This window comes from Aquarana catesbeiana, linkage group LG03, assembly GCF_042186555.1.
Source record: "Aquarana catesbeiana isolate 2022-GZ linkage group LG03, ASM4218655v1, whole genome shotgun sequence".
Taxonomy (NCBI): Eukaryota; Metazoa; Chordata; class Amphibia; order Anura; family Ranidae; genus Aquarana; species Aquarana catesbeiana.
The window spans coordinates 715,649,235-715,774,074 of record NC_133326.1 but is presented as its reverse complement, the minus strand read 5'-3'; the positions used below and the strand labels follow the sequence as shown (position 1 = coordinate 715,774,074).

Below are 124,840 nucleotides of genomic sequence, written 5' to 3'. Positions count from 1 at the left end.
GACATGTATGTAGCGCTACCCCCGGAGGAGCCACTTCATGTATGTTTGGTTCTGTACTCTGCCTCTCAATCCCAAGAAAGGCCCCAACCCCTCTGGCGCACCTACTTGATAATATTAGTGTGGAACCCAGCAATAGAGAGAAAACATAGTAATGATAAACCATGAAGTATATTTACCGAGGCCCTGGGTTCCGTCACATCACCAGCTGTGGTAGTAAATAGAGACTCACACACAATATCAATGAACCACTCAGATATGTTTACTATGGTAAAAAATAACACAAGGAAATGGTATGATTAAACAATGAATGAACACAGGTTATGATTGACAGAAGTATTATTAAGTGCAATTACATCATACACTTGTACCTGGTAGCAACCTGAAGGGGGTATATGTGAACAGGTGCACAGGGAGATAGGTCTTCAATACTTTTAACACATGTATTGAATACCTTCCCCATAGTTGCCAACATTGTAAAAAAAATTTATAGGGACACATTTTTGGCTGTGGGCGGAGTCTTATTATAATTAGGGGGCAGGGCATGCGTTTGTAGGCGAGAAATAAAAGAAAAATGCGGCGCGCGCAGAGCCCTGCACCGAAAAATGGGCGTGTTTTTTGTGAATAATGAGCGTGGCTTATATGGGCGTGGTTTAAATGGGGGTGTGAATAGAGTCTTAAATGAATGAGAGATGGAAAAAGAAAGGGTAAAAGAGGGAGGGAGGGAGAGAGAAAGAGGGAAAGAAGGAAAGAAGGAGGGAAGGAGAGAGAGGGAAGGAAAGAGGGATGGAGGGACAGCAGGCCCAGATCCTACACCACTATAGAAATGTGTATTCCAGCGTTTAACAAATCAGCAGATAAAGATACTCCAAAAACCTGGTGCTAGTGCTTGAATCATCCCAGCACCATGAAACAATGTGAGGACCTCTGCGCTACTAAAAAGTGAAAATGTAAATAGTGCTGCAAAATCTAATGGTGATCACAGATCAACCAATGAGAAATATAGAAAATAAAGTAATTTCCCGCAAAACAATACTTAAATGGCAATGCTTACAGCAAGCAAAACAAAATGATTACACATGTGAAAAAATAGGGTCACAGTACTAAATAGCCACATGTAATGCTCTAAACTGAAAATCAGTGTTATCACGTGAGAACGTGAAAGTGATAATAATCAGTGACAAAAAAATAATTATTGTAGGTAGTAAAAGATGTTGAAAATCACAGTGAAAAGTAATGAAAGAGATCAATCAATAAATGAGTCCAAAAAAATAATGATAATTTTAGCATAAATGTTGATGAATCTTCTCTATAAAAGTGGTAGGTGGATGGTACAGAAATGTGCTCACAGAGCCCTTACCTCAACAGGCATGGGTAAATGCCTTTATAATCAGGATGGTAGCTGGCAGTAGAGACCGATGGATATCTCCGGCAGATGGTTGTCAATTGTAGGTTTGCAACCGGTAGCAAGTACTTCTCAACAACCTCCGCCATCTGGTGGATAGAAAAGGGAAGATTACCATACGAGAAGAAATCAAGATTATCAAGGACATCAGAACAACTGGTATCAAACCCCTAGGAATAATAGAAAAAAAATCTAGATGTTTTCAACATCTTTTACTACCTACAATAATTGTTTTTTTGACACTGATTATTATCACTTTCACGTTCTCACGTGATAACACTGATTTTCAGTTTAGAGCATTACATGTGGCTATTTAGTACTGTGACCTTATTTTTTCACATGTGTATTCATTTTGTTTTGCTTGCTGTAAGCATTGCCATTTAAGTATTGTTTTGCGCGAAATCACTTTATTTTCTATATTTCTCATTGGTTGATCTGTGAACACCATTAGATTTTGCAGCACTACACACATTTTCACTTTTTAGTAGCACAGAGGTCCTCACATTGTTTTATTTTTAGTTCTTCACTTTTTCACCTTTGCAGCCACTACGGAAGTATTTACTTTTATGGAACAAAGAAAGATCAATTTAGATTAAATTTTCTCCACACAAACTAAAACCAATAGTGATTTAGCTAGTTTGGTGCGCAAACTTGGACACACCATGGAGAAAAAAGTGAGCCTATGGCGGGATACTAATACTTTTGAATGCTATCTTAGAGAAAACATAGTACCCAGAAGGCTTAGATGGGAATTACCACCTAACGATGGACTCATGGACAAAGAGTCCATCGATGAGTGGTATGAGTTTTTTAATAAAAAAAGTATAGAAGGTTTAGAATTTATCTTAGAAAGAAAACTGAGAAAATGCAGTATATGGACCAGCAGATATAAGATTTAAAACTCAAATTGGAACCCTACAAGTCCTCCACTGAGTTTAGCCTATTAGCTAACCAAATGCACAAAGATCTGATTGCTAAAGACCTAGAAGTCCAACAAAGAAAAACGAAAAAGTATCAAAGAGACACTTAGGACTATAAGGCGGATCAGGTTTTTAAATGGCAAAGCAAACTAGAGGAACCATTGGTAACCTCAGCCTATTCCACTCCTGAATGTGAAGTAAGAATTGAAGAACCGGTAGCAAGTACTTCTCAACAACCTCCGCCATCTGGTGGATGGAAAAGGGAAGATTACCATACACCGAGAAGAAATCAAGATTATCAAGGACATCAGAACAACTGGTGTCAAACCCCTAGGAATAATAGAAAAAAATCTTTCAAAAAACGTTTAAGAAACCTCACCCGAATGATAGCCATTATTCAAGACCTCAACAAGACAGACCGTATAACAATGGCCATATATATGAAAGACCTCAACAAGACAGACCTTATTATGAAGGATATCAGAAAGACACCAGAGAATACATTTATTCACACCCACAAGCAAGATGGGAGAGAAGTCGGATACACACTTATAATAGGTTTGAACCATTGAGACATCAGACGGATTACAACTCCTATTATCGCCAACCCTACTACCAACAAGACAGACAGAAGGGGGATTTTTTAGATCGTGGCCGGAGGAACCAATCCCCGAAAAGGAGACAAGAACATACATGCCAGTTCCCAAGAAGACACCAACAAGAATCACACAATTCACCAAGGAGGCGACAACAAGAAGATCATCTAAGAAGAACATCAGAACCAAGAGAGGAAATCGAGCGGGAAAGAGAATCCAAAAGAAAGCGCGAATAGTTGGAGAAGGTATCTTTAACCTCAGTGGACAAAAGCTAAGCATGGAAGAGCTAGCTGTCCTAGATAAGGGTCTTAAATATGCCCCAGTACACAATTTAAATAAATTTGACGCCTATATTGGAATACGCAAGTATGTAAGTAAAATTAATATCAAAAAAGCTATCTTGAGTAATCCTCAAACTAGGGATACCACCAGATCATCAGCCCAAGGGATGGTACAACATAGTACCTTACGCAATAAATCTTTGTTTAACCCTCAGGTTCATGATAATCAACACATCGAAGTCTTCAAGAATTTGGTTTTAAAAGACCTAGATGAATTAAAAATCAAGAAAGTCAAGGAACCCATCCATATCAAAAAAGGCATACGATCATAAGTTGCTAGAAGAGATATAGTAATCAGACCAGCTGATAAAGGGGGAGGAGTGGTGCTTCAAACTAAATTAAATTATTTGAATGAAACTGAACGACAGCTTCAAGATTTTACTACATATACTAAACTTTTAAAGAACCCCACGACGCAAGTAAAACGAGGACTAGAACAAATTGTTCACTTAGGAGTAAAGAAATCAATTCTGAACAGTAAAGAAGCTCGCTACCTAGTACCAGATTCATGCAGAATCCCAGTGATTTATATCATCCCAAAAATACATAAGAACCAAGAGAATCCGCCAGGGAGACCCATTGGCAATGGCATAAACTCATCAAGATTAGGCCAGTACATTGACAGTTTTATTCAACATCATATCTTAAGGACACAAAACATGTCCTACAGCTATTGGAATCACCAACTGTCCTGGAAGGAAGAACCCTACTGGAAACAGCCGATGTGTCCTCCTTGTACACAATTATTAAACATCACCAAGCATGTGAGGCCACCAAATGGGTTTTGAGGAAATTTAGTAACTTAAAATGCATGCAGAGGAAGTTCCTCATTAAATGCATAGAATTTTCTCTAAAAAAACAACTATTTCTGGCACAATTGGGATTTTTATAAACAGACCACAGGAATCGCCATGGGGCTAAATTTGCCCCAAGTGTGGCCAATGCGTTCATGGCCCAATGGGAAGCAGGAGCGATATATAAAAACACACCCTGCCAACTAGAATTCTATAAAAGATTCATTGATGATATTTTAATTATATGGAATGGTAATAAAGAGTCACTGGAAAATTTTCTGTCAAAATTGAATCAGAATGACAGAAATATATCTCTTACTTGGCAAATTGATGAAAAACAAAGACAGTTTCTGGATTTAGAAATCAGTATTGAAAATGACAAACTTATCACCAAAACACATTTCAAAGAAGTGGCGAAATAAATAAACAAATTCAATCGGTACAATCTCTTGATAGGTCTTTAATGATTCACGGTGATAAAAAATCACAACCAGTATCGGAAGCACCAGCTCTAGTCCTTGATTTTAATGTACAGCATAAAGACTTAGAAAAAATACTCAAGAAACACTGGCATATCTTGAAAGGTGATAAACACCTTCAAAGCATTTTACCAGATAAACCAGTGATTATATACAAACGTGCCACCACACTACGTGATCTAATTGTGAAAAATGTAGTGGACCCTCCCTCTAATAGTCATTTTTCTTTCTTTAATGGAAAATGATTTTTTACATGCAAATATTGTTTTGCATGTCAGCATTCTAAAAAATTCCAAGGAAAGAAGACTGAATTTCTGGCAACAAGTACTGGACATACACACCCAATCAAAGATTTCATCAGCTGCCATACAGATGGGGTTGTGTATGTCTTACAATGTTCTTGCAAACTACAGGAAGAACTAAAAGAGCATTAAAAGTCAGAATAAAAGAGCATGTTCGAAACATTATGAAAGCATTTCCAAAACACAATGTATGGAGGCATTTCGCTGCATCTCACAACAGTAATTCGGCTGAAATGACCTTTTGGGGTATAGATAGATACCACAAATCCAGGAGGGGTGATCATAAAATTAGGAGCATTAGTCAGAAAGAATCCCAATGGATTCACAAAATGAATACACTTGCACCTAATGGGTTAAATATAGACTTTGATTTGAATTGTTTTATTAGTGATTATTGATTTTAATTTTGTTATTGTCCATTGTGAACCTTTTATTGAATTTCCGGTACGCTCTCTATTTTTTAACTTCAGCTCGTTTTTATTGTGTGACGGCCTTCTATTCATTATTCATGGCTTATGGATTATGTTTAGTCTAATTTAATATATTTTTAGAAGTTACCCTAATTAGCCATTAGTGACTGGTTCACTGTGGCTATAAGGCTAAATGTATTTATCTAAATTACCACAAGATGTCAACAGTGAGTTGTTGTTCTCAGGTTGCTGTAACTGACATCACTGTCTTTTGAGGTGTTTTTTCTCACAATTTTTTTTTCTCATTTTTATATCTAGTTCTTAATATGCACATTACAATTTTTTAATATTTCTTTTAATTTATTAAAGTATTTGATTTTATTTGCCATATTTCTAAAACCTTTTTAATTCACCACTGCATTAGTACATATCAAATAACCTTCGGGCTCCATTAAAATGGCGTCCGTGCTACTTCCTGTCCCACCATTATAAATGAACTGATTGCTGAGCCAATCAGATTCCCTGAGGAAGTCACGAGGGTTCATGATGTAACGCGCAGGACACACGTTAGCCGACGCAACTGGAAGACATCAACCTTGACCCGGTTGTTGTTGTTGCGGACCGGAAGTTTTAGTAATAGGTGACAGCGGTACGCCGTCTGTGGCTGTGCTGTGCTATTTTTAACGCCCTGTACAGCCTTTTTAGATAATAAACTGGATTTTTTCACTACTACACAAATGGAGGCCTTCCTTTTCTTTTCCTTTTCATATGTACACCCGGACCTTGAGGCAAGCCTGACCCGGTCCTACAATTGACATCCATCTACCGGAGATATCCATCGTTCTCTACTGCCATCTACCATCCTGATTATTAAGGCATTTACCCATGCCTGTTGAGGTAAGGGCTCTGTGAGCACATTTCTGTACCATCCACCATTGCCCACATCACCTACCACTTTTATGGAGAAGATTCATCAACATTTATGCTGCAATTATCATTATTTTTTGGACTCATTTATTGATTGATCTCTTTCATTACTTTTCACTGTGATTTTCAACATCTTTTACTACCTACAATAATTTTTTTGACACTGATTATTATCACTTTCAAGTTCTCATGTGATAACACTGATTTTCAGTTTAGAGCATTACATGTGGCTATTTAGTACTGTGACCCTATTTTTTCACATATGTATTCATTTTGTTTTGCTTGCTGTAAGCATTGCCATTCAAGTATGGTTTTGCGCGAAATCACTTTATTTTCTATATATCCCAGCACCACGGTTGTTATGGTGTCAGGATGATTGAAGCGCTTTATTACTATTATCACATTGTAATATAGAATGAAATCATTCAACTCAACATAATTCAGAATCTGTGGAAGCCCTGAGCGTGTCACCTGCCAGGTTGCCTGCCACCAGATGCCATCAGGTGCCCCCAGCAGAGTCAGTCCTTGCATCAGGTGCCCCCAGCAGAGTCCATCCTTGCATCAGGTGCCTCCAGCAGAGTCCGTCCTTGCATCAGGTGCCCCCAGCAGAGTCCGTCCTTGCATCAGGTGCCCCAGCAGAGTCCGTCCTTGCATCAGGTGCCCCAGCAGAGTCCGTCCTTGCATCAGGTGCCCCCAGCAGAGTCCGTCCTTGCACCAGGTGCCCCCAGCAGAGTCTGTCATTGCATCAGGTGCCCCCAGCAGAGTCCGTCCTTGCATCAGGTGCCCCCAACAGAGTCCGTCCTTACATCTGGTGTCCCCAGCGGAGCCTCAGTCCTTACACCAGTGTTCCCAGCCTCAGTCCTTACATCAGTGTCCCAAGCAGAGCCATAGTTACCCCCCTGTACATAGTTACCCCCTCCCCCTGTTCATAGTTACCCCTCTCCCCCTAGTTACCCCCCTGTACACAGTTACCCCCCTGTACATAGTTACCCCCCTGTGCATATAGATACCCCCCTGTGCATATAGATACCCCCCTGTACATAGTAACCCCCACAGTATATAGTAACCCCCCCTGTACATAGTAACCCCCCTGTACATAGTAACCCCCCCTGTACATAGTTACATAGCTGGCCGGGCTGTACACTGAGAGAGACAACGGCAGAGCAGAGCAAACTCTCCAAGCTTGTGTACATCTCCCATGTGCTGGGAATGTACAGTGTGCCTCCCCTGGTAGAGTAATATGAAAGCTAGCACAATGTCAGGAGAGTGTATTAGAGGGCTAGGAACTGCTACAGCAAGGGAGAATGTGGGCCCAGGCATGTAGGAGAAGTATGTGAAAGTTTGTGATGAGGAAAGTGACAAGGCTCATCATTGCACACATGCACAGAAGCGGCGCCGTGTGTTCAGTGGAGAGGGGAGGGGCCGATCCGTACAACTAACCCCAGCTTCAGAATTGTGAAGAGAGAAGCCAATTCATTGGCTGCACGGATCGAGCCCCCTCCCCTCTCCACTGAACACAAGGGGAACGATCTAGCGACGGCGCCGGCGGCCATTTGTTGGAGCCAGCTACTGCAGAGCAAAGCATTCCCGATTTTTTCCTGGACAAAATGCAAAATCCCGATTCGGGATGGCCTCCGATTGGGACAAGGTCCCAAAATCGGGATTGTCCCGGGAAAATCAGGACTGTTGTCAACTTTGCTTCCCACTGAGGCCTCAGCAAACAGACCAATACACAAAGAGAATGCACAAACAGTGAGTACAGTAACACAATGCAAGTTCTAACTATATCTCACTAATGGCTCCCCCTAGGTTGCAGTTCAGAGCAGGACTACAATGTAGAGCAGTAAAGCTTTGTAGAAGAATAAAGTAGTAAATGTTTCTTAATTTCTGCATGCCTTCAGCTAGCCTTATATTATACTGCAGTGTTGACTTGTGTAATTACTTGTAATCCAAAGAAACAAAAGGGCAATAACTGTAGAATAAGATGCTATTGATTGCTCAGCTGAGGAACTGTTCCCACTTAGAAAAATTCCTTCTTATATGTGTGAGTAATACAGTACTGACCTTACAGCACAGGGGAGAAAAGCAAGGCCCCAAAGTCTAGTTGTAAGATGCTCAGGTGCGACAGATCCACAGCCATGGAACTACAAGTCTCACCAGCAGTCTGTAGGAAAGAAACTCACTCAACAATATTGCAGTCACAACTTGGATGGGCAAGTGCCCTCTCACCAATGTGGATCCCAGCAGACTGGTAGACTACCTCCGGAATCTCCTTCTGGTGCTTCCGTCAGTGAAGATGGCACTGCCGCGCCGTGCTGCTACTCCTGATGGGCAGGCGATCCGGCTCTCTGCTGTAGGCTGCAGTCTCTCCCACCTGGTCACACACACAGACCTCCTGCTGGCAGTTGAATGGCATCCAGAGAGACTGAAAGCAGGCCACACCTGTCCTTTTATCTCTCTTCCCAGCAGGCTGTTCTGTGACTTGGCATTGTGGATCCTGTAGTCCCAAACTGATTCAAACAACATGAATCACTTCTTCATCCAAACTACATATCCCACAATGCATGGCTGCTTGCTTCTTAACCACCTCAATACTGGGCACTTTCACCCCCTTCCTTCCCAGACCAATTTTCAGCTTTCAGTGCTCTCTCACTTTGAATGACAATTACTCAGTCATGCTACACTGGACCCAAATGAAATTTTTATCATTTTGTTCACACAAATAGAGCTTTCTTTTGGTGGTATTTATTCACCACTTCATTTTTTATTTTTTGTGATATAAGCGAAAAAAGAGCAAATATTTTGAAAAAAAAAACAAAATTTTCTACTTTCTCTTTTAAAAGAAACCAAAAAAATTAAATTTTGTCAAAAATTTAGGCAAAAATGTATTCTACCACATGTCTTCGGTAAAAAAAATCCTGATAATTGTATGATCATTGGTTTGTGTGAAAGTTATAGAGTCTACAAGCCATGCTACGCATTATTGAAAATGTATCAATCCTAATGCACTGATGGCCTAATGCACTGATCTCATTTCTTGAGGCCCTAAAATGTCAGGACAGTACAATAACCCCCCAAAAGACCCCTTTTTGGAAAGAAGACAGTCTGAGGTATTTAGTAAGAGGCATAGTGAATTTTTTGAAGTTGAAATTTTTTCCCCACAATGCTTTGGAAAATTAAGAAATATAGATTTTTTTTTTCTTCACTAAATTGTCATATTTACAAGTTATTTCTCACACACGGTGCAGGCATAATTGCAATTACACCCCAAAATACATTCTGCTATTCGTCCTGAGTATGGTGATACCCCATGTGTGAGACTTTTCCACAGCCTGGCCACATACAGAGGCCCAACATCCATATAGCACCATCAGGCGTTCTAAAGGCATAAATTACACATTTCATTTTCTGAGTACCTATCACATTTTTGAAGGCCCTGGAGCACCAGGACAATGGAATTACCCACAAAATGACCCCATTTTGGAAAGAAAACAACCCAATGTATATTCTATGAGGCATACTGAGTCTTTTGAACATGTCATTTCTTCCCACAAGTTTTTGGAAAATGTGGAAAGAAAATGAAAACCTATTTTTTTCTCACAAAGTTGTCAATTTAGAAGATCTTTCTAACACATAGCATGTACATAGCCAAAATGACACCCCAAAATACATTCTGCTATTCGTCCTGAGGATGGCGATACCCCATGTGTGAGACTTTTCCACAGCCTGGCCACATACAGAGGCCCAACATCCATATAGCACCATCAGGCGTTCTAAAGGCATAAATTACACATTTCATTTTCTGAGTACCTATCACATTTTTGAAGGCCCTGGAGCACCAGGACAATGGAATTACCCACAAAATGACCCCATTTTGGAAAGAAAACAACCCAATGTATATTCTATGAGGCATACTGAGTCTTTTGAACATGTCATTTCTTCCCACAAGTTTTTGGAAAATGTGGAAAGAAAATGAAAACCTATTTTTTTCTCACAAAGTTGTCAATTTAGAAGATCTTTCTAACACATAGCATGTACATAGCCAAAATGACACCCCAAAATACATTCTGCTATTCGTCCTGAGGATGGCGATACCCCATGTGTGAGACTTTTCCACAGCCTGGCCACATACAGAGGCCCAACATCCATATAGCACCATCAGGCGTTCTAAAGGCATAAATTACACATTTCATTTCCTGAGTACCTATCACATTTTTGAAGGCCCTGGAGCACCAGGACAATGGAATTACCCACAAAATGACCCCATTTTGGAAAGAAAACAACCCAATGTATATTCTATGAGGCATAATGAGTCTTTTGAACATGTCATTTCTTTCCACAAGTTTTTGAAAAATGTGGAAAGAAAATGAAAACCTATTATTTTCTCACAAAGTTGTCAATTTAGAAGATCTTTCTAACACATAGCATGCACATAGCCAAAATGACACCCCAAAATACATTCTGCTACTCGTCCTGAGTATGGCGATACCCCATGTGTGAGACTTTTCCACAGCCTGGCCACATACAGAGGCCCAACATCCATATAGCACCATCAGGCGTTCTAAAGGCATAAATTACACATTTCATTTCCTGAGTACCTATCACATTTTTGAAGGCCCTGGAGCACCAGGACAATGGAATTACCCACAAAATGACCCCATTTTGGAAAGAAAACAACCCAATGTATATTCTATGAGGCATAATGAGTCTTTTGAACATGTCATTTCTTTCCACAAGTTTTTGGAAAATGTGGAAAGAAAATGAAAACCTATTTTTTTTCTCACAAAGTTGTCAATTTAGAAGATCTTTCTTACACATAGCATGTACATAGCCAAAATGACACCCCAAAATACATTCTGCTACTCATACTGAGTATGGCGATACCCCATGTGTGAGACTTTTCCACTACTTGGCCACATACAGAGGCCCAATATCCATATAGCACCATCAGGCGTTCTAAAGGCATAAATTACACATTTAATTTCCTGAGTACCTATCACATTTTTGAAGGCCCTGGAGCACCAGGACAATGGAATTACCCACAAAATGACCCCATTTTGGAAAGAAAACAACCCAATGTATATTCTATGAGGCATAATGAGTCTTTTGAACATGTCATTTCTTTCCACAAGTTTTTGGAAAATGTGGAAAGAAAATGAAAACCTATTTTTTTTCTCACAAAGTTGTCAATTTAGAAGATCTTTCTTACACATAGCATGTACATAGCCAAAATGACACCCCAAAATACATTCTGCTACTCATCCTGAGTATGGCGATACCCCATGTGTGAGACTTTTCCACTACTTGGCCACATACAGAGGCCCAATATCCATATAGCACCATCAGGCGTTCTAAAGGCATAAATTACACATTTAATTTCCTGAGTACCTATCACATTTTTGAAGGCCCTGGAGCACCAGGACAATGGAATTACCCACAAAATGACCCCATTTTGGAAAGAAAACAACCCAATGTATATTCTATGAGGCATAATGAGTCTTTTGAACATGTCATTTCTTTCCACAAGTTTTTGGAAAATGTGGAAAGAAAATGAAAACCTATTTTTTTTCTCACAAAGTTGTCAATTTAGAAGATCTTTCTTACACATAGCATGTACATAGCCAAAATGACACCCCAAAATACATTCTGCTACTCATCCTGAGTATGGCGATACCCCATGTGTGAGACTTTTCCACTACCTGGCCACATACAGAGGCCCAACATGCAAGTAGCACCCCCAGGCTTCTAACACATAGCATGTACACACCAAGAATTACACCCCAAAATACATTTTGCTGAGCAAAAGGTAAAAAAAAAAGCTCACCTGTGGTTTTAGCAGGCAGGAATACCGTTCCAGAGCAGCCAAAGCATTTGTCCAGACAGCCAAAGGAAATGTCCAGGAATTGTCCAGGCAGCAGACAGATATGGAAAAGTATGAACATGGTTCAGTACAGTCCAAGGTTTAGCAGGCAGTTCAGGTAACAGGCATAGGCATGGCCAGTCCAGGTGGCAGGCAAAGACATGGCAAGGTCATGTGGCAGGCAAATGCATGGCAGGGTCATGTGGCAGGCAAAGGCATGGCCAGTTCAGGTGGCAGCAGGCAGCACTTTGTACATTGGCCCTTGGTCAGGTAAGACCTGAGGACAGGGGTAGAGGCTTCTTCCCACCCAAATCTCTACGAAAAAATGTTTTCTCCACTCGGAAAACCTTTTCTGGAGCCCCTCACATATGTGAGACCCCTGTGCTGTACAGTGGCAGGGCAAATGATCAGTTCAGGAGGCAGGCAAAAATCATGGTCATTTAACAGTCCGGGTCAATTCACGTTGAAGGCAGAAAGATGTTTGGCGGAGGCATAGTCGTTAACAGTCCGGGTCAATTTACGTTGAAGGCAGAAACATGTTTGGCAGAGGCATAGTCGTTAACAGTCCGGGTCATTCACAGAAATGGCAGATAGTGGAAAAAAATCATCTTCACTGTACTAATAGTGTAGTGAAGTATGATAGCTCCGATAGCACGTTCCAATACAGAGCCCTGGCTCAGAGGGACATTGGGGACAGTAGTATCGGGTGTCACGGCGAATTCCTCTACTTGCACATACACAACATTTTTTGGGGGGTTTGCGACCTGTTTGGGTAAGAGGGAGGATTTCGGGAAAGTGCCTTTCATGGAGTCTGGCTAACGCATCGGAGCGAATTAGTTGAGGGGCTTGGCCTTGGGGATAGAGAAGGGCTGTGAAAACTTCTTCTTGGAATTTTAGATAGGGTAGGGAACTTTGGGTGCACTTAGAAAAAATGATATAGGAATTAAATAGGGCAAGTTGCATCAAATAAATGGCGACTTTCTTGTACCAAAATAGTGATCTCCTGGTGGCCAAGTAGGGCTGCATCATCTGGTCGTTCATATCCACCCCCCCCATGTATAGGTTGTACTCATGCACACATTTTGGCTTCTGTATGGGGCCTCCTCTTCTCTGAAGTTCCACCAAGGTGTCGTCATGTATTGTTGAAAGGATGTAGACATCTCTTTTTTTATCTCTCCACTTCACCGCTAGTACTTCTTCAGTTCGCATACTGGCCATTTCACCCTGCTTCAATTTCTTGGCGACCAATCTTTGTGGGAAGCCTTTGCGGTTGGTCCGTGCTGTCCCACAGGCCACAGTGTTCTTTAGGTACAAATGGCGGAAAAGTGGGAGACAAGTGTAGAAATTGTCTACGTAAAGGTGGTAACCTTTCCCAAGTAATGGTTGGATCAGCTGCCAGACAATTTTGCCACTTGTTCCCATGTAGGTAGGGCATCCAGGGGGGTTTAGCTGTCTGTCTTTTCCCTCATAAATGATAAAATCATATGTGTAACCCGTGGCCCTGTCACACACCTTATAAAATTTTACCCCACGTCTGGCTCTTTTACTGGGGAGGTATTGTTTTATTCCCAGTCTTCCGGTGAAGTGCACCAGGGATTCATCCACACATATGTTTCTATCAGGGGTAAACATCTCCTTGAAGCTGGCGCAAAAAAAATTGATTAGGGGCCGAATTTTGAATAACTTATCGTAACTGGGATGATTTCGAGGGAGGCATTGGGCATTGTTATTGAAGTGTAAAAATCTCATGATCATCTCATAACGGGTTCTGGGCATAAATGACGAATAGATCGGCATGTGGTGGATAGGTTGGGTAGACCAGTAGGAATGGAGTTCATTTTTTTTTGTCAGCCCCATGTTGAGGGTTAGGCCAAGGAAAATTTTAAATTCTTCTACCGTGAGGGGTTTCCAAACAAAAGGACGGGCATATGAGGAACTGGGATTGTTGGCTATATGTTGGCTGGCATATAGATTACATTGCTCCACAATGTAGGTTAGGAGATCATTGGTAAAAAATAAATGAAAATAATAAAGTGGGGTTACATTTTCCGTCTGCATCTGAGGGCCGGGCTGGGCTGTGAAAAGGGGTATTACAGGTTCTACTGATGTATCGGGCAGCCATGTTGGATACAGTAGAACATCTGGGAGGCTAGTATGGGCACTGCCTCGTTGATGGGATCCGTTGCTAGCATCTGGCCTATCTTCTAGGAAGGTTGCAGAAGTGCTGGTGGATGCCCGCCTATCCCGGAGTGCTGCGCTGCTGGTGGATGCCTGCTGGTGGATGCCCTGGAGTGCTGCGCTACTGGTGGATGCCTGCATATCATCCTGGAGTGCTGGGCTGCTGGTAGATGCCTGCATATCATCCAGGAGTGCTGCGCTGCTGGTGGATGCCTGCTGGTGGATGCCCTGGAGTGCTGTGCTGCTGGTGAATGCCTCCTCCTGCTCATTTCTCCTGATTCTCCTTGTTAGGATTGTATCTTCCTCTGTTTCCAACTCGGAGCCACTGCTTTCCACTGGCTCATAGTCACTATCCGAGTCAGATGGAGAGAATTCCCCGCTACTCTCGTCCGACATACTCTGGAGTATTTGGAGAGCCTCCTCTGCGCTGTAAGATCTTTTTGTCATGTTGGCGGGCAGATGTGCCAGATGGTGGGTGGCTGTGCCAGATGGTGGGTGGCTAGATGTGCCTGATGTTGGCGGGCAGATGTGCCTGATCGTGGGCAGATAGTGGCTGGCAGATGTGCCTGATGGCGGGCGGGCAGATGTGCCTGATGATGGTGGGCGGCTGATGTGTCAGCTGATGATGGGCTGATGTGTCAGCTGATGACGGGCTGATGTGTCAGCTGATAACGGGCTGATGTGTCAGCTGATGACGGTGTCAGATGGCGGGCGACAGATGTGCCTGATGGCGGGCGGCAGATGTGCCTGATGGCGGGCAGATGTGCCTGATGACTGGCGGGCAGATGTGCTTGATGACTGGCGGGCAGATGTGCCTGATGACTGGAGGGCAGATGTGCCTGATGGCAGGCTGGCAGATGTGCCTGATGGCAGGCGGGCAGATGTGCCTGATGGCAGGCGGGCAGATGTGCCTAATGACTGGTGGGCAGATGTGCCTGATGGCAGGCGGGCAGATGTGCCTGATGATGGTGGGCGGCTTATGTGTCAGCTGATGACGGGCTGATGTGTTAGCTGTTGACGATGTCAGATGGCGGGCGACAGATGTGCCTGATGGCGGGCGACAGATGTGCCTGATGGCGGGCGGCAGATGTGCCTGATGACTAGCGGGCAGATGTGCCTGATGACTGGTGGGCAGATGTGCCTGATGACTGGCGGGCAGATGTGCCTGATGACTGGCGGGCAGATGTGCCTGATGGCAGGCGGGCAGATGTGCCTGATGGCAGGCGGGCAGATGTGCCTGATGACTGGCAGGCAGATGTGCCTGATGACTGGCGGGCAGATGTGCCTGATGGCAGGCGGGCAGATGTGCCTGATGATGGTGGGCGGCTGATGTGTCAGCTGTTGACAGGCTGATGTGTCAGCTGATGACGGGCTGATTTGTTAGCTGTTGACGGTGTCAGATGGCGGGCGACAGATGTGCCTGATGGCGGGCGACAGATGTGCCTGATGGCGGGCGGCAGATGTGCCTGATGACTGGCGGGCAGATGTGCCTGATGACTGGCGGGCAGATGTGCCTGATGACTGGCGGGCAGATGTGCCTGATGGCAGGCGGGCAGATGTGCCTGATGGCAGGCGGGCAGATGTGCTTGATGGCGGGCAGATGTGCCTGATGGCAGGCGGGCAGATGTGCGTGATGATGACAGGCTGATGTGCCGGCTGTTGGCGGACAGATGTGCCCGCTGTTGGCGGACAGATGTGCCAGTTGTTGACGGGCAGATGTTCACTGACAGGTGTTTTCACTGTTTGGGGACACTGTGTTTTGGGGACACTGTGTTTTGAGGACACTAGCTGGGTGATCAGTGGGTAAACAGCAGACAAACAGCTTTATTACTCACTGATCTCCTGGCTGCAGCACAGATCTCTCTTCCTCTCCTCACTGACAGGCTCTGTGTGAGGAGAGGAAGAGATGAGAGCAGTTACTACACTCTCTATTTACATTACATGACGACTGTGATTGGACACAGTCTTCATGTGATCAGGAGGGCCAATCACAGGGCCCTCCTGTGTTGTGCTGTCTCTGGGGGACGCAGGCAGATCAGGATCGCGCCGCTGCGCGGGCACGTGGCGGTGCGATCTCCTGTCATCTGCCACCCCCTCCCCCTTGTTTACCATACGATGGCTATGATTACACACAGCCATCGTGCGGATCAGGAGGGCAAATCACATTGCCCTCCTGCCGCTCTGAGATGCGGCGTGTCCGAGTGACACGCGCGCATCGGTATCGCGCGGCTGCGCGGGAGCGCGCCCGCGTGATCCCGCTCCTTCTGAAGGACGTTCGGCAGGCGGCAGATGTGCCAGATGGTGGGTGGCTGTGCCAGATGGTGGGTGGCTAGATGTGCCTGATGTTGGCGGGCAGATGTGCCTGATTGTGGGCAGATGGTGGCTGGCAGATGTGCCTGATGGCGGGCGGGCAGATGTGCCTGATGATGGTGGGCGGCTGATGTGTCAGCTGTTGATGGGCTGATGTGTCAGCTGATGACGGGCTGATGTGTCAGCTGATGACGGTGTCAGATGGCGGGCGACAGATGTGGCTGATGGCGGGCGGCAGATGTGCCTGATGACTGGCGGGCAGATGTGCCTGATGACTGGCGGGCAGATGTGCCTGATGACTGGCGGGCAGATGTGCCTGATGACTGGCGGGCAGATGTGCCTGATGGCAGGCTGGCAGATGTGCCTGATGGCAGGCGGGCAGATGTGCCTAATGACTGGTGGGCAGATGTGCCTGATGGCAGGCGGGCAGATGTGCCTGATGATGGTGGGCGGCTGATGTGTCAGCTGTTGACAGGCTGATGTGTCAGCTGATGACGGGCTGATGTGTTAGCTGTTGACGATGTCAGATGGCGGGCGACAGATGTGCCTGATGGCGGGCGACAGATGTGCCTGATGGCGGGCGGCAGATGTGCCTGATGACTGGCGGGCAGATGTGCCTGATGACTGGCGGGCAGATGTGCCTGATGGCAGGCGGGCAGATGTGCCTGATGGCGGGCGGCAGATGTGCCTGATGGCAGGCGGGCAGATGTGCCTGATGACTGGCAGGCAGATGTGCCTGATGACTGGCGGGCAGATGTGCCTGATGGCAGGCGGGCAGATGTGCCTGATGATGGTGGGCGGCTGATGTGTCAGCTGTTGACAGGCTGATGTGTCAGCTGATGACGGGCTGATGTGTTAGCTGTTGACGGTGTCAGATGGCGGGCGACAGATGTGCCTGATGGCGGGCGACAGATGTGCCTGATGGCGGGCGGCAGATGTGCCTGATGACTGGTGGGCAGATGTGCCTGATGACTGGCGGGCAGATGTGCCTGATGACTGGCGGGCAGATGTGCCTGATGACTGGCGGGCAGATGTGCCTGATGGCAGGCGGGCAGATGTGCCTGATGGCAGGCGGGCAGATGTGCTTGATGGCGGGCAGATGTGCCTGATGGCAGGCGGGCAGATGTGCGTGATGATGACGGGCTGATGTGCCGGCTGTTGGCGGACAGATGTGCCCGCTGTTGGCGGACAGATGTGCCAGTTGTTGACGGGCAGATGTTCACTGACAGGTGTTTTCACTGTTTGGGGACACTGTGTTTTGGGGACACTGTGTTTTGGGGACACTAGCTGGGTGATCAGTGGGTAAACAGCAGACAAACAGCTTTATTACTCACTGATCTCCTGGCTGCAGCACAGATCTCTCTTCCTCTCCTCACTGACAGGCTCTGTGTGAGGAGAGGAAGAGATGAGAGCAGTTACTACGCTCTCTATTTACATTACATGACGACTGTGATTGGACACAGTCTTCATGTGATCAGGAGGGCCAATCACAGGGCCCTCCTGTGTTGTGCTGTCTCTGGGGGACACAGGCAGATCAGGATCGCGCCGCTGCGCGGGCACGTGGCGGCGCGATCTCCTGTCATCTGCCACCCCCTCCCCCTTGTTTACCATACGATGGCTGTGATTACACACAGCCATCGTGCGGATCAGGAGGGCAAATCACATTGCCCTCCTGCCACTCTGAGATGCGGCGTGTCCGAGTGACACGCGCGCATCGGGATCGCGCGGCTGCGCGGGAGCGCGCCCGCGTGATCCCGCTCCTTCTGAAGGACGTTCGGGAACGTCCAGTCAGAAGGAGGGAGCTCCCACCCAGCCGTATATGTGCAGTGCCAGGGTGGGAAGTGGTTAAACAGAAGGAAAAAATCCTGACAGAGTTCAGCGGTCACTAGAGGGAGCCAAACCCTTACTTAAGAAACAATAAACTACTCAACATAAAAACTTTAGTAGCAACCCCTGGGCTACATGTACTTCAGCTTTTGGGCACCTCCCCTGCTTTCAGTGAGAATGTTCAGGAAGGACTTAGGGCTGACAGTTGGAGTGGCATGGAGTACATGTGAGGAGCCCTGACCAATCCCCAACTAGGATTGGCAGGGGGCAGGCCTCCTACATATACTCACAGTCAGTCTGCTGGGGAGGAGTTGTCGGCTTGGTGAACTGAAGGATGGAGTGCTAGACTGCATGCAGCAGAAACACCCCCATCTGGGGGGGTATGGATCCAGCAGAGGAGCTCGGGAGCTGGGATGGAGCCTCTCCTTACACGGTCATGCGTAGGTGTCCTGGAACAGGAGCTGGAGAGGTAGTTGGTTCGCATGGTCCGGGTAAATCCTTCAGGAAGGACTCAGGGCAGGAGTCGGTGAGTGAAGCACAGTGGAGGTCCTGGAAGAGTCATGCCAGGGGAGCTGGGTGCAGAGCCAGAGGAGAGACTGTGGGGTTTTGTGCCAACTCTTTGCAGCATGAGGGCCCAGGATTTGCAAGTCAGGCTTGCTGGGATCAGTAGTCCATCGTCAAATATCCTTTTCAACTAATGTTCAGGACCATCAAGAAGGGGTACTGCAGGCCCCTGGCCTATTAAGAATCATCAAGTGAAACTACTACTAGGACTTATTCAGACTGAGGCCTAGTCAGCTGAAGATGGTGGGACAGGATGTCTAATACTGTGACAGGAAAGTGATGTGCAGGAGGAGAAATGTCCTGGAGGTAGAAGTCTGCAGGGAGAGTGCAGAGGCGGAGAATGGACTGAAGTAATGCTGTCAAGATTAGATTCCACCATTTTTTGTTCTCATCAAGGAAATGTTAAGTATAACTGCTATAACATTTGCAAAGGTAATGAGTAAACTTCAATGACATTTTCAATGTAAAGCAGCTATAACATTGCAAATACAAATTCATTCTATGGGCATCCCATATCCCTTCCCCCTTATCAAGTTCAATCCCCCAAATAAAACAACAAAACAAAGCAAAAGACTTTTCATTGTCTACAAGTGTGACGTATAGATGTCTGGCAGGAGGGTGAATATGCGTGGATGTTAGTAACTAGTGGCAAAACACTGCTACATTTGGAGGTCCCACTGAGATCCACCTTCACGGTTAACCTGCTGGCCATCGCCCCTAGCAACCGTCAGAGAGGGGGGGACTTTGCCTGTTTTGTCATCAAGGGATTTAACTATGGGGACAGACTATGTGTTTTGCTTAAAAAAAATGAACTTTTTGCAAGTGTTGTTGCCCATAGCAACCGGAAAATTCAACTTTCTACAAGTGCCGTTGTCCATAGCAACCGTCCAGTATTATCGTTGCCATTGCCTCCGGCTACCCAGTTACCCACAACTGGTCCTGGGGCAGACACTTGTACCTTTGCCTGCAACTCAGTGACTGTAAAATATGCGCCATTACCCGTGGCAACCATGGCGAGCGATCACGCTCATGGACTACAAATATGCCCAGCGCTCTGCATGGTGTAGGCATTGCACACTGCATTGCAGAAACTTTGAATTGACTTTTAAAATCCTGCTTGACACAGTAAGGGGAGTGATAATGTCTGCTGTTGCCCCTAGTAACGGAACGCAACCAGGGGGTGTCTATGACGGGACTTTGCACGGTCAGTTTTACACAGTGAGATGTTGGAGAGGAATAGACTTTATTGTTGTCAATGGTGATCACTGTACAGTTTGCCTGCTATTCAGCTCCTGTGACGCAGTCTTTATTCAAACACATTCCTGGACAGAGCCTGCTAGTCTCAGCTTCTGCCACCAGGAGTCAGTACAGCACACGCAGCTAGGGGCCTGCTTTACAGTTCCTCACAGGCTCAACAAACAGAGAGCAGAGGGGCGGAGTCACGCCCCAGCGGAGGAAGCTGACAAGTTCCAGCGCGCTGCGCATACCACGAGGCAGCTAAAGATGGCGGAGGGTGGTCGGATGATACACGCTGTGCAGTGGTTACCTGATATGCAGGACCGGACGCTGATCAATTCGGCTGGAACTCTGTGGAGGACTCGCCTTGGGGGTGATCGGAGGAGTGGAGCGGCTGTGTCTACTCTGTCCCAGGTGCAACATCCCAACAGCGGAAGTCAACGCCTGGGCCCGGTGCGGCCATTGTGGAGAACCACTAACCCAGCTGGGGCCTTTGCAGCAGGAATCCAGGTACTACCTTACCAACCTGCTTTCAGAACTTTGTGTGCCACAGCCGCAGGAGGCTCGAAGGGTCGTAGAGGGTCAAGGATCACCAGCCAGAGGCAGAGAGGTGTTGCTGCCAGGCATTCCTTCTACACAGTTCCTTGACATACAGGGAGGAGAGGATGCTGCTGAGACCTGTGGCCTGACCAGGGGCCCAGTGACTGCAGGTGCCAGTGTGCAGACACAGGATGATATCCCTGAAGAGCCAGCCTGCTCTAAGTCCTTTGCTGTGCCCGCCCAGAAGGAGCCCATGCTGAAGGAAAGAGAGCCTCCAGGTGAGCTGGATGAGATGAGCAAGGGCCAGGTCATTGATTGAGGTTCCCCCAGAATACTGGAAAGATTCAGGTCCATTGAAAGACTGTTTGCCTGGTCGTCCCCTGAGGAGAGCTACAGTGAGAAGGAGTGGGAGACAGATGACTCTCATTCCACAGAGACCCATTCAGAGGCCATGGAAGAACCACAGCCCCCAGTATAGACTCCAATTTCCAACAGCAGACTCTTTGTAAGTCGACCTTCCACTACCCAGATCAGAGCACCCACCTACAGGCAGTGGGTAATAAAGGCCCAGGATTCCTGTGTTAGGAAAGCCTAAGGAGCTGCCACAACTTTCTCGCTTTCAGAGGGAGGTTCAACGCAGGGTCACTTTGGAGTGGGGTCTTAACTACCCTTATGTCCCCTCTCAGATCATAGACGTCATAGAGATTTCACGAGGAGAGAGGGAAGATGACTTGTTCTGGGAGTTCTTGCACGTCCCAAAACCTTTAAGGTTTTTTGGGCGCCTCCCCTGCTTTCAGTGAGAATTTTCTGGAAGAGGGGCAGGGCTGAGAGTCGGAGTGGCATGGAGTACATGTAAGGAGCCCAGACCATTCCCCAACTAGGATTGGCAGGGGGCAGGCCTCCTACATATACTCACAGTCAGTCTGCTGGGGAGGAGTTGTCGGCTGGGTGAATTGAAAGATGGAGTGCTAGACTGCATGCTGGAGAAACACCCCCATCTGGGGAGGGAGGTGTGCACCCGGCAGAGGAGCTCAGGAGCTGGGATGGAGCCTCTCCTTACACAGTCATGGGGAGGTGTCCTTGAACAGGAGCTGAAGGAGCAGTTGGTCCGCACGGTCCGGGTAAATCTTTCAAGAAGGCTAAGGGCAAGAGTCGTGAGTGAAGCACAGTGGAGAGCTGGAAGAGACATGCCAGGGGAGCTGGGTGCAGAGCCAGAGGAGAGACTGTGGGGTTTTGTGTCAAGGCGCTGCAGTCTGAGGACTCAGGATTTGCATGACGGGCTTGCTGGGATCAGTAGTCCATCGTCAAGTATGCTTTAATAATCAAATGTTCAGGGCCATCAAGAAGGGGTACTGCAGGCCCCTGGCCTATTATTCATCAAGAGAAGTTTCAGCTAGGAATTATTCAGAGTGAGGCCTATTCTGCTCAAAATGGTGGGACAGGATGACTAATGCTGTGACAGGGAAGTGTTGCGCAGGAGCTGAAGAGTCCTGGAGGTAGAAGTCTGCAGGGAGAGTGCAGAGGCGGGAGAAGTTCTGAGGTGAAAAAGTCTGTCAAGATTAGAGTCCACCATTTTTTTGTTCTGTGAAGATAATGAGTAACCATTTGCCAATGTGAAGCCGGATCAGCTCCAGCATTGCAAATACCAATTGTTCTATGGGCATCCAATTGCACTTTCCCCCAACCAAGTTAAATACCCCAAATAAAACAAAGCAAAAGACTTTTCATTGTTCATACGTCAAGTGTGACGTATGGATGTCTGGCAGCAAGGTGAATATGCGTGGATATTAGTAACTAGTGCAAACACACCGCTACACATGTATTTCCATACAACAACTCCAAGGGTAGCCACAGCACTCTATGTTTGCGGTAAATGCCTAGGTGCTCAAAGAAATCCATACAAATCCAAAACAATTATAGAGGTGCTCGTTGGTCTTGCAGAGGGGATAGATCAAAACAGCACTGTTTTTATTGTTGGCATTTCAATGAAGCTCAGTCCATCGGCTTGAGAAAGGTGGACTGAGCTTCATCGAAACATCAACCATTTGTTTTGATCTATCTCCTCTGCAAGACCCGTGAGTGCCTCTATAACTGTTTTGGATTTGTATTTCCATACACATAGCATTGGTGGAGTGGAATAGCTTTGGGACACTGAAAATAGCAGAATCTTTATTTCCTTGTCTGTTTGCCTTGGCCCCTTGGATAACCATTTTCCTCTCCCAGTGGTAGAGCTGCCTTGGGCATCCTTAGTTTTTCCCCTGTTGGTGGACCTGATGGACACCATTCCCACCTGTTGGCTTAACTATTGGGATATACTCGGTTCTTCCTGAAGAAGCCATTGTGTGAAATGCATTGAGATTCAAATTCCACCCTCAATCAGCATTTTTCTACTATCATTACGCCACATTAAGTATAGACCATTACTGGTCATGCTATAAATATATAGATTGCGTATTCTGGTAGGTGGGGGGATGTGAGATGTCTGTGTCCCATAGAATTGTTATCTTTTATCAGTGGAATTATTGAATTTGGGATTGATCTTACGTTGTATATGATGTTAACCGGGTTTTGTTGATGTACACTATGTGACAGAACCCACTGTCACTGTATGTTTTGGGGGGGCTGTGGGCTGGCCTCCTACCCACAGACTATTGCCCAGCAGAGAACGAGACACTTGGGGACAAAATGGCATTGGGATAATGTAATGATGTCCCTATATAAGTTGCATCCCTTCTCCCCATCCCCCCCCTCTTTTTATCGTGTGTAATTATGCTATGTCATGGCACATAGGCAAAAGGTATGGAGACGCATCCCAGCGGGGGATGTGTAAGGAGGGGCTGCCAGCGTGTCATAATCCCTTTATGTGTTTCAACTGTAGTTTCTGTCTGAATGTCGAGTGTCGAGTTCTCATTGGTTCTTCCTTGTCACCTACCCTCTTTATTACAAGGCTAAGGGGAGTGTCCCTAACTGTGTTTAAAAGTGTATGTGCGGTACCTAATAAACAGTTTATGCTCTGCATGTTTAACCCTCAACATCATTGTGGTTTGCCTTGTGATTGGGGGGTTAAGGGCTGGTTATGGCGTGTCTTCCAGCTGAGAGTGCGTTTGGAGGGAAGGAAACACAGTTCTGGCGGTGGTGCCCAGACAGGGTATACAGGATCCATCACAATTGGTGGCAAGCAGTGAGATGCTTCCTGAAGTCTGGGACATCCAAACCTCCACCTTAATCAAAGATCAGGATAGCAGACTTCGGTCACCCCAACGGAGATATGGACATCAGAGTTCTCGGGAATGCCACGGATCATCCTTTCTGCATACTCCCGGACTGTGTCTGCGGATGAATACCTGGACCTCAAGCAGCAGATTCAGACAGGATTCTGGATTGTAGCCCTCCAGGTCGCTGGTATGCAACAGGGCAAGTGCTTTCCAACCCCAGAGCAATGGGCCAGTGACCAACTGGCATTGCGGATGGCATTCCTGGGGGAGCTTTCCCAGGAGAAATGGGTGACTGAGTTGGACAGGCTGGTCCAGTGGAAGATAGAGCTGGACAATCGTTATCAGGCTCTACAATGGCATGTACAGCAGGAATATTTAGGGGAGACAACAGAATGCTCCCTGGAGGGATATGACTTTGGCGGCCCTGGATTGCTGTGGGAGAGCCTTACAGATCACTTTGTGTTTGGCGATGAAGGAAAACCTACCCTTGAGGACCTGCAAGAATACAGAGAGGCTATGCTTGGTCTTGTAGGGCTCTCAGAGCTTAAACCTGATCTGGACTATTTGCTAAGGAAAGAACAGCATCTGGAAAGGGCATACAGGGAGCTTCTAGAACATGTTCAGCAGCATGCCAGAGAATCGTCAGAGAGAAATTCGGAGATGGCCGTCCCCAAAGCTGAAGTGCTAACAACAAGGCAGAGCTCTGCTAACCTCTGCCCAGCACCAACAACAGATTCAGCCTTCCTGAGAGAAGAGGCAGTCAGCCTTCCTCCCACAATACTGACAGGGACATTGGATTTCCTGCCAGCAGCATCTGTGGAGTTACAAGAAACTTCTCCAGCTGAAGTGCTGGCAACCGGACAGAGGGTCTTCTGCCCCACACCTGCGGCAGTTCCAGAGGCCCAGGGTGAGAAGGAGATGGTCACTTCCCAGCAGCAGATCAGGATCCAGAGGGAGAAGGGAGAGTGGGTTGTTGTCCTCCTTTCCCAACAGTCAGACAGAGTGGAGGAAATTGTCTTCACTCCCCAGCCAGGATCCATGCACCTGGGAGACAGTGACAGAGAAATGTAATCTCAGCCAGATGAGGGAACGGAAGAGGAAGCAGCTGGCACCTCCTCATTGGCAGCTCCACAGTTTGGGATAGATGGAGGTCATACTTCCTCCCCAGCAGCAGATCCACAGTATGGGAATGGAGGAAGCCAGCGGTTAGCCCGGGCGGATGAAGTGGAGTGCCCAGCAGAAGTGCTGACAACAGGGCAGAGTGCTACCAACCTCTGCCCAGCACCGGCAACAACTGTGGAGTTCCAGGGAGCCACAACAGTCGGCCCCTCTCTCCACCGACAAGCTGATGTAATGAAGCTTCTACTCCCAGGTGAATCGCTGGCAACAGGGCAGAGCGCCGTAAGCCTCTGCCTACCACAGTGTCTCTACAGCTTCAGGAAGCTGGGGCGATCAACCCCTCTGCCTAGCAGCAGACCGAGCCCTGGAATGTTAAAAACCACCCAGCTGAAGCGCTGGCAGCCGGGCAGAGAGTCAATGACCTCTGCCTCACACTTACTGATGACAACTTTTCCTTGCACTATTCCTTGCAGCCAAGAATGGAGATCATGCGGACTGACTATGTGAGTTCACTCTGGCCAACTAACGCATGTCCAGACCAGGTGAAGGTCTGGGACCTTGTTAGTTGACTTTTGATGGGGTAGAAATATCATAGACTCACCCAGGACAGAGGCGTTTGGAGGAGACTGAATGCTAGCCTCTTGCCTACCAACTATGGGCCCTGGCTTTTGAGGGAGCTACAAGCATTTCGGGAAGATGTTCTGTTATGTAATGCAAAAGGACATTATTAAGGAGGCCATGATGGTCTCTGCCAGTGTGGAACTCATAACAGATGTTGATGTCATCAGCAAGTCACCTGTCCAGGGTTGTCTGCTATAATGTGTTTATTGCAAGTATGTCTAGTGTGCCTTCTAAGGCTTTTTCACCAATTGTTATTTGTGCTAAATAACTCAGCTATTGTCTACTAGCACACTACTGTGGGGATGTGTTTATACTTGTAATGCTGTGTATATTGTGTAGCGCTGACAACTTTTGTTTTTAGTCATATGTGTGTTATAAAGGTATAAGTTGATCTAGTGCCATCGAGTGGACAATTGAAAAGGTACAACACTTTTATGTTTTATGATTAAGAGAAGTGACATGGAAGTGATTGATTGTTTACTTCTGAACATTAACTATGACCTACCCACAATGCTCCTGGACAAGAGGAGAACTGAACTGCATTGTGGGAGGATATAAAAGGGCTGGGAGGGGCCATCTTAGGTCTCTTGTTCCTGGGACGCGTGGCCTGCCAGCAGAGCTCTGTGGGTGTATGTGTCCTACAGGGTTGCGGCCTACCTTGTGAAGGAGCGGAGCAACAGCAAGGATCCTGCCATCGTATCACAGTGTGCTGAAGCAGCAGAAGCTCTTGTTCCGGAGACCCGTGGAGGAGGTAACCGAGGACTCCTGGTCGTTAGTAACCGGAACAGTGTGACGGCGTGGTGGTGGCTCCATACAGACTGAGAACTGCTGAAACGGAGACATCCATCTGCCCGGATCCCGTGTGGTGAGAGAGTTAACATCCAGAAGTTTGTTTAATACTACACACACTTAGAACTTTCACAGATTGTTGCTGGGACAGATAGTCCCATGGAACAAGTTGAGTTGGAGAATATTACATTTGCATATACTACATTATTCAAGAGCTGACACTAGATGTCTGTCTTCTTCGTATAAGAACACTTAATCAGTTTGCTGGATTATAATTGCCTTTGTGTATTACCTTACACTGCGCAACACCTCAGAAGAATTCTCTGTGGATTACAATTACCATTTCATAGCTAGCGAAGATTGAAGACGTCAAGACTATCTTTTTTTATTGCAGGGCCCTGCATCTAGTTACAAAGGGTAGGGACTTTACGGTTTAGAGCAGGGGGAGCTCCCTGGTACAAATATATACTGTATTTAGGTATATTTGTGTATGTTACCAAAACTGTCATAACTGTTTACTATACTGTTGCACTACGTTGGTGTGATAGTGTAGTCACTGTAATAACTCTTTATATAAATATATCCTTTACCCAAAGAAAGAAGTTATTTTGGTTATTACAGAAGTTTGTGTGCAGTGTTGTTATTTCTCCTGCAGGTGGAGCTACAAGCACCCAGGTAGAGGTAAATATAAATATAAGTGTAAATTGTGGGTTAAAGTTGGTACTAATATCATTACAACACTGCACTACAGCTGTGTCAAGGGGATTGAACAACTTAAGAGGGGTGAAGAGAATAGAGGAGAGGCCCGATAATAAACCAGCAGCTCCACCGTGAGTTATTGCTACAATTGTATTCACTCTTATTGTATTCAGTCAAACTTCTGAGTCACCAAGGCTGGCAAAATTACCAGTTAATTAGCTCATGTTAATTTAGGTTTCTGGTTACAGTGTATTGTTGTTAGGGTAATATGATCAGGAGGGGGGAACCTCCTTCTCAAGTGTTTAAAAGCCTGTATTTGTGTTCTAATAAACAGGTCTATTTCTGGTGTACTCCAAACTGGTGTTGTCTGGTTCTTGGGGTTACTATCGAAATATCCATTGGTCTTGTGTCCCAGGACTTAGGAAGCGATATACTGCTGGAAGCACTCAAGCGGAGTGTGGGACGTTCCGTCACACACTATATTAACAAAAGTATTGGGACGCCTGCCTTTACACGCACATGAACGTTAATGGCATCCGAGTCTTAGTCAATAGGGTTCAATATTGAGTTGGCCCACCCTTTGCAGCTATAACAGCTTCAACTCTCCTGGGAAGGTTGCCCAAAGGTTTAGGAGTGTGTTTATGGGAATGTTTTACCATTCTTCTAGAAGTGCATTTGTGAGGTCAGGCACTGATGTTGGATGAGAAGGCCTGGCCTTGCAGTCTCTGCTGTAATTCATCACAAAGGTGTTCTATCGGGTTGAGGTCAGAACTCTGTGCAGGCCAGTCAAGTTCCTTCACCCCAAACTCGCTCATCCATGTCTTTATGGACCTCTAGAAGCTCACCGATGTGCATCAGTGTCCTCTAGACGCTGCTTCAATCCCACTACTAACCTGCTTCAGGTATGAACCGGTTGATGTCTGGTGTCATCAAGCCCCTTCCTCCTCACCCTGTCTCCTTTTAATCAAAGGAGAAGCACAGCCAAAGCTTGTTTGGCTGCACTTCTCCTGTGGATCACAGGAGTGCAGTTTGTTCTGCACTCTTGAGACTTGTTTTCAGCAGACAGTGGGCTGAAGTCACAGAGCCGGTCCAGGCTTGGGCAAGATCGGTACAATATTGTCGGGATCCGCCCACAACCCTGGGCCGGCACCTCGCTCAGCTTCTTAGTGAGCCACTCCAATCCTCTCCACAGCCCAGCGCTCCAGTGAGTGTGGGAGGGGGGGGAGGCAAAGCAGACAGCGGTGACTGACAGTCATCAGTTCTTTGCTCACGAAGCTCTGAGAACTGAGTGATCAGTGGTGTTTGATCACTCAATTCTCAATATTAAAGTCGGCGGGGGACAGATGCAGCATCCACCTAGGTAAGTATGATTCTTAAAAAAAAACTGAACTTCTCTTTTAATTGGACTATAGCTCTGTCAATTATTGCAGTCCCATGTCACATGTGGGCATTACCCAGGGCAGTATGCATGCAAATGGAGCCCAACTTGGATTGCCCACACCTTTGGATTTAGCCCACCCATCATAGTGCTGCACTTCTTCCTTATACTGTATATATATATATATATATATAGACTACCCATTACCTTGTAGCCTGCAGCTACAAATCCACTTACATAGTTACATAGTTAGTCAGGTTGAAAAAAGACACAAGTCCATCTAGTTCAACCATAAATTAGGTAAAATAAAAAATATCGTACAATCCAATATACCCATTTCTATACCCACAGCTGATCCAGAGGAAGGCAAAAAACCCCATCAGAGCATGTTCCAACTGCTACAGCAGGGGAAAAATTCCTTCCTGATCCCCCAAGAGGCAATCGGATTTTCCCTGGATTAACTTTACCTATAAATGTCAGTACCCAGTTATATTATGTACATTTAGGAAAAGTATCCAGGCCTTTCTTAAAGCAATCTACTGAGCTAGCCAGAACCACCTCTGGAGGGAGTCTATTCCACATTTTCACAGCTCTTACTGTGAAGAAACTTTTCCGTATTTGGAGATGAAATCTCTTTTCCTCTAGACGTAAAGAGTGCCCCCTTGTCCTCTGTGTTGACCGTAAAGTGAATAACTCAACACCAAGTTCACTATATGGACCCCTTATATATTTGTACATGTTGATCATATTCTCCTTCATCTCTTCTTCTCAAGAGCGAATAAATTCAGTTCCTCTAATCTTTCCTCATAGCTGAGCTCCTCCATTCCTCTTATCAGTTTGGTTTCCCTTCTCTGCACTTTCTCCAGTTCCCCGATATCCTTTTTGAGAACTGGAGCCCAAAACTGAACTGCATATTCCAGATGAGGTCTTACTAATGATTTGTAGAGGGGCAAAATGATCTCTCTCTCTCTCTCTCTCTCTCTCTCTCTCTCTCTCTCTCTCTCTCTCTCTCTCTCTCTCTCTCTCTCTCTCTCTCTCTCTCTCTCTCTCTCTCTCTCTCTCTCTGGAGTCCATACCTCTCTTAATACAAAAAAGGATTTTGCTCGCTTTGGAAACCGCAGCTTGGCATTGCATGCCATTATTGAGCTTATGATCTACCAAAACCCCCAGATCCTTCTCCACTACGGATCCCCCCAATTGTACTCCTCCTAGTATGTATGATGCATGCATATTCTTAGCTCCCAAGTGCATAACTTTACATTTATCAACATTAAACCTCATCTGCCACATTAGACAGTGCATTGAGGTCGGCTTGTTGGAGACATCCTTGTAAGGGCGTTATTCCATGGCATAGCTTAGTGTCATCTGCAAAGACAGAAATGTTACTTTTGATCCCAGACCCAATATCATTTATAAAGATATTAAAAAGTAAGGTTCCCAGCACTGGACTTTGGGGTACACCACTGATAATCTTAGACCATTCAGAGTAAGAATCATTAACCACTACTCTCTGAATTTTGTCTTTTAGCCAGTTTTCTATCCATTTACAAACTGATATTTCCAAGCCTGTAGACTTTACCTTACACATGAGCCGTGTGTGGGGAATTGTATCGAACTGTATGCAAAATCCAAGTATACCACATCCGCCGCCACCCCTCTGTCCAAGGTTTTACTTACCTCTTCATAAAAAGAAATCAGGTTTGTCTGACAACTTCTGTCTTTCATGAATCCATGATGTCTGTTGCTTAAAATGTTTTTTTCCAGCAAGAACTCGTCTATGTGGTCTTTTAATAAACTCTCCAGTATCTTCGCAACTATAGAAGTTAAACTAACAGGTCTATAGTTACTTGGTAAAGACTTTGTTCCCTTTTTAAATATAGGCACAACATTGGCCCTGCGCCAATCCAGTGGTACTATTCCCATCATTGAGTCCCTAAAAATTAGATACAATGGCTTTGAAATGACAGAGCTCAATTCTTTTAGGATCTGTGGGTGGATGCCATCAGGTCCAGGTGCTTTATCCACCTTTATTCTGTCTAAATATTTCTGGACCATTTCACTTACTCGTTAAGAGACAGACTTTTGTGCACCACCGACAGAGGGGCCCCATCTCAAGCCGGCCAATGTTAGCATTAAGACGCCAGTAACTTTGCCACCAACTTTAAGGAGTAACCCACCTAGGCATACTTATGGATACCCATATCCGGGGATTTCATAGTAGAGTGCACTCAAGAACATTATTTTTTTTTAATGGTAGCCATTTCTTTACATGATGACATTATTTTACAGATGACAGTTGATAAAACAATGATAATGATTGCTGATCTGCCCTGATTTTCTTTGCACAAAAAATTGCAACCTTCTTATTATTCTCCTTTTTGTTACCATTTTCAGTCTATTCCTCTCTTAAAGTATGTGATATTATTATTGGGAAGAAACAGCAACATTGTACCTATATCAGGGGCTTACCTGGCATTGAAAGACACTTATTACCCCTCAAAAGGATCCATCAGAGCAGACACCTACACCCCCCACTCACAGACACCCCAAAACCCCCACACTGATCCATCATCACAGACACCTGCACCCCCAACTCACTGACACCCTCATTACCCCCACACTGATTTATCAATACAGACACCTGCACCCCTAACTCACTGACACCCCCTACACTGTATAATCAGTGGAGACACCTGCAACCCCCACTCACTGACACCCCAACATCCCCAAACTGATACATCATTACAGACACCAGCACCCCCAACACCCTACTTTGACCTTTCAGCACAGACACCTTCACCTCCCACCCTCTGATACCCCAACACCCCCACACTGATACATAATCACAGACACCTGCCCCCATACTCGCTGACACCCCAATACCTCCACACTAATTCATCATTGCAGACACCTTCACCCCAAATCACTGAAACCCAATAACCCCACGCTGATCCATTAGTTCAGACACCTGCACCCACACTCACTGACACCCCAACACCCCCCCACACTAATCAATCAGCAAAGGCAACTGCACCCATCACCTACTAACACCCCAACACCCCACACTGATCCATCATCACAGACACCCACCCCCCCATTCACTGACATCCCAACATCCCCACACTGATCCATCGGCACAGACACCTGCACCCCCAACTCACTGACACCCCAACACCCTCTACACTGATCCATCAGCAAAGACAACTGCACCCACCACCTACTAACACCCCAATGCCCCACACTGATCCATTAGCACAGACACCTGCACCCCCACTCTCTGACACCCCAAGACCCCCACACTGATACATCATCACAGACACCTGTTCCCCCAACTCACTGACACCTCAAAACCCTACAATGACCCATCAGCACAGACAACTTTTCCTCACACCCTCTGATACCCCAACATCCCCACACACTAATCCATCATCACAGACACCTGCAACCCCTAACTCACTGACACCCTAACACCCCCAATGCTGATACCATCAGCAAAGACAACTGCAACCCCCACTCATTGACATCCCAACATCCCCATACACTGATCCATTAGTCCAGACACCTGCACCCCTCACTTACAGACACCCCAACACCCTCCACACTGATCCATAAGCAAAGACAACTGCACCCCCACTCTCTGACACCCCAAAACCCTACAATGACCCATCAGCACAGACACCTGCACCCCAACTCAGTGACACCCCAACACCCCCACACTGACTCATCAGTACAGGCATCTGCACCCCAAACTCACTGACACCCCAACACTGATTCATCAATACAGACACCTGCACCCCAAATTCACTGACACCACAATACCCCCACACTGATTCATTAGTACAGACACCTGCACCCCAAACGCACTGATACCCCGATAGCCCCACACTGATTCATCAATACAGACACCTGCACCCCCAACTAACTGACACCCCAATACCCCCACACTGATTCATAAGCACAGACACCTTCACCCCCACTCACTGACATCCCAACACCCCCACACTGATTCATCAGTGCAGACACCTGCACCCCAAACTCACAGACACCCCAATAACCCCACACTGATTCATCAGTACAGACACCTTCGCCCCCACTCACTGACACCCCAATACCCCCACACTGATTCATAAATACAGACACCTGCGCCCCAAATTCACTGACACCCCAACACTCCCACACTGATTCATCAGTACAGACATCTGCACCCCCAACTCACTTAAACCCAATACCCCTTACTCTGATCCATTATTTCAGACACCTGCATTCATCACTCACTGACACCCCAATACCCCCACACTGATTTATCAGCACAGATACCATTACTTCCTACCCACTGATACCCCAACACCCCCACACTGATACATCATCACATACGTCTGCACCCCCAACTCACTGACACCCCAATACCCCCACACTTATCAATCAGTACAGATACCTGCAACCCCAACTCACTCACACCCCAACATCCTCACATTAATACATCATCACAGACACCTGCACCCCCAACTAATTGACACCCCAGTACCCACACACTCATCCATTAGCACACTATTGTGGAAATGTTTATTAATGTATGTTGTCAGATGTCCCCCAGTGTCAATTTGGCTGTTGGTTGAAGACCATTGGCTGCGGAAACCTTCCCGTGGACACGGCAGATCTGTTAGCTCCCTTAGGGAAGTTCGTTCATGCCTCACCAAGAGACTGCCCACCTCATGGCGACTGCATTAACACTCCTAGCAAGCAGATCTGCGTACATGGGAACCATAGCATAACTGTACAAAAATTATGGCCCACTAAGCCATGATAGAGTACGGCTCGCATCATTGGTAGCAGTGGGATGGTGTGCACACAGTCGTGTTCAGAGCCCTGTAAGTAGTGTTCAAATTGTGAACTCACAAGAAGCTGGCCGCATGGCTCTGCACATGACCATCTGCACACGTCACTACTGGAATTCTATTTGAATATATACATGTGTGTGATTGGTTCTTTTGAAAGAATACAAGTGCCTGATTGGCTGATTCTGAAGCCACCACCTTCCTTTGTTATTCATGTTTACAGTATAAATAAATAATAAAATAATAAATAAAAGCATATCATGGTAGACAGGATTTTGCTAAGCTCAAGGTGATACCAGCATCTGTCTGCGTTACTTAGAGATAAACAAGCGTGCTTTCCTGGCATTATAAAAAAGAGAGCTGTATTTGTGCTTTTAAGCGCAACAAAATTATTTGCTTATAGGCGAGGCTTATAATTTCCACCACAACACACATATGCACCCCCCCAATACACACACACACATCCGGGGCTTTTTTCTCAAACAATAGGTGCTGGACTTCAACCACGACCCCCCAATCCCCTCCACCCACATACACCCTCCAAATCACATCGAATAGTGGGTGTGGTCAGTCAAATTTCACGAACAGTAGGAGGGTCTTAAAGGGGCATTAAATACCAAGATTGCATTACATACAGAGTGCAGAGTTCAGGGGGGTTACAGTGCAGAACTGTCACTTGTAAGCACAGAAACCGGACTTCTGTGTTTACAAGTGATTGTGGTGAGCAGGCACCCCTCTGAGCCGGAGGTAGTGGAATTGAGTTCCACCAAGTTCCCCTTGAAAAAAAGCCCTGCATACATCTCAGCATCTCCTACACTGATCTATTAGCAAAGTAAACTGCACCCAATACCTACCCAACACCCTCCACACTGTTCCATCAGCACAGACACATGCACCCCCACTCACTGATACCCCAACACTCCCACACTAATTCATCATCACAAACACCTTTACCAACCATTTACTGACATCCCAACACCCTCCACACTGGTCCATCAGAAAAGACAATGGCACCCATCACCTACCAACAGCCCAACTCCCTACACATCGACCCATCAGCACAGACACCTGCACCCCACACTCACTGACACCCCAACACCCCTCTCACTGATCCATTAGCACAGAAACCTGCATCCCCACTCTCTGACACCTCAAAACCCTACATTGACCCATTAGCACAGACAACTTTGCCTCCCACCCTCTAATACCCCAACACCCCCACACTGATTCATTAGCAAAGACAACTGCACCCCCAACTCAGTGTCCACCGCAATACCCCCACACTGATTCATCATGTAACTATTTCACTAAAATTAGAAGAAAATCGGTTTAACCTTAAACTTCGTAGGTTCTTTACTAGAGCGGTTAGGATGTGGAATTCCCTTCCACAGGCGGTGGTCTTGTGATGGATTAGGTAAAATGCGTATTTTACTATTTATATAAAATGTCTATTTTTCTATCTGCTTGTGTATGTGTAAAAGTGCTTCCTTATTCCTTACTGCAAACCTGGCTGCTCTTAGTTTCTCTCACTGCCTGTGTGAGGTATCATGTTACTGTATAGCAGCAAACCCTTATCATTAACTCTTTGCATCCCTGGCTTAGGCTGCATACCAGCCAGCTTTTCTTCCTCACAGCAACAGGTGATTTCAGTGTTGTGACGGATCAGATAGAATGCCCATTTTCTATTTCTGTCTTTTATACTACAAAGTTTATATTTCTTTGCATATAGAAGTGTTGTCTGTTTATTCCTTGCTCAAAATGGCCGCCAGCAGCACCCCCTCCCATCGAATGAAGAATGTATAACTAAGATGGCACCTTCACTCCAGGACTACACCCAGGAGATGACACCTAAGGGTCTGGAAGAAGCTCACCTTATATGGAGATGACCAATCAAGTAGCTACTAGCCTATGCTAATGACGTATTCCTCCACAAGCAATAGCCGCCCACCTATATAACTCGCTGTAACCAGGAAGAATAAAAGATTTGTCACGTAACTGAACAAAGGCTCAGTGGGGGGCATCGACAGTTTCAAAAAACTATTATGCCCTGTACACACGACCGGTTTTCCTGTCGGAATAAACTCTGTAGGTTTTTCCGACGGAGTTCCGACGGAATTCCGCTCAAGCTGTCTTGCATACACACGGTCACACCAAATTCCGACCGTCCAGAACGTGGTGACATACAACGCGTAGGACGGGACTAGAAAACGGAAGTTCAATAGCCAGCGTCTCCTACTTGCTTCAGAGCATGCGTCGTTTTTGGTCCGTCGGAACAGCATACAGACGATCGGTTTTCCCGATAGGAATTGGTTCCGTCGGAAAAATATAGAACATGTTCCATTTCTAGGTCCGTCAGAATTTTCGACGTAAAAAGTCCGATGAGGCCTACACACGATTGGAATATACAATAAAAAGCTCCCATCTGACTTTTTCTGTCGGATATTCCGCTCGTGTGTACGCGGCATTACAAAAGCACCTAAACGACCACACCATACAGGGATATACAATGTAATACTGACATATAATCACACACATATAGGTTGGACTTGGTGTCTTTTTTCAACCTCGCACTACTATGTAACTATGTATCAGTACAGACACTTGCACCCCCATCTTACTGACACCCCAACACCCCCACACAGATCCATCAGCACAGACACCATTACCCACCCCACTCATTGACATCCCAACATCCTCACACTAATCCATCATTATAGACAACTGCACCCCAAACTCACTGACACCCCAATACCTCCCACACTAATCCATCAGCACAGACACCTGCACTAATCACCTACTGACACCCCAACCTACTTTAAATTGATCCATTAGTACAGACACCTGCACCCCCACTCACTGACACCCCCACACTGATCACCACCACAAAAATCACACATCATTCATCAATAAATTTACATTTTATTATTTCTGTTATATCACCAACACTTCACATGTACAATAGAGAAAAACTTTATTCACATTAACATCTCCTTTCCTAATTCTCCTCCCATCACCAGGACACATCTAGTAATTATAAGATACACCATCACAATGATACATTATATTAGGATCCATTATAAAAGTGATCCAATAGAATTCTATTGGTGATCCATTCTATGGGGACACATTATATTAGGATCCATTATAAAAGTGATCCAATAGAATTCTATTGGTGATCCATTCTATGGGGACACATTATATTGGGGATACCTTCCAGTTCTAGTAATCATACATTATTATAGTAATATTATTATATTAGTGATAAATCCCATTTTTGCTTTCACTAGTAAATCTCGGGATAATTTCTTCATATGTTTCCTCTGAGATTTTTACATCAATTTTAATCTCTTTCTATTTGTAGATCTATTATTCATTTGTAGATCTATTATTCATTTATATTTATTCATACAATAAATAATCAATGGAACAAACTCATTGTGAATGTATTAATAATATGGAATGAGACCATCTACACATTATAATCTAGATAGATAGATAGATAGATAGATAGATAGATAGATAGATAGATAGATAGATAGATAGATAGATAGATAGATAGATAGATAGATAGATAGATAGATAGATAGATAGATAGATGCCACACCCCTCCTCAATGACCAATAGGAACATGTTAGTTCAGTAATTTGAAAGATATTCTACCCAATCATAGTGATCAGTGACAGAGGGAGGAAGGAGAAATCTCACTTATATTTATTTAAAGTGGAAAACCCTGAAGGACACCAACTAAAGTCCCATCCACTGCTTTATCCATTGGCTAAATATTCCATCAGTCCCATCTCTTTTCTTTATGACATCATCACCCTCTGGGAGGAGTTCTCACATCTCCCGACCCCCCCCCCCCTCCCCACATATCTTTAAACAACCTTCCAATACATATAACCCAGCATGGAGGGGCTCAGTGAAGGTGGTGGTGAAGGTGTGGAGATGTCGGATCGGGTCACACAGATCATAAAAGGAGATCCGCCCGACTTCATAATCCAGATATATCCCGACTCTATTACTGGGGATATTGGTGGGTAAGGGGGTGTGTTCATTGCCGTGTTTTACCCAATACTGATTACCAGACCTAACCAAACCCCAGGACTTGTTATTATCCCCAATCCATGACCGCTCTCCTCTCCTGTCTATACTGGGGTAACACATCCCGACTCTCCAGCTCCCTGATCCTCTGACATCCACTTGCCAGTAATGTCTACCTGAGGAGAAACTCTGACTGCTCAACACCTGAGTATAACGCTGAAATCTCTCTGGTGTTTCTGGACGATTCTGGTCTATATTTGATCTGGATGCCATTTTCCTGTCATCTGATATATGTAGATAATCATGAGCTGTGTTTACATCCAGTAATATGTCTGCAGGTCCCTGTATAGGGAAGTATACATTTACCTCTGTTATTATATCAGATAAACCTGTGTGTAAGACCCCCGCCACATCCAGACCCCCTCCATCATGGAGGAGTTCCTCATGTCTCTCTCTGTCCTCATTATCTCCATCCTCAGTATCACACAAGTCACCTGTGTCTGATTCCTGTAAGACAGTCAGTGGATCCGTTATGCTACACAGCTCCTCAATGTGACGCATCTTCCTGGACAGCTCCTCCTTTTTTATTTCCAGATCCCGGATGAAATTGGCAACAGAGATGGAGATCCGCTCTGCCCGCCCAGAGATGTCCCTCAGGACTCTCTTCTCCAGGTCTTCCAGGCGTCTCCTAAACTCTATAAAAACCCCAGTGACTCTCTCAGTGTCACCAGCTGCTTCTTCTTCTACTTTCCTCCTGTGTTCCTGCACACTCTGGACTCTTTCCTCCGTCTCCTCTCTCTTAAACAGAAGTTTCTGCAGAACATTCCTCAGTGTCTCCTTCTTCTTCTCAGAAGCCTCATCCAGTGACTCCATCTCATGTCCTTTATGTCCTCCAATCATACAGCAAGACACACAGATACAGGTATCATCCTCAGTGCAGTAATACTCCAGGATCTTCTTATGGACGGAGCATTTCCTGCTTTCCATGGACAAGATGGGGTCAGTTAAGATGTGTTCTGGGGACTTTTTGTGGACTCTCAGGTGTTTATCACACAGAGAAACCTCACAGTGCAGACAGGATCTAACAGCAGGTACAGGAGAGTCCACACAGTAAGTACAGAAGACCCCGGACTCCTCCCGATATGGTTGAGCGGACAGGAAATTTTCCACTATGTTATGTAGTGTTATGTTCCTCTGCAGTGCAGGACGATCCTGAAACTTCTCTCTGCATTCAGGACAGGAATATCCTCCAGACCCCCCCTGTGTATCCAGCACACGATCAATACAGACCCGGCAGAAGTTGTGTCCACATCTCAGCATTACAGGATCTGTATAAATGTTCATACAGAAGGAACATTCCAGCTCAGCTCTCAGATCAGCAGACGCCATCACTGAGGAGAAAAATGGCAATGAAGGTCTCAGACACTGGGGAAGTATGCAGTTGGGTTGGTCGCATCCTCCTACATAGGGTGTGGCTGGGCCATATCTATAATATTTGATCAGCGATCAGAGTACAGAAGAGGGAGGTTTTTGTTGCAGTAGTAAAGATAATCACACCTTCTAACATTAGAAGAGAGAGAAAGATTAGTATAGAGAAGAAATGTGGCACTCTAAATGAAGTCAGGAGAAAGGTGTGTGGGGAGGTGCAGTCTGATTGCAGAGAACAGAACTTGTATTAATGAAGAATCCAGTAATTCACAACAAACCTGGCGGGAAGGCACCTGACCGGAAACACTTGCGGCAATATCAGCAATGTGTAGCAGAGCAGGTCTAGATGTGCCAACAGCATCTGTCTTGAGGGGCGGAATGCAGCCTGGTCGGTCCAAGTCCAAATGAGGAGATCTCCAGGATGATGTGTGCCTGTCCTTTCCCTACTCAACTAGAGACTCTCTCTGGTGCTAGTCACTGTCCCTGTCAGATGGGTGACCTGTCCCTACACTGCCCACATGCAAAATGCACGCCAAGCATGGGAGCTTAAATAGGCTTTGTCTGAACCAAGATGGCTGCTAGACTCACATGGTGGCAGCAGCATTCGATAAGATAGCTTCCCCAGTGACCCAGGAAACCTTAGAGGAGCCATGTTCCTCTTGACATTCTCTCCTCCTGCAATGCAGTAGAGAAAATAGACTGCACCTGCCTACACTTCCCTCTCCCCTTGACAGATGCTGTCCTCTGCATTGCAACACAGTAAGGAGCAAAAAAGAATTGCAAACATAATTAAAGCATAACAGTATAAGTTCAAACAACATAATCAGAGTATCTTGCAGAAAGCTGCCCGTGGTTAGACTGCAAAGGCCAACAAGCAACAGTGTCCTTTGGGAGTCAGGTTGAAGGTTATCCTCTTCAATCCACAGGTGGATGGAGGTCAATTGGGCGCATCTGGACTATCCGTAGTCGCTGTATTGGGGCTTCCTGCTTCCAGATCAAGAGAGGCCAGAGGCTTAAGCAAGAGAGAAGGCAGGTACCATTTAACAGAGACTTCTTGCATAGGTGGGACATCCACAGCATCAATCATATTCCTCACAATCTTCATATTCCTCATTATCTCCTGCTAGTTTGGCGAAACAGTCGCAACTTAGCACACAGGGCCTTAGCAGGCTGCAATGGAGACGTTTCTTGACAGGGTTAGGTCCCTCTGAGATTACATCATACACTGGAGTTGAAGGGAGAGGTTGTTGTTCAACCCAGTAGGGAGTACGTTCAGTGGCATCACTAAGGGGGGCCACAGGGGGCCATGACCCCCCCCCCAAAATTATACTGTGCCCCACTATGTGCTCCCCCAATTAAAACACAGTTTGTATATATAGCTGGGTGTCCCGCATCTTGCTGGGGTCGGACACGGGCTCTCCTGAGAGACAGGGCGTCCCTGGCAGCTCCTGCGGGGAATTTCTCCCCCTCCATCTGCTCACTGACACTGTGCAATGCATAATGCGAGAGCCGCTCACACAGCCACGGCCGCCCGATCTGCTCCCTCTCCCTGCATCCTCATTGGCAGGGAGGAGAGGGAGTTGCAGGAAGGACTCCACCAGCAAGGGGGGGGGGGGCAAGCCTCCCATTATCACAGAGACAGTGAATAAAACAGACTGATTTCTCCCATCCGTATGACAGGAGAATCAGCCTGTAAGTTCTGAAATTGGTGAGGTGACTGCAGATTGCAGGAAAGAAATGTGCATGATTCCCCCATCAACAAAGACAGTGGTAACAGGGGAATCCCTTCCACTGACCAATTGTATTCTCCCGACAAACAGTGATCATCACTAGCAGCTATAGCGTATCCAGCAGGCTGCTTGTACCCAAGTCGATCGATCAACTTGGTACATTCAGCCTGCCCATTAATGGTTCAAATGTCAGACAGTTCCAGCTGAACCAGCCGAGATTTAAACTTTGGATGGCTGGCCTTAGCACTTAGGCAGCCCATACATTGATCACTTCTTTCATTCAACTATTAAGTTGAATGATAAACAAAAAAGATCCAATTCCCCCATCTACACATTATAGGTGGATGGGGGAATCCTCCCATTGTGGACCAGTGGCCAAACAACCAGAGTTGCTGTCCTGTCCCAGCTATTGACAGCGCTGGTCCCTGTCTCCATGACAGCAGCGGCAGCGCATTAGGACCCGGTGCTGGTTACTTTATGGGGGCTGATGGGCTCATGCACAGGAGGGTCAGCACAATTGATTTTTAGAAATGGGCTCTGGTGTGTTCAAACTCCCACCTGCCTGAGCCCATCAGGAAGCCGACACTGCACACCGCTTATCACAGGCAGTGAGACAATTCCCAGTCCGCAGCTGCACAGATCAGGAAATGTCAGACTGTCTGTGATTAGCGCTGTGCAGTGTCGGCTTCCCGGCGGGATCAAGCACATGGAATTTCAAACACACCCAAGCCCATCTCTAATGGTTGTAGACAGTTGAGCTCCCTGCAGGTTGCTTAGCTGACATGGCTGCGGGAACTAAGGGACACAAGCACGCTGTTATACTCGATCCAGATAGCCTTACGACCTGTACACACGGTCGGACATTGATCGGACATTCCGACAACAAAATCCATGGATTTTTTTCAGACGGATGTTGGCTCAAACTTGTCTTGCATACACACGGTCACACAAAGTTGTCTGAAAATCTGATCGTTCTGAACGCAGTGACGTAAAAACGGGGCGGATTTTGTTGTCGGAAAATTTTATATCAAGCTCTCAAACTTTGTGTGTCGGAAATTCCGATGGAAAATGTGTGATGGAGCCTACACATGGTCGGAATTTCCGACAACAAGGTCCCATCACACATTTTCCATCGGAAAATCCGACCGTGTGTACGGGGCATAAGAGTAACTACAGTATCCGGAGGTGTGTGGCCCTTGGTATTAAGCCAGCTGCAGAACCTATCCATTTGGTCTTTGTCTGCCATCTATGGTCACCTTTAGCGCATGGTTCGTTTGATGCAGCAAAACATCTAGCCGTCCCCGCAGTTTTTGGTTCCTTTTCTAGGAGATATAGAAGGCACTGTATATTGCAAACGGAAAGCATCCCCTGAGGAAGCCCGACATATGGGCGAAACATGTTGGGAAGTTCATCATATACTGCTGCGTTGTTGAAATTGTAATCTATTGTACTTGCCATCTGTGTATCTCCTCCCCTTTTCCCCCCTCTTTTAATCTATAAATTCCTATTTTGCTCCTCAAAATAAAATAATTTTTATATAATATATTTGATATTCTGACAATTTATTTTGCACCTATAAAGCCCTAATTTTCCTGTCTTTTCATGCTTAGCTGATATGCTGATCAGAATGCAATCCACGTGATGCTCCTAGTCAAATCTAATGTTAAATATGATAGTGGTTGTATTGATCAAAGCCCACACCTTACAGGCATGGAGCCCACATGGCTGCTGAACATATGGTTGAGATATATATATATACACACACACACACACACTGTAGATATATATGTGATTGTACTCTTGATTCTAATAAATACTGTGTTTATTAGATCTGACTGGGAACATCACCTGGATCACAGCCCGATCGGTATGTCAACAGAGAAGGTTATACAGCATTACTGCTGCTAGGTGACCAGCTGGGGGCTCAGCTCTCTACAACCAATAGTGCCAGCCTTCCCCTGCATATACCCATAATGTCACCAGCACTAGGTTCTAATAGACTGCCGCCGCTGCCAAAGGACAGATGCCAGACCATCGCTGTCAATAGCAGGAACGGGATGGCAAGAGGAGTCTGGGGAACCCCACAGTGACAGAACACCAGGGCCCAGTCACAAGTGTAACCCTGGTAATTCTCCCACTACTTTGGACCCTTATATTTTTCTGGTGTGCTGGTGACATATCTCTTGTTTTCTGCCACCTTGGGGGCCCCAATACAGTAGGAAGGGGTCTCACTGCAGAACATGTGAAAGGGTCCCGTTGTGGGGTCGTAATAAAGGGCCCCGAAACAGAAGTGAAGGGCCCCAGGATATATATAATTGCATTTTATAGTTGGCCCCCTTACTTTTGTCCCTGTCCCCCCATGTGCCCACCCCTAAATATGAAAGCTGGAGACGCCACTGAGTACGTTCCCATTTGGGCTCCATCTTACTGCCTCGTTCATCAAAAAGACCCCAGATCTCTCATTTACCTTTAAAAGCCTTTGGTCCTCCAAGAGAATAGAGCTGAGTGGGGGGCATCTTGCCCTCACTCGACTTCCTGCCTAGCCATCGGCCGCACCTGATAAGTTCTGGGCTTACTGACGGCTCTGGTAAGTGCGGAAACTACCGGGAAGCGGCGGGATGGGCACCTCTTCCACTGCCTATAAAAGTGACCCTGCCGCTGGGACCACTTTTATCTGAAAGCCGACCGCCTGACTGAAAAGGAGATAACATGGTTATGGCAACTATGGCGAGTATTTAACGTCAAATTAATGACGTACATTTACAGTTAGGCAGTCAGCAAGTGGCTAGTGCTGCAGAGAACGACACCTCATGTCCTCAACCTCCGGGTGTACAATAAAACTGTTACCTGAGCAAATGGACTCTTTAGGACAAAAAGAGTCAAGTGCATGTGTGTATTCAAAAGGTCCCCTGCTCAGAATCAAGAGCCTCCAATGGGTTTTGTTACAGCCTCACAGATGTCACATCAATGACTAGCCAATATGGGATCAAGTAGACGAATAAAAAACCAATAAGCCACATAGTGTGAAACCGCATTAGGAATGTATACCTCTAATGTATACCTCCATCCATCTTCCCATCAACTCTGACCAGCCTTACTGTCCCTGCTGAAGAAAAGCATCCCCCACAACATGATGCTGCCACCACCATGTTTCACGGTGGGGATGGTGTGTTCAGGGTGATGTGCAGTGTTCCTTTTCCACCACATATAGCGTTTTGCTTTTAGGCCAAAAAGTTCAATTTTGGTCTCAACTGCAAATGGGACTTCTTATGGCTTTTTTTCAACAATGTCTTTCTTCTTGTCACTCTTCCACAAAGGCCGGATTTGTGGAGAGCACGACTAATAGTTGTCCTGTGGACAGATTCTCCCACCTGAGCTGTGGATATCTGCAGCTCCTCCAGAGTTACCATGGACCTCTTGTCTGCTTCTCTGATGAAAGCTCTCCTTGCCTGGAAGTATTTGGATGGTTACTCATCAGTCAATTCTTGCATTAGTTTAGTGTATCTATGAACTGTGAATGTTCAGGGTTTGCCTCAAAACCATAGGAGGCCTCATCCCTGGATCTCGTTCCTCTGGCACAGGAATGATCTGAATGAATTTTTGCAATTATGAAAATTGAGGTGGACAATTATCTTTCATACCAAGGTGTGTGCATTGTCCCCCCGGATTCCCTGTGGATAATCTATCCAATGACATTTTTGGACGGATTTCTGAGTCTTCCAAACCTGAAAGTATTTGGGTGGTTACTTCAGAAACAAATGAATTTTATATTATTCGGGATTTTCCTGCTTGGTCTCGTGTCTAATAATTCAAGTATAGGAGGAAAGTGAGATTGGGGAATTCACATTTCTTTTTTCTTGTATCTTTCCGTACAGTTTCGAGTTTCGTTTCTCTGTGTTAGGATCCTGATATGACAATCTGTACATGTATCTAATCTCTTATATGGTGGATGGTAAAAAGAGGCTGAAGGTCACCCTATCTCTCATCCCAACCCATTCATCAGTCAATAAGAATTCCCACACTGAAAGTGATGCATTTTATTTAAAGTGTATCTAAACCCAAGAACACAAATATAATATATTGCAGCTTTCCAGTCCTTAGATGTGGCGGCTGCATTCGTTTTCTTTTCACAGGCCTTTATTTCTTTATTTTCCCCTGGTGAAGTGAACATTTTTTTTTTTTATTCCAATAATTCTATCAGTAATAGTTTTGTGTACCTCTGATTTAAACCTACCGTCTCACCAGTTTGTGAGCTGTACTTTTTGTTAACCACTTGCCTACCGGGTACTTAAACCCCCTTCCTGCCCAGGCCAATTTTCAGCTTTCAGCGCTGTCTCGCGTTGAATGACAATTGTGCGGTCATGCAACACTTTACCCATATGCAATTTTTATCGATTTTTGAGACGGATAGAGCTTTTTTTGGTTGTATTTAATCACTACTGGGTTTTTTATTTTTTGCTAAACAAACAAAAAGAAGACCAAAAATTTGGGGGAAAAAAGCAAACTTTTTCCTTGTTTCTGTTATAAAAGTTTGAAAATAAGTAATTTTCTTCTTCACCGATGTGCAGTGATGAAGCTTCACTGATGGGCACTAATAGACTGCACTGACAAGCACTAATAGACTGCACTGATGGGCACTAATAGACTGCACTGATGGGCACTAATAGACTGCACTGATGGGCACTAATAGACTGCACTGACGGGCACTAATAGACTGCACTGATGGGCACTAATAGACTGCACTAATGGGCACTAATAGACTGGACTGATGGGCACTAATAGACTGGACTGGCGGGCACTAATAGACTGCACTGACGGGCACTAATAGACTGCACTGATGGGCACTAATAGACTGCACTGATGGGCACTAATAGACTGCACTGATGGGCACTAATAGACTGCACTGATGGGTACTAATAGACTGCACTGATGGGCACTAATAGACTGGACTGATGGGCACTAATAGACTGCACTGACGGGCACTAATAGACTGCACTGACGGGCACTAATAGACTGCACTGACGGGCACTAATAGACTGCACTGATGGGCACTAATAGACTGCACTGACGAGCACTAATAGACTGCACTGATGGGCACTAAAAGACTGGACTGACGGGCACTAATAGACTGGACTCACGGGCACTAATAGACTGGACTCACGGGCACTAATAGACTGCACTGATGGGCACTAATAGACTGCACTGATGGGCACTAATAGACTGCACTGATGGGCACCAATAGACTGGGCAGATGGGCACTAATAGACTGCACTGACGAGCACTAATAGACTGCACTGATGGGCACTAATAGACTGCACTGATGGGCACTAATAGACTGCACTGATGGGCACCAATAGACTGGGCAGATGGGCACTAATAGACTGCACTGACGAGCACTAATAGACTGCACTGATGGGCACTAATAGACTGGACTGACGGGCACTAATAGACTGGACTGATGGGCACTAATAGACTGGACTGACGGGCACTAATAGACTGGACTGACGGGCACTAATAGACTGGACTGATGGGCACTAATAGACTGCACTGATGGGCACTAATAGACTGCACTGATGGGCACTAATAGACTGGATTGATGGGCACTAATAGACTGGACTGATGGGCACTAATAGACTGCACTGATGGGCACTAATAGACTGCACTGATGGGCACTAATAGACTGCACTGATGGGCACTAATAGACTGCACTGATGGGCACTAATAGACTGCACTGATGGGCAATAATAGACTGCACTGATGGGCACTAATAGACTGGATTGATGGGCACTAATAGACTGCACTGATGGGCACTAATAGACTGCACTGATGGGCAATAATAGACTGCACTGATGGGAACTAATAGACTGGACTGATGGGCACTAATAGGCTGCACTGATGGGCACTAATAGACTGCACTGACGGGCACTAATAGACTGCACTGATGGGCACTATCAGACTGCACTGATATGCAGCAGTGATGGGGCATTGATGAGGCAGCACTGCTGAGGAGGCACTGATGGGCACTGGTGAGGAGTAGGGAGGGGCTGAACAGGGGAAATGTTCTAACCCGAACAGCAAACCCCATTGAAGTCTATGGGAACCGAACAGGAAGAATCAAAAATGCACATTTTAGAGGCTTACAGAATATGCAAGTAATTGGCCATAAGGGGTATGGGGGTCTGGGTACTGCCCTGGGGGACAGGTATCAATAAAAAAAATTTTTTTGAAAACAATAGTTTTTTTCAGGAGCAGTGATTTTAATGATGCTTAAAGTACAACAATAAAAATGAAAAATTCCTTTAAATTTAGTGCCTGTGGGGTCCCCTTAATGTGCCTGTAAAGTGGCGCATCTGAAGCATATACAGATAAAATGACATTTCTAAAGAAAAAAATAAAATCCCATTTAATATGACTCACAGTTACAATTGCCAGCACCCGGCTATTGAAAAAATAAAGAAAAAAAAGAGTAAAATTGCCATCTACTGTCAGAGAGACAGGACATACAGTGCCTTAAAAAGTATTCATGCCCCTTGAAATTTTCCCGATTTTGTCATGTTACAACCAAAAATGTAAATGTATTTTATTGGGGTTTTATGTGATAGACCAACACAAAGTGGCACATAATTGTGAAGTGGAAGGAAAAGGATAAATGGTTTTCAATTTTTTTTTTTACAAATAAATATATGAAAAGTGTGGGGGGAATTTGTATGGCGCCCCCCTGAGTCAATACTTTGCAGAAATGCCTTTCTCTGCAATTACAGCTGAGGGGATGTCTCTACCAGCTTTGTACATCTAGAGAGTGTAACAAATAATAAAACACCAGGTTGGGTATCGTAGGATCAGGAGTGCTGGACCAATGCGTTGGTCAGCACTAATAGGTATGCCAACTTCCCGATTTAGGTGGCGCCTATCCCGAAAACTCCTGAACATGAAGGATTATGAAGATACAAAGTGGGGAAGAGACCCCAAGGAGTTCAACAGGGAGGAGGGGAGTAAGGCGAACAGCCGTCTTACCTACAATTATGAACTTTATTATATATCAAAATTGGACAGATATAGTAGTGCGGGCTGCGCAAGGCAGGTCAAAACATAGGACAACGTTGCCATTGTTGTGGCGAGAAATGCCCCCCGTTGAATAATGCCCGCCCTGTACTGCGCAGGCACAGCGCTTGCGCAGTACGGAGCTGCCGAAAGTGTCCGAGCACCGTAATTAAGGAACAGCTGTTCACAGCGCCTGCGCACAAAAAGCGTCATTGTGCCACACGCTCCCGATGCTCGTGCGACAGGGCTTTTTTTTCAGGGGGAACTTGGTGGAACTCAGTTCCACCACTTCTGGATCAGACCCTTTGGTGCCTGCTCACCACAATCACTTGTAAACACAGAAGTCTGGTTTCTGTGTTTACAAGTGACAGCTCTGCACTCTGTGTGTAACCCCCCGGAACTCTGCACTCTGTATGCAATGCAATCCTGGTATTTAATGCCCCTTTAAGACCCTCCTACTGTTTGTGAAATTTGACTGACCACACCCACAATTTGATGTGATTTGGAAGGGTTTTGGGGGGTCGTGGTTAAGTTCCAGCACCTATTGTTTGAGAAAAAAAGCCCTGCTTGTGCAACTCTGCAAGGGGCAGATGTATTCATCATGGGAGCGTGTGAGGGGCGGATGGCAACAGAAGGGGGCGTATTTTGTAATGATCGGCAGTGCTGTTAAGATGGGGGCAGAATTTGTCACGAAACTCAAACACATTTCCTAAACAAATATATCTCTGCTATTCTTCCTACAAGTTTTCCCCTTAACAAGTGTAGGAAGAATAGCAGAGATATCTTTGTTTAGGAGATGTGTTTGAGTTTCGTGTCAAATTCCACCCCCATCTTATCCATCATTACTGAACACGCCCCCTTCTGTTGCTATCCACCCCTCACACGCGCCCATCATTTTTTTTTATTATTTAATCTTTATTTTAAAAAAAAAATTTCATATATAACATACAAAATCCTTTTAAAATAGTTTAACTTACATCTACTTTATTTCGAATCCCTTTCCCCTACCCCTCATTTCCCTTACTTCCTTATCTTCAATCTATTTCTATCATTCCCTGGACAAATTTCTCTGATGCCTTAAAGACGTTCCATTTCTCCCATGATATATTATGGCTTTCTTCTCGTCCCTCATCTCTGCTACGTAGATATTCCATATTACTAATATGTTCTTTTCTTTGAAGCCATTCTCTTATGGTTGGCTTCCCAGAGTACAACCATTTTTTTGGGATAAGTCCCTTCGCTGCGTTCAGAAGGAAAGGGACCAGGCTTTTCTTGTATTGTTTTGTTGTTTTATTTGCCCCATGGAACAGACAGGGATTTTGCGGAATCTCCTCCCCGGTTATCCTCTCAGTATTTACGGATCATGCAGCATTGGTCAGTGTTGGGTGTCAAGTTGCAATGAGACAGCAGGAAACCTTAGTGTTGTTAGCCTAGATTCTGGCTAGAACATACACACTATGGACGTCCGTCCTCACTGATCAGTCTGAGATCCATGGCATAGCCTACAGGCAGATACAGAAACAAACATTCATTTACACTGTAATTTTCTCACATTTAGAGAAGGGAGAAATGTCCAAAGGGCCAAACTTTTAAATAGTCAGCGCTATCATGTTGTTCCAAAGAGTATGTGTTTCCTTTGTAGGAGGATCGCACAAAAAGTGCAGTGTGTGGATAGTTTGCTTGTAACCAAGGGTGGACTGACCATTCGGCCACTTGGGCACTGCCCGAGGGCCCCGGGTCACTAGGGGTGCCATCAGGGTTGCCAGCCTCAGTAAACCAGGGACAGTATGTAAAAATCTGTGGTTTTTTTTACATTTGTCTCTGAAATGTCCCTTACCGACATCCTTTTGGTCTAAAAATCCCAAGATTATAGCTGCCCCACCTCTCCAGTACCTTCTCAGCCAATAGAAACTTATCTGTGTATACTGTGTGTACATATATGTGTATACTATGTGATTGTATACTGTGTGTACATGTATGTGTATACTGTGTGATTGTATACTGTGTGTGTGTATACTGTGTGTGTGTATACTGTGTGGCCCCATAATCTCTGATCACACAGCGGAGGAGAGCAAAAAAAAACCCAAGAAATTCTTTAAGTATGTAAACAGTAAAAAAGGGAGGACAGACCATATTGGCTCCATAAAGAATGAGGAAGGACATCTGGTTACAAAGGATGGGGAGATGGCGAAGGTATTGAATTTATTTTTCTCCTCAGTCTTCACGAGGGAATCGAGGGGCTTCAGTAACGAAAACTGCAATGTTTATCTTCTCACAGGAAGAACCTCCATGGTTAACAGAGGACATAATTAAAATTAGACGTGAGAAACTTAACATTAATAAATAACCGGGACCAGATGGCTTGCATCCGAGGGTACTTAGGGAACTCAGTCAAGTGATTGCCCGACCATTGTTCCTAATTTTTACTGACAGTCTACTGCCTGGAATGGTACCAGCTGATTGGAGAAAAGCCAATTTAGCACCAATATTTAAAAAGGGCCCAAAATACATCCCTAAGAATTACAGACCAGTTAGCCTAACATCAATAGTATGTAAACTCTTGGAGGGGATGATAAGGGACTATATACAAGATTTTAGTAATGAGAACGGCATCATTAGCAGTAATCAGCATGGATTCATGAAGAATCCTTCTTGCCAAACCAATCTACTAACCTTCTATGAGGAGGTGAGTTGCCATCTAGATAAAGGAAGGCCCGTAGACGTGGTGTATCTGGATTTTGCAAAAGCATTTGACACAGTTCCCCATAAACGTTTGCTGTACAAAATAAGGTGCGTTGGCATGGACCATAGGGTGAGTACATGGGTTGAAAACTGGCTACAAGGGCGAGTTCAGAGGGTGGTGATAAATGGGGAGTACTCGGAATGGTCAGGGGTGGGTAGTGGGGTTCCCCAGGGTTCTGTGCTGGGACCAATCCTGATTAAATTGTTTATAAACTACGTGGAGGATGGGATAAACAGTTCAATCTCTGTATTTGCAGATGATAATAAGCTAAGCAGGGCAATAACTTCTCCACAGGATGTAGAAACCTTGCAAAAAGATCTGAACAAATTAATGGGGTGGGCAACTACATGGAAAATGAGGTTTAATGTAGAAAAATGTAAAATAATGCATTTGGGTGGCAAAAATCTGAATGCAATCTATACACTGGGGGGAGAACCTCTGGGGGAATCTAGGATGGAAAAGGACCTGGGGGTCCTAGTAGATGATAGGCTCAGCAATGGCAGGCAATGCCAAGCTGCTGCTAACAAAGCAAACAGAATATTGGCATGTATTAAAAAGGGGATCAACTCCAGAGATAAAATGATAATTCTCCCACTCTACAAGACTCTGGTCCGGCCGCACCTGGAGTATGCTGCCCAGTTCTGGGCACCAGTCCTCAGGAAGGGTGTACTGGAAATGGAGCGAGTACAAAGAAGGGCAACAAAGCTAATAAAGGGTCTGGAGGATCTTAGTTATGGGGAAAGGTTGAGAGCGCTGAACTTATTCTCTCTGGAGAAGAGACGCTTGAGAGGGGATATGATTTCAATTTACAAATACTGTACTGGTGACCCCACAATAGGGAGAAAACTTTTTCGCAGAAGAGAGTTTAATAAGACTCGTGGCCACTCAATAAAATTAGAAGAAAAGAGGTTTAACCTTAAACTACGTAGAGGGTTCTTTACTGTAAGAGCGGCAAGGATGTGGAATTCCCTTCAACAGGCGGTGGTCTCAGCGGGGGGCATTGATAGTTTCAAATAACTATTAGATAAGCACCTGAATAACCACAACATACAGGGATATACAATGTAATACTGACATATAATCACACACATAGGTTGGACTTGATGGACTTGTGTCTTTTTTCAACCTCACCCACTATGTAACTAAGTAACAGCAATTTTCAAGTCTTGCCACAGATTCTCAATTGGATTTAGGTCTGGACTGTGATTGGGCCATTCTAACACATGAATATGCTTTGATCTAAACCATTCCATTGTAGCTCTGGCTGTTTGTTTAGGGTTGTTGAACTGCTGGAAGGTGAACTTCCACCCAAGTCTCAAGTCTTTTGTAGACTCTAATGCCGCGTACACACGGTCGGACGTTTCACCTACAAAAGTCCGACAGCCTGTCCGACATACTTCCGACGTACCTTCGGCGGACTTGCGGCAGACTTTCTTACGAACGGACTTGCACACACACGACCACACAAAAGTACGACAGCTTAGTACGCGGTGACGTACACCAAGTCCGACGAGACTATAAAACGGAAGTTCAGTAGCCCGTACGACACCCTTTGGGCTCCTTCTGCTAATCTCGTGTTTATCTCGTGTTAATAGAAGTTTGGTGAGAGACGATTCGCGCTTGTGAGACTCGTATTTTTCAGTTCGTTTTAACTGTTGTTCAGTCTGTGCTTGTGAGGTTTGTATCTGCTTTTCAGTGCGTTTGGTCAGTTGGCATTGAGAAATCTTTGTTTTATTGGCCGCTCGTTCCTGATTTTCAGGTCGTTCTTCACAGGCCTTGCTGTTCTTCAGTGCGTTCTGTTTAGTGCGTTCTGACCAGCCGACCGTTTTGAAGCCATGTTACCTGTACGTACTCGTCGTAGAGCTCGTGCATTGTATGTGCTTGGTGCTGTAGTTTATTCTTCAGCCCAAGACCAGTCCATGAACAGGGCGAGGAGGAGTTCATGGACCAAGAATTGGTTGCTTCAGCGTGACCAGTTCTGTCACATGCCTTTGCTCCGTGAGATCCGTGAGAATAATCCTGAGGATTTCAGGAACTTTCTCCGGATGACGGACCCCGTTTTTGACCGTTTGTTGGCTTTGCTGACCCCCTATATCAGCAGGCAGGATACCTGCATGAGGCAAGCCATCACTCCGGAGCAGAGGCTGGTCGCTACCTTGCGGTATTTGGCCACAGGGAGAAGCCTGCAGGACCTTAAGTTCTCGACAGGCATCTCCCCCCAGGCTCTGGGGATCATTATCCCAGAGACCTGTTCTGCCATCATACAGGTCCTGCAGAAGGACTATATTAAGGTAAGATATTTTTCTTTTATTAGCATCACATGTTCTTTTATGTAATCTTTGATAATGTAATGTATTTCTTGCTTCAAACACTACTTACCATCATTGCAATATAGTGTGAATGTCCCCTTTTTATCCTCACACATGCTGGAATTTTTTCCTGTTATTTTTTGTCATGCATGTATATTTTCCTTCAATAACCTTCCCAGCATGAAGTGATGGGAACATATCCACCTAGTCTACTCATTTTGAATGTATTTTGTTGGAGTGTATTTAGTGTGCTTATAATTAGCAATTATCTAGATTTCACAACCCCCCCACCCCCCCCCACCTAAACTCACTCCAAATAGTGTGCTGCTAATGAGCAATTATCTAGATTTCACAACCCCCCCACCCCCCCCACCTAAACTCACTCCAAATAGTGTGCTGCTAATGAGCAATTATCTAGATTTCACAACCCCCCCACCCCCCCCACCTAAACTCACTCCAAATAGTGTGCTGCTAATGAGCAATTATCTAGATTTCACAACCCCCCCACCCCCCCCCCCACCTAAACTCACTCCAAATAGTGTGCTGCTAATGAGCAATTATCTAGATTTCACAACCCCCCCACCCCCACCCTCGTTAAAATTTGCTTGAATGTTCTGTGGTGTTGATTTGTCTAAAGCAAATATATGTTGCAGTTTGCAAAATGCATGTGCACTCTACAAGTGCATTTGTTCCAGTGCTTTAGTAAATGAGCAGAAGCTCTGCTGATTTCCATCATCAAATCATATGCAAGCCTCAAAGTGTTTTCATTAATTGCCCTTGCCTGTGATTGTGTACTCCTTGCAACATGAATGCCTTTTTACATTACCTCATTTACTGTAAGCTGGTTAGCAACTGCACCTGCAGAGTGCGACAACTGCAGTCTTGTAGCCTTTTTAGTCCCTAAATTCCTGCGTGTCCTAAAAGTAATTTTTTTTAGGGATTTCACAACCCCCTAAAATGTAATCAATGTTCCATCAGAGGGGGTGAGCAATCTGATAAGTGTGCCTTTCCATATTAGTTATTCCAGAAGAATTAAATTATTGAATGTTATACTGATGCTGGGGAATAATGTTTTTAATTGTCTAATTTTCTTGCAATGTTAGCTTCCAAATTAATTGATTTTGGTTTTCTTGTTTGATTTCCCAGTTTCCTTCAACGCCACAGGAATGGCAGACTGTGGCATCCCATTTTGCCAGCCGTTGGGACTTTCCCAATTGTGGAGGGGCTATAGATGGGAAACATGTCCACATTGTGCCACCACCCCATTCGGGGTCATATTATTTTAATTATAAGGGGTTCCACAGTATTGTTTTAATGGCGGTGGTGTCGGCACACTATGATTTTTTATATGTGGACGTGGGGAAGAATGGCTGGATGTCGGATGGAGGAGTATTTGCCCAGACGGAGTTCTGCCAGCGTCTCCAGAGTGGTGGCCTGGGATTGCCACCTGATGAGGATAACGTGGAAGGACTCCCCTTTGTCTTCATTGCCGATGAAGCCTTCGCTCTCAGCAAGCACCTCATGAGGCCATTCCCCCAAAGAACCCTCACCCCGGAGAGGAGGGTTTTTAATTACCGGCTGGCCAGAGCTAGAAGAGTGGTTGAGAATGCGTTTGGAATTCTGGCCAGCCGGTTCCGCCTGTTTCAAACAGCCATTAATTTGGCGGAATACAAACTTAATTTTATCATTTTATCGTGCTGCATTCTGCACAACTTTTTAAACAAGCATTCTACCAATTATATAGGCACAGTTGGGCCTGAGGCCGGACAAATAGAAGCCAACCTTACAGGCCTGGATACTGTCCGTACTGGCTTGGCCCCCCAAAATTCCCGTCAAGTTAGACAGCAATATGTTAATTATTTTATGGGTAGGGGGGCCATTGCAATGGGCCAGGATATATAATTTTTTACAATAAAAAAAATATTGCTGAAATCTGGCATTATATTTATTGCTTGCCTTTCTTTTGGGCTGTCTCCTAGGTTATGGTCGAGCAGTTGTAGTGCCAACTGTATTTGAATTTTAAAAATGTCTAAATAAGCTCCATTGCCACTGTAAACAACTTTTTTACAATTATAACCAAACTGATACTGAGCCTTGAAATAACAAACCACACATTTTTTAAAATCCTATAAGGAGATGTTTTTATTAATGGTTGTTATGCATTCAGTTCTGCATTTAGTATAAAATGTTCATAGACAAAAATATAATGATATCTTAATAATGTAGCAAAATATAATTATATTTAAATATTTCTACCTAATCCACAAAAAAATATTTTTGGCTTTTTGATTTTCGCAAACAGGCTTTTTTTTTTTTGGAAAATCAAGTTTTGTTTTTTTTTGTTTTTTTAAAAGCAAGTTTTTTTTATTTATTTTTTTTTTAATCAAGTTTTTTTAGTTTTTTTTTGGTTTTTGCAAATCAAGTTTTTTTATTTGTTTTTGGTTTTTTAATCAAGTTTTTTATTTTTTTGGTTTTTTAAAATTAATTTTTTTATTTTTTTTGGTTTTTTAAAATTAATTTTTTTATTTTTTTTTGGTTTTTTAAAATCAATTTTTTTATTTTTTTGGTTTTTTAAAATTAATTTTTTTTATTTTTTTTGGTTTTTTAAAATCAATTTTTTTATTTTTTTGGTTTTTTAAAATTAATTTTTTTTATTTTTTTTGGTTTTTTAAAATCAATTTTTTTATTTTTTTGGTTTTTTAAAATAAATTTTTTTATTTTTTTTTGGGTTTTTTAAAATCAATTTTTTTATTTTTTTGGTTTTTTAAAATTAATTTTTTTATTTTTTTTTGGTTTTTTAAAATCAATTTTTTTTTTTTTTTGGTTTTTTAAAATCACTTTTTTTTTTTTTTTTTGTGTTTTTTAGAAAATCAAGTTTTATTTTTTTGTGGATTTTTGAGGTATATACGAGAAACAGCCCTCCTTTTTGACATTAGGTTAAACAGCCATTTATGTTCTGCCAAAAAAAGAAAGAGAAGGCCCAGAATGGGGTCAGCAAAACAGGAAATGAAGGACATGATTGATGTTTTAGGGTTTAAAAAAGGGCATTTAGATTCGACCCAAAACATCAATCATGTCCTTCATTTCCTGCTGCATACGATCCAGCCGATTACGCATTTCATCAATGTCTTTATTCCAGGCCATTATTTGACCAATTAGCCGTTGGGCACTTTCAGAGGTGAAATAGTCACTTCTTGTTGTTGTACCTAAAGTGGAATGAAACCAAAAAATGTCTTTAGAAATATGCACACATACATAGTTTTTACCTTACCATAATAAAGCTGTTGTCTCAGACACTGACCTGGTGGGGTGCCCATGTAGCCTAATTCCTCCACATCCTCGGGGGTGGCACTGTTGCTTGAATGAAGCACAACCAGATCCCCTAAAATAGAGTAGACAAATTAAATTAAACAAAAGGCAGCCATGCATAGATTACCGTAAGCTGGTGTGTCAGACACTCACCTGGTGGGGTGCCCATGTCGCCCACCTCTCCTTCCTCCACATCCTCAATGGGACTTGGGCTGATTGCCCAATCATGTTTTGCTTGGGGTGGACTGTCTTCTGGTTGTTGGCTGAGTGATTTTTCCCCTATGTGAAACAAAAAATTATTAATCTAATTAGCACACAGATATTTTAGGACATAGTAATTTTCCAACATTTGTAGTGAAGTGGTTTGTGTAGAGTTCCTATTTTACCTCAATATTTAAAATTATAAAGACATATCGGATAGATAGATATCAATATCTCAAAATATAGTTAATAATCTTTTGATCTCTCTCTATATCTGGAACAAAATCTCTAAATATCTAACTAAATGTAAAGCAAAAAAATTAAGATAACTTCAAATATTCAAAAAGAATGTTTTACATTTCTATATCTATCTATCTACCTATCTCTATATTTCTCTCTCTCTATATATTTCTCTCTCTCTCTCTCTCTCTCTCTATATCTATATCTATATATATATATATATATATATATCTATATATATCTATATATATATACCTATATATAGATATATCTATCTATATATAGATATATATAGATAGATATATCTATATCTATATAGATATATCTATATCTATATATATATATATATATATATATATAGATAGATAGATATAGATATATATAGATATATATATGGATATGTAACGAGGTTTATTAAAAGATCGTTTAAAACGATGAACAAAAAATCGTATAGGAAGGAAAAGCACATGGAGCAGTATACAAGGTAATAAACACAAGAGAAAAACACGACAAGTACTTACTTTTTTTAAGAACTTTCCGGATACGTCGGTATTGATCCGGCTCCCTGAGTTTCAGGTCAGACCATCTTTTTCTCAATTGATCTTTGGAGCGCTGGACCCCAAAAGATGCCTGCAAAGTCTCCACGACCTTCGCCATTATTTTGGCCTTGCGCAAATTTGGCCGTGCGTACGGCCCATAATTGCCATCATAGTCGTCTTTGTGAAGAATGGCCACCATCTCCACCATCTCTTTAAAACTCATATTAGAGGCCTTAAATCTAGGCCTCATAGATTTCGTTGACGTTCCAGCCTCCGGGCTGTCTCCACTACCTGAGGTCGTCAACATTTCAGGTGTCTCCACCATTCTTTAACTCCACTACGCGCCGTAACAAAAAATGGGCGGAGAACATGAGTTAAAATCGAACGTCAGGGGCGGGCGACGCAGGCGGAGTTTCACACATGCGTAGTGTATAAAGAGGGGCCTTGCGCACGTGTCGTACGTACGTTCTGTGCGTCGAATTAGGGGGCGGAGAACATGAGTTAATTTCGAACGTCAGGGGCGGGCGACGCAGGCGGAGTTTCACACATGCGTAGTGTATAAAGAGCCTTGCGCACGTGTCGTACGTACGTTCTGTGCGTCGAATTAGGGGGCGGAGAACATGAGTTAATTTCGAACGTCAGGGGCGGGCGACGCAGGCGGAGTTTCACACATGCGTAGTGTATAAAGAGCCTTGCGCACGTGTCGTACGTACGTTCTGTGGTAGGTGATAGTGGACCAGGACGTTACAAAACGAAGGTAATTTTAGATATATATTTTTTGGGTTTTATGGTCATGACTTTGTAGCAAGCGGCCTATATGGCTTGATAGATTGATGAGGCCTACATAGGGAGAAGATGATGAGGGGTTAGCCGAAACCTATAATAAAAGTGTTTTTTGTCTTGTGACTTCATCTTTTCCAGATATAATGAATCCCCTATTTAAGGATCCAGAGTTCCTTACAGCTTTTATTTCGAAATATCGAGAGATGAGGAATTTGTGGGAGGTGAAACACCCTCAGTATTATGCAAAGCATGTGAGGAAGTCAACGCTGGAGAGACTTCTGTCCTTTGTCCAGGCGACCATCCCGGAAGCAACAATGGAGACATTGCTCAAGAAAATTGGGGTCTTGAGGAACATGTATAAGAGGGAGCATAAGAAGATCCAGGAATCAAGGAGATCAGGAGCATCAGCAGATGATGTTTATGTACCCAGGCTGTGGTACTACAATCAACTCCGTTTTCTGGATGACCAGAATGAAGCCAGGCCATCACTTTCAACCCTTCCCTCCACCCTTCCCTCCACCCTTCCCTCCACCCCAGCAGAGGCTGATGAGGAGCAAGCTGGGTCTTCCATCCTGGATGAACCAGATATGACCATCTGGAGTCAGGTAAATTATTTTAACAAATATTTACTGTACTAATATTAATGATGTTAACTGGATGTTATAATTGTCTAAAATAATTTTGCACTCAAAATTGTGTATACATATCAATTGACAGTAGTGGCTAAATATGTTTGGCACCTGCTTGAAATAATTAGGGTGTCTGATTAGACTCTTTTATTAAAGAGATGTATTCACATTGAATTTGCTATTCATGAGAAGCAAACTGTGTGTCATTGATGAACCCAAAAAAATATACTCAAACTATTGTCCTTTTTTTATACACAGGATGAGTCCATCCAGGAGGAATGTGGGGAAAGTGGCAGGCAGGAGGAGACCGGGCCCATGGACAGCCTGGAGGAGGCCGGATTCACCATCATCCTGGAGGAGGCTGGGCCCAGTGTCAGGCAGGAGGTGGCTGCTCCCAGTGAGGTGGCTGCTCCCAGTGAGGTGGCTGCTCCCAGTGAGGTGGCTGGGCCAAGTGAGGTGGCTGGGCCCAGTAGGAGCCTGACCGAATCCCAAGTGCCTCCCCTCCACCTTCCCAAAAAAAGGGCCAGGAAGGGGATGGTCACACAGGACGCATCCCTGCGCCTCATGCAAGAGGCCACCCGTTTTTTAAGGAGCCCCCCCGAAGCGGAAGAATCCTATGGCTGCTACTTAGCCAGCAGGCTTCTTCAGATGGATTGGGAGCAGCGCCTCATTTGTGAGCGCCTATTTGGGGAAACAATCCATAAGGGGCTGCAGGGCACGCTAACACAAAACACCCAACTACATGAGGCAGCCCCCCTCCTCCTCCTCCTCCTCCTCCTGCCACAACTGAAACACCAGAGCCACAGCCTCAAAAGAAGGCTACAGGGAAGGCTGCAGGGAAGGCTGCAGGGCAGCGTGGAGGAAAGGCTGCAGGGCAGAGAAGAAAATGATGACCTGGGTTCAGTCTGGTCTGACAGAAGACGCAGGCTGTTGTAGGACCACAGTCTGGGGACATCTAGATCATCTGCTGGTGCTGTTGATCTCTGGGATTCTTGGACCAGATTGTGCTCCCTCTTATATGGACTCCGCAAGATCCCAATTTTCTGGTACACCGACTTTTTCCAGCGTTGACTTCCTCTTTATTTTATTTTGACCATGAATAAATGGATCTTTTTTGAGTTTAGCAAAAGACTTTATGTGTTTTCTTTGAAATCATTGATTTTACACACAATGTTAAATTAACAAGGGACAACAATCTCATTGAGTTTGGAAAAAACACACCAAAAATACATTACTAATGTTAATAATGTTCAAGTGGTAAGTCTTGAAAATAAAAAAATTTACATAACCAAAAACGGTGCTTTGGGTTAACTTTATCTAAAAACTAAAAAATAATCACTATAAAAAAAAAACAGAATAATGGGTTCTTTGTGGTAACTTTACAAACCTAAAAAAAAAAAAAAAAAAAGGGGAAAAAGTATTATTAGTATGGAAACATTGTTTTTAAAATGCATACTATATCATTCATGAGATCAAAGAGAAAAAGAATCCAGAAATCAGTTTGGGAGAACTCTGATTATGAACAGCAAAACACCTTCGTTCTTTAGAGCCTTCGTAAAGAAGAAATAAAATGCGCTGCATTCAACGATCACAGATTTTGCAGCGTGATGAATGTGCTACCTACAATACGAACACTAGTTTTACTAGACCGAGTGCTTCCGTTTAGTTTTTGCTTATGAGCATGCGTCGTTTTTTTGTCCGTCGGACTAGCATACAGACGAGCGGACTTCGGGGCCCGTCGTAGTTACGACGTAAAGATTTGAAGCATGCTTCAAATCTAAAGTCCGTCGGATTTGAGGCTAAAAAAGTCCGTTGAAAGTCCGGAGAAGCCCACACACGATCGGATTACCAGCCAGCTTTAGTCCGTCAGCGTCCGTTGGACTTTTGTAGACGAAAAGTCCGACCGTGTGTACGCGGCATAACAGTTTTACTTCTAAGATTGCCCTGTATTTGGCTCCATCCATCTTCCTATCACATCTGACCAGCTTACCCGTCTCTCCTGAAGAAAAGCATCCTCACAACATGATGCTGCCACCACCATGTTTCACGGTGGGGATGGTGTGTTCAGGGTGATGTGCAGTGTTAGTTTTCCACCACATATAGTGTTTTGCTTTTAGGCCAAAAAGTTCAATTTACCATGGGCCTCTTGGCTGCTTCTCTGATGAATGCTCCCCTTGCCCGGCCTGTCAGTTTAGGTGGACGGCCATGTCTTGGTAGGTTTGCAGTTGTCCCATACTCTTTCCATTTTCGGATGATGGATTGACCAGTGCTCCGTGAGATGTTCAAAGCTTGGGATATTTTTTATAACCTAACCCTGCTTTAAACTTCTCCATAACTTTATCCCTGACCTGTCTGGTGTGTTCCTTGACCTTCATGATGCTGTTTGTTCACTAAGGTCCGCTAACAAATCTCTGAGGGCTTCACAGAACAGCTGTATTTATACTGAGATTAAATTACACACAGGTGGACTCTATTTACTAATTAGGTGACTTCTGAAGGCAATTGGTTCCACTAGATATTAGTTAAGGGTATCGGAGTAAAGGGGGCTGAATACAAACGCACACCACACTTTTCAGATATTTATTTGTAAAAAAAAAAATTAAAAACATTTATTATTTTCCATTCACTTCACAATTATGTGCCACTTTGTGTTGGTCTATCACATGAAATCCCAATAAAATATTTCCATTTTTGTTTGTAACATGACAAAATGTGGAAAATTGTAAGGGGTGTAAATACTTTTTCAAGGCACCACTACACATGTCCTGTGTATTTCCATTAAAGTACTTCCATAAAGGTTTTTGGTCATGTTCAGCACATCCTTTTTCCATGGCTTAATTAGAACATTTTTGCTGCATTTCTTGTTGGTGGCAGAATTCCCCCTGATAACAAGAAGATTCACAAAATCCTTAGCAAATCAAATGCGGGCAAATGCATCCATCACTACCCAGAACCGCAATTTAAAGAATTCAAGCATAGATTGTTGAAGTGATGTAAGTGGTGGAAACCCAACCACTAAAATCTCATATAAGCTTTAAAGGAGAAGTACGGGGAAAGCTCTTTTGGTTGTACTCCTCATGTGGATCACAGGAGCGCAGTCCGTTCTGCACTCTTGTGACCCATGTAGCACCCTGATGTTTAGGCAGGGCTGCTAGTAAATTTGCCTGCCAGGTATAGTCGCCTTGACCAATTGATAGTGGATCAGTTGATTCCACCCTAATTCTGGATTTGCTGCTTCTCTCTTCTATCACCAGATGGCCGGGTATCTGGTGGCATTAGATAAGACAAGGGCATTGCAAGAACAGATTAGGAATATATGGGGTATCTCAGCCAATGGGCAGGGATCTTCTTGAGTCCCTTGGCCTGCTGGGAGAGCCTATTTATTTGGGTGAGGTCAAGTGATCGGAGTTCTGTGACAGCTGGACTGCTGTCTGGGTGGACGTGTGTTGTGCTGCTCCGAGCTGCCATGCCAAAGCCTGAGGACTATCCCGTGGACATCTGACTGCTAGACCTATCCAGAAGCAAGAGAGCAGCGCAGGGTTGGGATTGCGGCTTGCAGCCCAACCAGAAATTACGGTTCTGCCGGCCAGAGAACCTATCGTGGTCGGAGGTAGAGGGGAAGTTGTCGCCACTAAGGGACCATCCACCTTATTACCAGGGACCACCTTGAGTAGCTGAAGCAAGTACCAAAGCAGTATTCTGACCAACTGGGGACAGTGAAGAATTGGGAAACTTCAGCAGGTGTCAAGCCAGGGACCCAGCCAGTGGAGTTGATGCATGCAGAGCAGCCTTGTGTGTCAAGCCAGGGACCGAGCAGGCCAGTGGGGTGATGCTTGAGGAGTATCTTGGATGCCAAGATAGGGACCCAGCAAGGAAGCGGGGGTGACGCTTGAGGAAGATAAAGAGAGAGAGAAGATTGGATGAGCTCTCGAGATCCAGTGGCAGTGGATCAGAAAGTCTAGTGAGAGAGACTGTGACCTCAGTTCAGTGAAGATCGACAATAGGAGATTGTGGAGGAAGTAAAGAATTCATTGCAACCTTTGTTAGAAACTGTTCAAGATCGTTGCTATAAGAGACGGAGTGTCTACACATGCAGATGTGGTGTCTGGCTGGGTGCATTTCCCTGCATGGCTGTCCACCTATAGAAGTCTTATGCCCCATACACACGGTCGGATTTTCCGACGGAAAATGTGTGATAGGACCTTGTTGTCGGAAATTCCGACCGTGTGTGGGCTCCATCACACATTTTCCATCGGATTTTCCGACACACAAAGTTTAAGAGCAGGATATAAAAAATTTTTTTGTTGTCGGAAATTCCGATCGTATGTACACAAATCCGACGGACAAAGTGCCACGCATGCTCAGAATAAATAAAGAGATGAAAGCTATTGGCCACTGCCCCGTTTATAGTCCTGACGTACGTGTTTTACGTCACCGCATTTAGAACGATCGGATTTTCCGACAACTTTTTGTGACCGTGTGTATGCAAGACAAGTTTGAGCCAACATCCATCGGAAAAAAATCCTAGGATTTTGTTGTCGGAATGTCCGATCAATGTCCGAACGTGTGTACGGGGCATTAGAGTCTGCTAATTAACAGACCAATTACTAAAGGGTGTCCTGGCCCTAAACCCTCTCTCCCACAGTTTTGTTTAAGAGACAATAAATCTATTTGCATTCAAGAAATGACGGCGCCCATGAATCTACCTTGCATTACACCCACCATGCCTCGTAACCCACTCTACACAGAAGGATGTAAGCTGTCCCTAGCTCTGGAGGTCACCATTAGGCCTCTGGACCTTGCTACACCTGTTTTCAGCAGACAGCGAGCTGAAGCCTGCTGATCCCCATCCGTCTGTTTTTAGCGGACTGAATCGGATGCTGGCAGGTGTCATGGACAGTATGGATACTCTATAGAGAGCTATGGATGGTCCGATTGGGTCCTCCTGAAAAACTGGCATACGGACCCGATCAGTCCGTCAGTGTAAAAGGGGCCTTACAGGTAAGCCAGTGCCTAAAAGCACTGCACTGATCTCTCCCCCATACACATTGTCATTAAAAATCCCTATGCTTTCCCTATCACTGATAGAGCACGTTGTCAATATGGCTGCTGTAACCCTTTTATAGCGAGTTGGCTGGCTTATCCAAAAGCTCTCTTATTGGCCCTTCTAAACCATTTGATCTAAGATCCAGGGCGTGTATTATGATTACAATGGTGGCAAATTCTTGCATTAGTTTAGTATATCTGTGAACTGTGAACGTTCAGGGTTTGCCTCAAAACCATAGGAGGCCTCATCCCTGGATCTCGTTCCTCTGGCACAGGAATGATCTGAATGAATTTTGCAATTCTGAAAATTAAGGTGGACAATTATCTTTCATACCAAGGTGTGTGCATTGTCCCCCCGGATTCCCTGTGGATGATCTATCCAATGACATTTTTGGAGGAGTTTCTGAGTCTTCCAAACCTGAAAGTATTTGGGTGGTTACTTCAGAAACAAATGCATTTTATATTATTCGGGATTTTCCTGCTTGGTCTCGTGTGTAATAATTCAAATATAAGAGGAAAGTGAGATTGGGGAATTCGCATTTCTTTTTTCTTTTTTTTTTTTGTATCTTTCCGTACAGTTTCGAGTTTCGTTTCTCTGTGTTAGGATCCTGATATGATAATCTGCACATTTATCTCTTATATGGTAGATGGTAAATAGAGGCTGAAGGTCACCCTATCTCTCATCCCAACCCATTCATCAGTCAATAAGAATTCCCACACTGAAAGTGATGCATTTTATTTAAAGTGTATCTAAACCCAAGAACACAAATATAATATATTGCAGCTTTTCAGTCCTTAGATGTGGTGGCTGAATTAGTTTTCTTTTCACAGGCCTGTATTTGTTTATTTTCCCCTGGTGATCTGGCAAGCACCCGCTCATTGGCTTCTGCTGTGACTTATCACAGCACAAGTGGCGCGCCGGTGCCGCACACTCGCGCCCCCTACCCGGAAGAGCAGAATCAAAAGCATATACAGTATCTCGCAAAAGTGAGTACACCCCTCACATGTTTGTAAATATTTTATTCTATCTTTTCATGTTACAACACTGAAGAAATGACACTTTGCTACAATGTAAAGTTGTGAGTGTACAGCTTGTATAACTGTAAATTTGCTGTCCCCTCAAAATAACTCAAAATAAAAATAACACACAGCCATTAATGTCTAAACCACTGGCAACAACAGTGAGTACACCCCTAAGTGAAAATGTCCAAATTGGGCCCAAAGTGTCAATATTTTGTGTGGCCACCATTATTTTCCAGCACTGCCTTAACCTTCTTGGGCATGGAGTTCACCAGAGCTTCACAGGTTTCCACTGGAGTCCTCTTCCCCTCCTCCATGATGACATCACTGGGCTGGTGGATGTTAGAGACCTTGCGCTCATCCACCTTCCATTTGAGGATGCCCCACAGATGATCAATAGGGTTTAGATCTGGAGACATGCTTGGCCAGTCCATCACCTTTACCCTCAGCTTCTTTAGCAAGGCAGTGGTCGTCTTGGAGGTGTGTTTGGGGTCGTTATCAAGTTGGAATACTGCCCTGCGGCCCAGTCTCTGAAGAGAGGGGGTCATGCTCTGCTTCAGTATTTCACAGTACATGTTGCATTCATAGTTCCCTCAATGAACTGTATCTCCCCAGTGCCGGCAGCACTTATGCAGCCCCAGACCATGACACTCCCACCACCATGCTTGACTGTAGACAAGACACACTTGTCTTTGTACTCCTCACCTGGTTGCCACCACACACGCTTGACACCATCTAAACCAAATAAGTTTATCTACTTCTCATCAGACCACAGGACATGGTTCCAGTAATCCATGTCCTTAGTCTGCTTGTCTTCACCAGACTGTTTGCGGGCTTTCTTGTGCATCATCTTTAGAAGAGGCTTCCTTCTGGGACGACAGCCATGCAGACCAATTTGATGCAGTGTGCAGCGTATGGTCTGAGCACTGACAGGCTGACCCCCCACCCCTTAAACCTCTGCAGCAATGCTGGCAGCACTTATACATCTATTTCCCAAAGACAACCTCTGGATATGAAGCTAAGCATGTGCACTCAACTTCTTTGGTTGACCATGGCGAGGCCTGTTCTGAGTGGAACCTGTCCTGTTAAACCGCTGTATGGTCTTGGCCACCGTGCTGCAGCTCAGTTTCAGGGTCTTGGCAATCTTCTTATAGCCTAGGCCATCTTTATGTAGAGCAACAATTCTTTTTTTTCAGATCCTCAGAGAGTTCTTTGCCATGAGGTGCCATGTTGAACTTCCAGTGACCAGTATGAGAGAGTGAGAGCGATGACACAAAATTTAACACACCTGCTCCCCATTCACACCTGAGACCTTGTAACACTAACGAGTCACATGACACCGGGGAGGGAAAATGGCTAATTGGGCCCAATTTGGACATTTTCACTTAGGGGTGTACACACTTTTGTTGCCAGCGGTTTAGACATTAATGGCTGTGTGTTGAGTTATTTTGAGGGGACAGCAAATTTACACTGTTATACAAGCTGTACACTTAGTACTTTACATTGTAGCAAAGTGTCATTTCTTCAGTGTTGTCACATGAAAAGATAGAATAACATATTTACAAAAATGTGAGGGGTGTACTCACTTTTGAGAGATACTGTACATGATTCTGCGCAGAGCAGCCGCCCTGTAGCAGTAAAGTAGTTGCCAAGTAGATATTGTCTTGTGTACGATTGCTGCAACATTGTTTTATTATATTAGCGCAGAGTTTTATTCTGGTTTTGCCCTCTACTGGACTTTTCCTGACTGCTTTGGCAATTACCCAGTGAAGGGGTAACCTCCGGAATCATGGTATTCCACCCTACTCCACCATTTTTCATACTGTGGGATATTATTTCAATTATAGAAATAAAGTGTGATGGGGGATTTCCCATTTTCTGCTTTTATAAAGCTTGAACTTTGCTGTCTCTGTATCAGAACATAAGAAGTGGCGATGTACAAGCTATCACATGTATCTTATCTTTTCTATATGAAGTAGTACACAAGGCTGAAGGTCAGTCTATATCCACACTTGTATTAGTCTATACAGATTTGTGTTGCCCTATATCTGGTAGTTAAGGAAGAAGGAATATATAGCATATAGACTTATAAATATCATTACCAGAAAAAAAGTAGCAGTTCCGCCTTGCAAAACAGCTTTCACTGTACCCCAAAATATTGGCACAGGACCTCACCCTCTCTGCCTGATTTTGGTGGATATCATTATTATATTCTGCCAATGCTATTGATGCCTCTGTATCTGGCTAAAGATGGGCCGAACACCCCCCTGTTCGCTTTGCAGCAGAACTCCCGAACAGGGGGAAAAGTTCTAACCCAAACGGCGAACTCCATTGAAGTCTATGGGAGCCAAATAGGAAAAATCAAAAGTGCCCATTTTGAAGGCTTATACGCAAGTAATTGGCCATAAAAAGGGGTATGGGGGTCCGGGTACTGTCCTGGGGGACATCAATGCAAAAAGTTTTTTCAGGAGCAGTGATTTTAATGATGCTCAAAGTGCAATAAAAAAGAAAAATTCCTTTAAATATAGTGCATGTGGGGTCCCTTTAGTCTGCCTGTAAAGTGGTGCATCTGTAGCATGTATAGCACATGCCGCAGCAAAATGACATTTCTTAAGGAAACAAAATGAGTCAAATCCCATTTAAAATGACTCACGGTTGCAATTGTCTGCATTCAGCTATTGAAAAAATAAAGCGCAGTGATTGCCGACACTTTAGCAGCCGGTACCTGTCCCAGCCGGCTGCATGTTTATAATAGTGTCAGAGCGCCAAGGGAAGTTTCCCGCAGGTTCCTCCTCTGCTCTGATGTGTCTTCTGATGAAACAGGAGGAGGAGCCTGGGAAGGAGATCTCCCGGCGCTGAGGTCCCGGTAACTGGTAAGTCTGTGCAGGAATCTGAGTATTTCTGCAAGAAGATGAAGGGGGATTTATGCTGGGAGGGATTAAGATTTTTTTTGTTTGCTGGGAAAATCTGGAGGCGAGTGCCTTTGTATTGGGGTGGGGGGGGATTGTGCTTGTATGGGGGATTTGGCAGGGAGGCGTAAAATTCTGTAGGCTTGGACGGGGGAATAAGAGAATTTGTGTAAAAAGAGGGGTTTTTTACTGGAAGGAAGAGGTATATGGGGGTGTGGATTTGTGATCACAGGGAAGATTTGGGGGTGGTTAAGATCATTTGTGTAAGAAGGAGGGGTTTTGGGGGATTTATGCTATGAGTGGGGAGATCTGTGCAGGGAGGGGGGAGAAGAGGGGATTACTTGTACTGAGAGGGGGAGGGTAAGAGAATTTGTATAAGAAGGAGGGGTTTTGGGGGATTTATACTGGGAGGAGGGATATGGGGGGCATTTTGTGCTGAGAAGGGGGATTTGTGCTGAAGGGGGGTATATGAGGGTGATGATTTGTGCTGAGAGGGGGGATTTGTGCTGAAAGGGGGGAAATGGAGGGGAAGTAGTGCTGAGAAGGGGTATTTGTACTGGAAGGGGGGCATATGGAGGGGGTGAGGATTTTTGCTGAGAAGGGGAATATTGGGGGGTAAGATTTGTGCTGAGCAGGGGGTTGGGGGAAGGAGAAAGAGGAATTGCGCTGGGAGGGGGTATATGGGGGTGAGGGTCACTCCACACAGTACTTTAAACTATGTGGGGGTCACATCATGTTTTTCCGTAACAGGTGACACCAACCCTAGTGATGCCACTGGTTGGGTGCCAAGTAAGTGTCACATAAGAGTCTTGCCCTGGGGTTGGTTCTTCTGGGCTACGCTACCATGGGGTACCTTTGCTTGAACAGATGACTGAATTTTAACAAACTCTCCTGATGTCAACATACATTACCACAGTCACTGCATTTATGAGGGGACACACAGAGCCAATGCCCTCTCCACCTGTCCAGTATATCGCCGCTATCTCAATCCCAGTAAGAGAATGGGGTCCCGCCGTGCACCTAGCGCTGACTCCATGCGTGCACTCGCTTAAAGGAGAAGCATGTTTTGGGGCCCGCTAATGTTGAAGGCATGTGGCCTGGTATGGTTTGGGAGGGGGGAGCTAGCCCCTCCCCCCCTTTCCTGGCCTGCCAGGCTGCATGCTCGGATAAGGGTCTGGTATGGGATTTTTACATCTTGGCATGGGGTTCCCCTTAAAATCCATACCAGACCATATGTTTTTTTTTGATGCTGCATCTGTCCCCCGCCAGTCTAAGACTGAGAACTGAATGATCAAAGACCACTGATTGCTAATTTCTCAGAGCTCCCTGAGCATTGAGCTGGTGACTGTCAGTCACTGTTTTCTGCTCTGCCCCCCCCCCCCCCCCCCCGCTCACTGGAGCGCTGGGCTATTTTGAAGGGGGCTGGAGCAGTGGGTTCCCTGAGAAGCTGAGCCAGGTACTGGTCCAGGCTTCCGGGTGAATCCTGTCCATATGGTTGCCATCTTTCCCCAGCCTAAACCGTCTCAGTGGGATCAGCCGACACAGCCCGCTGTCAGCTGAAAACGAGTCACAAGAGTGCAGAATGAACTGTGATCCCCAGGAGAAGTACAGTCAAATGAGCTTTGGCTATACTTCCCCTTTAAAAGGGAAGTATTTTTCTTTTTTATTTAGGAATCATACTTACCTAGGTGGATGCAGTATTGATCCGATGCTGCGTCTGTCCCCCGGCGCCTCTAACACTGAGAACCGAGCGATCAAACACCGCAGATCGCTCGGATCTCAGAGCTCCCCGAGCATAGAGCTAGTGACTGTCAGTCAAGTGCTGGGCTGTGGAGGGGCGGAAGCGGCCGGCTCAGGCTCTCAGTGGCTTGTTGAGTGGCTGAACTGAGTGCCTGTCCAGGCATGTGGGTGAATCCCGACTTCATTGTCTGGACCCAATCTGGACTTCAGCCCACTGTCTGCTGAAAACGGGTCACAAGAGTGTAAAACAAACTGAACTTTGGCTGTACTTCTCCTTTAAACTCTTCTCTTCTGTAACAGTGCACAGGCTGAGAACCTCTGTGGTGCTGATCTGCTCCGGTTGCAATGGGGAGCGGACTGCTCACGGAGAGAGTGCCGACAACAACTCCCTCCCTATAAGAGGCTATCCCACCTGCCACATGTACACACTTACGACAGGCTGCTAGAGAAACCTTTGTTACCCCTGGTAACCACTGTATCTTCACACTGTTTAAACTCTTGTACTGATGTCTTCATACCCCAATGAGTTTAACCTGACTGTAGACTATATGTGCCCGTTACTTGCATTACACCCCTTTAGTAACTTCAGGCCAGGCAAAGGCAAAGTTTCAGAAGCTATCCTTAAATAATGTGGCATGACGGTAACACAAAGGCAACAGCCTTTTCCTAAACTAGTCCCTAACTCAGGCTTGTGGCTGCCCCAGCATACCTGCACAGTAGAGAGTCAATAATGGTAGTATACAGAATTGGCATCTTCAGGGTGGACGGCAGGTCCGAGCAATCCCCCTATGCTGTAGAAGGATCCAGTTGTTCGCTGGCTGGCACCCCGGAATCGGCATATTTCAGAAGGCTAGCAGGATGGACCCTGGCAGCAGTTCCTCCAACAGAGCAAAGAGCAACCTACAGCAGCAAACCACTTTTTTTCTCTTTAACTCAGGCCCCCCCATGGCCTGAGTTATAATACATAGAACCAGTGGGTTGGACCCAGAAAAGCCTGCCAAGAAAGAACCAGGGGAAAACTTTTAACGCTAACCCTCCCGACCGGGGCAGCATAACATTCTACCTGCCTACAAACACCCCTTTTAGGAGGTCTGAAAAGATGGCTGCATTTCCAGCTCTGGGCTTCCACTTACCACTGAAACTTTGTCATTGTGAGTCATTCACAAGAACCAATCACTCAAAGGTCTACCAGATTGTAATCCTGTTACATTCCTGTCTGAGTGCGGCAGCGAGTGTCCCAAAGATCAGAATTGCCACAGGAGATGCTATAAATAATACATGTTTCCATTAAAACACATTGTAGCAGCACAAACACTTCACATGTACAATAGAGAAAAAAACTTTATTCACATTAACATCTCCTTTCCTAATTCTCCTCCCATCACCGCATCTAGTGATTATAAGATACACCATCACAATGATACATTATTTTAGGATCCATTATAAAAGTGATCCCATAGAATTCTATCGGTGATCCATTCTATGGGGACACATTATATTAGGATCCATTATAAAAGTGATCCCATAGAATTCTATTGGGGATCCATTCTATGGGGAAACATTATATTGGGGACACATTCCAGTTCTAGTAATCATACATTATTATAGTAATATCATTATATTACACAATCCAGAAACAGAAGGGAGAGGGGAGAGAATCACCGCTCCAGGTGGATATATGGATACAAGACTCTTCCTCGGGAATACCAGGTGCAGGCTAGGCATATAGCACATGAAGCAAAAAGGAAGTTCTGGGCAGCCGCACTTTTATCCTTTATTTTAAAAAACTCCAAAAATACAAGCCACAGTAGAAAATGGGACAAACGAACTGACGCGTTTCACACTCTCAGCTATGATTAAGCACTGTTAAGTGTGAAACGCGTCAGTTCGATTGTCCCATTTTCTGCTGTGGCTTGTATTTTTGTTTTGTTTTTTTACAATAAAGGCTATATTTCGGAGTGCGGCTGTCCAGAACTTCCTTTTTGCTTCAATATCATTATATTAGTGATAAATCCCATTTTTGCTTTCACTAGTAAACCTCGGGATCATTTCTTCATATGTTTCCTCTGAGATTTTTACATCAATGTTCATCTCTTTCTATCTATTTGTATTTGTAGATTTATTATTAATTTGTATTTCTTCACACCACAAAATAATCAATAGAACAAATTCAATGTAAATGTATAATAAGGAACGAGACCATCAACACATTGCAATTGTATCAATATTCCACCCAATCCCAGTGATCAGAGGGAGAAATCTTACTTTTATTTTTAGTAAAGAAACCTGCAGGACACCAACTTAAGCCCCTCCCACTCCCATATCCTATTAAAAGATTAAAGTTTGCGCTATTTTCCTTTAGAATTGTTTTCAGCCAGTATATAAAAGTTAAAATAAAGTCCAAAATGTAACAATAGTCAGAGAATATGCAGCACTTGGCTTGTCATGCTATGGAGAATATTTATAAAACATTCATTGGCTGATTTGTCAGAAACAACTGCGCAAGCTGGCTGGAATTTCCCCATATTTTTTCTAATAGATTAATTCCTATGCTCTCAGCTCCATCTAGTGGCCAAGATGTGGTATAGCTTTTTGAAAAACCCCAATGATGGCCACTAAATGGAACTGATAGGAATTAATCGATCTGAAAAAATACAGAGGACTTTCAGACAGTTTGAACACATTTTTTGATATTGGACCAACAAATGTTTTATACCTAAGACCCTTATGTCTCCTATTTTGTGCAACATTGTATCTACAGTTCAAACCCTCAATTGCTGTCCAATAAAGCTGATGCCCACCCTCACAGAAAGGGTTTATATTAGTATTCCAGTGTTTCTCAACTCCAGTCATCAAGGCACCCCGACAGGTCATGTTTTCAGGCTCACCATTATTTTGCACAGGTGATTTGATCAGTTTCACTGCCTTAGTAATTCCAACAGCCGCTTCATCTGAGGGACATCCTGAAAACAAGACCTGTTGGGGCGCTTTGAGGACTGGAGAAACACTGCAGCATTCATTATCAACCCTCGACTGCGTCTGTTTGGAAGAAGAAAATGCATTATGGCCACTAGGTGGCGTTGATGATATAAAAGCTACATACACTATACTAAAAGTATTGGGACGCCTGCCTTTACATGCACATGAACTTTAATAACATCCCAGTCTTAGTCCATAGGGTTCAATATTGAGTTGGCCCACCCTTTGCAGCTATAACAGCTTCAACTCTTCTGGGAAGGCTGTCCACAAGGTTTAGGAGTGCCTATGGGAATGTTTGACCATTCTTCCAGAAGCGCATTTGTGAGGTCAGGCACTGATGTTGGACAAAAAGGCCTGACCTACAGTCTCCACTCTAATTCATCCCAAAGGTGTTCTATTGGGTTGTCAAGTCAAGTTCCTCCACCCCAAACTCGCTCATCCATGTCTTTATGGACCTTGCTTTGTGCGCTGGTCCAAATCATTTGGTGGAGGGGGGATTATGATGTGGGGGTTGTTTTTCAGGGGTTGGGTTTGGCCCCTTAATTCCAGTGAAGGGAACTCTTAAGGTGTCAGCATACCAAGACACTTTGGACAATTTCATGCTCCCAACTTTGTTGGAACAGTTTGTGGATGGCCCCTTCCTGTTCCAACATGACTGCGCACCAGTGCATAAAGCAGGGTCCATAAAGACATGGAGGAGCGAGTTTGGGGTGGAGGAACTTGACTGGCCTGCACAGAGTCCTGACCTCAACCCGATAGAACACCTTTGGGATGAATTAGAGCGCTGACTGCGAGCCAAACCTTCTCATCCAACATCAGTGCCTGACCTCACAAATGCCCTTCTGGAAGAATGGTCAAACATTCCCATAGACACACTCCTAAACCTTGCGGACAGCCTTCCCAGAAGAGTTGAAGCTGTTATAGCTGCAAAGGGTGGGCCAACTCAATATTGAACCCTACGGACTAAGACTGGGATGCCATTAAAGTTCATGTGCGTGTAAAGACAGGTGTCCCAATACTTTTGGTAATAGTGTATATTAAAGGAAATACGATGATGTTTGCTCCAAATGCTTGGAACATCTGGAACATTTTATACATAGAATCACTATTGTATCCATATTAATTATATTGCAATTGTTGGGATAAATTGACCCTTCATGTGATGGTGAATGGTAATGATATCTTTCGTTTTTTTTAATCCTAAGAGGAAAACAAAATAGTAAATAATTTTTTTCTTTTTGATTCTTTTCTTTTAGCTCTATATATTTTGCTGTTGCCATGACCCACCACCATAAAAAAACTCAAATAAATTCTCCCACGCCTGACGCTCTTGGGGATACTGTACATGTTTGCATCATTTGTTCTTTGCACCCGTAGTAGGGTCCAGAAACATTAGTACACAGTTTGCTTTTTTATCCTACTTTTAAACACACCCACAATACCTCTGACCCCGACTTAAAAAAAAAAACACTTTATTTTTAATCCAACCTAAAACATACTGACCCTGACCTTAACCTTTGACCCTGACCTCAACTATGACACTAACCTGGACTAAAGGCTTCATTCACACTTGTAGGACTCCAAAGTCGTGGGACTTTGGAGTGCAACTTTGAGGCAACTTTGGATGGATGCGACTTGGATGTGACTGGGAATGGAATTTATTGTATATAAATCACCATGATCACAGCACCTCATCCCTTGATTATTAAAATATGGTTGCATTTTTGTGGGACTTTTTAGGTGCAACACAAAGATAATAATCCAGAAATCGCATTAAAAGAATTCAATATTTATTGAACAAGAGATTAAAAGAAAGTATCATATCCTCTTAAAAACATATACAGATATGACCTATAAGATGCAGTCCTTATGTTTATAGCGGCATTTGTGTAGATACCGACATGTTTCACCCTGAAACTTGGCTTCCTTGGGGGATGCTATCCGCTTAGAGTCAAAGCCTTTCATGGAGTTCAAGAAGTGTCTCATAAATCTACAATCACTAATGGTTCAAAGATTGGTAAGATGCCAAAAGCAACAAAGAGCTGCGGGCGACCACAGGAGGCAGATCAGGTCTGATGCCCCGTACACACAATCGGAAATTCCGCCAGCAAAAGTCCGATGTGAGCTTTTGATTGGAAATTCCGACTGTGTGTATGCTCCATCTGACTTTTGCTGGCAGAATTTCCGCCAGCAAAAGGTTGAGAGCAGGTTCTCTATTTTTCCGACGGAAAAAGTTCCTATCGGAAATTCCGATCATCTGTAGCAATTCCGACGCGCAAAATTCCTGCGCATGCTCGGAAACAGTTCGACGCATGTTCGGAAGCATTGAACTTCATTTTCTCGGCTCGTCGTAGTATTGTACGTCACCGCGTTCTTGATGGTCGAAAGTTCAGAGAACTTTTGTGTGACCGTGTGTATGCAAGGCAAGCTTGAGCGGAATTCCGTCGGAAAAACCATCCAAGGTTTTTCCTGAAGGAAATTCCGATCGTGTGTGCGGGGCATGAGAGAGTCTAGTTTGTAAGAAAGGGACACAAGGGCAAGGATTCCACAGCACAGACTAGACTCTCTCAGTCATGATCTGCTTCCTGTGGTTACATATAGTAGGTGAGGTCAAAAAAAGACACAAGTCCATCAAGTCCAACCTATGTGGTTGCCTACAGTTCTATGTTGGTTTTGGCATCTTACCAATCTTTGAACCATTAGCGATTGTAGACTTTTGAGACACTTTTTGAACTTCAGGAAGGCTTTGACCCTAAGCAGATAGCATGCCCTGAGGAAGCCCAGTTTCAGGGCAAAACATGTCGGGATCTACACAAATGCCGCTATAAACATAAGGACTGCATCATATGGATCATATTTGTATATGTTTTTATGAGGATATGATGCTTTCCTTTAATCTCTTGTTAAAAAAAATTTGAATTATTTTAATAAAATTTCTGAATTATTATCTTTGTGTTGTATCTTAAAAGTCCCATAAAATTGCAACCATATTTGGATGTGACTTGTTGTCACTCTGCAAAGTCAGACTCACTGTGTCAATGTAAAACATTCAGGTACGACTTTCATGCAACATTTGAGGGTTAACATTGAAGTCTATGGCCCTCAAGTTGCATGAAAGTCGACCAAAGTAGTGCATGAACTACTTTTAAGTGGCATATATAGGAAGGGTTATCATTGGAAAACGTAGGATAGGACTTGTCATGTGACTTTGATGTCCAAAGTCGCATGACAAGTGTGAATTAGGCCTACAACCAGATCTAGCTATTTTATATATATATTTATTTTCTCTGAAGATACAATGTATCTTTTCCTTCTCACAGAGGAGAAAGACATATAGGGAGGGCTCAAAAACAAGGGATTACTGTGATAACCTATCACAGGCTATCACAGTAATCACAAGACAGGAGCCAGTCCTTCTGGCTCTTGATCTTTAATATCAGACCAGAGCTGTCAGTGACCGGGGACACTCTATGGATCACGTTTCCGGCACACACACACAGGTATGGGCAGATATATGGCGCCTCAGAAGATATCTCACACCTTCTGATCCCCCCCACAAATCTTTATACAACCTCCATAAACATATAACCCGGCATGGAGGGGCTCAGTGAAGATGGTGGTGAAGGTGTGGAGAGGGTGGATCGGGTCACCCAGATCATAAAAGGAAATCCGCCCGGCCTCATATTCAAGACATATCCTAAATCTGTTACTACAGATATTGCCAAGGTAGGGGATGGGTTTGTGGCGATATCTCACTCCATACTGATTACCATCCCTGTACAAACACCAAGACTTACCATTATTTCCAATAAATGACCAATCACCACTCCTGTCTATACTGGGGTAACACATCCCGACTCTCCATCTATCTGATTCCCCAACATCCACTTCCCAGTAATGTCTCCCCGAGAAGAAACTCCGACTGCTCAACACCTGAGGATAATCCTGAAATCTCTCTGGTGTTTCTGGACGACTCTGGTCTATATCTGACCAGGATACAGTTTTCCTGTCATCTGATATATGGAGATAATTATGAGCCGTGTTTACATCCAGTAATATGTCTGCAGCTTCCTGTATATGGAAGATTACATTTACCTCTGTTATTATATCAGATAAACCTGTGTGTATAATCCCAGCAACATCCAGACCCCCTCCATCATGGAGGAGCTTCTCATGTCTCTCTCTGTCCTCATTATCTCCATCCTCAGTATCACACAAGTCACCTGTGTCTGATTCCTGTAAGACAGTCAGTGGATCCGTCATGTTACACAGCTCCTCAATGTGACGTATCTTCCTGGACAGCTCCTCCTTCTTTATTTCCAGATCCCGGATGGAGATGGAGATCCGCTCTGCCCTCCCGGAGATTTCCCTCAGGACTCTCTTCTCCAGGTCTTCCAGGCGTCTCCTGAGATCTCTAAACAGGGCAGTGACTCTCTCGGTGTCACTAGTTGCTTTTTCTTCTACTTCCCTCCTGTGTTCCTGCAGGATCTGGACTATTTCCTCCATCTCCTCTATCTTTGTCTGCAGAACATTTCGCATTTTCTTTCTTTTCTTCTCAGACGCCTCATCCATTGACTCCATCTCATGTCCTTTGTGTTCTCCAATCAGACAGCAGGAGACACAGATACAAGTATCATCCTCAGTGCAGTAATACTCCAGGATCTTCTTATGGATGGAGCATTTCCTGCTCTCCATGGACAAGATGGGATCAGTTAAGATGTGTTCTGGGGACTTTTTGTGGACTCTCAGGTGTTTATCACACAGGGAAACCTCACAGAGCAGACAGGATCTAACAGCAGGTACAGAAGAGTCCACACAGTAAGTACAGAAGACCCCGGACTCCTCCTGATCTGGCTGAGCAGATAGCAACTTCTCCATTATGTCACGCAGTGTTATGTTCCTCTGCAGTGCAGGATGACTCTTGAAACCTTTTCTGCATTCAGGACAGAAGTAATCTTCAGACTCCTCCTGTGTATCCAGCACACGATCAATACAGACGCAGCAGAGGTTGTGTCCACATTTCAAGCTTACAGGTTCTGTATAAATGTTCAAACAGATGGAACATTGCAGCTTAGCTCTCAGAGCAGCCGACCCAATCGCTGACAGCAGGAGAGAGAAGTAATAGTAAAAATCTCAGAGGAAGAATGCAGTTGGGTGGGTCACATTCTTCTACGAAGTGCAAGTTTGGGCCAGATCAGTAATATATGATACTGAGATCAAAGCACAGACAAGGGAGTAAAGTTATGCATACCTCCTAACTTTACATGATACAGAAAGATGGGTATCTCTTCTTAATTCCTGCTGTTTGTCTAATTCTTGCAATAAAGCCCAAAAAACTGGTGCTCCGTACTGCCATCCATAGACATAAATGGGTTTAGGCAGCTGTACGCAGGTATGAGCTGCTACCTGCATTAAGTGGCACATTAGTACAGATGTAAGTCTGCAAACATAGATAGTCTGCATTCAGCACATTACATCTTTACGCATGCAGCACTTTACACAAGTATGTGCATGAGCCCTTATAGTTACAGGAATAAAATACAAGACGTTCAGAGTGATACAAATGTGCATACATATACACATGTACACTCTGCCTATCATTTCCTAGTAAATGTAGTGGTCTGTATGCAACAGGGGTACAATAAATGTCTCTTTGCTTCTGTTATTACTGGTCCATGATTTCTGCAGCAAACAGGATTCCAGATATTTCATGAGATTGCAGTAAAATGGGTGCTTGGTCTTGCCAGTTATTCCCTTTCTTGTAGTGTGGCTTCTAGTGTTGTCCCTTGGCAGAGTCCCGCAGAATCCCCTTCTCACCTTGTGCTGCTGGATCAGGGGTCTCAAACTGGCGGCCGTCTAGCTGTTGCGAAACTACAATCCCATGAGGCATTGCAAGGCTGGCAGTTACAAGCATGACTACCACAGGCAGAGACATGATGGGACTTGTAGTTTCGCAAAACAGCCGGAGGGCCGCCAGTTTGAGACCCCTGATCTAGAAAGTTTATAGTCCTTCACACATCAGCTTAAACCCTTTCTGCTTTTTATATTTAACTAAAATTCCGCGCTTAGGTTTGTTTCCCTGAAAAAACTTCACAAGTGAAGTCCAATTCGTTAATTATAAAAAGAAGGGAATTTAGCGCTGCTTACAACAAATATTTGAAATTTGTGTATAAGTATAACTGCGGTGTCATATACAAATGATTTTTTTATATAAAATATGTGTGAATATCCCAAATCTCCTTATATCATAACTAAAAGTAAAAGAAAACTGAAAAAATTATGAACTTGTGTCTGTTGTATCCAGTATATGATATCTGAAAAAATTCCTTAATCAAGTGACATAAAAAATACACACACCTAAACCAATGTAAAAAAACTAAACCAATATATAAGTCCAAATCTGTGATAAAGAACTATCTGCAATAAATGTCCATAATTCAAAAAATCCCAACGTGACTTGTGCAGAATCCAGGTGATGACACTTTATCACAATTTCTGTGCAGAGAAATAAGGTGACTTTTCCGTGCTCCCCCTTTATTTTATGCACTCACCAGAAAACCCTACCCCTGCAGGGGTAAAGAGCGTGTAGTCAGATATGCCTCTGGTCCTGGTGTCCCAATGATCAATATGACCTCCTGCTCCGTGGCGTTGCTTGTGTAATAGGGTGTCCACATAAAATTAACAGTACAAACAGGCACTCATAGCGTAAATCCGGTATAAACAAAATTTATTTTCCAAAAGTAAAATCTTTTAAAAAGAAGGAGCTCCAATTGCCCCAATTCGTATAGGCATACAAACAGTTTCCTGGGTCTGGACGGCGTGCGTTCAACAGACCTCAGCGCAAAAACCGTTTCGTCATTGGACGTCGTCTGAGGCACCTCAGATGACGTCCAATGATGAAACGCGTAAGGCAGGACTTGGTACGCATTCACGTCACTTCTGGAACTTCCGTTTTTTGCGCTGTGGTCTGTGCCAAGTCCATGGCATTGGAAACTAAATGAATATCTCATTCAGGAACCTACATATAAACACCAAATCCAAAAAGAATGTGATGTATATTCTGCACCAACACCACTGATGAAACTTACCCCTTCTGCCTCTGTATGTCATTAAGGGTAATCCTATGAAACTCCTTACCTCCCTGATAGATAACTTACAGAAAAAGCAAAGGCTAACTTACCTGTTGTAGAAGAACACTTTATGAATTCTGTAACAAACTGTGCATGAATGTTGGACAATGCTCTTACAAACACGAGGTTGGGAAATTATGTAGCACCCTCTAGTGTACAGTTAGGGTAGGTAAATTTATTTTGACCCAACTTATGTTGCTGTGGCTTCAGCTTAAGGTCAGGCTGGAGGGCTCTGCCGATCATGCCTCATCATCTCTCCCTGGTTCTGGAGGTTCATGGAAACTTCCAGAAATTAGTGGGCGCAGGTACAGAGGCAGGGATCTGAATATATTTATGGGAGTTTGACCAATCCCCAGGCAGGGGGCATGGTAGGGTGGTCAGGGAGGCCCATAAATATTGAAGAGCCTGGCCAGCAAGGGGTTGTTGTTAGGAGGAAGATGGAGTGTTGAGGCTGGAGTTGTGGGGCATGGGATTGGACCCCAGGGAAGGGGGCTCTACCTGCAGGCTGGAGCTGTGAAGAGAAGGAAAGGAAGCTGGAGAGAGGAAACTTCACTACCCACTACCCTGCAGTCTTATACCGGAGACACCTTTCCAAACATGGGAAGACTAGCACAACGAAAGGCCTGAACAGAAGTCTTATTCTAAGGGACAGTGTGAGTAACTCTACAACCCCAGGGCCTACAAGGGACAAGGCTACCAGATGCAATATCCAGCATGCTTTCAATAGAACAGTGGGACAGCTAAACTAAATCCCTTGCTCATTTGCCACATTTGAATGTATGGCCATTCGCTGAACACCCGCATTTGCAGGGTATTCACCGGGTGTTCGCCCCGACGAACACCCCGCAATGCACTGAGCGCTGCACAGTGCATTCTGCCCCCTGATTGGGCAAAGCTTTGCCCAATCAGGATGCAGTGTAAGTTGGTTGTTAAGGAGCGGGGCCGGGAAGCTGGCCGTGGCGTCCTTAACCACTTCAGCCCCAGAAGGATTTACCCCCTAAATGACCAGGCCATTTTTTGTGATACGGCACTGCGTCGCTTTAACTGACAATTGCACGGTCGTGCGACGTTGTACCCAAATAAAATTGATGTCTTTTTTTTCCCACAAATAGAGTTTTCTTTTGGTGGTATTTGATCACCTCTGCGGTTTTTATTTTTTGCGCTATGAACAAAAAAAAGTGACAATTTTGAAAAAACCCAATTTTTTTACTTTTTGCTATAATAAATATCCAAAAAAAAATTCTTCATCAGTTTAGGCCAATATGTATGCTACATATTTTTGGTTAAAAAAAATATCACAATAAGCGTATATTGATTGGTTTGAGCAAAAGTTATAGTGTTTACAAAATAGCATAGCTTTATGGCATTTTTATTATTCATTTTTTTTTACCAGTAATGGCGGTCATCAGTGATTTTTGAGCTAAAAATAGCCACTGATTACTGTATAAATGTCACTGGCAGGGAAGGGGTTAACACTAGGGGCGATCAAGGGGTTAAGTGCTCCCTAGGGAGGTGTTCCTAACTGTGGGGGGAGTGGACTGACTGGGAGTGGAGAGAGATCGCTGTTCCTGATCACTAGGAACAGCAGATCTCTCTCTACTTCCCTGACAGAACAGGGATCTGTCTGTTTATATTGACAGATCCCCATTCTGGCTCTCTGAGGAGCGATCATGGGTCACCGGCAGACATCGTGCCCGCCGGCCACGCGCATGGGTTTCGGCACTGCCCCGCGGGCCCCCTATAGCTCTTTAAGTGGCCGACGTACACCTATGGCTATTTGCGCAGCTGTGCCAACCTGCCGCAGTATAATGACGGTGGCTGGTCAGCAAGCAGTTAACAACCAACGAGTCATCGGCTGTTAATGTGTTTTCCCGCTGACAGCTGAATAAAAAAAAAAAGTGCCGGTAAAAAAAATAAAGAAAAAAACGGCATGGGGTTTCCCCCCAGCCATACCAGGCCCTTCAAGTCTGGTATAGATTTGGAGGGGAACCCCATGCCAAATTTTTAAAAAATGGCATGAGGTCCCCCCAAAAATCCATACCAGACCCTTATCTGTGCATGCAGCTTTGCAGGTCAGGAAAGGGGGGGATGAGTGAGCGCCCCCCTCCTGAACCATACCAGGCCACATGCCCTCAATATGGAGGGGGTGGGTGCTTTGGGGCAGAGGGCTCAGCAGGGGGGGGCCCAAAGCACCTTGTCCCCGTGTTGAAGGGGACAAGGGCCTCTTTCTGACAACCCTGGGCTGTGGTTGTCGGGATCTGCGGGCGGGGGGTTTATCAGAATCTGGAAGCCCCCTTTAACAAGGGGCACCCTGATCCCCCCCCCCATGTGAATGGGCATCAGGTACATCATACACCTCCCCATTCACCAAAAATGTGTACGAAAGTAATTTTTTTTTTGACAAGTCCTTTGTTAAAAAATAAAAAAATTGTGTCCCCCGATGTAAATCCATCATCAATCACGCTGCCTGGACCCGAAAAATAAAAAAAAATAAAATAGCTCTGCCTCCTGGGAGGCCCTTGGCCCCATCAACATGGGGACAAAGTGCTTTGGGGCTGGAGGCAGAGCCTCCCCCTGCCCCAAAGCACCCACCCCCCATGTTGAGGGCATGTGGCCTGGTATGGTTCAGACCTGCCGGGCTGTATGCTCGGATAAGGGTCTGGTATGGACTGGGGGGGCTTAACTCCGTTTCTTTCCTCATCTTTTCAATAGCTGGGTGTCGGAAATTGTAACCGCAAGTCATTTTAAATGGGATTTGAGTCGGGGTTTTTTTGTTATAAATGTCGTTTTTGCTGTAGCGTGTTTTATGCATGCTACAAATGTGCCACTTTACAGGACACTCCCAGGCACTATATTTAAAGGAATTTTTCATTTTTATTGCTGCACTTTAAGCATAATTAAAATCACTGCTCCTGAAAAAACGATTGTTTAAAAATTGTAGGCAGTACCCGGACCCCCATACCCCTTTTATGGCCAATTACTAGCATATAAGCCAGGGGTCTTCAAACTGTGGCCCTCCAGGTGTTCAGGAACTACAATTCCCATCATGCCTAGTCATGTCTGTGAATGTCAGAGTTTTACAATGCCTCATGGGATGTGTAGTTCTGCAACAGCTGGAGGGCCGTAGTTTGAGGATCCCTGATATAAGCCTTTGAAATGGGTACTTTTGATTTTTCCTGTTCGGCTCCCATAGACTTCAATGACTTCAATGGGGTTCGCAGTTTGGGTTAGAACATTTCCCTTGTTCAGGAGTTCTGCCGCGAACCGAACAGGGGGGTGTTCATCCCATCCCTATTTACAACCCCCATATTTCTATTTTCTCATTGTATTAAAAAACAACAAATTTAGTTTTGTGCCAATACTGCTGGATTAAAAAATGGCATTTGTTTAGGAGATTTTTCCCCAAGAAAATGATAATAGGGGTCAGACTCATTGGCCAGTAGCTGAAAGAACAGGCGGGGTTTAGTATACAAGTAGTGGTAACAATATAGGAAAACGCAGAAACATAGTTGGAGATCAAGCCAAAGTAGACATAGGCATCAAGTTTGAAGTGAAGAGCAATAAAGAGTTATCGCTGAAACTGTAGCCAAGTAAAGAGAGATAAGGACGAGTGTAGCAGTTGCAACAAAAGCAAGATACTTGTAGACAGGTTGAAATGTATTGGTCCCAGTAAGTTAGTTGGCTGGCCCAGGCTGGTGAAAGGGTTAACTGCTGCAAACTCAGTTCCCAGGCTTTTTAGTCCTCGCCTGCCCACCTGTGCTATAAAAAAGGGGGACGACTGAGGTCTGGGGGCTTTTTGGGTTCTGTTTGGGCTTCTTCTCAGCAAATTGCCTGGCTCTGCTCATGATACCAGGATTTTCAGAGACTTCCAAGCCATGAACAATGCTATAATGGACTCTCGTCTCACTGAGGTATGCCTGGGCAGCAACATTACTATAGTTAGGATTAGGGAGAAGGATGTTGTTTGAATTTAACTGTTATGCCGAACTTGTTCAATAAAGTTATACTAACTGTTCCATACCTCCCAACTGTCCTGGTTTCACCGAGACCATCCTGGGATTTCACGTAAATCCCAGTGTCCTACAGAGCCGCAGGTCACTTTCTATCTGAAAATGTCCCCCATTCTCAAGTTCAAAAGTTTGGAGGTATGACTGTTTTAATTCTGGTCTGAAGTTACTCAAAGAGGTGCCTGTTATGTTTGGTGTATCTGTAGAACCCGGGTCTGTAAAGCACAATGGGATATGAAGTAACATTGTTACAGAAAGGTTAACTCTGCAAGACAAGGAGAAGAGGAGTAGTGATTATAAGTAACCAATGAAGGAACAAGCTACAAGCAACAATTCATTAGGTGTAGTACCTGGTAAGGTAGAGAGGGGGTTGATGTTCTTCCTCCTTCCCTAGCGGTCGGTATACAATAGCAACTGGATCTGAACTCTCGTTATGGAGATCTATGATCTGGTCAATAGGTAACGCAAGTGAAGTTATTAATAAGTGCATGCAAGAGGTCCACGCTAGGTGCAGGGTGGGACCCCATTCTGTTACTGGGAGTGAGGTAACAGAGGTACGCTAGACTGGTGGAGAGGGCAGAAGCTCAGCGCATTTCTCCTAATGCAAAATACATCAGATACAGTGAGTAGTGACATGGGACAGTACTTTGCCAGTACTGCACTTTTACTGCACCCAGTGAAGGCTTATGTCTAAGTTGAGGAACTGCCTTAATGTTAGATATTTCACATGACCGCAGACTCTGCCTGGTCCCGAGCATTGATGAGCATGCTCCACACGAGAGGTTCCCCCTGCGTGCGGAGCGAAGTAGGCCCAAATACTAGCATATTGACAATAATCTGGCAAACAGGAAGTGCAGAGGCGTGGCTTAAAAGGGAAGTTCATGGGAGGAACAAAGAGTTCAGCAAGAAACCGGATATCGCTGAAGACCGACCAAGAGATCAGGCAAGGAGCTATTCAGAAATAGGAAATGTTCAGCACCACAGTGAGACTAGGAATACTCTCTTCTCCAATGTAAGGTATAGTTTGATTGTTTTCATGTTATACCTTAGCTGATAGCTCATGTACAGTCAGAGAGGTCTGAATAGGCAAACAAGCTCAAAAAAAAGAAAACAGAGGGCATTGACTTTGTGAAGTATGCAAACCCCTTTTGTTAATAAAGAGTGAACAATATATACTCACAGATAGGGTGTCAGACATATCACTATCATCTCATCTGCTTTGGACATCAAACCGATCCATGAGATGCCTCTTACCATCAAAGGTGGTCTAACACAGCAATACTGACACCTTTCGGGGGTATCCTTTCCTCAGATCCTACTAGTGGTGCTTTATATACAACTGCCCTCCATTCTGGTCACATCCACCCTCAGCCATCTAGAACTCTAGATACACCCACAACTGAAGGAAATAGCGATTTTCCCATGTTCCCTTCAGCCAATTAGATAATCATTGACATACAGTGCTTTGCTACACTTGCTTTTCATCCATTTTTTACCTATTTTTGTGATCACTATTCTGTACTCATTGATTTCATGTACTGTTTTTTTTAAATAAATGCCTTCCAGGTTGTTTTGACCTACACTATATGGAGTCCTTCCATTCACTTTTGCCTTTCCGGTCCGACTGAGGTCAAACTAAGGTTGCCGGCCTGACCATTATGGACGTGGAGTGAAATCATCCCTTACAGAGTGACCGCTCTCCAACCAACCGTAACCCTGTGGCACTTGATACATATGAACCTGGCTGACCCACTATCAAATGGTTAGTGAGTCCACCATATCTGGTAAGAGTGTCCACCTTATCTCTTCTATTGAGGCTCTCTTCACAACTGCACAGTTATTTTCACATCGTTGGTGTGGTGTTGGTGTTGGTGTGGTGTTGGTGTTGCTTTTGCTTTGCTTTGCTTTGCTTCGGCTTCGCTTCAAAAATTATACCCCATGCACCTGAAGGTGTCCTGGCCCTAACCCTCTCTCCCAAAGTTCTGTTCAAGAGAAATAAAATCTCTTTGCATTCAAGAAGTGTCTGGCGCCCATGAATCTATCTTACATTACACCCACTATACCTTACAACCCACTCCATATGGAAGGATGTCAGCAGCTCTTGACTCTGGAGGTTCTCATTAGACTAATGGAGGCCTGGGATCTTGATACACACACTTCTAAATCTTGTGGACAGTCTTTCCAGAATAGTTTAGGCTGTTATAGCTGCAAAGGGTGGGCCAACTCAATATTGAACCCTATGGACTAAGACTGGGATGCCATTAAAGTTCATGTGCGTGTAACGGCAGGTGTCCCAATACTTTTGGTAATATAGTGTGTTTATTATATATGGTGTTTGGCTAAAAGAGAAAGGACATGTCGCAGACACTCCATAGTGCAGCATTAAACCATAATAAATGTATTGAATAAAAGATAAAATTGCAATCACAAAGGTGGGGGGAGGGGGCAGATGGGCATGTACATAATGAGTGCCAGGAAACCATCAGTCAAAGACTCCTAGCCTTGGCCACCAGCATGGAGACACGGACTAGACCTGGAATGCAGCGCTGTGATGATCACAAGTGTCGGTGCTGCTTGTGGAAGGTGTACAATGCCTCAGGAATCAAGCCGTAAGCCAAAGTTCTCCTCCGCCCAACATCACCTTTGGGAACATGTTTTGAGGCTATCTTGCCTTTTCTTCAGACTCGAAACACGTTCACAATTGTGCATTCACCAAAGGAAGGAAAGAACTTTGGCTTACGGCTTAATTCTTCATGCATCATACACCTTCCACAAGGGGTCCAGTCCATCTCCCCATGCTGGTGGCCAAGTCTGGGAGTCCACTTTGACTGACGGTTTCCTGGCACACATTATGTACATGCCCATCTGCCCTCCCACATTTTGTGAGTGCAATTTTTTTATTTTATTCAATAAATTCATTATGGGTTAATGCTTCACTATGTAGTGCCTCAAAAGAGTCGAGGTTCACTTATCTGCTTCCCTAAAAATGTATGGAAAAACAGAGTTTCCCCCTATTTTTAAAAAAAATACTGGGACATTAAAGGCATAAGAGCGTAACAAATGTTAAGGTGAAAAATTCAAAATTTTAATTGTGTCATATTTGTTTACAAAAAGTAGAAAAATATATTAGTTCTCAAAAAAGTACAATGCACGATTAAAATGAATGGGGTACATATTCTCGCCCACCATATTTATACATAACATCTATTCAATGTTTATCAAGAGAGTTAAATCAACATAATGTTTATCAAGAGAGTTGCATTAACATAACCAACGCGTTTTGGAGTTCTCTTGACTCCTTCCTCAGGGATGTTTTTTTTGCAGGTAATGTAGGTAGTCTACAAAATAAAAGTCATGTTAAAACCATTCATAAAACTATACAAACTTTCTGGTGACTCCTATAGCACTAGATGGAGTTAGGATGCAGTACTTACAATGTCCTCAAGCCCATGACCCAATGCTGGTCAAATTAGTTAAAACCATGAAAGAAACAGAAAAGTGCCAGCCAGGCTAACATGCATAGAAAGGCCAAGCAGAAATTGAAGGGTGGAGTGTGAAGAGATCTCCGGGAACAGATCGAGAGGGTCTCCAACTAAGTACACACTGGGATCAAATGGCATCACTGAAGGGAAGGTCAAAAATCAACATGGTATCAGTATAGTAAGTATATATATCCAAACAACGTGGAAAAGTACTTAAGTGACCTATAGTCCCATCAGACTATATACCTATGATTGAAAAAGGGAGTACAGTAGGAACAATAGGAGAAATAGTGACCTCTCTGTGACGGCATGCTTAGCCGAGAGACAGCCAACCAGCATGCGGAGGTCCAACCATCCCTCCACAGGGCCAATGCTGACCTATCTGTCGCCGAGCAAAGACCGGAAGGGGTAACCCGAGCTTTCAGATGTGGATGGTGGACGAAACAGTCCTCCCGAACAGGAAAGGGAGGGCGGAGGTGGTTTCACACATTGCCTTTTATTTTGTGGACTGTACCTACATTACCTGCAAAAAAAACAATCCCTGAGGAAGGTGTCGAGAACTCCGAAACATGTCGGAAATCTTGATGTAACTGTCTTGATAAACACTGAATAGATGTATGTATAAAAATGGTGCGGGAATATGTACCTCATCCCTTTTACTCATGCATTGAAAGGGGAGTTATGGTCTGGAGAAACCTCTCTGACACCTCCATCCCTAAATATTGCAAAAAAAGAGGGAAGATAGCCCTGGGACTTTGAATGTGGTGAGAGAGATTAGGCACACGTACACAATAAATGCAATAAAATTAATTTATTGATCACAGAAGCTGTATAAACAAATGGGAACAGCAATAATTGTGCATTACCCGGCATAGTGGCCTAGTTAACAGCATAAGTAAAAAACAAATACAAAATTCACTGCAATTCATTTATACACCCATAAAAAGTAGCAAGATCCATAATAAATTGCTAAAACCAATAGATACATATACATCATCTAAAATGTAAAAATACACATGCATGAATTGAGGCAGTGTATAAACATGATATAACCAACTACGGATACCCAGCAGAATGGGCGTGCGGGTGGCATCGATGGTGCCCTACGCGTTTCGAGAGTCTCTTCTCGCTCTTAAGGGGCAGATGCATACTAGGTGTATCTATAACAAAAATGTTCAAATAGTGAATATGTGTAGATGACTAATGGATCGGGGCAGAAGGGATGGTTGGCAAGGGAGGTCAGTGGCATAAAGACCTCATACTCACCACTTGACCTGTCTGGATCGCCAAAACACTGGGTGTCAGGATGGCGGCAAAGAGCAATGCCGTACGGGGGCTGAGGGGGCGTGGCTACCAGAGACTGCAGCAGAAAAAGATCAGGACGCACGACACAGACTGCAGGAAAGCATCTGGTCTGTGGTCTGGATGTGTCCATGAACATATCTAAAAAAAGGGATGCAACTCTCTTGATAAACATGCATGTGTATTTTTACATTTTAGATGATGTATAGGTATCTATTGGTTTTAGCAATTTATTACGGATCTTGCTACTTTTTATGGGTGTATAAATGAATTGCAGTGAATTTGTATTTGTTTTTTACTTATGCTGTTAACTAGGCCACTATGCCGGGTAACGCACAATTATTGCTGTTCCCATTTGTTTATACAGCTTCTGTGATCAATAACTTAATTGTATTGCATTTATTGTGTACATGTGCCTAATCTCTCTCACCTCTTTCAAAGTCCCAGAGCTATCTTCTCTCTTTTTTAATTGTGCATTGCACTTTTTTGAGACCTAATTTATTTATTTCAGGTACTTATATAGCGCTGTCAATTTACACAGCGCTTTACATATACTGGAAACCGGAGTACCCGGAGGAAACCCATGCAGGCACAGGGAGAACATGCAAACTCCAGGCAGGTAGTGTCGTGGTTGGGATTCAAACCAGTGACCCTTCTTACTGCTAGGCGAGAGTGTTACCACTACACCACTGTGCCGCCCTAATATGCTTTTCTACTTTTTGTAAACAAATATAACACAAATAAAATTTAGAATTTTAACGTTAACATTTGTTACTCTCTTCTGCCTTTAAAGTCCCATAATTATTTCAAAAAATAGGGGGAGACTCTGTTTTTCCACTAGGGAGTGTCTGCACCATGTCTTTTCTCTTATAGTCTCTTCCATATGGGGTCACCCCCATAGTTAGAACGGTTGTCTCTTAATTAGGTTTGGGCAACCCACACTGATCTATTTGCGGATTCACTCAATGGCTTCTTGTATTCACTGTTTATTTTTGGCCATTTAATGTACTGTAGCACTAACTCACGGTGGAGCTGCTGGTTTAAGCGGGTCTGTTACCTTCCCTCCGCTTCCCTCTGTTTCACCGGTACCGGGTCTAGGGTTTCGTTGAGTTTACTTCTGGATGACACATGCACCAACACTGGAGTACGTTTTCAATGCTTTATTAAACAAACGACTTAGGAAGTAGTAGGAAGGAGGTAGAAAGGAAACTCGCAGAAGAAACTCAAATATTCTCTGAAAGGGTTCTCTTGGCAAAAGGTCTTGGTATAATTCAAATACTATTTGAAATGTGCTCCCCTTGTGGGACACACTCCTTGCTCGTCTGGATAGGCCTCTCTCACCGGTCTAGCAGCCAGTACGCAGCACAAATCAAAGTCTCTGCCACAGACTTGTTTGGGAATAAAATCCGTACGATCCTCTGCCACAGGATGTATAGATTTGCTGTAGTGAAAGTCAGTCACAGTGCTTGAACCTTTAAGCCGAGCCGGCAACACTATGGTGTATAGTTACTTTTGGATACGTCCTCCAACCGAGTCACCAGGCCCCTCTATAGACCAGCACGCTGCGTGGTCCTCCCCTTGGATCTCCTCGGTTGTCCAGCTTCGTCACACAGGACCGAAAGCTCAGGACCATTCCTCGGCTGCGGTGGCAGGCTCCAGACAAGCCTCTGGACCCACCCCTGCGCCGCTGTATCGTGGGCCTCCCAGACGGAGGACCACGAGGTAGCTCCTTAACGCATACCTGTCGGCCAGGAGGGCCAGCAGGTGGCTGTAAAAACGAACCCCAAAATATGGCATCTGTCCCATAAATACCCTCGCCCAGAATGCAACTCAGAGGACCACCTCCACCGAGCGTGCCTCCGGGACAGAGGAGCATCCATACGCTTCAACATGTTGCCTTTCCAACCCTGACCAGTGGTAACAGCAACACCCACCGGTCAGCACGGAAACACCCACAACGTCAGCCAAGCTTGAACAGAGGCGAACTTTTAACCTTCCTAACACACAATTTACTAAATTTACCTAACATGCGATAGATTGCAAATCTACCAGCGCTACAGTACAATTACCTTTCGCCATAAATTGTCAAAGTATAGCATTAATTTTACTATTTCTCTGATCGATTACACAGACATTTCTGGTTATATGATGCGCTGAGGTTTCACACACACACAATATATGATGTCTACCACGAGCTGAAGTGGCTGAAGGTCCAGCATTCAGATCAAACCCGGAGCTCATCCCCAATAACCAACACTTCACAAGTACATTAGAAAAAACTTTACTTACATTAAAATGGTTGTAAACCCTCGTGTTTTTTCACCTTAATGCATCCTATGCATTAAGGTGAAAAAACTTCTGTCACTAAGCAGCCCCCCAGTCCCCCCATTTTACTCACCTGAGCCAGTTCGTTCCCCCGCCGGAGATGCGCTCTACCTCTCTGCCCGGGGTTCTCAGCTTTTGATTGGATAGATTGATAGCAGCGCAGCCATTGACTGTCAATCAAATCCAATGACGTGGGCGCCGTACAGATTTCCAATAAAGATTATCTAGATGCATGATTAGACCCGTTGGGGTCTCTATTGGAGGTGAGAGGCTAGAGCACACTGGGTGTGGATTTGAAAGTGGTCTGCAAGTTTTCATCATGTTTATTTTTTCTCTGCACTTGGACACTTTTTTCCTCCCTTCCCTTTTGCACTATTTTGCACAGTTGAAGAGAATTTTTTTTGCATTTTTTGTGTATTTATACAGCTTTATTTTTGCACCAAAGTGATTGGACTATCACTGTTTTTTGAACTTCATTAAATTTATAATTGCATTTGCACTGTGATTGAATTCATGTACCTTTTGAATATATGCACTTTAGATATATGTTTGTATGATATCCTCTTTGGTCCTATAGAAATTGCACCTTAATATATGTGTAGCACCCTGATGTTCAGGCAAGGTTGCTAGTAAATTTACCTGCCAGGTATAGTTGCCTTGGCCAATTGATAGGAGATCAATTGATTCCACCCTAATTCTGGAAATGCTGCACTTCTCTCTTCTGTCACTATATGGCCGGGTATCTGGTGGCATTAGATAAGACAAGGGCATTGCAAGGACAGATTAGGAATAGATGGGGTATCTCAGCCAATGGGCAGGGATCTTCTTGGGTCCCTTGGCCTGCTGGGAGAGCCTATTTATTTGGGTGAGGTCAGGTGATCAGGGTTCGGTGTCACCTGGACGGCTGTCTGGGTGGACGTGTGTTGTATGGCCTGGGCTGCTAGGCCAGAGCCTGAGGCCTATCCCGGGGACATCTGGCTGCTAGGCTGTCTGAGGGCCTATAAAGCAGCAGGGGAGCAGAGCAGGGTTGGGACTGCGTTTTGCAGTCCAACCAGAAGTGCCGATTCTGCCGACCGGAGAACTTGCCGTGGTCAGAGGTAGAGGGGAAGCTGTCGCCACTAAGGGACCATCCACCTTGTTACCAGGGACCACCGTGAGTACCTGAAGCAAGTACCAGAGCAGTATTCTCACCAACCGATGACGGTGAAGAATTGGGAAACTTCAGCAGATGTCAAGCCAGGGACCCAGCCAGTGGAGGTGACGCTTGCAGAGCAGTCTTGTGTGCCAAGCCAGGGACCGAGCAGGCCAGTGGGGTGAAGCTTGAGGAGTATCTGTGAGTGCCAAGCTTGGGACCCAGCAGGGAGACGAGGGTGGCACTTGAGGAAGATACTCAGTGAGAAGATTGGAAGAGCTCAGGAGATCCAGTGGCAGTGGATCGGCGGGTCTAAGTGATAGACTGGGAGCTCAGTTGAGTGAAGATCTAAAGAGGAGATTGTAGAAGAAGTGAAAGAGTTCATTACAACCTGTGTTAGAAACTGTTCAAGATTGTTGTCATAGGAGACAGCATGTCTACACATGCAGACGTGGTGTCCAGCTGGGTGCCTTTCCCTGCATGGCTGTCTACCTTTAGAGGTCTCAGAGTCTGCCAATTAACATTGCATCTACTAAAGGGTGTCCTGGCCCTAACCCTCTCTCCCACAGTTCTGTTTAAGAGACAATAAATCCCTTTGCATTCAAGAATTGTCTGGCGCCCATTAATCTACCTTGCATTGCACCCACCATGCCTCGTAACCCACTCTACACAGAAGGTTGTCAGCTGTCCCTAACTCTGGAGGTCATCATTAGGCCTAGAGAGGTCCGGGACTTGGCTACATTTGTTTTCTATGAGTGTACATATATAGTGCTGCTTCATTTTATTGCTACCATTCTATGGGTACACATTATATTAGGATCCAGACTGGGAGGGAATATCGGCATCAATGGACACAGAACAGAAATGGGAATTCATCAAAGTTACTGTATGTAAACTCACTGCAAAGTATATTTCTATGGGCAATAAGTTTAAAAGGCTAAAAATAAAACCTACGTGGCTCACGGCCAAAGTTAAAATGGTTATAAAGAAAAAAAGAAAGAAAGAGCTTTTAAAAAATATAAAAATGAAGGAACGCTATTATCGTTAAAATGTTACAAAGAATATAACAGAATATGTAAAAAGGAAATCAAGGACGCAAAAATTCAAAATGAGCGGCAGATTGCAAAAGATAGTAGGACAAACCCCCAAAAATTCTTCAAATATATTAATAGTAAAAAGGTCAGATCTGAGCATGTAGGCCCTTTACAAAATAATCCAGAGTGGGTGACTGGGGACAAAGAAAAGGAAAATGTATTAAATACATTCTTCAGCTCTGTCTATACAAAGGAGTATGGGGGAGCTCATGTCCATAATGGGGGTGGTAGTGACACAGCCCCAAATGATCCACAATGGCTCAAAAGTTATATGGTTCACAAATATTTAGCCCGGGTTCACACCTATGCGCATTAGATGCGGCTTACACCGCATCTAATTCGCAGGACATTTTAAAATACATTCATATGAATGCATCTGGTTCACATATGTGCGTTGCATTCGCACTGCGCATTGCACAAAAAACGTGTGCGTTTTCTGGACATTGCGGTGCGAATTACGAGCCCCTTATCTTCTATGGGAACGCATCTGCTTCACAGATGCATTGCGTTCTGAACATGGATTTTCTACTTCTCCTCACTACACCTCCCCCTCTACCCCCCTCTCCCTGCTCACTGATCCTGAGCTAAAATGCAGTGATTCCTTTGAACAGGAGATTTTTTTCTCCCCAGTGAAACCTGAGCTTCAATTAACACTGCACATGTGTGAAACCGGGCTCAGACAATAAAGGTGCATAAAGCACCTGGACCAGAGGACATCCACCCACGGATCCTAAAAGAATTGAGCTCTATCATTTCAAGGCCATTGTTTCTCATTTTTAGGGACTCGTTAATGACTGAAATGGTACCATTGGATTGGCGTAGGGCCAATGTGGTGCCCATATTTAAAAAGCCTTTACCAAGTAACTATAGACCTGTTAGTTTACCTTCTATAGTCAGGAAGATACCGGAGAGTTTAATAAAAGACCACATAGACGAGTTCTTGCTGGAAAAAATGATTTTAAGCAACAGACAGCATGGATTCATGAAAGACAGAAGTTGTCAAACAAATCTGATTTCTTTTTATGAGGAGGTAAGTAAAACCTTGGACAGAGAGGTGGCTGTGGACGTTGTATACTTGGACAGAGAGGTGGCTGTGGATGTGGTATACTTGGACAGAGGGGTGGCTGTGGACGTTGTATACTTGGACAGAGGGGTGGCTGTGGACGTGGTATACTTGGACAGAAAGGTGGCTGTGGACGTTGTATACTTGGTCCTAGGGGTGGCTGTGGACGTGGTATACCTGGATTTTGCAAAAGCGCTTGGCAGAGTTCCCCACACACGGCTCATGTGTAGGGATGAGCCGAACACCCCCCGGTTCGGTTCGCACCAGAACTTGCGAACAGACCAAAACTTTGCACGAACGTTAGAACCCCATTGAAGTCTATGGGACTCGAACATTCAAAATCAAAAGTGCTCATTTTAAAGGCTAATTTGCATGGCATTGTCCTAAAAAGTGTTTGGGGACCTGGGTCCTGCCCCAGGGGACATGGATCAATGCAAAAAAAAGTTTTAAAAACGGCTGTTTTTTTCGGGAGCAGTGATTTAATTAATGCTTAAAGTCAAACAATAAAAGTATAATATTCCTTTAAATTTCGTACCTGGGGGGTGTCTATAGTATGCCTGGAAAGGGGCTCATGTTTCCCATGTTTAGAACAGTCTGACAGCAAAATGACATTTCAAAGGAAAAAAAGTCATTTAAAACTACTCGCGGCTATTAATGAATTGTCGATCCGACAATACACATAAAAGTTCATTGATAAAAACTGCATGGGATTTCCCCACAGGGGAACCCTGAACCAAAATTTAAAAAAAAACTGGCATGGGGGTCCCCCTAAATTCCATACCAGGCCTTCAGGTCTGGTATGGATATTAAGGGGAACCCCGCGCCAAAATTTAAAAAAAAAACGACGTAGGGTTCCCCCTCAAAATTCATACCAGACCCTTCAGGTCTGGTATGGATTTTAAGGGGAACCCCGCGCCAAAATTAAAAAAAAAATGGCGTGGGGTCCCCCCAAAAATCCATACCAGACCCTTATCTGAGCACGCAACCTGGCAGGCCGCAGGAAAAGAGGGGGGACGAGAGAGCGGCCCCCTCCTGAACCGTACCAGGCCACATGCCCTCAACATTGGGAGGGTGCTTTGGGGTAGCGGCCCCAAAGCACCTTGTCCCCATGTTGATGAGGACAAGGGCCTCATCCCCACAACCCTTGGCCGGTGGTTGTGGGGGTCTGCGGGCGGGGGGCTTATCGGAATCTGGAAGCCCCCTTTAACAAGGGGACTCCCAGATCCCGGCCCCCCCCTGTGTGAAATGGTAAGGTAAGTAAAAGTACCCCTTCCATTTCACAAAAAAACTGTCAAAAATGTTCAAAATGACAAGAGACAGTTTTTGACAATTCCTTTATTTAAAGTCTTCTTTTTTCCATCTATCTTCTTTCTTCTTTCTTCTATTTTCCTTCGGTTTCTTCCTCCATCTTCATCTTCCTCTGATCCTCTGCTTCTTTCTCCGGTGTTCTCGTCCGGCATCTTCCTCCACGGCGTCTCCTTCTCTTCATCTTCTTCTCTTCATCTTCTTCTCTTCATCTTCTTTTCGGGCCGCTCTGCATCCATGATTGGATGGGAGGCTCCCGCTGTGTGACGCTTCTCTCCTTATCTTTTTCTCTTCATCTTCTTCTCTTCATCTTCTTATCATCTTCATCAGCGTCACACAGCGCGAGCCTCCCATCCAATCATGGATGCAGAGCGGCCCGAAAAGAAGATGAAGAGAAGAAGATGAAGAGAAGAAGATGAAGAGAAGGAGACGCCGCGGAGGAAGATGCCGGGTGAGAACACCGCAGAAAGAAGCAGAGAATTGGAGGAAGAAGAAGATGGAGGAAGAAACCGAAGGAAGATAGAAGAAAGAAGATGGAAAAAAGAAGACTTTAAATAAAGGAATTGTCAAAAACTGTCTCTTGTCATTTTTAACATTTTTGAGTTTTTTTGTGAAATGGTAGAGGTACTTTTGTACCCCTTTACCATTTCACACGGGGGGGGGCAGGATCTGGGGGTCCCCTTGTTAACGGGGGCTTCCAGATTTTGATAAGCCCCCCCGCCCGCACACCCCCACAACCACCAGCCAAGGGTTGTGGGGATGAGACCCTTGTCCTCATCAACATGGGGACAAGGTGCTTTGGGGCCGCTACCCCAAAGCACCTTCCCAATGTTGAGGGCATGTGGCCTGGTACGGTTTAGGAGGGGGGGCGCTCTCTCGTCCCCCCTCTTTTCCTGCGGCCTGCCTGGTTGCGTGCTCGGATAAGGGTCTGGTATGGATTTTTGGGGGGACCCCACGCCAATTTTTTTTTTTATTTTGGCGCGGGGTTCCCCTTTTGAGGGGGACCCCTACGTCATTTTTTTTTTCTAATTTTGGCGCGGGGTTCCCCTTAATATCCATACCAGACCTGAAGGGCCTGGTATGGAATTTAGGGGAACCCCCACGCCAGTTTTTTTTTTTAATTTTGGTTCGGGGTTCCCCTGTGGGGAATTCTCATGCCATTTTTATCAATGAACTTTTATGTGTATTGTCGGACCGGCAATTCATTATAGCCGCAAGTAGTTTTAAATGACTTTTTTTCCTTTGAAATGTCATTTTGCTGTCAGACTGTTCTAAACACAGAAAACATGCACCCCTTTACAGGCATACTATAGACACCCCCCAGGTACAAAATTTAAAGGAATATTACACTTTTATCGTTTGACTTTAAGCATTATTAAAATCACTGCTCCTGAAAAACGGACGTTTTTAAAACTTTTTTTTGCATTGATCCATGTCCCCTGGGGCAGGACCCAGGTCCCCAAACACTTTTTATGACAATAACTTGCATATAAGCCTTTAAAATTAGCAGTTTTGATTTCACCCATAGACTTTTAAAGGGTGTTCCGCGGCTTTCGAATTTGCCGCGAACACCCCAAATTGTTCGTTGTTCAGCGAACTGGCGAACAGCCGATGTTCGAGTTGAACATGAGTTCGACTCGAACTCGAAGCTCATCCCTACTCATGTGTAAGGTAAAGTCTACAGGCTTGGAAAGATCAATCTGTAAATGGATAGAAAACTGGCTAAAAGACAGGATTCAGAGAGTAGTGGTTAATGATTCTTACTCTGAATGGTCTAAGGTTATCAGTGGTGTACCCCAAGGTTCAGTGCTGGGACCCTTTTACATTTCAGTCTTTGCAGATGACACTAAGCTATGCAGTGGAATAACGTCTTTACAGGATGTCTCCAACTTACAAGCCGCCCTCAATGCACTGTCTAATTGGGCAACTAAGTGGCAGATGAGGTTTTAATGTTGAAGAATGTAAAGTTATGCACTTGGGGGCTAAGAATATCCATGCATCACACATACTAGGGGGAGCACAACTGGGGGGATCCATAGTGAAGAAAGATCTGGGGGTTTTGGTAGACCATAAGCTCAATAATAGCATGCAATGCCAAGCTGCGGTTTCCAAAGCGAGCACATACCTTTCTCATATAAGAGAGGTATGGACTCCAGAGAGAGAGATATTATTTTGCCCCTGTACAAATTTAGTAAGACCTCATCTGGAATATGCAGTTCGGTTTTGGGCACCAGTTCTCAAAAAGGATATCGGGGAACTGGAGAAAGTGCAGAGAAGGGCAACCAAACTGAAAAGAGGCATGGAGGAGCTCAGCTATGAGGAAAGTTTAGATTAACTGAATTTTTTCTCTCCTGAGAAGAAGAGATTAAGGGGGGATATGATCAACATGTAAAAATACAAAAGGGGTCCATATAGTGAACTTGGTGTAGAGTTATTCAATTTAAGGTCCTGGGTTGATCCAGGGTAAATCCAATTGCCTCTCGGGGGATCAGGAAGGATTTTTTCCCCTGCTAAAACAAATTGGAGCATGCTTTGCTGGAGTTCTTTGCCTTCCTCTGGATCAACCGTGGGTGAAGGATTGTGTATATGAGATTGTATTTTTTTTGGTTAAACTAGATGGACTAGTGTCTTTTTTCAACCTGACTAACTATGTAATTATAAAAGTGATCCAATAGAATTATATCGGTGATCCATTCTATCGGGACACATTATATTAGGATCCATTATAAAAGTGATCCAATAGAATTCTATTGGTGATCCATTATATTAGGATCCATTATAAAAAGAGATCCCACAGAATTCTTTTGGCAATCCATTCTATGGGGACACATTATATTAGGATCCATTTTAAAAGTGATCCAATAGAAAACTATTGGTCATCCATTCTATGGGGACACATTATATTGGGGATACATTCCAGTTCTATTAATCATACATTATTATAGTAATATTATTATATTAGTGGATCCCATTTTTTCTTTCACTAGTAATAAATCTCAGCATCATTTCTTCATATGTTTCCTCTGAGATTTTTACATCGATTTTCATCTCTTTCTATTTGTAGATCTATTATTAATTCGTATTTATTAACACAATAAAATATCTTGCCTGAACATTCCACCTATTGCATCCCTTCTCCCTGTGAAATCACTGGTTTCTGGGCAGAGTTCTCAAGTCCCCCAGTTCCCCCCACATATCTTTATACAACCTTTATATACATATAACCCAGCATGGAGAGGCTCAGTGAAGGTGGTGGTGAAGGTGTGGAGGTGTCGGATCGGGTCACACAGATCATAAAAGGAGATCCGCCCGGCCTCATAATCCAGATATATCCTGACTCTGTTACTGGAGATATTGGTGGGTAAATGAATCTTCTTACTCTCATGTATCACTGAATACTGATTATCATGACTATACAAACCCCAGGACATGTTATTACATCCAATCAGTGATGGCTCTCCTCTCCTGTCTATACTAGGGTAACACATCCCAACTGTCCATCTCTCTGATACTCCGACATCCACTTCCCAGTAATGTCTCCCTAAGGAGAAACTCCGACTGCTCAACACCTGAGCACAACCCAGAAATCTCTCTGGTGTTTTGGGGCGATTTTGGTTTATATCTGACCTGGATACAGTTTTCCTGTCATCAGATATATGGAGATAATTATGAGCTGTGTTTACATCCAGTAATATGTCTGCAGCTTCCTGTATATAGAAGTATACATTTACCTCTGTTATTATATCAGATAAACCTGTGTGTAAGACTCCAGCCACATCCAGACCCCCTCCATCATGGAGGAGCTTCTCATGTCTCTCTCTGTCCTCATTATCTCCATCCTCAGTATCACACAAGTCACCTGTGTCTGATTCCTGTAAGACAGTCAGTGGATCCGTCATGTTACACAGCTCCTCAATGTGACGCATCTTCCTGGACAGCTCCTCCTTCTTTATTTCCAGATCCCGGATGGAGATGGAGACCCTCTCAGCCTGCTCGGAGATTTCCCTCAGGACTCTCTTCTCCAGGTCTTCCAGACGTCTCCTGAGATCTGTAAACAGGACAGTGACTCTCTCGGTGTCACCAGCTGCTTTTTCTTCTACTTTCCTCCTGTGTTCCTGCAGACTCTGGACTCTTTCCTCCGTCTCCTTTCTCTTTGTCAGAAGTTCCTGCAGAACTTTCCTCAGTTTCTCCCTCTTCTTCTCAGAAGCCTCATCCAGCATCTCCACCTGATGTCCTCGATGTTCTCCAGCCAAACTGCAGGACACACAGATACAGGTCTCATCCTCAGTGCAGTAATACTCCAGGATCTTCTTATGGACGGAGCATTTCCTGCTCTCCATGGACAAGGTGGGGTCACATAAGATGTGTTCTGGGGACTTTTTGTGGGCTCTCAGGTGTTTATCACACAGAGAAACCTCACAGTGCAGACAGGATCTAACAGCAGGTACAGGATAGTCCACACAGTGAGTACAGAAGACCCCGGACTCCTCCTGATCTGGCTGAGCAGACAGGTAATTCTCCACTATGTTACGTAGTGTTATGTTCCTGTGCAGTGCAGGCCGATCCTGAGACTTCTCTCTACATTCAGGACAGGAATATCCTCCAGACCCCTCCTGTGTATCCAACACACGATCAATACAGACCCGGCAGAAGTTATGTCCACATCTCAGCATTACAGGATCTGTATAAATGTTCAGACAGACAGAACATTCCAGCTCAGCTCGCAGACCTGCAGACGCCATCGCTGACAGTAGAGAAATGAAACTGAAAGTCTCTGACATCGGAGAGGAATGCAGTTGGGAGGGGTCACATCCTCCTACACTAGGCTGGGCCTGAGCAGTAGGGAGGGGTGTTCCGTCAGATTAGGCCGACCCGTCAGATTTTGTAACAGAAGTGACGTTCCATCAGGGCCATCTTGGTACACCCCACACTCGGCCACACTAAGCCTACAGTCTGAAATCTCCAAGTGGACATCTTTTTACACCCATCTTGCATTTCACACTTATTTTTACCACTAAACTGAGCTTATATTGTGAAATACAGTATTTAGAAGTCTGTGACACTGTTTTGATGTTGAATTTTAAAAGCAGCGGTCTTCTGTCAGATTAGCAAACGTGTGAGATCAGCAGGCTTGCTGCTGCTTTTAAAATTCAACATCAAAACAGTGTCACAGACTTTTAAATAGTGTATTTCACGATATAAGCATAGTTTAGTGGTAAAAATATGTGTGAAATGCAAGATTTCGGTGGGTGTAAAAAGATGTACACTTGGAGACTTCAGACTGTAGGCTTAGTGTGGGCGAGTGCGGGGTGTACCAAGATGGCTGTGACGTTGCGTTACGAAATCTGAGGGGTCACCTAATCTGATGGAACAGGGGAACAAAGTACAGAGGGGGGGGGGTGTTTCTGCAGTAGTGAAGATAATCACACCTCCCTACTTTAGAAGAGAGAGAAAGAGGGAACAATTGTTCTTTTCTACAAAATGATATGTGGTTGGTCACTGAGCTGTACTGTCTCAGCACAATTACAAGCACGGCTCATAGACTTTAGAAGACACAAACCCAAACAATAATTCATAATCAGAGGTTAAACAGTTGTAACGCTATCGTAACCAGCCCTGGCACATTTGGATCTACTGATGCCCAATAGGTACATGTGAATGTCCCAGACCCACTTACTTGGCGATAAATAGGGATGGGCCGAACGGACCCCTGTTCGGTTCATACCAGAACTTTTGAACACCGCAAAAGTTCGGACCCGAATAACGAACCCCATTTAAGTCAATGGGACCCGAACATCAAAAATCAAAAGTGCCCATTTTGAAGGCTTATCTGCAAGTAATTGAGCATACAATGGTTATAGGGTTCTGGGTCCTGCCCTGGGGGGACATGTATCAATAAAAAGAAAGTTTGTGAAAAACATCATTTTTAAATGAGCAGTGATTTTTTTATTTTTAAAGTGAAAGCATAAAAATGAAAAATTCCTTCCAGTATAGTGCCTGGGGGCACCTGTAAAGTGGCAGATCTGTATCATGTCTAGAATCTGCTGCAGCAATAATTGCATTTCTAAAGCCAAAAAAAATGTCATTTTCCCTACAAGCTGCCTTTATTTTGCTCAGCAACAGCTGGGGAGCCAGTGTGTATGATGAGGCCACAATGTAGTGCACTGGGAACAAGATTAGAGATTTTTTGGATACATTCTGGTGTCACTTTAACTTTGGATAGAAGTAACGGGTGCGTAAAAATTACTCTTTGGGTGTCGGGGACGCCTTCCCACCGTAACTCTATAGAGGTACTCTTAATGAAAGCAAGAATTGAACTCGCTGTAAAAAATTGCAATGATATGCACCTGTCAAACAGGTGCTGAAAAAATGGTCTTTGGGTGTTAATTGTACCCATGAAACAGGGCCGGACTGGCCTACCGGGATACCGTGAAATTTCCCGGTAGGCCGCCTGCCCTGGGGCTGCTTTGAGTGGCGACTGCAGCGCTCCCCTCCCTCTGTCCTCCGGCGCTCATATGTAAGGGAGCTGGGTCTGTGTGCAAGGTCCCGCCCCCCTAGACCGGCTCGTGTGATAGTAGATTGAATCAGTGTTCCGCCTATCACACGAGCCGGTCTAGGGGGGCGGGACCTTGCACACAGACCCAGCTCCGTGACATACGAGTGCCGGAGGACAGAGGGAGGAGAGCACTGTGTTATCCAGAAAATGGTGAGGCTGATATTAGTGGGCACAGAGGCTGCAATTGGTGGACACAGAGGCTGCAATTAGTGGGCACAGAGGCTGCAATTGGTGGGCAGAGAGGCTGCAATTGGTGGGCAGAGAGGCTGCAATTGGTGGGCAGAGAGGCTGCAATTGGTGGGCACACAGAGGCTGCAATTAGTGGGCACAGAGGCTGCAATTGGTGGGCAGACAGGCTGCAATTGGTGGGCACACAGAGGCTGCAATTGGTAGGCACAAAGGCTGCAGTGGTGGGCATACAGAGGCTGCAATTGGTGGGCATACAGAGGCTTCATTCATGGGCACAGAGAAGCTGCATTATTGGGCACAGGAAGGCTGCATTGGTGGACACAGTGAGACTGCATTCATGGGCACAGTGAGGCTGCAATGATGGGCATGGTGAGGCTACATTGGTGGACACGGTGAGGCTGCATTGATGGTTACGGCAAGGCTTCATTCATGGGCACAGGGAGGCTGCATTGGTGGGCACAGGGAGGCTGCATTGGTGGGCACGGTGAGGCGGCATTGATGGGCATGGCTAAGCTCTATTGATGGGCACACAGATGCTGCAATTGGTGGGCACACAGAGGCTGCAATTGGTGGGCACACAGAGGCTGCAATTGGTGGGCACAGAGCGGCTGCAATTGGTGGGCACAGAGGCTGCAATTGGTGGGCACAGAGAGGCTGCAATTGGTGGGCACACAGAGGCTGCAGTGATGGGCACACATAGGCTGCAATTGGTGGGCACAGAGAGGCTGCAATTGGTAGGCACAGTGAGGCTGCATTATTGGGCACAGAGAAACTACATTGGTGGGCACAGCAAGGCTGCATTGGTGGGCACAGCGAGGCTGCATTGGTGGGCACAGTGAGGCTGCAATGATGGGCACAGTGAGGCTGCAATGATGGGCACAGTGAGGCTGCAATGATGGGCACAGAGAGGCTGCAATGATGGGCACAGAGAGGCTGCATTGATGGGCACCATGAAGCTACAATGATGGGCACAGTGAGGCTGCAATGATCGGAACAGTGAGGCTGCAACGATGGGCACAGGGAGGCTGCATTGATGGGCACAGGGAGGCTGCATTGATTGGTACAGGGAGGCTGCATTGGTGGGCACAGAGAGGCTGCATTGGTGGGCACAGTGAGACTGCATTCATGGGCATGGTAAAGCTGCATTTGATGGGCACCATGAGGCTGCAATCATGGGCACAGTGAGGCTGCAATAATGGGCACAGCGAGGCTGCATTGACGGGCATGGCGAAGCTGCATTTATGAGCATGGCGAGGCTGCATTGATGGGCACGGCGAGACTGCATTGATGGGCATGGTAAAGCTGCATTTGATGGGCACCATGAGGCTGCAATGATGGGCACAGTGAGGCTGCAATGATGGGCACAGTGAGGCTGCATTGGTGGGCACAGCGAGGCTGCATTGATGGGCACAGCAAGGCTGCATTGATGAGCATGGCGAAGCTGCATTGATGGGCACGGCGAGACTGCATTGATGGGCACGGCTAGTATCCTGTCCTCAGTCTCTAGCCATCGCTTGTATCATGTCCTCAGTCTTTAGCCATCTCTTGTATCCTTTCCTCAGTCTATACCCATCTCTTGTATCCTGTCCTCAGTCTCTAGCAATCTCTTGTATCATGTCCTCAGTCTCTAGCTATCTCTTGTATCCAGTCCTCAGTCTCTAGCCATCTCTTGTATCATGTCCTCAGTCTCTAGCCATCTCTTGTATTCTGTCCTCAGTGTGTAAACATCTCTTGTATCATGTCCGCAACCTCTGACCATCTCTTGTCTTATATCATGTCTGCAGTCTCTGAGGGGGGAGTCTGGAGAGGAGTTAAGAGTGGGAGTGCCGCCAGGATGGGGGTCATGGGAGAATTCAGATGTGTGTGGACTGTGGACAGGAGACTATAGGATAAAACCAGAGCCACCAACCTGGAGCCATCTAACTGAGCCCTGCACAGTGCACCTGAGAGGAGGTCAGTGACAGCGCCGCCAGGTAAGTCTGAGGGGGGTCACTGATGTAAGGGGGGGAATGAATACAATAATATAAGGGGGCACTGATATAAAGGTTTCCCCCTTATATCGGTAACCCCCCCATTCTTTCTGCGGAAGGTGGTCTCTGGAAACCAGAGTCCCCCCCACGTTCCTGGGGTGCCCCTTGATGATAGACCAATTTTACCACTTTTAACTGGAATTTGCTTTTTTATATGTATATATATACATATATATATATATATATATATATATATATATATATATATATATATATATATATATATATAAAGCCCTATGTGCTTTCATATCTGCCTTCTATGTATATATAATACACTCTTCAAATGTGCTTTAAAATGCATGGCTTTCCCTTTCATGAACAAGGAAATAATGACGTTATGATGTTGGGCTGGTATAATAATGCTATGGGGCTGGTATGATATTTTTTCCAGGGCTGGTTTTTATTCCCAGTCCGGCCCTGCCATGAAACCTATACCAAAAACATTCTTCCAGATGAAATGATTAAACACCCTCAAAGCTAGGCAGCCTCGAAGTCCTGCAGAGATTCCACATCCCAAAAAGACTTAATCAGTGACATCAGGGGCTTCATAGCTGGTAATACAGGACTGGTTCTTTTTAATAAAAGTCAAACGGTCCACAGAGTCTGTTCTATGATCAGTAAGGAAACCTTCTGCAGCACTGAATGCTCGTTCTGAAAGCACGCTGGATGCAGGGCAGCCCAACAACTCAATAGCATACTGGGCAAGTTCTGGCCAGTAGTCTATTCTCATGACCCAGTAAGTCAGTGGATTGTCAGCTGGAAAGCTCTCCATCTCTGTTTTGGCCCCAAGGTAATCATCCACCATGTGATGCAGATGCTGCCGATGGGTTGTGGAAGCTGACAGACCTGGGCGGCGAGGACTAAAAAAATTCAGAAATGCCTCACTTAGGCGGACGCCTTCTCCAATGCTCCTGTCTTGACCAACAGAAGACTCAAAACTACATTTTCCACGACACTGTAACCTACTGGAGTCAGGAAAACCCTTCAATAAAATCCTCTTTAATGTTTCCTCAAGAGATTTTATCTTCTGCACTCTCTGCGGGGACGTGATGTGTTCTGAGACCTTCCCCTTATACCGGTGGTCAAGGAGGGTTGCCAACCAGTAATCATCCTTCCCCTTTATACAAGATATTCTTGGGTCCTTTTGCAGGTTTTTAAGCATGAGGTTGTCCATGCGCCTCAAATTTGCCGAGGCTCAAGAAGCAGACTCCTCTGGGTCACTCAGGTTGACAGCATCTGGAACTTACTCCTCCCTGCCACGTACTACTCCAAAGGGTCCTGGGGTTGGAAAGCCATCGCTTACAGTTTGACACACGTCTTCCTCTTCTTCGAAGCCTATGAAAGTGCTAGAATCCTCCTCCTCATCCTCCTCCCCTCTCTTCTCCTGTGTGTTCTGTGACATAGGAATGATAGTGTCTGGATAAAGTGGGCCATGGGAGGAAAGGAAGTCCTCCTCTTCCTCCTGCTGCTCTGCCTCCAGTGCCCTGTCCATAATGCCACGCAGAGTCTGCTCCAGCTGGAACAAAACAGGGATTGTGTCACTGATGCATGCACTGCCACTGCTCACCATCCATGTGGCCTCAAATGGTGACAATACAGTGCATGCATCCTTAATGATCAGCCATTGGCGTGGTGAAAAAAAGCCGAGGTGGCCTGAGCATGTCGTCGTGCCGTACTGGCAAAGATACTTGTTGACGGCCCTCTCCTGCATGTATAGCTGCTGTAGCATTCCCTGGTGGGCATGTCACAAATCAGGTGGTTTACGGGCAGGTGGAATTCCCGCTGAATTTCAGCCAACCGAGCACTGGCTGTATGACCGCCTCAAATGGCTACAGACTCTTCTGGCCTGCTTTAGTACATCTTGTAACCCTGAGTATGTACTTAGGAAAACGCTGCACCACCAAATTGAGGACATGTGCCAGGCATGTCACAAGTGTCAACTTTCCCTGTCTAAGGGCGAACAGGAGGTTTGAGCCAGTAAAGGACACCACCATTCCTGGCTCCAGCTGGCGTGGTGTGAACCACCTCTGGGCCTGTCCCTGTAGAGCTGCAAGAATCTCTGCTCCAGTGTGGTTCCTGTCCCCTAAACACTCCAGCTGAAGCACTGCTTGGCACCTTTTAGCCTGACTCTGGGAATAGCCCTTTGAACGCTTAGGGGGTACCTGATGTTCATAGGACAATTCTGCAGAGGAGGGCATGGAGGCGGCGGAGGAGGAGAAGGGGGTAGAGCTCACAGGTCTGGCACCATTACCACCAGCTGTATGGAGACATGGGGGCACAACAAGCTGCAGCACTGAGCCCTGTCCTGCATCCTTTCGAGTTGCAAGCAGCGTTATTCAGTGTGCTGTGAACGAAATATATCGTTCCTGCCCATGCTTGCTGGATCACGTGTCAGCAGTAAGTTGGGCTTTATGGCTGACTGCCTTGACCAATGATGCCAGAACATTCCCTTCCACGTGATAGTAAAGACATGGAACAGCCTTATGTGAAAAAGTACTTCATCTAGTGTGCCTATACTACCACAAATCTCCTCCAGGCACCCAAAGAAAAAATAAGAGGCGCTAAAGATCAATTAAAATGTTAATGTGTTTAAAACCTGTGATGGTGTGACCCCCCAAAGGTGTCCTGATAGCTTAGTGTATACAAAGAAAAATGTGAGCAAAAATATGAGATGAAACAAAAAAATTAATTTTTATATTAAAACGCACTCAATGCGTTTTAAGTGTAATTTCAACACAGTGATGGTGTGACCCTCTCAATATATGATACTCCCAATCAATAAACATATCAATGCATCTCCAGTGATAAAGGTGCAATACATTCATGCCAAGCATGCATTAACATAGATTCAATGCAATGACATCACTTTCAGAAAATCAGTCCAAAAAACGACATGACATCACACGTGATAAATAATGTCCTAGAAAAGTGATCAATCTTGATGCAACAAGGTGATAATGTGAATCTTCCACCTCTCCCTTGGTGCACGGTGCTTCCACTCCCTCAAGAATAACACTCACCGACTATTATTGCCAGCACTCTCATGCACGGCAAAAATCACTTATTTACCACACCCGGGTAATAGGATCAATCGTAGTTTCCACGGTGATTGTTTAGGCAAGGGGTCCACATGAAAGAAATAAATGAGTGCTCCAATAGTGTAAACCAGTTTCACTCTTTTAATAAAACCACTGCAATCTTCTAACATCACACTTACATTTAAAACGATAAAACCAGTCAAAGTAAGGTGCAGATCACATCAAACTGTAAATGGTGGAACCAAATGCAACAAATGGTCACGGCGGACCCGAGATGTGTCGGCGCAAAGCTTTCAATCTCACCACCTCCCTGGATGCTCCTCCGTGCTTCCGTGTAATAACAACTCCTCTCCTTCAGTATGGATGGCAACGCTGTGTGTCACGTCTCACAGCCACGCCCCCGACATGTTTCGTCACCAATTGACTTACTCATGGGATAGGCCGTGCTCCCTGTCACTCATCCCTTATATGCATATCCCTCCTACGTCTATTACGCCGCACTTCGCGCGTGCGCACATCTCGGGTCCCCGCTATATGAATCAGACTAAGAACTTCATAGCGGTGCAAGACAGGGATCGAATAATTCGATGACATGGACTGACATTACCAACGAAAAATAACTTCTCTAAGGAACATTACACACATGGTTAAATCACATTATGTAAACATTGATAGGGAAGCGTACTGACAATATCTGTCTGTGCCGCTCTCATATCCTTTACTAGGTCACCTATGACTCACATAAAGAACATACACACATGTGAATACATATAGCTAAATATCCACACAGTGAATACTATCCTAATAAGTCACATATGAAACATAAATGATATGCTGTATATATGTGCCTTCCTATTTCATATGCATACATCCATTATGAGTGTCAGTCACCCGCATGCATGGATATGTACCAGATGATGGATTGCTCCACAGGAATAATAAAATATTGAATTATTAAAATATTAAAATCAATCTTCATAAAAAATGAATCAAACCACATGTGTGATTGCTAACTAATATGCATGTTGAATAAATATAAACTTTGATAAAAGATCCAGGACCCACTACATCTATTACAGTGTATACTGGGTGATACAAGAAGAATCACTGATTCAATAAAAAGTTACATGTTAAAACTCAGGGGAATCTACCCATAGATTCAGCTCCACCTCAGCTTTATAATTCGGGCTAGATGACTCATTACTTATACATACTATTCTATAACTGTATCTCCTATCTCAGCTAATATATCCTTCCCCTAAGCGTTTGCATCATACGGATATACATCAGCCAGTATTGAGAATAATATCCCTTCAAGGGACTCCGTACACAATTCCACTAAAAATCATTAATAAAACAGTTTACGTCTAGCTCGATATTCAATCCCCTCGGGGCCAGGCTCTTCAATAAAAATATCCACCTAGTTTCCCTCCACCGCGCCTGCTAGAAACAAATAATAAAGACCATGAAACCATATAAGTGGATAATTAGAAATGAAATTTTGTGGTGAACTGACTCCCCACAATTAGTGCAAAGCTGCCCCTTTAAAATAAATCTGTCTAAAAAATATTTGATCTAGTGTGCCTATACTACCACAAATCTCCTCCAGGCACCCAAAGAAAAAATAAGAGGCGCTAAAGATCAATTAAAATGTTAATGTGTTTAAAACCAGTGATGGTGTGACCCCCCAAAGGTGTCCTGATAGCTTAGCGTATACAAAGAAAAATGTGAGCAAAAATATGAGATGAAACAAAAAAAAATTAATTTTTATATTAAAACGCACTCAATGCGTTTTAAGTGTAATTTCAACACAGTGATGGTGTGACCCTCTCAATATATGATACTCCCAATCAATAAACATATCAATGCATCTCCAGTGATAAAGGTGCAATACATTCATGCCAAGCATGCATTAACATAGATTCAATGCAATGACATCACTTTCAGAAAATCAGTCCAAAAAACGACATGACATCACACGTGATAAATAATGTCCTAGAAAAGTGATCAATCTTGATGCAACAAGGTGATAATGTGAATCTTCCACCTCTCCCTTGGTTCACAGTGCTTCCACTCCCTCAAGAATAACACTCACCGACTAAAGGGCTATGAAGAAGAAATCTTGGATGGGGTCATTCAGGAAGTGGCAGAGATGCCTAGGGAGCAGTGCCTGATCAAAAAGGACACTGTAGGGAAAAATAACCAACACCAGTTCGGATTTACATCTAGTTTTCATTGCCAATACAAGGATATTGAAGACATTTTCAAAAGGCATTGGCATATCTTATGCAGAGATAGACACCTGGGAGAAGTACTACCCAGCCACCCTAAGTTTATATATAGGAGGGCCCCAAACTTTGGGGACCTGGTGGTCAAGAAAATTTTGAACCCACCAGGGCAGAATGACCTGAGACTGGACTTCAGGGGTTTTTACTGCTGCAGGAGGTGCATTTGCTGCAGGACGGTCAAAGTAAAACACAGAGGGATAAAAAGTGTGGCTAATAGGGATGGGGAATCCTTCGATATTAAGGAGTTCAGCACTTGCAACTCCTCACATGTAGTATATCTGATGTGGTGCCCTTGTGGCCTATTATATGTGGGGAGGACCAAGAGGCTTTTAAGGATTAGAATCTCAGAACACCTAACGAACATTAAGAACGGTTACAAATACCATAGCGTTTCTCTGCATTTTAAAGAAAAACACCAACAGGACCCCTCCCTATTACAGTTTTGTGGGATAGATGTGGTTCATCCATCATGGAGGGGGCCCAATAGAGTCAGGAATCTGTCCCAAAGGGAAACTAGGTGGATATTTTTATTGAAGAGCCTGGCCCCGAGGGGATTGAATATCGAGCTAGACGTAAACTGTTTTATTAATGATTTTTAGTGGAATTGTGTACGGAGTCCCTTGAAGGGATATTATTCTCAATACTGGCTGATGTATATCCGTATGATGCAAACGCTTAGGGGAAGGATATATTAGCTGAGATAGGAGATACAGTTATAGAATAGTATGTATAAGTAATGAGTCATCTAGCCCGAATTATAAAGCTGAGGTGGAGCTGAATCTATGGGTAGATTCCCCTGAGTTTTAACATGTAACTTTTTATTGAATTAGTGATTCTTCTTGTATCACCCAGTATACACTGTAATAGATGTAGTGGGTCCTGGATCTTTTATCAAAGTTTATATTTATTCAACATGCATATTAGTTAGCAATCACACATGTGGTTTGATTCATTTTTTATGAAGATTGATTTTAATATTTTAATAATTCAATATTTTATTATTCCTGTGGAGCAATCCATCATCTGGTACATATCCATGCATGTGGGTGACTGACACTCATAATGGATGTATGCATATGAAATAGGAAGGCACATATATACAGCATATCATTTATGTTTCATATGTGACTTATTAGGATAGTATTCACTGTGTGGATATTTAGCTATATGTATTCACATGTGTGTATGTTCTTTATGTAAGTCATAGGTGACCTAGTAAAGGATATGAGAGCGGCACAGACAGATATTGTCAGTACGCTTCCCTATCAATGTTTACATAATGTGATTTAACCTTAACCATGTGTGTAATGTTCCTTAGAGAATGTATTTTTCGTTGGTAATGTCAGTCCATGTCATCCAATTATTCGATCCCTGTCTTGCACCGCTATGAAGTTCTTAGTCTGATTCATATAGCGGGGACCCGAGATGTGCGCATGCGCGAAGCGCGGCGTAATAGACGTAGGAGGGATATGCATATAAGGGATGAGTGACAGGGAGCACGGCCTATCCCATGAGTAAGTCAATTGGTGACGAAACATGTCGGGGGCGTGGCCGTGAGACGTGACACACAGCGTTGCCATCCATACTGAAGGAGAGGAGTTGTTATTATACGGAAGCACGGAGGAGCATCCAGGGAGGTGGTGAGATTGAAAGCTTTGCGCCGACACACCTCGGGTCCGCCGTGACCATTTGTTGCATTTGGTTCCACCATTTACAGTTTGATGTGATCTGCACCTTACTTTGACTGGTTTTATCGTTTTAAATGTAAGTGTGATGTTAGAAGATTGTAGTGGTTTTATTAAAAGAGTGAAACTGGTTTACACTATTGGAGCACTCATTTATTTCTTTCATGTGGACCCCTTGCCTAAACAATCACCGTGGAAACTACGATTGATCCTATTACCCGGGTGTGGTAAATAAGTGATTTTTGCCATGCATGAGAGTGCTGGCAATAATAGTCGGTGAGTGTTATTCTTGAGGGAGTGGAAGCACCGTGCACCAAGGGAGAGGGGGAAGATTCACATTATCACCTTGTTGCATCAAGATTGATCACTTTTCTAGGACATTATTTATCACGTGTGATGTCATGTCGTTTTTTGGACTGATTTTCTGAAAGTGATGTCATTGCATTGAATCTATGTTAATGCATGCTTGGCATGAATGTATTGCACCTTTATCACTGGAGATGCATTGATATGTTTATTGATTGGGAGTATCATATATTGAGAGGGTCACACCATCACTGTGTTGAAATTACACTTAAAACGCATTGAGTGCGTTTTAATATAAAAATTAATTTTTTTTGTTTCATCTCATATTTTTGCTCACATTTTTCTTTGTATACACTAAGCTATCAGGACACCTTTGGGAGGTCACACCATAACTGGTTTTAAACACATTAACATTTTAATTGATCTTTAGCTTTTCTTTGGGTGCCTGGAGGAGATTTGTGGTAGTATAGGCACACTAGATCAAATATTTTTTAGACAGATTTATTTTAAAGGGGCAGCTTTGCACTAATTGTGGGGAGTCAGTTCACCACAAAATTTCATTTCTAATTATCCACTTATATGGTTTCATGGTCTTTATTATTTGTTTCTAGCAGGCGCGGTGGAGATATTATTGGTGGGTAGGGCAGTTCTCATAATATCTGTATATTTATGTGAAAAGTAGTAGCGACTGGGAACCTGCCATTGTGGTACAGCACATTGTGCAAATTCACGGAAGGGGGCAGGATTCACCAGGCTGAAAGGCAGAAGTTGGAGAGCCAACAGCTTTGACAAGCTTGCATTCAGACGCTGGGCATGTGGGTGGCAGGGACTGTATTTTTTTTCCGCTGCAGCAGATGGGGCAGAGAAATTTGCCAGCTACAGTCTACAGCTGGTGGTGTGCTGCTGGCAGATGTGCTGCTAGCACCTGGGACACCCTGTGCTATACCATCATTCCTGTCAGTGGAGGCTGCTGAAAGGGATCGCAGAGCAGACTGAGTTGGGTAAGGAGGAGGGACAGATTTGTGCCCCTTTGTGTGGCTTTTAGGTGCTCTTGCCAATGGGTTGAGTTGTTGGATGTTAAATGCCTTGTTAAGCATGTGGTACCCAAATGGTTGTTGTTTTTGCCACGTTTGAAGTGCCTGAGACACAGTTTGCAGATAGCAACAGTGCGATCTGCTGCAGATGTGCTGAAAAAGGCCCAGACAGCTGAGCTTTGGGGAGTAGGCCAGGAGATAACAGCTGCAGAATGTGATGGAATAGGGTGGCTGCTCTCTACTCTTTCTTGATGTCAGCTTCCTTGGGGTTGTGCTGCCTCACCTTCAGTTCCCTCCTTTGCTCTATCTGGCACCCAAGTCGCATCAGTGACCTCATCATTATCATTATCAGCTCCTCCATCTTCGTCATTACCACTGGAGACAACTACGCTGCGGCTTGGGGAACATGAATGCCAATTTGTCTACCAGTGTTCCTCCCTCTCTCTAGGCTCATGTTCTTGTCATCTTCAACCTCAGAACCAACATCTGAATCCAGTAATGGCTGGGCATCACCAAGGGGCAAGTGGCTTATGCTGTGGTCAAATAACTCAGCTGATTCCTCAATGGCTGATGCTGGGCTATGGCAGGAATAGATGCGGACAAGGAGGCAGGTTTATCCACTCTGGCAACTTAAGGGGACTGCACACTTGTCTCTGCTTGTGGGACAGAGGATGAGGAGGATGAGGAAGGTTTAGTAAGCCAGTCCACCACCTCCTCTGAATGCTGTGGCTGGATAGCACGGGCAAACTCACTAAAAAGAGGAAATGATGCCCTGCCTGAAGACTGACCAACACGTCCACCTTTGCTTGTGGACACATTTGTTGCTGGCCCCCTTACAGTGCCAAGGGAACGTCTGCTTCTCCTTGTTGTCCTCCCAGACATTATTGGGAGGGAGGGGGCGGTTCTTATAAGCAAATGTAAAGAAGAAGTTGAAATCTGTACGTAGATGCACTTTAATCAATGTAAAGAGGTGTTTGGTGCACTTTAATTTAAGTACTCACACTACACAGACACACTCCACGGATACAATATAATATACTGCAATATAATGCGCCAAACATACAGTGACACACAGAACTATATGGCGTTATACTGGCAGTAAAGCACACAAAACTATATGGCGTTAAACTGGCAGTAATGCACACAGAACTGTATGGTGTTAAACTGGCAGTAACGCACACACAAAACGATATGGCATTAAACTGGCAGTAACGCACACAAAACGATATGGTGTTAAACTGGCAGTAATGCACACAGAACTATATGGAGTTAAACTGGCAGTAACGCACGCAAAACGATATGGCGTTAAACTGGCAGTAACGCACATAAAACGATATGGCGTTAAACTGGCAGTAATGCACACAGAAATATATGGCGTTAAACTGGCAGTAATGCACACAGAAGTAAATAGCTTTAAACTGGCAGTAACGCACAAAACTATATGGCATTAAACTGGCGGTAACGCACACAGAACTATATGCTGTTAAACTGGCAGTAACGCACACAGAACTATATGGCGTTAAACTGGCAGTAACGCATGCAAAACTATATGGCGTTAAACTGGCAGTAACGCACACAGAACTATATGGCGTTAAACTGGCAGTAACGCACACAAAATGATATGGCTTTAAACTGGCAGTAACGCACACAGAACTATATGGAGTTAAACTGGCAGTAACGCACGCAAAGCGTTATGTCATTAAACTGGCAGTAACGCACGCTAAACTACATGGCATTAAACTGGCAGTATCGCACACAAAACGGTATGGCGTTAAACTGGCAGTAATGCACACAGAGCTATATGGCGTTAAACTTGCAGTAACGCACGCAAAACTATATGGTGTTAAACTGGCAGTAACGCACACAGAAGTAAATGGCGTTAAACTGGCAGTAACGCACACAGAAGTAAATGGCGTTAAACTGGCAGTAACGCACACAGAAGTAAATGGCGTTAAACTGGCAGTAACGCAATCAAATAGGCGGTTTTGAACCGTCACTACACTGACGCATTCTGAACTGTCCCTAATTTAGCTATACACTAATGTCAAAATTACTGACAAGGTCTCACTACACTACACTGAAACCAGTTAATGTTTATGACATTCCTTGATTAGGGTTTTTTTTTTTTGAGAAGATTTCACGTTGGGTTTGGTGACTCGAAAGTTAAGATTCACCAAACCATTCACTGGGTGTACTGTCACTTAGGAGTCGGTTTGGACTCCCTTGTTATTTAATAATATAAAAAATCTCCCCCCCCCCCCCCCCCCCTTCTTCACTGATATAGAGGTGTAAGGACTGACTGCTGAACTGAGGTATACTAGACATGTGCACACTGAAATATTTTGTTTCGTTTTTGTCTGAAAAATAAATTTATTCAGTTACTCCCGAAATTCGTTTTTATTTATTTTGTTTCGTTAAAAAATGCATTCTTCCAAAAATCCTAAATAATTAAGGTCGAATCTGTCATTAAAGGCTTATGGTGTCTGTCGAATGTTCTAAGAAGAATCGACAGAGCAGCTAAACTGTACGACGCCGTAATCGTACATTTCCGGTCGAATGTTCCGCCTACAAGCTATAGTAGAATTCTAATGTTGTATTAATATTATTATTATTATTATTACTAGTCAACCAACATTAGAATTCTTCTATAGCCTATGGGCAGAGCATTAGACCATAAATGTCCGCTCGCGGCGACTGTTTCGTGGAATCTTTTCTCTCTATGTCGAATAAGCTTGGACTAATAAAGTTAGGTTAGGTACATTCGACCTTTTTTGCTATTGTCTCTATAATGTCAAATCTTTCTCTCTATGTTGAATCTTTTCTCTCTATGTAGAATAATCTTGGACTAATAGAGTTAAGGTTAGGCACATTCGACCACAGGTTCAATGGACACAGATCACTATTGTCAGCGTCATGTTGAATCTCCTATCTATATCAAACTGTTGTCGCAAGGAAAACTAAAATAAAGCATTTGTTTATGTCGGATCTTTCGGTTTTTGGATTCTGCACGTTCAACGATAACGAAAATACCCGAAATTCAGACGAAAATGCATTCGGACGAAAACTAATGCACATGTCTAAGGGATACTATGAACCTGAACAGTCAGGGAGGCTGGAAAGTTTGGGTACCTTAACTGAGGATGTGTATGTTAACCACTTCAGCCCCGGAAGGATTTACCCCCTTCCTGACCAGAGCACTTTTTACAATTTGGCACTGCGTCGCTTTAACTGCTAATTGCGCGGTCATGCAATGCTGTACCCAAACGAAGTTTGCGTCCTTTTCTTCCCACAAATAGAGCTTTCTTTTGATGTATTTGATCACCTCTGCCATTTTTATTTTTTGCGCTATACACGGAAAAAGACCGAAAATTTTGAAAAAAAATTATATTTTCTACTTTTTGTTCTAAAAAAAATCCAATAAACTCAATTTTAGTCATACATTTAGGCCAAAATGTATTCGGCCACATGTCTTTGGTAAAAAAAATGTCAATAAATATATATTTATTGGTTTGCGCAAAAGTTATAGCGCCTACAAACTAGAGTACATTTTCTGGAATTTACACAGCCTTTAATTTATGACTGCCTATGTCGTTTCTTGAGGTGCTAAAATGGCAGGGCAGTACAAAACCCCCACAAATGACCCCATTTTGGAAAGTAGACACCCCAAGGAAATTGCTGAGAGGCATGTTGAGCCCATTGAATATTCATTTTTTTTTGTCCCAAGTGATTGAATAATGACAAAAAAAAAAAAATTACAAAAAGTTGTCACTAAATGATATATTGCTCACACAGGCCATGGGCATATGTGGAATTGCACCCCAAAATACATTTAGCTGCTTCTCCTGAGTATGGGGATACCACATGTGTGGGACTTTTTGGGAGCCTAGCCGCATACGGGGCCCCGAAAACCAATCACTGCCTTCAGGATTTCTAAGGGCGTAAATTTTTGATTTTACTCCTCACTACCTATCACAGTTTTGAAGGCCATAAAATGCCCAGATGGCATAAACCCCCCCCCCCCCAAATGACCCCATTTTGGAAAGTAGACACCCCAAGCTATTTGCTGAGAGGCATGGTGAGTATTTTGCAGCTCTCATTTGTTTTTGAAAATTAAGAAAGACAAGAAAAAAAATTTTTTTTTTCTTTTTTCAATTTTCAAAACTTTGTGACAAAAAGTGAGGTCTGCAAAATACTCACTGTACCGCTCAGCAAATAGCTTGGGGTGTCTACTTTCCAAAATGGGGTCATTTGGGGGGGGTTTGTGCCACCTGGGCATTCCATGGCCTCCGAAACTGTGATAGGCAGTCAAGAGGGAAATCAAAATGTACGCCCTTAGAAAGCCTGAAGGCGGTGGTTGGTTTTCGGGGTCCCGTGCGCGGCTAGGCTCCAAAAAAGTCCCACACATGTGGTATCCCCGTACTCAGGAGAAGCAGCAGAATGTATTTTGGGGTGTAATTTTACATATTCCCATGGCATGTTTGAGCAATATATCATTTAGTGACAACTTTGTGCAAAAAAAAAAAAAAATCTGTCTCTTTCCCGCAACTTGTGTCACAATATAAAATATTCCATGGAGTCGACATGCCTCTCAGCAAATAGCTTGGGGTGTCTACTTTCCAAAATGGGGTCATTTGGGGGGGGTTGAACTGTCCTGGCATTTTATGCACAACATTTAGAAGCTTATGTCACACATCACCCACTCTTCTAACCAACTGAAGACAAAGCCCTTTCTGACACTTTTTGATTACATGAAAATTTTTTTTTTTTTTTGCAAGAAAATTACTTTGAACCCCCAAACATTATATATTTTTTAAAGCAAATGCCCTACAGATTAAAATGGTGGGTGTTTCATTTTTTTTTTTCACACAGTATTTGCGCAGCGATTTTTCAAACGCATTTTTTGGGGAAAAAACACACTTTTTTAAATTTTAATGCACTAAAACACACTATATTGCCCAAATGTTTGATGAAATAAAAAAGATGATCTTAGGCCGAGTACATGGATACCAAACATGACATGCTTTAAAATTGCGCACAAACGTGCAGTGGCAACAAAATAAATACATTTTTAAAAGCCTTTACAGGTTACCACTTTAGATTTGCAGAGGAGGTCTACTGCTAAAATTACTGCCCTCGATCTGACCGTCGCGGTGATACCTCACATGCATGGTGCAATTGCTGTTTACATTTGACGCCAGACCGACGCTTGCGTTCGCCTTAGCGCGAGAGCAGGGGGGACAGGGGTGCTTTTTTTTTTTTTTTTTTTTTCTTTATTTTTTTTTGCTTTTTTATCTTATTTTTAAACTGTTCCTTTCATTTTTTTTTTTTATTATTTTTATTGTTATCTCAGGGAATGTAAATATCCCCTATGATAGCAATAGGTAGTGACAGGTACACTTTTTTGAAAAAATTGGGGTCTATTAGACCCTAGATTTCTCCTCTGCCCTCAAAGCATCTGACCACACCAAGATCGGTGTGATAAAATGCTTCCCCAATTTCCCAATGGCGCTATTTACATCCGGCGAAATCTAAGTCATAAAATGCTCGTAGCTTCCGGTTTCTTAGGCCATAGAGATGTTTGGAGCCACTCTGGTCTCTGATCAGCTCTATGGTCAGCTGGCTGAATCACCGGCTGCATTTTCAGGTTCCCTGTTGAGACAGGAGAGCCAGAGAAAAACACGGAAGACGGTGGGGGGGGGGGGCATTCCCTCCCACTGCTTGTAAAAGCAGTCTAGAGGCTAATTAGCCACTAGGATTGCTTTTACATGAAAGCCGACCGCTGGCTGAAAAGAATGATACCAAGCTACCTAAACCTGCAGGCATCATTCTGGTATAACCACTCAAAGTCGTGAATGGCGTACCTGAAGACAAAAAAATGGTTAACAATAAAGCACAGTAAACGGTAAAGTATAAAAAATTACATACCTGAAAAGCAAACATGATAAAACATAATAACAATAAAACATTGCAGAATAGAATACAGTAAAAAAGAGCAGAACAATAGAGAGAGAGAACAATAAAACGACAACTATTTTTTTTTATTTTATATTTTTGTTTGGTTTTTTTTTGTTTTTTTTTTTTTTACACTTTTTTGTAACTGTAACTTTTATAACTGTAACTGGTTCTAGGTTCGGGTCTCTCAAAATGCGATGGCATTTTGGGAGACCCTGTGAAAGTGTGCCTAGTCTGTACAATGCTGTACCCTACGCTAATACTCAACTAGTGAATGGTAGCGTTCAAAACATTCACCAATGCAAAGACCAGGATTATCAGGACAGGAGGGACAATAATAGCGGGTGTCACGCCTATATCCGCGCTTGCTGCAGACACAACATCTTTTTTGGGGGGGTTCGTTGGGTAGGGGTACTCGGGATAAAGAAAATGCCTAATACAGCGATCAGAAAAATGATCGCTTAGCGACACTGGTGACAGGGGGTGATCAAGGGGTTAAAACTTTATTAGGGGGGGTTAGGGGGGTACCCTAGACCTAAAGGGGGCTAACAGTAACTGTTCTAACACAGTAACTGTCACAAACTGACACCATGCAGTAATCAGAAAAAAAACAAAAAACAAAAAAAAAACCTGCTTGGTGTCAGTGTGACAGGGAGGGGTAATCGGGGGGGGATCGGGGGTGTAATGTGTGCCTGGCATGTTCTACTGTGTGTGTGTGTGTTGGTGCACTCACTCACATTACAGTATTCTCTCCTCGGCGCCGGAACGGAAAATGCCGAGCCGAGGAGAGATGACATAATTTCCTCTGCCTCTGTGTACAATACAGAGGCAGGGAAATGATTTGATTGGCCAGGAGCGATCGCGAGGGGGGGCCACGAATGGATGGCCTCCCCCTCACCACCGATCGCCGGGGAGGATTTGCCGACCGCCGCAGGCACCGGGGGGGGGTCCGATCGGACCCCCCACCCGCGGGCAGGCAAGGACGTACCTGTAAGCCCTTTTGCCTGCCCGTGCCGCTCTGAGGACGTATATAGTCGTGCGGCGGTCGGCAAATGGTTAATATAGGAAGTGGTTCCTCCTTTTTTTTCCTGTTTTTGTAATTTATTTATTTATTTATTTTCTCTCTTCTCTCTTCTTATTTTTCTACTTTTGAATAGAATACTTTGAGATGTTTATATAAAATCTTTGATATTTTTCAAATGTTATATATGGATATATGTCTTGGTTTTTATTTAATAGTTAAAGTGAATCTCAGTAAAATAAAAAAATGAATAACACTCACCATCCCTGTGGTAGGACAACCACAGCTTTGCTTCCCCAACGGTCAGTAGCACTTCATCTCATCCAAAAGTTTAGGGACACCTCCCATGACAGGAGACCCCTCAACACTCCACACCTCTAGGCCAGTGTTTCTCAACTCAAGTCCTCAAGGCACGCCAACAGGTCATGTTTTCAGGCCTTCCATTATTTTGCACAGGTGATTTGATCAGTTTCACTGCCTTAGTAATTACCACAGCCGTTTTATCAGAGGGGAAATCCTGAAAAACTTGACCTGTCAGGACGCCTTGAGGACTGGAGTTGAGAAACACTGCTCTAGGCCCTAAGGCCTGAGGCCTAGATAATTGTATCACACAGACATCCTCCCAGGGAAAGTCCCTGGAGGGAAAGAGCAAGAGCAGGAAGTGACTCCCAACATGCATAGCAAGCTCCCCAGGCCTGCTGATTGGCCAGGTATTAAATATCTATAATGTGCAGTAATATCTCTAGCACAGCCTGCTGGAAAACACTCACACAACATGTAAATAAACAAACAAAAGAAAGCAGCGCTGTGATTTGAAATATAAATAAATCACAAATAGTGAATAGTGATAAATAAAAGTCCAAAACAATCAAGTGCCAAATAAAGTCCAATAGGTGAAAGGAAATCTTCAAAGTGCAATGGATAAACCGGGCAACTGAGCCCCTTGATAGGCAAATAAGGTGGAACTGGATGGACCTTCACCACACCACAGTGTTAAGTATAAAATGGGCGCTTACCAAATGGCAAGCTTAAAGAGCTTGTGACCTTAACCCGGTCGGGGCCTTTCTTGAGAAGGGGACACCGTTTGGACACTTCCTCAGACCGTGGATGGCTCACTATCCTCCGCAAAGGAAACCAGGATGCAGGGAAAGGCTATGCCCATAACCTGGAGTTAATCTCACAAACAATGCCCCGAAAAAGAAGGAAGAGCAACATAGCGTAATCCTGGATGGATATTTATTTAAAAGACTTTAAAATTACACTTACAGTGTGTTGAATAAAAACAGCATGGAAAGCCGGCCGGCTAGCACGAACACCCGTCCTACAGTCGGCCGGCTAGCACGAACACCCGTCCTACAGACGGTGGATACGGCACGTCAGCACGTCAGCACGCCCAACATACGTTTCGTCACACTTCTGACGTCGTCTGGGGCACGGACGACGTCAGAAGTGTGACGAAACGTACGTCGGGCGTGCTGACGTGCTGACGTGCCGTATCCACCGTCTGTAGGACGGGTGTTCGTGCTAGCCGGCCGACTTTCCATGCTGTTTTTATTCAACACACTGTAAGTGTAATTTTAAAGTCTTTTAAATAAATATCCATCCAGGATTACGCTATGTTGCTCTTCCTTCTTTTTCGGGGCATTGTTTGTGAGATTAACTCCAGGTTATGGGCATAGCCTTTCCCTGCATCCTGGTTTCCTTTGCGGAGGATAGTGAGCCATCCACGGTCTGAGGAAGTGTCCAAACGGTGTCCCCTTCTCAAGAAAGGCCCCGACCGGGTTAAGGTCACAAGCTCTTTAAGCTTGCCATTTGGTAAGCGCCCATTTTATACTTAACACTGTGGTGTGGTGAAGGTCCATCCAGTTCCACCTTATTTGCCTATCAAGGGGCTCAGTTGCCTGGTTTATCCATTGCACTTTGAAGATTTCCTTTCACCTATTGGACTTTATTTGGCACTTGATTGTTTTGGACTTTTATTTATCACTATTCACTATTTGTGATTTATTTATATTTCAAATCACAGCGCTGCTTTCTTTTGTTTGTTTATTTACTGTTTAATGTGTGTATCTCACATATAAGCGGCTGCTCTTCTTTTCAATTGTTTGTCATTTGTTTACTTACTTGATTGCTCATTGTTTACATCATATAGCGCGGTGATTCCCTCTTTTATTTACTCACACAACATGTGACTGAGAATAATCACTGGACACTAATGCCCCGTACACACGGTCGGATTTTCCGAAGGAAAATGTGTGATAGGACCTTGTTGTCGGAAATTCCGACCGTGTGTGTGCTCCATCACACATTTTCCATCGGATTTTCCGACACACAAAGTTTGAGAGCAGGAGATAAAATTTTCCGACAACAAAATCCGTTGTCGGAAATTCCGACCATGTGTACACAAATCCGACGGACAAAGTGCCACGCATGCTCAGAATAAATAAAGAGATGAAAGCTATTGGCCACTGCCCCGTTTATAGTCCCGACGTACGTGTTTTACGTCACCGCGTTTAGAACGATCGGATTTTCCGACAACTTTGTGTGACCGTGTGTATGCAAGACAAGTTTGAGCCAACATCCGTCGGAAAAAATCCTAGGATTTTGTTGTCGGAATGTCCGAACAAAGTCCGACCGTGTGTGCGGTGCATTAGACTGGTTTCACACTAAAAGCGCCAGCCGGTAGCGCTAAAGCGACACTCGTTTTCGGCGGCTAGCAGGGCGGTTTTAAGCCTAAGAAAGGGTCAAAAACTCCTGTTGCTTTTCAGGCGCTTTGAAAAGCGTTGCCAATTCATTCCAATGGGCAGGGCGTTTTGGGAGCGCTAAATACATCGCTCCCAACCAGCCCCAAAGATGCTGCTTGCAGGATTTTTCAGAACGTCCCACAAGTGCATCGCCCAGGTGGGAAAAGACACACTGGAATGTGAATGGCGCCTGCAAATCTCCTGTAAAGCGCCTCTTCTGTCACTCCAGTGTGAAAGCCCGAGGGCTTTCACACTGGAGCGGGGCGCTTGCTGGACGTTAAGACCCCTTTCACACTGGAGACGTTTTTTAAGCGTTTTAGCGCTAAAAATAGCGCCTGTAAAGCGCCTGAAAAAAGCCTCAGCTGCAATCCCAGTATGAAAGCCCGAGTGCTTTCACACTGGGGCGCTGTGCTGGCAGGACATCAAAAAAAGTCCTGCAAGCAGCTTCTCTGCAGCGCTGTAGATGCGGTGAATACACCGATCCTAAAGCGCCCCTGCCCATTGAAATCAATGGGCAGCGGCGCAGAGCAGTGCTTTGCGGGCAGTTTTAACCCTTTTTCGGCCTCTAGCTGGGGTTAAAAGCTCCCCACTAGCGGCCGAAAAGCGCTGCAAAAGCCAACGCCCAGGCGCTGGCACTGTGAAAGTGCCCTAAAAAAAGTCCTGCAAGCAGCATCTTTGAGGCGCTTTAGGAGAGGTGTATACACTGCTCCTAAAGCGCCACTGCCCATTGAAATCAATGGGCAGTGGCGCTTTGAGGGCGCTATTAACCCTTTATTCGGCTGCTAGTGGGGGTTAAAAGCACCCCTCTAAAACGACGGTAAAGCGCCGCTAAAACTAACGGCGCTTTACCGCCGACGCCTCCGCGCCTCAGCGTGAAAGTGCCCTTACACATCACAATATACAACAAAAAGAGTTTAGGAAATCACTACATCCCTACACAGTAAACATGGAAGTCTATGTGCTTGCTCCTTGAACAATTGTTCTACCTGTAGCCCCTCTACACCCCGACTCCCCCTCCGGAAGTAGATAGTGCCATCCAGGAGTGTGCAGAGAGCTGACATTCAATTCTCTGGGGGAAATCCTGGCTTTGTTTGTGGGATTGTGAAGAATGGGCACCAGTCACTTATAGATAAAAACCAGACATGTGCAGGATGAAAAAATTCGTTTAGTTTAGTTTTAGTTTCGTTCGATTCGTTATTTAACTAAATTCGTTTAGTTAAATTCGTTGCATTCATTACATTCGTTTTCGGAATTTGTTTCGTTTCGTATTCGAATTCGAAAAAATTCGACCCGCATTCGAAAAAATTCGACCGTATTCGAAAAAACTATCAAATTCGAAAAAATTCTAACACATTCGAAAAAAAGCTGTCAAATTCGAAAAATTCTACCACATTCGAAAAAAACTATCAAATTCGAAAAATTCTAACAATTCGAAAAAAACTATCAAATTCGAAAAAATTCTACCACATTCGAAAAAAACTGTCAAATTCGAAAAATTCTACCACATTCGAAAAAACTGTCAAATTCGAAAAAATTCTACCACATTCAAAAAAAACTATCAAATTCAAAAAAATTTTACTACATTCGAAAAAAATATCAAATTCGAAAAAATTCTACCACATTCGAAAAAAAACTGTCAAATTCGAAAAAATTTCTACCACATTCGAAAAAAACTATAAAATTCGAAAAATTCTAACACATTTGAAAAAACTATCAAATTCGAAAAAATTCTACCACATTCGAAAAAAACTGTCAAATTCGAAAAATTCTAACACATTCGAAAAAATATCAAATTCGAAAATATTCTACCACATTCGAAAAAAAACTGTCAAATTCGAAAAATTTCTACCACATTCGAAAAAAACTGTCAAATTCGAAAAAATTCTACCACATTCGAAAAAAACTGTCAAATTCGAAAAAATTCTACCACATTCGAAAAAACTGTCCAAATTCGAAAAATTCTACCACATTCAAAAAAACTATCAAATTCAAAAAAAATTTTACTACATTCGAAAAAAATATCAAATTCGAAAAAATTCTACCACATTCAAAAAAAAAACTGTCAAATTTGAACAATTTCTACCACATTCGAAAAAAACTATAAAATTTGAAAAAATTCTACAGCAATTTGAAAAAAACAATAACTGAATTTAAAAAGTAAACATATGTTATATATATATATGTATATATATATATATATATATAAATATATATATATATATATATATATATATATATATATATATATTATATATATATTATGTATATATATATAATATACACATACACACACACATATATATATATATAAACCATCTTCCGAAATTTGAATTTCTTATAAAATGAATTCGAATTTGATAGGAAAAGATAGAAAACAGAATAGAAGAAAATATAATATATATATTAATTTTCTTCTATTCTGTTTTCTATCTTTTCTATTCAAATTTGAATTCATTCTATACGAAATTCAAACTTCAGAAACCATGTACCGAAATTCGAATTTCGTATCAGAATGAATTCGAATTGAAAAGACTATTACAGAATATATAATATATATATATTATATATATTATATATATATAAAATATATATATATATATATATATATATATATATATATATATATTATATATTCTGTAATAGTCTTTTCAATTCGAATTCATTCTATACGAAATTCGAATTTCGGTACATGGTTTCTGAAGTTTGAATTTCGTATAGAATGAATTTGAATTGAAAAGACTATTATAAAATATAAAATAATAGAAAAGAAAAGCATAAAAAAACAATAGAAGAGAATAATAAAAAAAAAAAAAATTATATATATATATATAATATATATATATATATTTATATATATATATATATATATATATATATATATATATTTATATATATATATTCTATTGCTTTATTATTTTATATTCTATCTTATTTATTGTTTTTTTTTAGAAAAACGTTTTCTATTTTTTTCGAATTCGAGTATGTTTTCGAATTCGATTCGAATATGTTTTCTGAATTCGTTTCGAATATGTTTGAATTCGATTCGAATATGTTTTCGAATTCGATTCGAATATGTTTTCGAATTCGTTCGTTTTTTTTTCGGATTCGTTTAAATTCTTTACTTTTGT

At 44.1% G+C, this 124,840-nt stretch overlaps 1 protein-coding gene, 1 long non-coding RNA gene and 1 pseudogene across 2 annotated transcripts; all 3 read right to left on the bottom strand.

Moving 5' to 3' along the window:
* Positions 1–37,179: 37,179 nt before the first annotated feature.
* Positions 37,180–83,211, bottom strand: LOC141134361 (uncharacterized). The gene is made up of 4 exons (XM_073623929.1): positions 83,181–83,211; positions 75,568–77,161; positions 61,123–61,217; positions 37,180–38,774 (listed from the first exon to the last, which is right to left on the bottom strand). Exons 1-4 carry the CDS (start codon positions 83,209–83,211, stop codon positions 37,180–37,182), a joined length of 3,315 nt encoding a protein of 1,104 aa, XP_073480030.1.
* LOC141133690 (uncharacterized) lies at positions 55,712–56,547 on the bottom strand. The gene is made up of 3 exons (XR_012243111.1): positions 56,097–56,547; positions 55,936–56,016; positions 55,712–55,840 (listed from the first exon to the last, which is right to left on the bottom strand). It is a non-coding gene; the product is annotated as an uncharacterized lncRNA (long non-coding RNA).
* Positions 83,212–95,756: 12,545 nt separating the features above from the next.
* On the bottom strand, positions 95,757–99,721 carry LOC141133689 (E3 ubiquitin-protein ligase TRIM39-like; annotated as a pseudogene).
* Between the last annotated feature and the right edge of the window lie 25,119 nt (positions 99,722–124,840).

What these genes read in the sequence shown, in the direction of transcription:
- LOC141134361 (XM_073623929.1), bottom strand. Translation starts at nt 83,211, where the DNA reads ATGGTCTCGGTGAAACCAGGACAGTTGGGAG. An exon ending in GAAACCAGGACAGTTGGGAG is followed by an intron (nt 77,162 to 83,180) that starts GTATGGAACAGT and finishes TCTTCCTCTGAG; the next exon opens with ATTTTTACTATTACTTCTCT. An exon ending in TGTGGGGGGGATCAGAAGGT is followed by an intron (nt 61,218 to 75,567) that starts GTGAGATATCTT and finishes TCTTGTTATCAG; the next exon opens with GGGGAATTCTGCCACCAACA.